Here is a 142,803-nt window from a genome sequence, read left to right on the forward strand (position 1 = left end):
TTTTTTTTCATCAATGTTTTCATCTCTGTAAACATAGCCTCTCTCAAGTGTTTGTGCTTCATTGCTTCCTCGGCAGTCTGAGGAATTTCCTCTTCCTCATAGAGTGCCGCTTCAAATGCACGTGCCATCTTGCTCAAATTTCCTTGCACAAAATTCGCAACCCCATATCTACTCTTTGCACCAATCTTCTCAAGAGAATATCGTTTTGGAGGAATGCCTCGAGTACTCCGATTTGGAAGAACATACTTCCCAGTGTCACTATCGATGGTGTTATCCTCTTCCTCATCTTCTGCGGTGTTAGTATCAACTACATTATTCTCTTCAGAAATTGGTACGAAGCATACCTGGGATATCGGTTGAGGTTGATCGTGAGGTGGTTGAGGAGACTCTAGTGGAGGGACGTGCTCGACGGCAGTGACCGCTACGGTCTCTGTTGGCTCCTCAATTAAAGGGCTTGGACGTGACACAAACCAACTTCGACAGTCCCCATGATTATTTTCAGGATTTTTCTCCCTCTGACTGCTAAGGTGGTGAGGGTAGAAGAACTCGGTTTCCAAGAAGTTGCAATTTATAGTGGTGATGATTTTCTTAGTACTCGGGTCAAAGCATCGATAACCTTTTTAGTTTACCCCGTATCCCACAAAAACACATTTAGTAGCACAAGGAGAGAATTTGGTTCTTTCATGTTTGGAAATATGGACATAGACTGTGCACCCAAACACTTTAAGTGACATGCTAAGGGATTTGGGTATTTTGGCTTGTTGGGAGAGGATATCAAGGGGAGTTTTCTTGTTGAGGATTTTGGTGGGTAATCGGTTTATGAGGTAGATGGAGGTTGCCACGGCTTCTGGCCAAAGGAATGTTGGGACATTGGATTCAATCATAATGGCACGGGTCACTTCTAGAATTGTTCTATTTTTTCTTTCAGCTACCCCATTTTTTTCGGGTGTGTAGGCACAAGAAGTTTGGTGAACAAGACCCTTTTTCTAAAAAATTTAGACATGCCACTAATGACAAATTCGCTCCCATTATCAAATCAAAGGATTTTTATGGTGGTTTGAAACTGGGTTTGGATCATATGGAAGAAAAGAATAAATTTTTCGACCACTTCATATTTGTGTTTCAAGAAATAAATACAAGTCATCCTAGTGCAATCATCAATGAAAGTAACAAAATATCTAAAACCCTTTCCCCCAATAACGGGCGCAGGACCCCAAACATCAACATGCACAAGTTCAAACATAAATTTCATACGAGTATTTGAAGGTTTGAAAGATTGTCTGTGGCTTTTGACCAAAACACATGTCTCACAGGAAAAATCTCTAGGAATTGTAAAATTTGGAAACAAAAGCTGAAAATAACCATGGGAAGGATGTCCTAATCTTTTGTGCCACAGCCAAGCCTCCTCTCTCTTGGATCCATGAGCTAGCATTGCACTGTCATGTTCAGCTACCCCATCCATGTAGTAGAGTCCTTGGTTCTCAGTGCCATGCCCAACGATCTTCCTCGTACGAATATCCTCTAAAATACAACAATTTGGGTGTATCAGAAGAGTGCAATTCAGTTCTCTTGTGACATGGCTCACTGACATCAATCTTTGAGACAAGCTTGGCACAAATAAATAGTTTGACAAACGAAGGCTTGGAGAAATTTCTATGGTTCCGGCTCCTGCCACTTTAACTAATTCTCCATTTGCAGTTCTAATATAAGTCTTAGTGATCTCACTAAAGTCACTAAAGTTCGTTCTCTCTGGGGTCATGGTATATGTGGCCCCACAATAAAAAATTCATCCCCTTTTATCAATTTTATAACTATTTTGCACGTTAAATGCAGCGAAAGTATTCATCAAACGTGCAAAACGGTTTTGGGTGTCAATTTGGCCAACATTTGGCGTTATTTCAGAATTTCTAACAAATCTAGGCTGCTTATCATAATAGGATAAATCAGGGGGTTTATTTTTAAGGGAGAGGGTATATTTTGGTATTTATCATAAATTAGGGCTTGACTATGCAAAATAAAAGGTTTGTTAGGGTTTGATTGAGAATCAAACTCTTTACCTCCCGTCATTATGCTGCCTCCCCAATTCTAACCCTCCGTCGCCGCTTCGGTCCGTTCCATGAAATTTCCGACTCGGATGCCACTCCCACCGCCGCCGATTTCCAGTTGGGGAGGGTTGTTAGGCTGGTTCCCTCTTCCAATCGCTCATTCTCTATTCTGATTTGGGGCATTCTGCCGCTGGTTGATTTCCGTGATTCCGACGGCGGCGAGCTTCCCTTAGGCTCGTGCCTTCTGTTTTTTGTCCCACCATTCCGGGTATCCCACTCGGAGAAAGAAGGTCTCCCTCGTGTGCTTGTTCTTCCCACAGTGAGAGCACCACAGCTTGCTTCCCTCCGGCGATTTGGTATGTGGTTCCGGTATGTGGCGGTCGTTGTTGGCTTCCTCGATTGTTCGGTCGATCCCTCTGTGCCCTGAATCCGTAGCCTATTTTCCCCGATGATGCATCGGCGCTTCCCACGCCAGTGGAGTCTCCGGTGGGTGGAGCAGATGCCAGTGGCATGATTTTCTGTCGAGACGCCTCCTTCTTCACCCATCCGTAGGCTTCTTCGGCTGAGGGGTATGGCTGTTGTTTGAGGATGTCCCGACGGATGTGGTCATACTCCTGATTCAATCACGTGAGAAACTTGATGAGTCGTTTCTCACTTGCGTGCTGCCGATACTGCCCGATCCCCTTATCACAACACGTGACGGGTTGCTTCTGACTTCGATAAATATTCACCCACAATCTGTGGATTCGACGGTAATACGTCTCTAGGTCGAGGTTTCCTTGTCTGATTGATATTATTCTGTCCTCCAGGTCGTATACCAGATATGGATCCGCCTTGCTCTCGAATGTGATTGCGAGATTGTCCCACAAAGCTTTGGATTTTTGGTGATGAGCGAAATCGGCAATAATATCATTTTCGATGTTATCGACGATCCACGAGAAAACGATTAAATCGGTTTCCTCCCAATCTCGATACCCCTTGCTGCTATGCTCTGGTGGTTTGTCTTGGATGTGAGAGTATCCCCTCCTGCTTCCTATCGCGACTTCATTAGGCGAGACCATAACGGGTAGTTCTTCCCGTTCAATTTGAACGCCACAGTATCGTTCTTGTTTGTCCCCAATTTTGAGGATTCAGTTGCTGGTTTCTCTTCGTCTGAATCTGACATCTTGTGTAGAAGTTGGTTTCTATTTTGGTTTTAGGAAAAGGCCGAGAATTGGGTATAAACGGCTATGATGAGAATTCTCTGAGCCAGAATTCTTCCTGCTCTGACACCATGGACAAATAATTGGGGATCGGAAGATGTATTTTATTGCTTGATTTCAATATGTTCTAGGGATACAATCTTTATAGGCATGAGATAATTTACGTATAGTAAACGAGATCATTGGAGATCCTATTCTAATTATGGAATACAATCAATTTGGAATCAATCACCTTAATTCCATGATTTCCTTCCAAACAAAAATATTCAATTATCTTTCTCTCATTTAATACTTACACTCACAGTTTCTCTCTTCATTTAAACACATTAACCAACAATTCATAAAATCACGTGTCGACTAAGAAAGGTGATATCCATGCCTCCATGAGAAAATAAACTTCGAGAAGGCATGGCCTGATGCTTGCATTGCTTACATACGAGAGGAATGCAATTTAAATTGAGGCGGTTATGATCGCACTTCGTTGTATACTTGTATTAGGGTCATTCGTTGTGGTCTAGTTGTAGGTAAAAGATGTTTTAATTTGATAGATAACATAAATATCATTGATGTTTTATTAAAGATAAACAATCTACCTAATTTTGGGGTGATAAATTAGAATTAAATCATGTGTGGAATCATGCAAACCAATTAAGGGCTTTTTGGTATGATGGAATGGAATCAGGAGGAAATGAAATGTACATGAGAATGGAATGAAGGTGGGAATGGAATGGGGGTTCCATTCCATTCTTATGCTTAGTAAGCACAAGGAATGCAAAGGGAATGAAATTGTTATTCCTTGATTTGATTCCATTCTTATGTTTGATAACTACAAATTAATATAGAAATATGTTTAAAACTTCACACACACTACACACATTTCACACACTGCACACACTACACATATTTCATACACTACACACATTTCACACACTACACACACTACAAACACTACACAAGTTCACACACTACAAGCACACCACACATTTAACACACTGCACACATTACACATTTTACACACTACACACACTAAACATTTCACACACTACACAATTCACACACTACAAACACTACTCACATTTCACACGTTTCAAGCATCCTATTTTTGAATTATTTTTCAGCTTTTAGATTTTTTTTTTTCGATCCAACCCAAACTGAATCGAAAAACTGAAATTTTTCAAAAGTTTAAACTGAATCAAACCAAAAAACTAAACTAAATTTGAAATTTTGGATTGTGCGAAGTGTGTGTGTAGAGTGTGTATTTCGTGTAAAATTTGTAAGTGTGTGTAATGTGTGTACAATGTGTATATTTTGTGCAGTGTGTTTATTTTGTGTGCAATGTGTGTATTTTTTGTGTATAGTGTGTGTAGTATGTGAAGTGCATGTAGAGTGTGCATTGGCGGATCCAAGATTTTTGATTTAGGGATGCGATAAATAAATACAGTGACTCAGAACTTCAAAATCTGGCTTTAGTATAAATTATGATTAACATAATATACCTTAATACTTGAATTTAAAATATATAACACCTACGTAATGTTTGTTTTAGAGAAGAAAAATGTACAATTTACATAAATAGCATTATTGGAATATATATATATATATATATATATATATATATATATATATATATATATATATAGGGTTTTGATCTATGCAAAACTGGATTTAAATACAGAAACGCAGAACAATATCATAATTAGGGCACTTTTAGGTCATAATTAGGTAATTTGTAGGTCATGCTAACAAAGCATGACCTAAAACGATCTTAGTATGACATTAAATCCAAATATTATAATATGACCTAAAATTGCTTAATTATGACCTTCCGTGTTTTTGGTTAATTATTGACCATTAGATCATCTAATCCTAGGGCTGAGATTTGGTCTGCATTTCTAGATTTAAACACATACTTATTTTGATCATCTCCCTATATATATATATATATATATATATATATATATATATATATATATATATATATATATATATATATATATATATATGGGTGCATTATAATGATAACCCCAATTTCCGTAATAACCCTATAACCAAATCTGGACCACACATTTTTAAAATCACGTGGTTGATATTCAAACTTAGATTTACTTCATAAAAAAAAGCGCGGGGGTAAATATGTCATTTCGCTCATGATAAAATTTACGTATCCAAATTTCACTCATTTAATTTCTGAATTTCGCTCATTTTATCATTTTATCAGTCAGTCAAAAGTATCATTTTATCAACTCAGAGTATCATTCTATCCAGGAAAACTATCATTCTATGCAATAAACCTAACATATATCATTTTATCAGTCAGTCAAAACTATCATTTTATCAACTCAGAGTCTCATTCTATCCGGCAAAACTATCATTTTATCAGTTTTATGTCATTTTGTCACGTTAAAGTATCATTTTATCAGCTTATATGCAATTTCTTCAGCTAAACTATCATTTTTATAAGGTTATTGTCATTTTATCCGCTTAGATTATCATTTTATCTAGGGCTGGCAAATCATGCGGATTGGGTCGTTATCGGGTCAACCTGATAATGACCCAACCCAATAAGGCCTAACCTGAACCCGACCTGTTAAGGAAACTGTAAATCCGAACACGAACCCGACCTGCTACCTTCAAATCCGAACACGACCCGCACCCGACACGAACCCGTTATCGACACGATATAATATGGGTTGACACGACACGATAACAACCCGAACCTGATATTACACGATTAAAACCTAATATTACACGATTAAACCTTAATTTTTAACCTAATTTACACAATTAAAATTCATTTTATACTATTTAAACCTAATTTATAAGAAATTAAAAAATTAAAGTAATATATATTTTTATAAATAATAATAAAAATAATAATATTATTTCTTAATGGGTTACCCGCATCCGACCCGCATCCGACCCGAACCCAACCCGAAATTATCGAGTTCTTAATGGGTCAACCCGATAAGGACACGGATCCAATAAGACTTGACCCCAACCCAATAATTTCGTGCGGATTCGTGTCAGATTATCGTGTCGTGTCGAAAATTGCCAGCCCTAATTTTATCAGGTAAAAGTATCATTTTATTAAACAAAAATGTCATTTTATACACCAAAAATACCTATCATTCTATCGGCTGAAAGTATCATTCTACCTGGCAAAACTATCATTCTATCGGCTGAAAGTATCATTTTATCAACTCAGAGTATCATTCTATCCGGAAAAACTATCATTTTTATAAGGTTTCTGTAATTTTATCCGCTTAGATTATCATTTTATCAGGTAAAATATCATTTTATTAAACAAAAATGTCATTTTATACACCAAAAATACCTATCATTCTATCGGCTGAAAGTGTCATTCTACCCGGCAAAACTATCATTCTATCGGCTGAAAGTATCATTCTATCCGGCAAAACTATCATTTTATGCAGTAAACCTAACATTTATAAGCTAAAAGTATCATTTTATCAACTCAAAGTATCATTCTATCCTGCAAAACTATCATTCTATGCAATAAACCTATCATTTTATCATTTTATCAGTCGGTCAAAAGTATCATTTTATCAACTCAGAGTATCATTCTATCCGGCAAAACTATCATTCTATGAAATAAACCTATCATTTTATCATTTTATCATTTTATCAGTCGGTCAAAAGTATCATTTTATCAACTCAGAGTATCATTCTATCCGGCAAAACAATCATTCTATGCAATAAACCTATCATTTTATCCGTCAGTCAAAAGTGTCATTTTATCAACTCAGAGTATCATTCTATCCGGCAAAACTATCATTCTATGCAATAAACCTATCATTTTATCATTCAGTTAAAAGTATCATTTTATCAACTCAGAGTATCATTCTATCCGGCAAAACTATCATTCTATGCAATAAACCTACCATTTTATCATTTTACGTGATATTTGGCGAAATTCAGAAATTAAATGAGGGAAATGACAGTTTTACCCCCGCGCTTTTTTTTATGAAGTAAATCTAAGTTTGAATATCAAAACTATCATTCTATGGAATAAACCTATCATTTTATTATTTTATTATTTTATTATTTTACGTGATATTTGGCAAAATTCAGAAATTAAATGAGAGAAATGACAGTTTTACCCCGTGCTTTTTTTTTATGAAGTAAATCTACGTTTGAATCTCAACCGCATGATTAGAAATATGTGTAGTCCAGATTTGGTTATAGGGTTATTACGATATTTAGGGGTTATAATCTGATCACGACTATATATATATATATATATATATATATATATATATAGGGTTTTGATCCATGCAAAACCATTCTTAATACAAAAATGCAGAACCAAGCATACAAAAGTCATTTTTAGGTCATTGTAAGCTTATTTTTACGTCATTATAGTAAGAATGACATGAAATGATCTTAACATGACCTCAAACCCAAAGTTTATAATATGACCTAAAACTGCTTTACAATGACCCTCCGTGTTTTTGTTTAATTATTGACCATTGGATTGTCAAATCTCATGGTCAGGATTTGGTCTTGATTTTGTATTGAGATCAAGTTTTGTATTGATCATTTTCCTATATATATATATATATATATATATGATTGTATTCAATGTCGAACTAATTTTAAAGACCGAACTAGAGAACAAATCTCATTCACCCCTTATTTTAATCTAACGGTTATTTCATTATCAATTAAATCTAATTTTTTTTATTTAATTAAACTTGCAAAAGGGTTGTTTAGGAACTCTAAAATTGTAGCGGTTATTTGGTTACCTTAATTCATGCAACTTAATCATGGAAAATATATCAGCATCTTTTTTTTTGTGATTCACAATTTTTTTGAAATTGAATCTGTTAATATACTCAATCTCAATCTTCAATCAATTCCATTCAATCACAATCTTCAACTATCGTCTCTACTTGTTCTTTTTATTTGTTATACTTTGATTTGGTTGTATGGATTCTTCAGGCACTGTCTCGAGGTCAGTCTCGGGTTGAAATTCACCCGCAACTCGGCCCCAATGTATTGTGCCACCGCCGCCACTGCTATAATGTCGTCGTTCAATCACTTCATCTTATAATTACTGTACTTCATCTTATAATGAAATAACTTCATCCGAGAAATGGAAACATGTCGGTTAAATGAATCAAATTTTAATAGTCCAAAACAAATAACTTCATCTTATGATATAATTTCTTCATCTTTTTAAGAAATGACTTCATCTTATAATGTAATTAATTCACGGTATATAGTTAAAATGAACCATCAAATAAATCGAAACTCAAATCTTGAAAATCAACTCTCCACAAAATACACTAAAAATGAATCGAAATTAGAAATTAAGGTATGCAATCACTTCATGTGGTGAGTTGAATTTCAAGATTTTGAGTATCGATTTGTTTGATGGTTCATTTTAACTATATACCGTGAATTAATTACATTATAAGATGAAGTCATTTCGTAAACAGATGAAGAAATTATATCATAAGATGAAGTTATTTGTTTTGGACTGTTAAAATTTGGTTCATTTAACCGACATGTTTCCATTTCTCGGATGAAGTTATTTCATTATAAGATGAAGTACAGTAATTATAAGATGAAGTGATTGCACGGCTAAAGTCAAAAAGGGCTAATATTAATATTCAAGTTTAATATAGACATTTTATCGAACAGTTTATGTCCCCATGGTAATGTTTGTCGATAGAATCACAAAATTACTCAGTAGATAATTAGAATTCATATAATTTTTAATTGGTGTTTGATTCCAAACAAAATCTTGAAACAGATTTGAAATCAAACTAAATAAACTATCACGTGCGTGAAATCAAACTAAATAAACTATCCATTGATTTACTCTAAATTCATTTTTACCCAATTACACTCATTTACAGAATGACTAAGATGCCCTTTGGCTGAACAATTTAATTCACAGGATGAATTACGAATTTAAGATGTAGGAGCTCTAATCTCAACCACTAAATTAAAATCCATTGGCTAAAATTTAGTCTCTAGTTCTACACTAATAATGTGTTGTGGGAATAAGGGGACCCTATATATATATATATATATATATATATATATATATATATATATATATAGTTGTGATCAATGTCGAACCAATTTTAAAGACCGAACTAGAGACCAAATCTGGGCCATTAGATCTAATTTTTTTATGAGATGTGTTGTTGTGTAAATTTTTCGGTCTTCATTACAAGCACATTTTACTTCATTGTATAGGTTTATTACTTCATTCCGTACGTAATACCTTGAAACTACAACATGTTTTTACTTTCTTCCAGTAGGTTTTGAAATGATTCAACATATGTTTCATTTGAATTCATTGACCTGAGTTTTTACTTTATTTACATTAAAAAATGCAATTTAGTCAAGTGCATTTATTACTTCATTCAGAAACGTTATTACTTCATTGGATAAGGTTTTTACTTCATTCCAGTAGGACTTCAAATGCTTCTACACATACTTCATTCCAATAATTTATTACATCATTCCATGTGTTTATTACACCATATCAGCGTTGTGGCGGTGGTGATAGATATTGTAGAGAGAAAGAACGGCACGCGACGGCGAAACCGCATTTACGTACTGGAATGAAGTAATAATCCTACTGGAATGAATTAAAAACCTACTGGAATGAAGTTAAATCTTCGTAACATGTTAGTATGACTTATTTACATTCGGATGAATTAAAATAGGCCCGTGATGAAGGCGAAAATAATTGATAAATTTGTGTCTCTCATCCATAAAAAACTAGATCCAAAAACCCTAATTTGGTATGGTTCGGTGGTTCGGTCTTTAAGAGTGGATTTGTGAATAATGGGACTCTATATATATATATATATATATATATGTATATATGTGGTTGCGTTAAAGATAGAACCATTCTTAAGTGTAGAACCTAGAACTCTACATATTTTATTCATTGGATGAGGAAAAAATGACGGTCAAGATTAAAAATCATACATATTAGACTATGTTTTCACGACATTCCGGACTCAACATGTGAAAAAACTCACATGTTGATGGAAGAATGAATGAAACGAAGATATGTGTCAATTTACTACAATTTTTAAAGATAAAAGTTAAACAGCTTCATTTAAAATGTGTAATACGAAGACTAGTGTAAGGTTTATTTATTGTGTAGAAGAATACATATGTTGTCAATAAACTGAGTACAATATTGTACGAAAAAAATAAATTTATTGTGTAGAAGAATACATATGTTGTCAATAAACTGAGTACAATATTGTACGAAAAAAATAAATCGAACACAAGCACCAAGAAACAAATATGAGATGGATTACCTACAGCATTACTTTGTAGTGAATACATCTTAATATATAACTAGAACGAAATTTGGGGATACAGCGGTACCCCTTGTTCCAATGTGGCTCCGCCTCTGAGTGTGTGTAGTGTGTGAGATATGTGTAGTGTGTGTAATTTGTGAAGTGTGTATAGTGTGTGAAATGTGTGTAGTGTGTAGTGCTTGTAGTGTGTGAAATGTGTGAAGTGTGTGTAGTGTGTGAAGTGTGTGTGTGGATTTTTCAATTACTAAAAATTTTAAAATTTTAATTTTATTATAAAATTGTGATGATATTAAATTTAAATATAATATAAAATAATATTTATATAATTTTGTTAAAATTTAAAATAAGAAGAAAGGAATATGAAATGGAATGGAATGACATTCCTACTTCCATTCCATTCTTTTGCTTGGTAATTTTTTTTTTTTAGGAATCACCATTCCTTTTTTAATAATCGTTCCATTCTACATGGGAATAGCCATTCCATCTTGAGCAAATGCAAACTCAATATTTGACGATTTGAATTGTCTTATCAATCATACTTTATCACTTAAACAACACACTTTTGTAAGAATAAAATTTGGTGAATTGGTCAGGGACGGATGTACATTTGTTCCACAAGGGGCAAATGCCCCTCCTCAAAAAAAATTCATTTGTGCTATTTTGAGCATTATTTGTACATTTTTTTGAAATACTTTTATATATGCCCCTTCTCAAATCCTTAAAATACCTTTATCTATATTTTTGCCCCAGGTATATAAAATTTCTGGGTCCGTTTGGACCAAATATCTGTTAGTTCAAACTGTATAGGTTCAACTCAATATCTAATCTCGCCCTCCCAAGAAAATGGGCATGTATAATTAGTACATTTAATTGCGTAAATTTCATATCAATCCAATAATTAATCAATGTCGGACCAAGACGAATTAAATATACTCCATATAGCAACCAGTCATAGCTGAGAATGAGTCTAAGTTTTTGCTAATCAACATTTGAGTTAAAATTTGTTTAACCTGTGCAGTGTTTCTTTAAGAGTAGTGATTTAGAGACATAATGTCTCTATGACATAATGCCCCTATGTCACTTTGCCATAACCTTAATTTAAATATATACTAATATACCCTTATTTTAGATAAAAGGAAAATTAGTAGTTATGTATAATTGATTATTAGGGAAGGGAAGTCAAATCTAATCAAATTAACTATCTATAACTAATTAATACATAGTAGTATCAATTAAGATTCACGTTTATTAGCAAAATTTTAACAAAATTTCAACTATTTTCACTACTTAGTTTCTTATTGATATCCAACAAAATAATATTTATATTCAATTATTTTATTATTAAATAATTCTTAAAATTCTAAATAAAAAAACTAAATTTAATTTTATAAAAATTAGAAGTAAATTATAATTATACTAGTCACTGTCATCTAATTATTTTATTATCAAATATTTATAAAATTTGCAAGTTATAAAAAATACTTCATGTCTAATATAAAATAAATTAAAATGATACTCCATTAAATAGTAACATTTAAATTTTAAGTCATATAAACGATTATATAAACTCTATGATTTTATTCACCATTTTCGGATGGTAAGATGTAAACTTTTGAAACTAATGCATTTGTCAAATTAATTCACTAGTATTGTAAAGATATGAACATTTCAAATCAATGCTCTAATTTTGCAATTGTCTATATTTTTTGATTCTAAGCGCTAGCCAATAAATTGGTAAGATACTCCATATCATAAATTGACTTTCTACAAAATTTGCATTATATAAAAACATTTGAATTCAATCATCTAATAGTCATATAGGAATACTTAATTTCTTAATATTATCCTCCAATGAAATAAAAATATTCATTCGCATCCAATTATTTTATTATTAAATAATCATTAAAGTTCTAGAATGTAAAAAGTATATACGTACAAAAATATATTTAATTTTTAATTAGTATTAAATAATTACTAAAATTCTGAATCATAAAAATGATTGCATGCATATACATACTTAATTTCTTAGTGTCATCGTTCAACGAAATAGTAATAGTCACTCACAACAACTTTTTTTTTTCTATAACAATGTTTAAATTTCTAAATTGTAAAATTCTAAAACACATTATTTTGACACCATGTAACTATTTAATTCTAGTATACAAATTTAAATTGTTCTTCCCTAACATTTTGTCCATTAATAAAATAAAGCATAAATAAATTTCGAATCTTTATTTGATGCTATAAGAACTCAAGCAATTAAATTGATTTATTAATTTTATAAATAGCTAAAAATGGATAAACTTTTACTTATACATTCATTAATTTATTTTTCCAGCAAATTAAAAAAAAATCAACTACTTATAAAAATTACTCCCTTAGACAAATAATCTTCGAACTTATAGGAATGTATTTGAATATTAATCCATATCTTCCATATACATTTCCCATAATGAAGCAATCTTATTGATATCATACGTAATTAATACCCCTTATTCAAAATTTCCATTTTCTAGATCTAAGGGGCAAAAAAGTACCTTTATAAAATTCAAATTTTATTAAAAGTAGAATATAATGTAATATTACTATTTAACCCTCATTATGTCTTAGACATTATATCTCCAAAATATTTTTCTTTCTTTAATTAGGAAAATTTGGAAAGATGAGAATAAGTAGCACGTAATATGCCGGTCATAAATGTTGCATTTAATATTGTGCTAAAAATTTGACCAATTAATACCGTGGACTTGTTGCTCTTTTTAATCTTTTATTTATATTTTTATCTCCTACACTTCAATATACTGTAATTTTTAATCTTTTTAATTGGAAAGTTTTAATTCTAACTTAATTGGAACAAGGAAGAAAGAAATATATTCAGTGTGAACAGTTTAAATTAAATTAAATTAAAAAAAGTAAAGTAACAATAGCCTATTAAAATAAAAATAAAATACAAAATGGAACTACTTTAGGAAGCTTCCAGATTGAGGTCCTTCCACAGTGAGACACGAGAGTCTGTTTCACACGTGCCTCATCTAATACATACACGCGCTTCTACACCATGATCTAATCCTCTGCGGTGCAGCCCACCATACAGCTAGCTAGCATGCATCAATTAAGAAGCTTCCTATTTCGCGAGCTGCTCCGCGTCAGCCACGACGAGTTCCGTTCATCGCCACTGCTGTCTTCATCCATCGGCTCAGATTTTATATCACCCATCGGCTGCTGCAGCTGCAAATCCATATCCGAACTCCCCTCCCCCTCCCTCCCGCGCTTCATTCCGATCGGCACGCCGAACAATCTCGCGCTTATTTCCTCCGCCGCGAATCTGATATGGCTCTCCTCCGCGCCGTTCGCCGCCGCCGCAACCACCGCCGTCTGGATCTCCTCGCAGAATTTCGTCATCGGAAGCAGATCTAGCGGCTTCATCGCGTTCTCCGCCACGGAAAGCTGCGTTTGCTGTTCACTGCTGCTGCTGCTGCCGCCGCTCTTATTGTAATTCGACATCAGAGCAAAAATATTGTTGCATAAATCCTTCATTTGGCTCAGCTCTTTGTTGAGCTGCGAGTTCTCCTTCCTCAGCCTCTCGTTCTCGCCGATCAGCTCCGATGTGCCACCGCTGAAATCGCGTGCCCTCGCCGGTGAATTGGAGGAGGAAATCACCTGCTCCTCGCCGGAATCGGACGGAGACACCGTCCTTAGCGCGGATATTGTTGGTAGCACCGCCGCGGCCGCGGCCGCCGCCACTACGGCCGGAGACGACTGAGCAATTTTCCGGCGCTGAATATCACACAAAAGCTTCTTCTCGCCTCTCCGAAAGCAATCGTTTGAGAATTCCCACCGGTCCGGCATAACCTTCCTGAATCCCTAAAATTCAACAAAAAAAAAATTTCGTCAACAACAGAAACACAAATTTGAACCACAAATCTCAAATCCAGATTATCCGAGCTTACGTAGGTATTCAACTGGCGAACAAAACTGGAGAAATTATTGTGCTTGAAATACTTTGGCAGCAAATCTCTGGCGAACTCCGTGGGATTCCAAACGATAAAAGCAGATCCGTCTTCGTTCCAGGAGATGATGTCATCGATCGCCTGGTCGTCGACGAGCTGATAGGTCTTTGTGAGAAACGGCGTCGGAAGAGAGCGCGATGCATCGCCGGCCGTCGATTCACCGCTCCCGCTCCCGCTCCCGCTCCCGCTCCGATCCATAACGCCTCCCACCTGCACCGCACCAAAACTTACCATCAATTCGAAGGCAACAAAAGCAACGCAGCTAAATCAATCACAAAAACCGGATAACATACTTGCAGGCGTTAATTCGGTTGAAATCTAATTTTCCAGAGAGGGTAAGCGCCAAGGTTGTGTGGTAATTCCAGAAGGTTCTGATGACAAATAAATGTAGAGAGAGAGAAGAAGTAAAAAAAGAGCAAATTGGGATGGGATGGGATGGGATGGGGAAACAAAAATGGGAAAATGATGAGAGAAAAGAAAACAGTGCAAGGGAAGGAAACAACGAGAAGTTTCGTGGGGCATGTGTACGTGGCGGTAGGAGAGTGGATAGAAGAAGACAGCTCAATTAAATCTGAGGAGCCCAAAATAGTTTTGCGTTGAAATTTCTTGAACGTTTTCTACTAATTTAAACCTTTATTAGAAGCGTAACAACTAACAACAAATCAACAATATGTAAATGATGTTTCTTCTATTACTACTATAATACTTTTATTTTCTTTTTGTGTACTTGCAAGAAATATCTGCAAAAGTTATCCCTTTCTGTGGTAGATATTTGACTGGAATCAATAGAAAGGAGGTGCATAACAGTACCCGTAACGCATCTCACGGGTGTCTCTTATCTCGTCCCTCCGAGACGAGACGAGACGGACGCGGGACGCGTTGCAGCGTCTCGTCTCGTTACCATCCCGCCGAGACCGATGGCGAGCCGTCTCGCCACGCGCCCGCACGACGTGGCGCGCTGGCGCCACGCGTGACGCCCACTCGCCTGCCCGTGAGTGGGCTTCATCACGCTGACGCAATAAATCATTTTTTTAAAAAAATCGAATTTAATAAAAATAAATAAATAAATAATCAAACGGTAATATTGTCGTTTTTCTTTTTTTATTTTTTTTTATTTTTTTTACTCTATAAATACTCATATTTCATCCTCATTACACACACAAGCACACATCTATTCTTCCCAAATCATCTCCAGTCCTCACAAATTTTCATCTAACCTCTCCAATTTTCATCACAAAATATCTGGCGACGGAAACTCTGGCGGTGGCGGCTCCGACGGATTTGACATCAACGCGTTTGGCGACTGGTGGCATGTACAATGTATTGGGTGGTTCGGGTTCCGATTCATCGACGCCGGTGGGGTACCAACCACCTCATTTTGATGAGGATGCATACGCTCGTCCCTCCGCCCCGAGGTATTCGTAGGGATTATCCCAAATTAGGGAGGATTATTCGGATGAACCCACTCCGGAAGGAGGACGAGGCGGTGGAAGCTCTAGGGCATTTGACGCCGTGGAGAAAGAGGCGTAGGCGGCAGAGGAGGAGGAGGAGGATGTAGGCCGGCATCCGTACAGCCGCAAGGACACAATGGTTGTGTACAACGTCTGGATCAACGTCTCGTACGATCCCATCGTCGGGATTCAACAAACCCGGAAGTGCTTCTGGGAAAAGGTCACCGAGGCCTACAATGAGATTAAGCTGAAGGGGTCCCGCCAGCTCACATTAAAGATGCTCCGCGTTCACTTTGACCGAGTTGACAGAGAGGTCAAAAAATTCTGCGGCATCTACAAGACTGAAGCGGCTCATTACCAAAGCGGAGCCACGGGAGCCGACATTCTGAGATCGGCTTTGCGAGTCTATTTCGACGACACCGGCAAAGTATTTAAACATGTCGATATTTGGGAGGTCGTCAAAGACGAGGCAAGGTGGGCCAGCGGTGTCCAGTCTAGCACGGACTCGACCTCGAAGCGCACGAAGCACACGGCGGGTGGCAAATACTCGTCTAGTGGGGGCGGTTCAGGCAGCGCCGCACAAGAGATTGCCTCGCAGGAGGTTGAGGGCACAGCGGACGATGCAGGGGTCCTCCTGTGGGCGCCGTCGGCCGCAAGGGACCAAGGCGCGAAGGCGGCTAGAGGGAGGAGGGGCCGAGGCGAATCAAGCCAGGCTGGCTCCCAAGGGCCGCCTTCCTCTTTAATGTCCATGTACTTCACCGCCACGATGGCGGACACTTCCCGCATGATGCCTGCCCAATTTCAAGCCCATCATGCTGGCATTGTGTATCTGGCGGGACAACTTGGTATTTCGCCTCCACTGCCTCCGGAGGATGATTCGCCGACGGAGTAATTTTTATAATTTCTATAAAATTGTATTTTAAATTATGTCTTTTTTTATTTATTTTGCCACGAATTTAATTATGTAGTTTTTTTAGGATTTTAAGTTGTAATTTTTATTTTATTTAATGAAGTGTGTTTTTATTAATTGAATTTGTTGGAAATAAAAATAAAAAATGAAATTGAATGAATAGTTAAGGATGAGATGGTTAAGAGACGGATAAGCGATGAAGGGTTGCTGGTTCTATCTCTTAATTAAGAGATGAAGTGAAAAGTACAGTGGGGCTTATGAATAATTAAGAGATGAGACGGTTAAAAGACGGATAAGAGACAGCATTGCGGATGGCCCGACCCTTTTCGGACTTTGGAATTGGACCGAAGAAAGTGATAACATTTTTTAAGCAAATTTATTCTATGAATACAATATGGAGAAATAGAAAATAAATTTAACTTCATACACTTGATACATTCTATATTCACATGGTGATTATGGGGCCCTTTAGTTCAAACAGAAAAAAAAAATCAAGCAGAAAGTCTTGATTACAAGTTCTCTGTTTAAAAAACAAAGGTCATACTAAAATAAAATAAACTAATTTGATTCACATGATCTGATCTATAATATATCTCCCAGGTAAGATTGATTATTTAAAGGAGTATATTAACCTCCAAAATCACGAAATTTAATATAATTATGGTATTTATGAATTTGAAAATTGATTTATAAAGTTATGTATTTAAATGTTATAGTCAAGTAGCTCATCCTTTCGCGTGCTTTTGCATGCATGCTCACGGAGGCAACGCGTGTGCTGTCCATTGCAGTGTCGTGTTGTCTACAAGTGCCATCGTGCTTTGGGCAGGCGTTGAGCACATCGTTGTCATCACCCTAAGATGATGAGTGGCCCATTTCTAACACTAGAACGTTTGAATAAGGGTGGCGATGTACAAAGTAAATCAACATAAAAAACTTGATGAAATCTACATGCTAACTTTGATTTCGGATCACTGAAGCTGCTGTATTTGGAAAGTGACTTTCTAAATGTATGATCATATCTTTGATCTTCTTTATTACCACCATCTATTCTAATGTCGAAACAACTTGATACACTCTTATTGGAACCATCTTTTGAATACTAACCTATGCCTTGATATTTAGCACCTGACGGTTTGATCTGATGTATAAAGAGAGACAAAACAAATGGCGATATCCGAATGTAACCAATCTGGAATATAAAAGAGGGTGTAAACTGGCCAGTAGACGCAATGGAAAGAAGCAAGAGAAGTGAAATGTTGAGGCTTCGTGCAGGAAGCAATATTGTTAACAAGTGACTGAATACGACCCAACTCTTCATATAATTACGTACATAAATCATGGATCAACTTTGATGCTATGCGACTGGCGCCTGATCTATATTGTTGGAGTGGCTTTTTTACAATAAATTTGTTCCCTTTTCAAAAACTTATTTAAACCCTTACCACATTGTTTAAGTAGCCTACCACCAACTGATGAATCTAACCCTTCTACATGAAACCCATTTTGTTGATTCTGGGTGAGAACTTTTTTGTTGTAGAGAGTAGGAATGTGTTGTGCTATTATCATATACCGTTTTCCGGTATTTTTGCCCAACCCCTCATAGGACTCTAGAAAAGGAACGACTGGAGAAAATGTGCGCCTAAGAAGTTCAATTTAGCGAAAAAATATAACTGGGCATTACTATTCAAACTTATACAAAAGGTCTTTACCAGTAACATTGGACATTTAAAATCCATTAGGCTTGCTGCTACCATAGCTCGATTCCGGATTAGTTGAGCACAGAAGAAGCATGGGCACTGTTTTTTCCTTTGGCAGCCGGTTGAGGTCCTGCCAGGAATCAACAGCAATAGGAGAGAATGAATTTCTTGAATACAACATCAAAGAGTTGGGGGGCAGTAAGACAGTTTTATTTCTATATGGAAACAGGCATGGTGATCCTGTAGAATTCATGTACTATATAGATAGCTATTGCGTGATGTTGTCATCAAATTCAGCTGAACCATGAGTTGCAGAAATAGATGACCAATTTGCACTATCATTCTCTTCATTGAAAGCCACACTTGAGTTGAATCCTCCAAACCATCTAAGAAACATTAACCAATAGCTGTCTATGTGACTATGTCGATGCAAAACAACTCTCTAATTCTAAACAAGAGCACATTAATTGATGTTAACTGCAATGATCTAAGCCTCAGATTCAAAAATTTTCAGAATTGGGGATTCTTCCTTATATGAATCAAAATATGTAAATGTTGTTAAATAGAAGCGAGGCTTACTAGATGATATAATGGCTTTAGGCCTGGTTTTGAATAAAATCTTGTGGCGAATAACTCCAATTACGTCTAATTCCACCCTTTTTGAATCTGAATTTTCCCCACCCTCGATCTTCTTCAACACTAAAATAGGCTTTTTCAATCTCTGTTTTGATCCGGTCAGCTCATGGTAACCCACTACAAGTGTGTAAATTTCCTGAAAACCCCCAAAAAGACAACATTTGAAACTCATAAAATTCTAAGCGAGAGCAAGGAAAGTGGATTAGTGGGAAACAAATAGATTGTTTTTACCTCGGTAGAAGGGCGCAAGAGAAGGCCGATTTGGAGGTTTTGGATGCGGTCTTGGAAAGAGGGCTGGGCTTCGACGGTGCCCTGAAGCTCCACAATCGCCCATTCAGGGCACTGCCTCTCTCCGCAACTGCACTTCACCTGTATTAGCATCTCCGATTTCGCAGATTCCTCGTTGTGGTTGGTGTTGTGTGTGATGAAAGAGTTTTGGGGGTGGACGATTTGGCGGGAAAGTTCTTTAACTCTCTGCTTTTTCCCTCGTAAGTGATAGTAGAACGCAGTCATTTAGGGCTTGGGCTTGGGCTTTGACTACCTCCGTCTCGGAATAAGTGTTATATATGGATTGAGCACAGGTTTTAAGAAATAGTTAGAGTATGTAATAAATGGGATGAGGTAGTTGAATATGAGACCCATTTGACTATGTATATGTAGAAAGTGCTTCTTCGACTTTCGTACTTAAATGGAATCTGGAAACTAAATTTTGTGTTGATTAAGTTCAAAATAATCTGATTTAATTGATGAGTAATTAAATTTGATTAATCTAATTTAATGACATTTATTAAACCTGCTGTTACATTAATGGCAGGGACGGAAACTGACTTTCCGACCAATCAAAGGGCTGTGACGGAGATTGAGTTTCAAAGTCGTCAAATGGCTGGGACACGGTGGACTTTCGACCAATGAAAGAGCTTAAACGATGGTAGATTTTCAAATCCGTCAACGACCTCGGCAGCTGGGTGCAACAATATCTTTACTCAGTTTCAGATCCAGAGTAATTAAATTTGATTAATCTATTTTTGCGCAGTTTCAGATCCGGTGATGGGGGCTAAAGCTCTTCCACCGTCGGAGGGATTTCTCGGGTGGAAAATCCACCCAGCTGCCGAGGTCGTTGACGGATTTGAAAATTTGCCACCGTCCAAGCTCTTTCATTGGTCGGAAAGTCCACCGTTGTCCCAGCCATTTGACGGATCTGGAACTCAATCTCCGTCACAGCCCTTTGATTGGTCGGAAAGTCAGCTTCCATCCCTGCCATTAATGTAACAGCAGGTTTAGTAAATGTCATTAAATTAGATTAATCAAATTTAATTACTCATCAATTAAATCAGATTATTTTGAATTTAATCAACACAAACTCTAGTTTCCATATTCCATTTAAGTAAGAAAGTCAAAGAAGCACTTTTTACCTATAGCTAGTCAAATGGGTCCCACATTCAACTACTTCATCTCATTTATTACACACTCAAACTCTTTCTTAAAACCCGTGCTCAATCCATATATGACACTTATTCCAGGACAGAGGTAGTATTTAATTATTGTAGATTTTTTTTATTAATAATAGTATTTGAAATTAAGACAATGTAAATTTATAAATTGATACTGCAAAATTGGGATCGTATCATAATAAATAAAATCGATCGATAAATCAAGGTAAAAAACAAATAAAAATTAGAGGAAATAGAAAACATCGAAAACTACCTCAAAATGAGTTTTATAAGGAAGAAAGGGTCTCATTTTATTATTTTCATATTAATTAATGCAGATAATGATAAATATGTATATTATAAAAAAAATTAGAAAGTGTAAATAAGGATAAAATTTTAATTACGTATGAAGTACTAGAATTTATTAGAAAATTATATAAGAAATTGCTGAAAAAAATGTGGCAGAAATCACATGTCAACAATATAATGGAGTGACAAAAATGCCCTTTTAGGGCTTGAGGGTATTTTGGTCTGAAAAAATATGATTCGTGATTATATCTTTTTACGGACCCCGACGCATAACGGGAGACAAAATGTCCCTGCTAGACCCTGACGGTCCACGGTGTATCCCGTCGTGTAGTGTGTCCAGATGCATCGTGTCTCTTCAGCTCCCAACGACTAGTGCAACAGTCAGTAACCCCCGGCGGTTACGGTCAATGGCCTTGGTGACAGACATTATGTCTGTTAACTCCAGCAACCCCTGCGGGTGGACTTGACCTATAAATAGGCATGCATCCATTGCATTCTCTACACAACAAGCTCAAGCATTCTTGCATACACGCTCTCTCCCTATGTGCATAATCTTCCCGTTGAAGCTCTGCCATCGCCTTAATCCCGTTCGCCGGAGCTCTGCCGCTAGCAGTGCTGCTACTTCAGAGACGAAGCCGTTTTATCTTTGGGGACGACATGCCAAACCGAGAGCACTACCAAGGCGTATCTCGGCTTACCGTTTTCCACAAGTTGTTTCCATGTAATTTTCTCCTTATTTTTTTCCGTGTAATTTTCGCCCGGCAAGTTTGTATCTCAAGCTCAACATATTATTATTATAATAATAGTAGAACGCAGTCGTTTATATCAACCTCGTAGGCTCGGGTATTCACATTATAATATTATAGGATATTTTTATAGTAAAGGATTGTTGGGGAGGATCTATGGTGGATGTTGTTAATTATCTTCTGTTCAAATCAAAGGTATATTGAATCATGTGTTAGAATGCCCATTTCATATAGGAAATTCATGAAGTCTTAACTTTTATGAAATTTAACATAGTATCTAAATGAAGGAAAATCTTCTTCAAAATGTTTGTCATTCACAATGTATGCATGTTACAAACTGTTCATTCGTCCCCAAAAAAGTAAGGACTTTGTAAACAGCTAAATAGGTGAAGTAGGAGAGAAATAGCAAAAAATGTGATTGGAATATGGCCCACCTCGTAAGAAGGTAAAACTAAAAAATGAAAATAAATTATATTTATGGGAATAAACTATTTTTGTGGAACAAGCCAAAATTATTAAAAAAAAATTGACAATCATACAAAACTGTGATAACATGACTACACAACATATATAATGTCCTGAAAATCTACATTGATGTCAGGTAGATCTTCTCCCCAAAAAAAGATCAAGGAATGAAAAAACATAACAAAAACTTAGACAATTTTCATTGATTCAGTTATGGAGTGGATTTGGGCCTCCAGAAACAAGCCTTCTTGACACAGTGTTCAAGTTTTTGCCTCTGCTTCGATTCCAATAATTAGGAACTGTTGCGAAGTGTCGAAGAAAAGTGTAATGAAACTTGGCTCTTATTCTTACATCATTAGCTGCAGCATCAATGTTTCTGCAACTTGATAGATGCATCCGCGCACACAAAATCATTAACATCACCACCAACGATGAACATCTCATGTCTGAATCAACTTTGAAACACCCCCACCTACTTTGATTTTGCAGTTGATATTAAGAGCATCCACGGCGGTTGAGCGCAGCCGTCCGTCCGTCCGTGCCAGCGGCGCGGCACCCGTTGCTCGCCGCTGCGCTCTTGTCGCTGGCACGGCGTTGCTCGATGCATCGAGCATGTCCGTGCCAGCGAGCAGCCCACGTATTTTTTTAAAAAAAAATCAAATTTTAATTAAAAAATCCGATTAAAAATATATATATTTTTTCTCACTTCCCAAAAAATTATATCCGTTTTCTACCCACTTTTAATTTATTTTTCAAATCTTTCCCCAAAAGTACACATTTTCATCTAAAAATACCCTCACTTCCACACCAAAAATTCACACCACACTACACAATTCTCATCTAAATTCTCTCATTTCTATTCTTACAATTCTCAATCTTTCTTTCACTCACAACAAAAAAATGTCCGGCTCCGGCGATCACCCCTCCGGCTCCCACGGTTGGAACCCCGATTGGTTTGGTTCACAACCATTTCCTAGTCCGGAAAAGGAATATTCGGCCTCTCCTCAAACCCAAGGTTCGCAAGATCCGAGTGGCTACCGGCCTTACCCGATCGACGACCAAGATACCCCCGAAGGGCAATACGGGTGGACACCCGAACCACCCGTACCTAGAGCGGGAGGGAGCGGCCCCTCTCAAACTCCTCATCTTCCTACTCGTGGTGTCTGCACCCCATACACTCCGGGGGAAATGGAGCAATTATTCAAAGTGTACGTATCAATCTCCGAAGATCCGGAGGTTGGCACCAACCAATCCGGTGACCATTATTGGTGGCGCATCTGTCGCCGGTACAATCAAAACCGGCCGGCTGGACCAATAGAGCGCAACGAGAGAATGGTGCGCAATGCCATATACAGAGCCAATGAAGAAATCCAAAAGTTCCAGGGATATTACCTTCGGGAAGAGCGGTCGGCAAGGAGCGGCCGGAGCGAGCTTGACATCATCAGTTCTGCCTTGGCGACCTACCAATCCATGAACTACAAGCCGTTCAAGTATCTCAACATTTGACAGGAGACGCGGACGCATCTGAAGTATAGGGGAGGCGTATCATCCTCCTCTAGCTCCTCCTCCAAACGGTCGAGGTCGGTATCCCTATCCGACGCCGGCTCCGAGGATGTGGCTAGCCAACTTGCCGGAGCTAACTTGGGTAGCCCCGACGTCGGCCCGAGCAGTTCCCAATGCCGGCCGCAAGGAAGGAAGAAGGCGGCGGCCAACCGCCGTCGCGCCGCGACTCCATTCGCCCCCGCTCCCGCTCCCTATGTGCCACCTCAACCCCCCACCAACTCGTTGTGGGGATTTTGGCCAACTCAATTTGGCCGATAGGTCAACTATGACCCTCGAGCAACTTCGATCGCATGAGGCGATGATACGGGGTCTCAAAAGAACATTGAGGGTAGAGCCGGATGAATAGTCATCCACGAGGGTAATTTTTATTTTTTAGGTGTTTAATTATGTAAATTTTAATTTTTAGGATTTTAATTATGTAATTTTTAATTTTTAGTATTTTAATTATGTAATTTTTTATTTTTTGTAATTTGTAATATTATTTCGGGTATTTTTAATGCATTTTAATTGTGTGGAAATGTTTTTATTTAAATTGAATAATAGAATTATGAGACTCTTGAGCTTGTCCTTGCGTAAGAGCATGAATGTGAGTGTTGTGTTCTTACCTAACAGCAGAGAGTAAAAGTGGGACCGGACCCACATCCGTATTCATTGGCAAGAGCACGGATGTGGATGCTCTAATTATTATGGTGTTTGTTTGTAGATATATGACTTTGATCAGATTTCATAACATATTTATAGATAAGATATATTGAAGGGCAGAACCCACTTCTCTACGCGTACCACAAAATATGGTTTCGCTTGTGAAGTCTACATTTTTTGGCTTAAACTACTTGTTGACTTCTTATTGAATATTCTTCAGCCTGCACTATCATTTGTGTACGGATTAATTGGTTGTATAGATTGATAAATTGAAGTTTAGTTTGTATTATAAAAGATGTCGTCACATTTCATTTTTTCAAACTTGTCCCTCATACCAATATATAAAAATATACTATTATCTCTTTCCACTTTACCCATACAAAACAATAATACTCTTATCTCCTAAAATTTCATTCCATTACTCAAATGTGACATGACAAAGGAATTATATAAATTTTTTTGAGAATATATTTGAAGAATGTAAGCTAAATGTACACGCTCCAAATGGTGGTTACTAGTTAGCCACAAATCATAAGAATAAAAGAGGTCATATCTATAATATAATAAAATAAAATATTAAATATAGCAATAAAGTCAGAGCCTGGCAATCTTCGGGGGTAGGCTTCCGAAGATATATATCCCTGAATATCTCCCTCACAAAAATACTACAGACATTCGCAGGCAGTCGTCTCGCCGATGTGGAGGTACACATCGAACATGTCGGCCGCACCTCCGTATGCCAGCTGCCTGATTGCGGCAGTGCACTTGTGTATGGGCATGTGGCCGGGTCTACCAACCGCATCCTGCCTCATCCTCAAATACTCGTATCGACGCTCTAAAGCACCCACGATAGGCAGAAATAACGGACGATGCATCCTAAAACGTCGCCGGAACATGTTCTCCCCAAACCGCGGCTCCGGAACGAAGTAGTCCTCATACAACCGACGGTGTGCAACGATGTGGTCCCGGAGTACTATAGCTCGACGATGGATGGGTCGAGGTACCGTCGGCTGCTGCTGCTGCAAGGCCGCTTGTATCAATCGATTTATCTCCCTGGACGTAACGGCCCGTAACTCTTCTTTAATTCGTCGGCGTACACCACTACCACCCGCACCACTACCACTAGCCATTTTGGATATACTAAAAGAAACGTATAGAGAGAAAAACTCGTTAAAACAAGTGGTGCGAATGAAATGAAGTTCAACGAGCCGTATATATAGAGTTTGTTTTTTTTTAATAAAAAATAAAAAATCGGGACGTCCACCGGGAACCCGCAATAGCGGACGTCGTCGGAAATCCGCGGAACTCCGATGTCCGCAAGCGACGTCCGCGTCCGCCGGTCGCTCGCCTAATGGCGGACGTCCGGCACGCCGGTCCGACGTCCGTCGGGACATCCGCCGCTGCGGATCCTCTAAATGTTGGTATTGAAATTAACAAAAATAACCTTAAAGTTCAAGAAGTAGAAAAGGGATGAAATATCCGAAAATTATAGAATCATCAGCAATAGTAAAACATATAGTACTACTCTATTAGGCTACATAGAAGTTCAAAAAAGATACCTGATTGATTCTAAATATTCGGAGATGATCCGCATGCATTTAGGGTAGAGGTCAACCAGATCGGAGTAAGAACACCATGCTACGAAACCGAGGGCACAACCATAGTGCCCAGCCTACACGCGCAGCCTCTTTAATTAGTCATGAAATGGATAAACTAGAATTGCCAACACAGCCGATGCATGCTGGCATTCCAGTGGCAGCGTTACATGTGCATCGATAGTTTCCATCATAGATTTCTTGCAAAAGGCATAAAAGAAGTTTTACCTATTTATCAGCTTGTCTGCTAGGCTTTTAGCATGCTCCAAATTATGGAGGCTCTTGACAGCACCATCTTCATTGTGGATGGCAAGATTTAAATGAAAGAATATATCCTGGTAAGCTTTCTCAACTTCTTCTGTGCAACCAATCCAGAGGTACACAGGCATGATCTGAATCTTCAGATTTATCATGAGACTTTGAACCGTTGTACAAAGACTTGCTTCTCTCTCTTTCACATACCTCTACTTCTAATTTAGCTGCCATCGCAACAGCACGTCTGATGCATGAAGAAGGTAACTGCAATCAATATTAAACATGAGTTGCAATGGAACATAAGGCAAGAATATATATATATATATCGGAATAACCTAAGTCACTATTCCTTGCTTCTCAATTATTGCTTCAACCAAATGTTTTTACAAAGAGTATCAAAAGCATACCAGTGCAAGTTGAGCGACCTTAAACCCAAAACTTCTCTCAGACACACCAGGCACAAGCTTGTAAAGGTAGGTTACATCTTCATGATTCACAGTATCCACCTCCTTGAGCTCCGTATCAATATCCTTCTCTTGTGTCAAATAAGAAACATGGAATGCTCCGACAGATCCTGGGAACTCATTTCTAATGCTGAGTATTTCTGGATAATGTGTAACGAAGAGGACCATACATCTTTTATGCTCGAGTAGGTAATGCAATGTAGCATAAGCTATAGCCACACCATCATGTGTACTTGTGCCTCTTCCGAGTTTGTCAATTATGATCAATGAGCGGGATGTGCAGGTTTGAAGAATGTGAGATGTCTCGCTCAATTCTTCCAAGAAAGTGCTTTTCCCTAGCTTAATACTATCCGAAGCTCCCATCCGAGTGAAAATGCCATCAAGAACATGCAATTTCGCTGATGATGCTGGAACAAAGCAGCCAACCTATGGAAATCAGAAGAACAGATACTGAAGAGGATCTAGCTTCTAAAAATTATCATAGGAAGAATGAAATGAACAACTTGTAATAATCCAATTATCATACTCCCTGACTCCCATTCTTGGTTTCTATTCTACATTTTCATTTTCCTCATTTTACTCTTTTGTTTCCTGTTTCCCATTTTTTCTGTGTGCGTGCGGGTTTGAGGGGGGGAGCAGCAGCTCCATGCAGTAAGTTCACTCACAATTTTACTGTTACCTGAGCCAAGAGAGAAATGAGAGCAACTTGTCTTATATAGCAACTTTTTCCACCCATGTTTGGTCCGGTAACAACTTGACAGTATTGCCCATCTGCATGCAAATTCGTGTCATTTGGAACAAAAGTATCCTGCAGGATATTCTCCATAACCTGCCGAAGTTAATGAGCAGAAGCCTTAATCAAAATTGCAGGCTAATTCCACTCTAAAATGTCTTAGAACCAATGAATAATCACATACAGCTCCTAGCTAATTAATCATCAATGGGTATCATGATATCGAGAACCATCATGCACTTGGTGCTGATTACTTATGCAGCTAAGCCTTTAAGCTTGTAAATCCCACTAACAAGCACAACAGAAAGTACAAGTCACCATTAGGAAAATCTCTTCCATTGCCCACTAGCATTATTAATCAGGAGAGCACAGTTACACACATAAAAATGAAAAACTATAACTGTAAGTGGAAAAAATGGCAACTAAATTAATACTACAAAAATGTCTAAAAAACACTCCATGGTTAAACCTCCATGACATTCACAATTGCTTCAAGTACAACAATAACCACGATATTTATAACTTTTGTCTAGCAAAAGAAAGAATGAAAAGAGGGGGAAGAAATATATAAAAACGAAAGCTAATAAATGGACAAACATAAATACAATGTAGACTACATACTGGATGTCGACCACTATTGATGATAATCTGATTAGGCTCCTCATCACTTACAAAAACAGGTCGAACATAATTCTGCAATGATAAAGCAAATTCAAATATCAGCAAAAGCCATTGGAAATGATGCATATGAAGTCAGAATCATATAACAACAGAACTTTATTCCTAGATAGCATGGCAAGTGAATTTAAACAGTCCAAAGTGGCTAATGCTTGAACGGCAGCCTGAAACTCAGAATAGCATCCACGAAATGTTTTCAAAAACCTTTGCCAAGTGGCTCGACAAACAATTGACAGCTCCTCATTAGCCAGAGTTAATTGGTCTAAGGCGCCCAATACTTCAGGTGGATGGTACCTAATTGTTTTCTTCGTGCTATTTACTTTAACCCAATGTGAAGGTATCTTAACATCAAGAGACAGCTGCAAATGGAGGTTATGTCAATGCAGGGAAGTGGAACAAACGTACATAAACTGGTACATCTTATATAGAAATAAAGAACAACCATTCACATAATACAAAAGCCGAGCTAATAATAAAAATAGGAACAAAATGAAGCAAGCACATGCGACAGTTAATGGACAAAGTTATGTTAAGGAAATGAAGTTGTTAAGGAAATGAAGTTGTGGGCTGTACTGAGAAATCAAAGAAGCTATTGATCATACATTCATACCAGAAATTTAATTTAATAGAAGTACCTCTATCAAATGTGCGACTCCAGATACAGTTGTAAATTCAAGATTGTGCATACGCAGTTGTTTGTGATACTGAAGAAGCAATTCATGCAACATCTCATTTGCCAATTGCACTTTGGTTTTGGCTGAAGCAACCTACAAAAGCAGCAAACATTTATGAAAATTTAGATCAAGGTATGACAGAGCTTACAGAATAATCTGGATTGGCACACATATGCTCTCTCGATCATACCTCTGAGAAATTTCCATCAGAAACAATAAAAAGGTTATGAAAATCCCGTCGATCAGCAGCTTCTTTGCTAAGATGAGACAGGAGTCTTGCTGCAGTATTTATAACACTGGAGGATGAGGCTGTGAATATCACCTTTCTCAACAAACCAGAGTGCACAGTCCTGTCTTTGAGACTGTTGTTTATGTCCTTTATATGACCTTGAAGTTGGTGCAATTGTCTTCCAGCAACCAAGAGAGCTTGAACAACTGCAATGAACTGTATAGTGTTCCCAACAATGTAGTCATAAATACTTGGGAGGAAAGCTGTAAAGAAGAAACTGCATAGAAAATGTTGGATCCAAAGCAGAAAGGTATCTCATGGATAATTAATACCGACCTGGAATGAATTAATACAGTGAAAGATGATTAAATAAATATTACACAGCAGAAAATTCACCAAGCACATGAAAATAATTTCTCAGGACGGAATGAAGTTTAAAAAGGACTAGATCAGAGTGTATATGATAATAAGAAGCAATGGAACTCGCATGAAGAGCAGCATAGATTACGATAGGGGTGAACATCAGAGCATGTTAGGTCAATTTTTATGTGTTACCTCAGATGGGGTAGCAGTTCGATGGAAAATTCTTGTAATCCCACGTTGAACATCAGGTGCTCGTCCTAAAGTGGTCAAAACAGATGATATTGTAATTTGTATGACGGAGTTCAGGCTGCACTACCATGATGTCAGGATTTTCCTCTTTTGAATCAACCTCAGACACTGAACTAGAGCCCATGGATCTCAATATTTCAGAAACAGCATCTGAACGTGCATAGATCATGTTTCTATCACATAAAGGATGAGTTACCTGCAAAATAATACCGAGAAAACCAAGTAAAACACATCAATAAGCATAAGTAGCAGAAGGGGAAGGGGAAGGGAAACCAAATCTTGTAGAGAACATGGCAGGATCTAGTATACTCCATACCCAGTGTCTGAGAAGCCTTGATCCAAAAACAGTAAGGGTATTGTTCATGCATTGCAACAGGGATCCACAATCGGAACCATCATAATTATTCTTCAGCACCTTCACTTGGACATGGAAATCAAGAATATAGATGAGACATGCATTTGGACCGGGTTGCATAGAACCCTAAAATGACTAAACCACTCACCTCTAGCTGTTGCAGAGCGTTGGCTGAAAGGGTCATCTTTGTGATGCTAGCAAAAGGTCGAAACGAAGCTTCCAAACAAAGAATTCTTTCAAACCCAAATTGTTTCAGGTGATGAATAGTTAATGCTAATGCTTGAATGACTAACTCAGGCATAGCCCTTAACACCTTTAAATTGAATAAATCATAAGGCAAAAAAAACACTTATCAGCAATATCAATGTGACACGGATACGTTTGACAAGTGACAACTGAAAAGGCCATAAAATGAAGTCAGTCGGACCTCAAACCTCAAACCGTTATTGCCTTGGGAATTCGCTACTAAAGTGTTCTGTTGGGCACTGCAGGTGATGTTACTTTCGTTTAAACTCTCATACAGTGATATCAGTTCAGACAGGCCACCACCATCACCTAAGCTACCTTGCGAAGCATGCATGACTCGGACATTTGAGGCAGGTCCAGCATATGCCAGTAGCAACTAAACAGGGAAAGACTATATCAATAAGTAAATATAAATAATTGGCATATAGAAAGAACTTTGATGATGCAAGGATATGCATATGAAACACAAAAACTGTATCAGGATAAGGGGTTTCTCAATGTCAAGTCTGTAATGTGCATCACTTTTCAATTCTTCTAGAAGACAAAAGTCATAGTTGTCTCCAGGGGTAGTTAGAAATGATGCCAATTAAAAGTTTGTTTGTGGATAAGGTTTTATGACTTAAGTTAAACATACTTTATGTTCGGACGGTTTCTAAAACACCCAAAACTAGGATGTTCAATTACAAAATCTGAGGCACGTCAGGATACTTGTTTTTGAGGTCGATTACCTTATTCTCTAATGGAGTGTACTTAGGGTTTCCGGATTTAGGGAAATTAGTGATTCGGGAAGGTTCTAGACGATCGAGGGAGGGTTCTAGGAGCTTGTTGAGGAACTTCTGGTGGAGGGTGGGAGCGGGATTGGGGATTTCGGTGAGTTTGTTGTGGAGGTGGTCGGTTTTGAGGCGTTTGGCGGGGGTTAATGAGACGGTGGTGGCGATTTTGGGGGATGGGGTTGAAGGAGGGTTTCGAGGTGGTGGTGCGGAGGGGTCGGGTTTGGGGGCGAAGAAACGGGAAATTATTTGTTGTTTTTGCTTGCCCATTGTAGTGAGCTATGGTGGTCGGTCGGGGAAGAGGCGCCGCGCCGTCTGTTTGCAGCGGTGCTCCTGATTCTTCGATTTTGGCGCCACGCACCATTCCACTTCCAACTGTCGTCGTACTCCCCTCATCCAATACTATTTCGACTCAGCTCAAACTATTTATATTATTTTTAATTTAAATTAGAATTAATATATTTAATTAATATATTAAGTTAAGAACTTCTTTATTAAATTATGCCTCACTATATTTAAAATTCTAATTTAATTATACTAAAAAATCAATCTCAAATTTATGGCCTAAAATGAAAAAATGAGTAATATGGGATAGGGGGAGTATCACTCTCCTTTTTCTTTTTTTAATAAATACGCTATTGTAATCTTGTGGAAAATTTAGGCCAGGCTCCATATGTATATTTGTAAAGAAATTTAAACTAGTTAGATAGTACTGTACTATGATTACCTTTGTTTCACATAATCATATTTATTACTAATTTACTACTTTTATCATGCTATTGAGTTTAATTATACAGTTATATGGTTCATAAATTTGTAAGGAATTTAACATAATCAATAAAGAGTGTTCATATTTGATAGCCTCAAAGTAGCTAGGAACAAATAGAGAATAAATCAATACGTAGATGAGACGTGCAAGAAAAATTGGGCAATTTTCAAATATTGGTCCAGATAGAATCGGCCCAATAATAATGAGTCTAGAAGTATACAAAGTGTTAAAAGAAAAAAAGAGATGGTGCTCTTATTTTTCTTGTCCCATAAAACCTCCTCCTTCTTTACCGTTGTCGGCGCCTCTATTATCCACTGTCACCGGACTCACCCCCCAAACCCCCCTGCACTGCCGCCTCCTAGCCGGCCGAAACCATGATTTTAATGTTGTGAAGGCCCAATCCAACTTTCTACGTGAAGTATTTTCGGTATCATCTTCATCAAAAGTTGTTGCGGCCTAAGCACAAGGGATTGCGAGAAAGATAGTACTACTAGTACTCCCTCCGTCCCAGTTTAAAAGTGACATTTTACCATTTAAGTCCGTCACATTTAGAATCTACCATATTTGGATATAAAACTTAACCTCATTATTCATCAAATTTATACTCAAATACTATTATTTTCATAAAACTAAAACAAAACAAAATTCTAAACATACAAAAAGTCAAAAGAGTCTCACTTTTCACTATCTCACTTCAATTATTACAAACTCCAACAACCACTACGTCACTTCATTTATTACACCCTCCATCAATTTCTTAAAACTAGTGTCATAACTAAATCTTACTCTTAAACTGGGACGGATGAAGTATTATTTTATTTTTCTCTCATCATAACTGCTAAATCTTATGAGTATTTAGGAGAATTTCATAATGAACTTAAATCGCATGCATAGAAGAAATGTCCTAATTATATATCTTGGAACAAAGTAATATTCATAATAGGATATTTATATGGAACAAAAACGATCAATACAAAAAAATAAACAAAAGGAACTTCGTAGAAAAAAAAACGAACGATAAAAAACTAAGCAAAATGAACTTTATGAAACTAAAACGAACAATAAATATAAATAAATTAAACTAATCTTGTAAAACTAAAATGAATACAATCTGAGATATTACAGGAAGTGAAATTCGAACACTTAACTTTGTCTGAGTACCATTTATGAGTATTTATAGTGAAATTAGCCCTACTAAATACTCTTTATGTACACATCCCTTGAAAGGGCTTTTTTAATCGGACGAAAAGTTGAGGATTTAGATCGTTAATAATTCAATTTAAAACCATTCTATATATGTGTGGCGTCCACTGCAATAGAGTTCATAGAAAATGGAGAAATACATAAGAAATGAACAATGATAATGATAATGATAATGATAATGATAATGAAAACAATAATAGTAGTAGTAGTAATAAATAACAACCATGGTAATCAGTGTTGAAATATTATTAAACTTGATTTTGTAATGGAAATATCTAGATATCGTAGAATTGTCTAGAAATAAGCTTGAGAAAATATCTAGATATTTTAGTAGAAATATCTACATATTTTAGGAGAATAATCTAGATTTTTGATATTATGTAAGAAATATCTAGATTTTTATAGATAAAAATCTAGATATTTAGAATATAAAATTATTATGTAGATTCTAGAATAGGAAGAGGACTCCTATCAATAGGAGTGAGTTGTAACATTTTAGATAAGTTGAGAAGTTGAGAGAATTTGAGAAATAAAGAGTGTCTTAGTTTTCCCCACACCAACATCTCCTAAATCACTTCCCAAATATTCCACCCATTGTCCCCTCAAATATTTCCTCCAAACTAAAATACTCTTCCAATATATTTCCTATATTCCAACAATTAGAGCTACTTCCAATCATGTTGGTGATTTCTTTGATTTTCTCGCCGAGTGTAGAGACAACTCAGACGACTTCAACTCAAAAAATAATTAATAGGTGGATGTGGATCTTGGTATGGCAATGAGTCTACCCATCCTTATATGAATTTCAAATTCAAAAATTAATAGATCCAAATCTAATATAGAAAATTCAAGAAATGGTTTTATTTTATATTTTGTATGTATAAATTTATTGAATTTTGTAATGGCAGTGTATGGAACTACTAGCCATGGATAAAATATTGGTGTATATGATAAGTAAATAAAATTGAAATCGCGTATATGTTAGGTCTAGGGTTTAGTCATTAATGGGTATGCATATTGTCACGTACAATTTACAAACATGCAGCATTCTTGAATTGTAATACAGTGACCCATCGTCATACTAAAAAATGAGTTATTCATTCTTTTTGGTGGGGTTCGATTTCCAAAATAAAATAATACCAAGATAGTATAATCTAGGATTGAGTTTGTGAAATTATTTTAGTCGTAGTGGGTTAGCTATGACTAATTATCCCATGATTATTCATCTAGGATTGAGTTGTGGGATTGAATCTCATGAACCAAACACACTACAAATTTAATCTCGAGATACGATCTTTCAAACGGAACACTCCAAATTTTAAATTAATCTTTCCTACGTCCCATCAATGCCATTAATGAGCATGCAAACATCAATATAATTATTTTGTTAAAGGGCATTTTGGTAAGAATGACTTGTTTTTAAATTTGTGGCTATGATTTTTGTGTTCACTATGTAAAATGACTATTTCTAGCCAGTAACAATTCAAGAGCATTATATTTCCTCAGATAAAGTCCCAATTTAGTTAATCCCTCTACGTAAAGATGATTTTCTCCTTCATAAAGAAATATATAAGTATATTTCATATTTCCATTGTATCGTGTGCCTATCCACACAAATAACAAAGCGATTGAGGGTGACAATACAGAAATACATGTATATTTTCATGACCAATAACTATGCTTGTGTGTGCATATATGTAAATGCGTGTATAAAATGATACTCCCTCCGTCCTAGATTAATTGTCACTCTTTGACCTGACACGGATTTTAATAAATATAAAGAAAAGTTTGTGGAACGTAGGACCCATTTTTTTATATTGATTTTATAATAAAATGTGGGTGAAGTGAGTTAGTGGAATGTGAAACCTACTTACTATTTATAGTAAAAATGAAGTGTGACAATTATTGAGGGACAGATCAAATGGAAAAGAGTGACAATTAATCGGGACGGAGGGAGTAACATATTATTAAGGTAAGGTACTGATGGAGTACGTACTAAACAAGCCCAACAGCAGTAAAGCCCATCAGCCTAAAGCCCAAGAAAGAGTATCAGTTCGGCATGACTAAAGAGTATCAGTCCGGCATGACTAAAGAGTTCAGTTCGGCACAACCAAAGAGTTCGGCCCCAGCCTACAAGCTCGGTAAAAGCCAACCAATCAAACTCTGCTCTCAGGTCGGCATCAAGTTCTACTCTCAGATCGGCAAAAGCTGCTCGGCAATAATTCAACAGTTCGGTCTCAGTATTCGACCGAACTAGGAGATAGTGGACTCATGCAGGATTTCCACCTCCACTACACCCACGATCTATTTAGTGGTGTCAAGCAGTCATTAACTCATGCAGGATAGTGGACCCATGCAAGATCGCCACGATCTCCACGACATCCACTACCTAGTAAATGGTGCTGCATGCCACGATCTTGGTTCATTGTATAAATAGAACCTAGATCAGATAGATAGGGTTAGACTCTCTCGCTTTCTAGAGATCAAATATAAAATAGCAAGTCTGTATTGTAAGCTGTAAAAAACAGATCAAGCAATACAACTCTGCTCTCTTTTCTTCCCGTGGACGTAGATTTACCTCAGTAAATCGAACCACGTAAATTCATTGTGTCGTGATCTTTATTCTCTACCAGCATTCTTCACCACCAAAAATTCGCCGATTCATCACTGGCGCCGTCTGTGGGAAACAGAGAACCAAATTTGTGATAAAGCGAATTTTTGACCCTTTTTCCACCCCAAAAAAAATGCATACCAGATCACGTAACACCCATAATACCGTTCGTGATAACCGTGAAGAAGCTAGTCCAGCTCGCAGGTCTGAAAAACGGCCTCGGGAGACATCTACCTCCGGTTCTCACGAAGAAGGAACAAGCCATTCCAGGAGTCATCGCACCGAGTCTTCCCAGCAGCCCAATTTAAATGAAGCTGTCAAGCTGTTCTTGGCCGAGAAGCAGGAGGAGTTCTTAACCTTCCTGCAGAAGAGCCAACAGCCGGAGAAGACAACGGAGGATTCTCCCTCCTCATCCAGACATGAAAGTCACTACCGCAGTAGTGACGTGTCTTCCAGGAGAAAGAATCCTCAACCCCGACATGTTCCTGTTCCTCCTCGGTACCGGAACCACAGGAGAACTCCATCTCCTCCGTACCGAAGAGATGTCGGGTTCGCCATGTACGGAGCATTAAAGACTCCGTTCTCGGACGATATCACCCGAACTCCTTTGCCGCGGAACTACCGGACACCGTCAATGACTTATGACGGGTTGGTGGATCCTCATGACTTCCTGGGACGCTATCAGTATAATATGGCGAACCAGGGGCTCAATGAGGTCCATATGTGCAAGCTGTTCCCCGAGCTGCTCATCGGGAACGCCAGAAGGTGGTTCGACAGCCTTCCTCAAGGCAGCATTAGATCCTACCGAGATCTAATGGATGCTTTCCACAGGAGGTTCTTTCAGAAAGCGGAAGCCCGGATCACTTCGGCTCAGCTGCTTTCTATACGTCAGGGTCGCGACGAAAAGATCAGCGACTTCATGACGAGATTCCACAAGGAATGCCTACAAGTAGATGATCTCAACGATCTACTTGTCATTTCGGCATTCCAAAATGGAATCCTGCCCGGAGCTCTCTACAGAAAGCTCGTGGAGTGCGGTCCGCAAACAGCTCAAGAAATGTGGGACATTGCGGACCAGTTCTCCCGTGCCGATGAGGCAGACCGTCGAAAACGGTCTTTAGACAGCTCATCTAGAGGAGACGAAAAGAAGCCTGATCATAGCGATCAGAGGCTTCCTCGCCGAACTCCTTTTGAAAGAATTCAAAGGGCACCGGTACAAGGCAGATTGGGGCCACGTCTCAATCCAGAGAAGCCGCCCGCTCAGTTCGTACCATTAAACAAGTCAAGAGCGGAAATTTTCGAACTACATTCCGATATGTTCGAAAAACCAAAGCGGATGACGAAATCAGCCGCGCGGCGACCTCAGGATCAATATTGCTCCTTCCATCAAACCCACGGTCACGATACCGAGGAGTGCCGAAATTTGGCTGCAGGTATTGATGTTCTTGTGAAAACAGGAACGTTAAAAAAATACCAAAGCAAGCAGCCGAAAAAGAACAAAAGGCAGAGAGGTGCGAACTGCAATCCTCAGGATCCGAAAAGGCATGAGGATCCCGAAGACGACGACGAGCCGCAATATGATGGAGTAATCCTAACTATTGATGCTCTCCCTGCCGGGAAGACTAAGTCGTCCCTAAAAGCAGAACGCAGAGGTTCCAATCAAGAGGAGCCAACACATAAAAGGCTGAAGAAAGACGAAGTGATTACATTTTCAGATGCCGATCCCGTCCCAGCCATCTCTCCTCACCAAGACGCTATTGTCATTCAAGCTGGAGTGGCAAACAAACTGATCCACAGAGTATTTGTGGATACAGGAGCGTCAGTCAGCATTCTTTTTAAAGAATGTTTCGATAAAATGGAAGTGGATCCAGCTCGGCTCAGTCCGGCTCCACTTCCTCTGAAAAGTTTCGCCCAGGAGGACACCCGCCCTGAAGGTATTATCAGCCTTCCGATCACGGTGGGAAAAGCGCCTACAAGCTCCAATACGATGATCGAGTTCTTTGTGGTGAAAGCTCGGTCCCCGTACAACATTATCCTGGGGAGAGACTGGCTCAACACAGTTCGGGCCGTTTGCTCTACTTATCACCTCACCATCAAGATCCCCACTAAAGGTGGGATAGCGGTCATCCGAGGTGATCAAAAGAGAGCAAAAGAATGTCTGCAGATTGCGCTTAAAAGTGCCGAGCAATCAGTTCGGCACCATCAAGCATAGCAATCACAGCAACCGGAGTCAAAGGCAAGCGAGATGACCGAAGTCACTTCAGAGCCGAACTCAATGACCGTTCAGATATACGAAGATGATCCATCCAGAACGGTCAAGATCGGCTTCGCAGGAACGCCTCTACTCCGGGAAAAGACCATTCAGCTCCTCAAGGAGTACAAAGATGTCTTTGCATGGTCTCCGTTGGACATGACCGGAGTGCCCCCCGAGGTAATCACTCATCGGTTAAATATTGATCCTTCAATCCGGCCAGTAAAACAGAAGCAAAGACTCTTTGCGGCAGAAAGAAGCCAAGTCATCCATGACGAAGTCCGCCAATTACTAAAAGCGGATGTACTATTCGAGGTGAAATATCCTTCTTGGGTGGCCAATCCTGTGATGATCAAGAAAAAAGGAGGAGGGTGGCGGATGTGCATAGACTTTACCGATCTAAACAAGCACTGTCCTAAAGATTGCTATCCCCTTCCGAACATAGATAAAAAAGTAGAAGCTTTGATCGGCTTCGAAATTTTCTGTTTTCTTGATTTATACAAAGGATATCACCAAGTGTTGATGGATGAGAGTGACGCTCCGAAAACAGCTTTCATTACCGATTTCGGCATTTTCGCTTATAAAAAGATGCCATTCGGTTTAAAGAATGCCGGAGCCACTTATCAAAGGATGGTAGACAAGCTTTTTCGGCACCTAATCGGAAAACAGGTTGAAGTGTATGTCGACGACATAGTTGTCAAAAGCAAAAGCACTTCGGAGTACGAAGACAACCTCAAATCCACTCTCGACGTGCTCCGAAAAGCCAACCTCAAACTCAACCCCCAAAAATGTACCTTTTTGGTAGATTCGGGAAAATTTCTGGGTTGTTGGGTTTCAAAGGACGGACTCAAGGCAAATCCCTCAAAAGTTCAAGTTATTCAGAACATGGCGATGCCGAAGTCCATACACGATGTGCAAAGACTAACTGGATGTCTAGCCGCATTGAATAGATTCCTTTCCCAAGCAGCCGAAAAGCAACTGCCGTTCTTCAAGGTGTTGAAAAAGGCACCAAAGTTCGAGTGGGGAGCCGAACAGAAAAAGGCCTTTGACGAGCTCAAAAGTTATCTAGCCGAGCTTCCTATTCTCTCTGCTCCAACCGAAGCCGAAGTAATATTCTTATACTTAGCGGCATCGGATCAAACCATCAGCGCGGTGCTTGTACGAGAAGAAGGCCTAAAGCAGCTTCCCATCTATTTTACAAGCCGAGCATTAAGAGGTCCAGAAACCAGGTATCAACCTCTGGAAAAGATTGCTCTGGCATTAGTAAATGCAGCAAGGAGACTGCGGCCATACTTCTATGCTCACAAGGTATGCGTCTTAACTGATCTGCCACTTCGGCAAGTTTTGACCAAGCCAGAAGCATCAGGCAGAATCGCCAAATGGGCCATAGAGCTGGGAGAACACTCAATCGAGTACCTACCTCGGAAAGCCATCAAGGGACAAGCCTTGGCAGATTTTCTTGCAGAAGCAAAGTTCGATCAAGCAATTCCTGTTATTGCCGAACAGAAGAATTCTGAAAATGCCGAACTAGCACAGCCCTTGGAATCCGAAGTAGAGCCGCCGGACTGCTGGAGCGGATTCGTAGATGGAGCTTCAAACAAGATGGGAAGTGGAGCTGGTATTTTACTTGTCGCTCCCGACGGACACGAGGTAACCTACTCACTTCGGTTCCTATTCCCCACTACTAATAATGAAGCCGAGTACGAAGCCCTCCTGGCCGGACTCCAGTTAGCGCAAAGTCTGCTCGTCAAATCTCTCAAAGTCCATTGTGATTCACAAGTCATAGTAAATCACATGTTGGGTACAAATGAAGCTCGTGACGAGAGAATGAAGAAGTATTTGGACAAAGCGCAAAGCATCAGCCGAAGTTTCTCCTATTTTCGGATAATCCGCATTCCCAGAGCGGAAAATAGCCGAGCAGATACCTTAAGTAAGTTGGCCTCAGATCCGAGCTCAAAGGCGGAAGAATTAATGCATCGAAGCATTGATGAAGCCGAGGTACATTCAGTATCCAGCTCGCCGAACTGGATGACGCCGATCTTGCAGTATCTGGATCAAGGACAATTGCCCGAGGATAAGAGAGAAGCTCGGAAGATCACGTGCCGAGCACTTCGGTACGAACTTCATAAAGGAGTCCTCTTTAGAAAGTCTTACCTCCAGCCGTTATTGCGGTGCGTAGGACCAGAAGAGACGGACTACATCCTCAGAGAAGTTCATGAAGGATCGTGCGGTAGCCACATCGGAGCCAGAGCTTTAGCTAAAAAAGTTCTGAGATGGGGATATTATTGGCCAACCATGGTACAAGATGCAGTGCAGCTCGTCAAGAAGTGTACGAAGTGCCAAATCCATGCAAATGTCCCAAGGATGCCGCAGACCGATCTATACACTATGCAAAGCCCTTGGCCTTTCATGCAATGGGGCATAGACATAGTGGGACCACTTCCTCAAGCTCCTCGGCAAATGAAATTCCTTGTCGTTGCCGTGGACTACTTTACGAAGTGGGTGGAAGCTGAACCATTAGCTGCGATAACGAGCTCAAAGGCATTGGACTTCGTCTGGAAGAACATAGTGTGCCGATTTGGCATACCCCACATCCTCATCTCGGATAACGGGACTCAGTTCACCGACAAGACGTTCAAGAATTGGTGCCAAGAGCTGAATATTCAACAGCGGTTCACTTCGGTCTCTCATCCACAAGCAAACGGACAAACGGAGGTAACAAATCGTATCCTGGTGAAAGGGTTAAAAGCTCGGTTAGAACAAGCCAAAGGACAATGGGTAGAAAATCTCCCTCAAGTCCTATGGTCCTACCGAACTACACCCACAACCTCCAGCGGTGAAACTCCGTACAGTCTTGTTTACGGCACTGAAGCCGTGATTCCGGTGGAGATCGGCATACCCAGTCCCCGAACTCTAAACTTCTCAGCAGAAATGAATGACGACGGACTGAGAGCCGAGCTAGATCTTGCCGAAGAAAGAAGAGAATTGGCATGCATAAAAGCAGCCAAGTACAAGGAGCAAGTAGCCCGGTATTACAACCAAAGGGTGAAGAAGCTGCAATTTCAAGTGGGAGATCTCGTCTTGAGAAACAACGAAGTAAGCCGAGCAGAAAAGCTGGGCAAGCTCGAACCCACATGGGAAGGTCCGTATCGGGTGTCAGAAGTCCTCGGCAAAGGGTCTTACAAATTGGCTCACATGTCAGGAGAACAGGTACCCCGAACATGGCACATTTCCAACCTCAAGAAGTTCCATTTGTAAGAGACAGTCCGGTCAGTCAGTCTTGAGTCCTGTTCGGTCAATGTGCTTTATTTGGTTTGCTTGGTCTTTATTTGTCTCTGTGCGTTTTGTCCGTGTGTTTTGTCTGTCTCTGTGCGTGTCGTCTCTTACAAATGTTACTGAGGTATCTTGTTCTTCGAAGGCTGATCCCCTTCTTAGAACATATACAAGCCAACGATTGTGAGTCGAAGCTTCTAAAGAGGATACAAGACCACAATTCAGCTTAAACAAGCAGTTCGTCTGAAACGAACTGCAACAAGCCAACGATTGTGAGTCAAAGCTTCTAAAGAGGATACAAGACCACAATTCAGCTTAAACAAGCAGTTCGTCTGAAACGAGCTGCAATAAGCCAACGATTGTGAAGTCAAAGCTTCTAAAGAGGATACAAGACCACAATTCAGCTTAAGAATCAAGCACTTCGTCTGAAACGAACTGCAACGAAAGTCCGATTCTCGCGATAAAACTTGCCTGAATTAGGACAAGGGAAAGTCCGATCCACGCGATAAAACTCGCCGAATTAGGACAAGGGAAAGTCCGATCCCCAAATTAGGACAAGGGAAAGTCCGATCCCCAAATTAGGACAACGGAAAGTCCGATCCGAGCGATAAAACTCGCCAAATTAGGACACAAGCTTAGTCCGGTCAAAGATGTTTATTTCATCAGACCAAAGACGAGTCCGGTCAAAGATGTTTATTTCATCAGACCAAAGACGAGTCAGGTCAAAGATGTTTATTTCATCAGCCCAAAGACGAGTCCGGTCAAAGATGTTTATTTCATCAGACCAAAGACAAGTCCGGTCAAAGAAGAGTTCACTTCATAAGACCGAGGACAAACATCAACTTACCCCGTACCTTTATCCAGAATGCCGAAGTGATTCACTTCGCTTTTCGGGGGGGGTAGTGATGGAGTACGTACTAAACAAGCCCAACAGCAGTAAAGCCCATCAGCCTAAAGCCCAAGAAAGAGTATCAGTTCGGCATGACTAAAGAGTATCAGTCCGGCATGACTAAAGAGTTCAGTTCGGCACAACCAAAGAGTTCGGCCCCAGCCTACAAGCTCGGTAAAAGCCAACCAATCAAACTCTGCTCTCAGGTCGGCATCAAGTTCTACTCTCAGATCGGCAAAAGCTGCTCGGCAATAATTCAGCAGTTCGGTCTCAGTATTCGACCGAACTAGGAGATAGTGGACTCATGCAGGATTTCCACCTCCACTACACCCACGATCTATTTAGTGGTGTCAAGCAGTCATTAACTCATGCAGGATAGTGGACCCATGCAAGATCGCCACGATCTCCACGACATCCACTACCTAGTAAATGGTGCTGCATGCCACGATCTTGGTTCATTGTATAAATAGAACCTAGATCAGATAGATAGGGTTAGACTCTCTCGCTTTCTAGAGATCAAATATAAAATAGCAAGTCTGTATTGTAAGCTGTAAAAAACAGATCAAGCAATACAACTCTGCTCTCTTTTCTTCCCGTGGACGTAGATTTACCTCAGTAAATCGAACCACGTAAATTCATTGTGTCGTGATCTTTATTCTCTACCAGCATTCTTCACCACCAAAAATTCGCCGATTCATCAGGTACTAACTAGCTAGCCTATATATATGTGCATTACTATAGATTTTGAGATAGAAACAGATGATAAAAGGCCTGACTTAGACCACGTAACATATTGGCGTCGATGAGCCTATATCCACAAATCTTTAATATAAAGTTTACTGAATTAGAGGCTTATATACGACCAACCATTCTCTATCTCTCTCCTCCACTTGCACAATTATACATTTATACTCTCAATTCATACACTCCTAGCTACATCAATTCCCAACTGTCCAACAATTCAAAATCACAACTTCCCAAATTTATTTTATTTGGTCAAATAATTTTCTATCGTCTATTACTGCACAAGTGAAATACTAGTAGCATTAGTATATGTAACAATTTACAATGCACTAGTAGTATATAAGTACATAATTAATTTGTATTGCATCACCTACGTATGTTATGGAATAATTTCTTGCATAGAATTTAATTAATGAATATGGAATTCTGAAATTGGTGGTGAAACTTGGAAAAGTTTATCCAAAAGAATAAAAGAGTCGGCTTCTTTTTGCAAAAGAATGCACCCTTTTTTTATATGTAGATTCGATCTGAGGTTACCAATATGAGGTGGTCATTGGTTTTTAACGATAAGGAATCACGCTGGATTATAATTACTTTGCTCTACTGATAAGTATAGGAATCACGTTGGATTATAATTACTTTGCTCTACTGATAAGTATAGGGGATTGGGATTAGCTCATTTTCACGCGTCGTTCTATTTGTAAAATTATATTCTTATAATGTCTTATATTTAGTATCATATTAAATCTCGCAACTTAATTCTAAATAGATACTCACATGATAATTAGTCATAATCACACCTCCAATATAAATTAATCCTAAATGAATTACAATATGATAATCAGTTCTGACAACCGCTATCATAAAAAATTGAATTTCTTAAAATTATGTGACTGAGATTAATGTTTAGTTGTATAAGAAGCCAAATGTATAACGTTTATACTACACACATGCTTGAATCTTAATTTTTTTAAGCCTACTTTTGGTTTAATATGCAAACCGAAATTAATGAGGCTAACTAGGAGTTAACCTCAAGTGCAGTTGGATCAATCCCGTTTCTTAATTAATTAGGAGTAAATCTTGAGGAATGCATTAAATTGAGACATCAAAGCTAATTTACTGGTGTATGTATTTTAATTTTAAATAGGTATTTTTGATCCGTAGAAATATACAAATAGAGGTAGTAGTAATTCTTCCACTACCAATCATCTAAAATATGCTCATTCACTCTCCGCCACAAACAGATTTAGGAGTCGAATGGCCAATGAAAAACTTGTCCTCCCATTTCCCCCTCCAAAATTCACAAATAATCCCAAATCCAAAACAAGAATTACACCATCATGTTAATGTTGATGATGATGAAGCAAGATGTGACTGGGAATTCAATCTCTCCGCCGTCATTTCCTCCTCCGCAGGCAATTCCGACGCCATCGGGGTAGCAGAATTCGACGACGGCGGCGCCTTCCTCGCCACCGGCGGCATAGCAAGGAAGATCCGAATCTACGCGACGGAGACGTCGCTGAAATCGGGCTCATCATGCGACTTCTACATATGCGCCTCGGCCAAGCTCAGCAGCCTCAAATGGCGCCCCGGGTCATCGGGTCGGGCGACTACGACGGGGTCGTGATGGAGTACGACCTCGAGCGCCACGTGCCCGTCTTCGAGCGCGTCTGGGCCATTGACTACTCCCGCTGGGGCCCCACCCTCGGCGCCTCCGCCTCGGACGACGGCACCACGCAGCTGTGGGACCCCACGGCGTCGCCGCAGCCCGGTCTGCTCCGTCGAGTTCAGCCCCTTCGAGTGGCCCTCGTGGTGGCCGGGTGCGCGGACCGGCGGGTCTACGGCTATGCCGTGCGGAGGCCGGCCGAGCCGGTCTTCGTGATGGACCGGCACGGGAAGGCCGTGACGTATACCAAGTTCATGGATCCGCGGACGATAGCGTCATCATCCGTGGATGGGAGTTTGACGATGTGGGACGCGGAGGATGGCCGGGTGATTAGGACGTATAGAGGTCATGTCAACACGAAGAGATTTGTAGGGCTCTCTGTTTGGAGAAACGGGGGATTGTTGAGCTGCGGCTTGGAGAATAACCGGGTTTATGTGTATGATAGGAGGTGGGCCGGGCCGGTTTGGGTCGAAGGGCAGGAAACCGGTCCGAGGACTGGGTGTGAATCGGGGTTCGTAAGTAGTGTGTGCTGGCGGCAGACCGAAGAGGAGCGGTGCATGCTGGTGGTGGGTGGTTCAGATGGGATGTTGTAACTCTGATTGTGAAAAAAGAAGTGGGGATGGTTGATAATTTGAAATAGGATAATTGGTGGTATAATTTTTCTTATGTACATTTTGACAAGAATTTACATTTACATTTTCATTCCTATTTGATCAATTCACTATTCATTGTCCTATTACTTATTTTTATTTCATTTTTTTATTATTCGCTCTATTTATAATCCGACTTGCACATATTTTAAGAAATATGAAAGAAAATGAGTTGAAAAATAGATGAATTTAGGTTCCACTTTTGTTACAAATTTTATAATGGAAAGTGTGTATATTGATTTATGTAAATTGTGAGGGCTACTTATCTAAAATAGAAAAAAAAAATTCTAAATTGGGACCATTCCAAAATGGTTATTGTAACATTATTTTGTGTATGAAGAGAGTATTATTATTATTATTACTATAGCATATAAATGAAAAATAGTATGATAAGCGTGCAACACCAAGTAGCAAACGATTGCATGACTTAGTTGTTATATTTGCAATATACACAAGCATTTCGAATTTTTTACTTTAAAGGAGTGTTCACTTTATTAGATATGGACATATATAAGGTTAAATTTATTCATTTATTTGTGTTTTGGTGTTTGAGATATAACTCTAGTCATTCTCAGAAGCAGTGAGGGCACACACTGTTGAGTGTTGTGATGGATTGAATTGAATTCTTATAGCAGATGTGATTTATGAAACTGCCTCGATATTCGATTGAACAAATGAACAAAAGATTACACTTCTACACCTGTCATTCTCATTTTCTTCCAATTTCGTTGCTTCTTCTCCCTTTGTATTCTACCCAAATTCCAATATACGGTTTTCAATGGCGTTTTAGTCCACCTACAACAGACATAGAAATAATTAATTAATTTAAATTTTTCAAAAGGTAGAAACTTGTCTTATTTCTTGCAGATTTGACGTGGCATTTGAGTTATAAATCTGATTATGTTTTGTTCCTTGCATTGGCTTTCTACATCAAAGGTGAACAAGCCTAATGTCATCCATAATAGGAATAGCCCAGCAATAGTACAGCCATAGCCTAGCCATTGCCACATCATCAGCACTAAAAATCCTCCTGCCACATCATCAAAACAAGCAAATAGCCCAGCAATAGCCTAGCCACATAATATCCACATCACTATTAACAAATATATATAAAATAAAATAATTAACAATCACACAATATACGAAATTTAATTTACGAGACATATACGGTAAACATTAATAATACTATTAAAATTTTAAAAAGTACAATAATTTAAAAAAATTACAATAATTAAAAAAAATTACAATAATTTTTAAAAAAGTACAATAATTCACTCCTCGTCGCCGTCGTCGTCTCCTCCGTCGCTGTAACCACCATCGCCTCCGCCTCCGTCGCCGCCGCCTCTACTCCCGTCGGCTTCCCTCCGTGCCGCCTCCAAATCCTCCTGCATGCTCAGGAGCAATGTTTGAAGCAAACTCTTCTCCACGGGGTCCACCGCCGCCCGCCATTCGGCCATCGTCTTGACCATCTGAGCGCGTGTTTGTTGACGCGCGAAGAATTTGAGATCCGCTGTGGATTGGCCAAGGGGGGATGCCGACTGGACCTCCTGTGAACCCCCGGCGACCCCCTCGCCTCCCGTTGAGCCCGCCTGTGCCGTCTCAGGGAGGTCGTGGGAACCACCGCTACTGCCGCTGAAATCACCGGAATAGTTCAACCGTTGCTTCTTCGGCCAGCCAGAGTCGACACCTACTCGGAACTTCTCGGAGTCGTTCAGCACAAGATAGCAGTTCCAGTAGGTGAAGTCCTTGTACACCCCCTTCAGGGGGAAGGCTTTCTCCGCTATCCTCCTACAGTCGTCCTCCGTTTGCCCACTGCTCATCATGCGGAGGGCGTTGGTGTACAAGCCCAAAATCGGGAGACCGCAACCCTGATTCGGTCCCACCCCTTCCGGCAATCCTCCCCATTGCGTGGCCTCCCCTCCGGGCAAAACCTCTGGTAGGCTGCTGCTATCTTGCCCCACAAGTTGACGATCCTCTGGTTGTTCGAAACGAGAGGATCGTCGCAAACACTCACCCACGCCTTGGAAAGCGCGACGTTCTCCGCGTCCGTCCACCTCCTCCGTACCGAGTTGTCGTCCTCACCCTGCTGTGAGGACTCGCCGACCCTTTTCCCCTCGCCCCGACCCCGCCCTGCGCCCCCCGTTTGAACGGGAGTATCCGGAACACCGGAAAGATCTAACCCCAAGTCATCGAAGGAGAAAGTGTCAAACTGGGCCAGAGGCGCAGCCTCCGTTGGCGTCGATGTGTGCGACGAACCAGTCGAAAAATCAAAACTGGGCGATAGACGTCCCCCGACATCCCCTGTGTCGCGGGCGTCCCCTGCGTCGCCGGTACCCCCCCGGGCATCATCTGCATCCCGGGTGCCCACCCCGGCATCTGGACACTGGGTGCCCACCCCGACATCGCCGGAAACGCCCCCGGCGGACTCCCCCTGCTGGTATCCCGAGCATCATCTGCTGCCACGGGTACATGTTGTAGTATGGGGGCATCTGACTCCATCCACCTCCCACGGGGATCGGAGGAGTTTGAGATCCGCTACTCCCTGAAGTAGGCTCGTTGTTGAGATCCATTTACCGTTGTTGATCTTGTACAGAAATTTAGATAGAGAGAGTACTCGTTAATACAAGTGGTGCGAATGAAAATGACAGGCAAGTCGCGTATATATAGTGTTTCAGAAACAAAAAAAAATATTAAAAATTCGCGCTAGGCGGTGCGCTAGGCGATCCGGACGCTGCAATAGCGCCTAACGGATCGCCTAGCGCACCGCCTAGCGCCGCAGAACCGCCGAGCGCTAGGCGGTTTTTTTTCGCGAAATCTGCTAGGCGGCTGCAATAGATCGCCTAGCGCCGGCGCTCGGCTAGGCGGTGCGCTAGGCGCTATTGTGGATGCTCTATAGGCGGCCTTCCCCAATAGCCCCGCCCCCTTTTTTTGTCCACAGCCCCACTTTTTTGTCCACAGCCCCAATTTTTTCCTTCACTACCCCACTGTAGGCGGACACTTCCAATAGCCTTGAAATTTTAATAACCAATTTTAATTTTAATTTTAATTCAATTATAATAAGTAATTAAATTTATCGGATTATACGTAATTATAAAAAAAACGGGTATAAGTGAAGAAATTAAAATTAAACACTACATTTTCGTTGTATTAAAGTGGGGGTAAAATTATACAACGAAATATTAATCTATTAAATATCATAATAGTGTTCACACTGCACTGGCACCTCCCCAACGTGCCCAAACTTCTTCAACCAAATCGGCCTGGAGTGTGGTATGTGTTGTGTTCCTGCGCATATCACTGAAACGTTGGATCAAATACTCATTGCTCCTACGCCGCTTCCTCCTCCTCGGCCTCGTATTCCACCTCTTGGATCAGATAATTCCACGCGTCCTTCCATAAATCGTCCATTTCATACTACAAATTATAGTGAGAGAAAATATGTGTGTGAAGAGGTGGAATGTTTGGTGTAAAAATAATGAGAAGGGGAGGAGTGGTATTTATAGATATAATTTTCGAAATTTTTTTTTTAAAAAAAATAAAAAAACTCAAACGGGGCGAACGTCCATAGCCCGTCGCCCCACTATAGATCGCCCCCCCCCCTCGCCCCAGATCGCCCCGCCGCCACCACCATCGCCCCGTCCTCGCCCCGTAGGAGGCGAAGCCTCTACCGCCCCACCCTCGCCCCATTTTTCTTGTCCGCCCCGCGGCGGACATCCGATCCACTATAGACCGCCCCACCCTCGCCCCAGATTTCGTCCGCCCCCTTTCCTCCTATAGTAGATGCTCTAAGGTTCTTTTACCCCATATAAATCAAATAGATTTTCTCTAAACGGCAAAACACAAAGTTTATAACTAAATTTTTGCACTATATAAATGTACTTATAAATTGTGAATCAACTTCAATATATATAAGATCCTAAGATAACAGAAATGGAATGCACAATACGTAAATATTTACGTGGTTCAGTCGAATGACCTACATCCACGGGGAATATGATCCCAGAATTTTATTCAAACACTCAGAAAGTGATTACAAAAATCAACACTTGATCGACACGATCAAGAACACTCAAACTCACATACAAACGTTTTTTCCTCGACAATCACAGCCGATAACGATGTGAATCTCACAAAGATAGTGTATCTCTTGTAATAATGAACAGTCTCAATCTCTTTAAAATAGATCTTGATTATTTGTTGTTACTCGGTCATCCCTTTATATAGAGTGTCGCGCACAACTGCTGCGCGTCTTGCGACCGTTCCGAACTGATGCAACGCTTGGTCAATCGTCACCCTCAACCTCTAGGTCAGTTGTCGTTGTTTGATCAGGCCATGCTTGTTGCTTGATCAAGCCATTGTTACTTCAATCGTTACGATGGTTAGTTCCAAACAACACCATTCTTCCATTCATTTAGCTTCACTTCCAACATAAATAATACTAATATTATTATTCGATATGAAATTAACAAAATCTCAAATCCAATTTTGATAATGGAGTGCAATATAGCGAGTACCATTTTTCCCATCTAACTAATATAGGCTAAGAGTATGAATTATACAAGAAAAAATAAGATTCTTCTTAGAAATAATAAATGAGACTAATAAATTTGGTACACATCTAAAATTTCTGTGAGGGCCAATCTAATTCATTCAATAATGCAACCGGTAACTTTTATTATACTTTTCATAAATGTAAATGTCTAACTAATTACGTGTAATCTACTTTTGGGCCACATTCTATAATGTTTTGCCTGGCCTAAATTTCTTATTTCGTTTGTGGGCTTTAGTTGCTGGCCTATAGCCCGAGATGGACATGTTTTACTTTTAAGGATAATTCTTCTGTTCACAAATCATATCTATTTTACTTACGCCCTTCATCCAAAATAATAGTAATAATTACGGAGTAAAATTTATTATTTCATCCTATAATCCATAACCCCTAAATAATAAAAACATAAATATAATGAAAGTTTTACAATAAATATTTGAACCTAGCCAGTAAGCGTGGCCAAATCAACTATGGGACCTATTTACCATTTCCGTCCGTCCCATAATAATATGGACATATGGGATGGTGCGAGAATTAATGCGTAATTAGTAAAATAAAAGAAATGGGGAGAAGCGTAGTTATAGTGTTAGTGGATATTGGGACTCACACTATTATTAGTGTTTAATGGTGCGCTGTAATGGTAAAAGTATAAAATAAATTGATATATATGGATAATGAGTTGTGGAGAGCTTTCTATAAATAGTAATAAGCTATTTTTATAGGACAGACAAAAATGGAAAATGTCCATGTATTGTTCGATTGGGTCTCTAAATGTAGAAATCGTTGTCAAAGTGCTCGAACATGTTGTCTCAGATCGTTGTTTTTTTTATCACGTCAATCCTGTTGTCATGCAATGTCTTCATTTAGGGGATCCTCTCCACGCCCCTAGCACGATTATCACGATGGCCACCAGCACATCTACATCCATGTTCGGTTATTGATAATTAACCTAGATCATGATATCAATAGACGCAAACGTGCCACGAGAATGATCAAACCTATGTGGAAAATATAGAAACTCTAGTTCTCTATTTTTATAGGACAGAGAAGTGATAAATTGGCAATTTGGCCCTCAAATGATGTCAGATGATTAAAATCAAATGTATGTCATGGAAAATGCAATGAATTTGTTGTGACAGAATAGAGCAATTGTGTAATCGAGACAAGCAGAAACGTAAATAGACACAGAATTTTCGTGGTTCGCCAAATTGGCTACATCCACGGACAGGAATGGAGAACAAATTGTATTCAGATTGTTTTCAGAGTGTAGCTACAAATTTCAGAATACAGAATTATGTGCTCTACTCCCATATAAATAGGCACACATGAGATCCTATCCCAATTCGAAAACATAATACTATCCCAATTAGGAAACATAATCTATACAGATTCAAGGCATACTAACAAAATTTGACTCGTCAGGCCATTTCGCAAGAACCGTACCAATTCCGAGTCATTTGACACAATTTATGTTTTCCGGCGTTTTTTATATTGTCACGAGGAGGATGAAACTGCTAAATGTATGTGTGATAGGATAAACCTCCTATCGGGCTGATCGGCGATCGATAAATGTGTCGCGGGCGAGTGCGATAAATGTGTCGTGGGCGAGTGCCCGTCGAGCAAGACGGTTTTCTCACTTAACAGAATGAACGATAATATTGATATTCTTGATTGAATGCTCAAATGATTACAATAACTCATATTTATAATACTAATAACTAACTTAATGAACAAGAAAACAAAGATATGAAAAAGATACGCAAATCTCTAATTTAATTAACTAAATAATGCTTGTATCAACTCCCTCGCGGTTGAAATCCACATTGTCCTCAAGGTGAGAACTATGACACAATGAAGAGAGTCGAAAACATCGGCAACCAAATCTGGTGTTGTGCGCGGAACGTCTTCCGCCAGGCAGCGGCGCAACTTTGGTTTGAGAAGGTGGGAAGGCATAACTAGTTGATGTGCATGGGTGGATTCTCATCGGGCAGCGACGTAGCTATGGTTCGATCGGTGTGGCTAGTTGCTGTGCGCGGTGGATTTCCGTCGGGCAGCGACGTAGCTGTGATTCGATTTGTGTTTTGGAGGGTGAGATCGCGATGAAAGCACCAATTTGATAGGATAGACCTCCTATCGGGCTGATCGACGTCCGTAGATCGGCGATCGATAAATGTCTGTCGCGGGCGAGTGCCCGTTGAGCAAGACGGTTTTCTCACTTAAGAGAATGAACGATAATATTAATATTCTTGATTGAATGCTCAAATGATTACAATAACTCATATTTATATTGCTAATAACTAACATAATGAACAAGAAAACAAAGATATTGAAAACATACGCAAATCTCTAATTTAATTAACTAAATAATGCTCGTATCAATGTGCTAGTTTAATTTGTACTACGTTTTTACAAAATTAAATAATGTGGCAATTAGGTCATCAGATTGGTAATTTCACCGATTACTTAAGTCACTTTTAATCTTTCAATCATACATAAAAATAAGTTCTCAATTCTACCTACCTAAGGCGTCTATTTTTCTTCGTTACGTTATCATGGTCATTATTTTTGAGCAATGGTTTGACAGCTTTTTTGCATTGCATTTGATACAAAGAGTAAAACGTACTTGCCGTCAAAGTTTTACTCTTTGGATTCTTTAACTTGGACTAATGATGGAATTTAAATTTCCCACAGTTCGTACTAAATAGACTGTTAATCATATTTAACCTAGGTGGATTAAATAATGGAATTAAAAAACTTCACTCAAAACTTTTATTGGCTAAGTTGAGTGCTTGACCTTACTAAAAGATAAATTAATTGATGGTCTACTACTTTGCGCATGACTTTTCAAGCTTGCACTCGATTAGCATGTGATTGGTTGGATTTTTTAATTAGTTTCATATTAAAGAATATTTCATTAAACACGAAAAAGAAATATATTGACGCAAGGTTTCCTATTGGAATTGGTGTATGATATTATAATATAGATTAGGTTGGGAGTTTTCTATTAGTGAAGAAGTGATTAATTTAATAGTTATATAGTCCTCTCTCTACCGACGATTTTTGAGATTTCATAATATAGATTAGGTTGGGAGTATGATTTTTTGGTGAGAAAAGTACACATACATTCATATATCGATGGTAATGGATAAATTTCAAACCCATCTGAAATTATCTATTCAGACATACATCCAATTATGTCAATATTTTTAATTTACTGCTTAAACCTTTTTTTGAATTTGGTAGAAATGTGTGTATATTTAGAAATGCAATAGTACAAACCCATCTGAAATTATCTATTCAGACATACATCCAATTATGTCAATATTTTTAATTTACTGCTTAAACCTTTTTTTGAATTTGGTAGAGATGTGTGTATATTTAGAAATGCAATAGTACTAGTCAAACGTGTTAGAATAAGGAAATCAATTAATTGGAGAACAAGAAGACAATGGATGAAGTTATGGTAAGAATAAAGAAGGAAAGCAATTAAAGATTATGGAAAATCAAATACAAAGGATATTAGTATAATTAGAATATATTTTTCAAGTATAGCTAGAATTAGAGCCTATAAAAGGTTGTGTAACCATTGAGATAATCAATTCAAGTCATTCACAATGTAGTATTTGAAGTTCTCTCCGTCTTTTACTTTCTGCAATAATATTTTATTTTCCGCATTATATTTTCTAACAAAACGCAACTTAGAACTTTTTTACCACAATAACCTTATTATATATGAAATGAATAATATGTTATTATATTAATGAATAATGAGCGTTGTATTATCTTTGTAACTATATATACATTCACATTGGACATTTTACTCTCGATTTGTTTTGCACAAAATTGACTCAGTTCTGTGATATAACCGAATTAAATTATGCTTCCATGATTTAAAAACATTTTCTTTTAATTCCATTAATATTTTTGTCTTAGGTCAATAGGTGTTGTTCATTAATTTAATTAACTTTAATAGCGTGGCAAAGATACGTCAGTTTTTTTTTCCTAATATATCTATGCATAATAGTACTAATTACGATAAATGTGAATGCTAATCTTTATCTTTGTATTTAAATCTCCGTAATTGCTTGAAAATCATTTCTTAATTAACGGTTGTTTTATCTAAATTTATATAATTTTTTTCTTCTGATTACTTAGGTACGAATAATTTGACAATTAATATTATCGAAGAATATTGCCACTTGGCTTGTTCAAAAGACACTAAAAATATCTACCATATTCTCAACACATCTTTAACAAAGTTCTAAAACATTGCGATTAAAAAAAATACTACTACTATAGTATAATACATAGCACCGCCTATAAAGTGCGATTGCTTGAAGATAATTACTTTATCAATCCATCGTTCTCATTCCCAATTAATATACTATTCACTCCCTCTTAAAAAAAAGAATAATTTTACTAATTTAATCTATCCCTTAAATTTAAACTAGTTCAACATAAAAAAAAAACTTTTAACTAAAGACTACTAATATTATAAATTTCACAATTGACTAACCATATGTCCTCTATATCTTTCTTCTTTCTCTTTTACTATTATACATTAAAATTTATGCCGTTGAAATTTTGTTATTTTTATTAAAAAGATATAGTCAGGGACGAAGCTAATATATGTTTAGATGGAAGAAATGACCCACCTCAATTTTTCATACATACATGCACATATATATCATATTATTGTAATACACATATACTCATACTACTATGCCCATCTTTATTTAATATAAAAATATTTATTTGCCCCTCCTTAAGGCTCACATGTTGGACACATTGCCCTAATTAAAATATACTCTTTAGAAAATAGAAAAACTTGAAAAAATTGCCTACTATTTTCCCCAAAATCCAAAATTTTTTCTTGTCATTATAATAGTAATATTTTTTATATTTTTATATGTATGTTAATATTTTTGCTCTTTCGACTCTAATTTTTTGGCTTCGTCCCTGGATAGAGTATTATACTATATTCTTAAAGAAGATAGCATACCTAGACCCATACCATTAAACCAACATGCAAAAAACAATATGGATATATGAAGGTCTATCGATGCACACGACACAGCTGGACCTAATGTCATCTCCAACCATTTCCACTAAACTCAAACCCATTTTTGAGTATATGTCACACCAAAAAGTAATTTTACTACAACCATTTACATCAAATTCAAAATTTATACCATTTTTTAATTTTTGTCTCACAAAATTTTTGCAGTAACACCATATTTAGTGTTATTTCACAAAAAAACATTAAAAATGAGTTTGAGTTTGTTGCGTTAGAGAAGATTTCTACATAAAAACTCATTTTTTGGGTGTGGTTAGAGATGGTGTAATGGCACAGGCCACATGCAAGAGTTTGGTGGATTAAGAGCATCCACATCCGTGCTCTTGCCAACGAGCACGGATGTGGGCCCGGACCCACTTTTACTCTCTGCTCTTAGGCAAGAGCACAACACCCACATTCGTGCTCTTCCGCAAGAACAAGTTCAAGGGTCCCACCATTCTATTATTCAATTTAAATAAAAACATTTCCGCAATATTAAAATGCATTAAAATTACCCGGAATAATATTAAAAATTATAAAAAAATTAAAAAATTACATAATTAAAATCCTAAAAATTAAAAATTACATAATTAAAATCCTAAAAATTGAGATTGAGAGAGTTGTTTGGTATAGTGTCATTTTTTTGTGTTTGAAATGAGAGTATTTATAGATGAAAGTATGAATTTTGGGGTAAAAATAATGAAAAAATAAATTAAAAGTGTGGAAAAATGGATATATTTTATTGGAAGTGGGAATTTTTTTTATTAAATCTGAATTTTTCAGATTTTTTTTTAAAAAAAATAATAAAAATGATAAACCAACGGGTCAATCAGAGCATGCCACGTCGACGTCTCGTGCTCTTGCCGTTGGCACGGACGTGCTCTATGCATAGAGCAGCGCCCTGCCGTCGGCAAGAGCACAGCGGCGGACAGGGCTTGTCCTTGCCGACGGCAAGATCACGTCCGTCGGCAAGGACACCGCTGTGGATGCTCTAAATTGTTGAGTATTCGACGGCTGTGATTGAATCGATTTTTATTTTCATTTTCATTTTGATTTAATTTATATTGTAGGAATAATATTTATGTTTAATTTTGTTTTGAAAAATGTTTTTTTGACTTGTAACATTAAAATTCTTGTTTCACTGCTTGTGATCATTCTATTTTAACAAACCAAAACATTATTGTTCTCCTATAAATTTTAGTTCGGACTTCCTCTTGTAGTGTTAATCATTAATTAATTAATTAATTAGGATTTAATTAAGATTCAGTAATTCTTTATTAGGGTTAGTTAAACCTTAATTTGTAGAGTATTAATATGTCATAAACTATAGTGTAGTGTGTGTGAGTTGGTCAAGTGCTAGAGAGTAAGGTTTAAGGCCAAAGTCTTGGGTTCGGTTCTCCCCAGAACGGGCTTTAAATTTATATTCATTTATCAAAAATAAAATATAATATGTTATACACATTTTTTTTTCTGTTTCTTTTATTTTAATTAAATGTATTTAATGATTAATTTATGGATAATGTTAATTAACTTTTCTAAAAAGGACTTGCGGGGGAGGCCTGCTCGTATAAATTAAAAATATATTAATTTTATATTACTATATTTTGTGTTAGATATTTAAATGTTAATCATTAATTTTTTGTTCCATTGTACTCACGAGATTATAAGAATGTTGATAGAACAATTTGAGAAATCCAAATATGACATCTATATGTTTAATTTGAGTATTATTTTGGATACAATAAATTATGTTTTTTTTAATGAAATAAAAATACTCCAACCATCATACAGGTGTACTGCCAATAAGTCGACAAAGAAAGATACAAATTTATTGTATGATGAATTGACTAGAAGAAAATATCGAAATTAAACTTAAAAGAAAATAGGAGTATACAATTAAATAAAGACGGATCAAATCATATTACATTTTTTGCACTGGCCATTCTCTTTAATTTTATTTTTGTTAAAATTACAATAACAGTTGTCGGTAGACAATTCACAAAGAAGCAACATTCAACACAGACGCTTTCCTCATATATTGGACTAAGATATCAAATTTGATATATGTATATATTTTATACATATTCTCCTTCTGTGTGTGTCTGAGAAAATGTGCCACCGTTTTGCGTATATATTTTTTAAATATATTAGAAAATGAAATATGGATGAATGAAACTCTAGCTATCATAGAAATACACACTGACTTCTACGCCTAGTGAATTTATGCAATATTAGTAATTAAATATTAGAGATACAATTAATATGAGAGGCCAATGCATTAATTATATTAAAGAAGATAAACTATTTAAATGAGTGAGAACCATTGGTCAATTTAGAGATGAGAAACAGTGGCCTAAATTGTTTACGTGATGGAAGAAGCAACCACAAATATAAATTAATACTATGTGAATAGTGAAGGCTATTATAATAGTAGTAATATTTCAAAAGAACATTCAGAAACAACATTTCAATTTGTTAAAGTACAATGAACTAATCTTCGAAATTCTACTATGAACAGAATTTGTGCAAGTTTAAAGTAAGTCAATCATTGTTCATATAATAAGCAAAAATAATTGATTACTCTATTATTTAGTATGAGGCAAAATACTTCAGTAGCTACTATTTTTAATTTTTATTCTATGCAACTTTGAGTCACTAACCGACAGTCCTTGAGGAAAAATAATGATGGAGTTGCGAAACAAATTAATTATATAAATCTGTTGGTTCATCATATATAATCCTAAAAAAATATGCGTGATAAAATGTCGCACAAATATTAATGAAAATGATTAATGTATTACAAGTGGAGAAAAAATTTCACCCTGAGAGTAGTAATATGAATGACTACTATTGTGCTTGTGGGTGGAAAGATTGTTTAGTCCACCCGTCGACCATTAGAATTCTTATTTGAGTTCGGCACAAGTTTCAAAAAATATTCCATTTGTCTGGGGAAGTAAGATTTATCAATTGGTCAATAGATTTTTTTATTTTTTTTTGGCAATTTACACTCGAATTATTTTTTCTTGGAGATCCATATGCTGTGAGTTGTATATATGTACTCTTGAATATTTATAGTACTTACAAAATAAGATTCCTCATTGTGATTGATAATTAAAGAAAAGAGGCTTATTCAATATTTAGGCAAGAAAATTGTAATTACCGAAAAAAAATCCTCTATCCATCTATTTCACCCAAGCTGCATAAATCGTCGACGACATTCTTCAAACTACAACCATTTATAAATATCCTAGATCACATGAAATCAAATGCTGGTTGTTTTTGGAGAAGCAAAACTGTTGGCATATTTTGGTTTGATTGAAAAATATTGAGTTCATTTGAGAAAAAATTGGGAATGTTATTTTATATTCAGACAAATAATCCTAAATATAATAGCACCAGCGACAACATATTTTTAATAATAAGTACTCCCTCCGTTCTATAGCAGTTGAGTTATATTTCTCATTTTTGTATGTTCCATATTAGTAGAGTCATTTCTCATTTTAGTAAAAGTCAACACATTTCTTCTCACTTATTTTCTCTCTCTCTCTTTCTCTATTTATTCTCTCTATTTTTTCCTCTCTCCTACTTTATTATATTTTTATTTAATACATTACACATCTTTTTTCTTAATCTTCATGTCAAAAAGAAATGTCTCCACTACTATGGAACAAAGAGAGTAGTTGTTTAATTGCTTGACTATAATAAATTCATTATTGTTCTAGTACATAAAACTAGTTTTGGTAAAAGTTTGTGCTCTTATTATTAAAAGTTTTGCTAAAAGTGAACCTTGTTATGTGTAAAAGATATTCTTATAAATAGGAATGATTGTGATTATGAACAAATAAAAATGACTCATTTCTTATATTTAAAAGTTATTATTGATTTAAGTAAAAAAATATTATTTTTAATGTATAAGAAATATTGTTATAAAAAAAACTTATTCAAGGGAAGACAAATCGGACCGGAATGGATCCAGTATAACCACGTTCACTAACTATGTGCGAGCCCACACAAGTGCTTTTGGATTATTTGGGGTATATATTTTGCAATTACAAAATATAGTATGTGAAAATAATTGAAAATTGTAAAAATATATGTTTGATTGTTTTCTGCCATTTCCCATCGAATAAAACACATCCACGTACCTATTTCTTTATATTTGTTTTCTGGTAAAATAAAAGTTTCGACTGAGCACATTAAGATTTACATCCAAAAATGACTATCTTAATATTCGGCAGGATCTAGAATATTCGATTGGATTTGTTAATTGTAGTTTGTATTGCATTTCACATCGCTTCGAGGTCTTATTAATTTCATTAAATTTCATCAAATACAATATTACTTGATGTTGAATATATATACGTAGCATACGATGATACGATGAGAAATGTTGAATCAGTGTATTATTATACTAATGTAACACAAAATCGCGTAACATATTATTTTGTCTGAAACATAGTATCTTCATATTTTCCTTCTAGCCATTGATGTGCGTGTGATCTTTGGTGATCATATAAAAACAACACACGTAATGTGATTTTTTTGTATCGGCAATCTTCCTAAATCAATTATATTAATGCAAGTCACCTTCTATTTAAAGCTTATTATATTAAGGTAACAAATATAAACTATCTCAGCACCAAACTCATGCCCTACTTAATTGGTTAACAAAAAGGAAAGTCGCCATAACAAATAAAATAAAAGATATATGAATAAATATATAGTAAAATGCAATATAATACGTTTAGGACAAGAATTTTAATTTAAGGTATCTGCGTGATACGTTGAGATTTATGGTAAGAAATGGAAAGGTGTGTAGGGTCTAGGAATTTGAAAATTTGTATTTGATGAAATTCTTTAAGGACAAGGGAGATATACAAGTTGTTAATTTAAGGGTTAGGAGAAGCATGGAGGATTATTTATGAAACACACCAACTCATGAATAATGTTAAAATTGATTCTACAGTCTGTCTGTCAAATCAAAATGTAAAGATATTTTGAACGTCCTTTTTATTAGTCTTTATAAGAATTAAATTATATTGCAAAAACTGAATGCTAACTTCCAAGAATGCATGATTGATTAAAAAAAGATCAACACAATTTTCCCTCGTGGTTAGTTTGTATATAACCGTCCGAATTACTAACCTCTTTTAAATTAAAAATCAAAATGCCGTGTTATTAAAAACTTAGAAACTTTACTTTACTATTGATTTTGTTCAAGTATAAACCTAAATTGAAAATAAAATTATTTTCTCATCACAAATTGATAGCATTGTATTTTAAAATCTAAAATGTAGTAATATTGTTGAAAAAGATATAAATTGAATAAGATTTAGAAATTTGGATGGAAGTAGATAGGAAGATAGCAGGTGGAAAATTTGAGAAAAAATTTGCAGATTTTTTTACTTGTGTTTTACGTTATTAATCACTCACATAGAAAAAAGTCAAACTTAATTTTTGCCAAAAGTAAAACTCGCGTGTTTAAGGAAACCTTAAACAATCCAAAATTCATGTATTTTTCAAGAGATAATGAAAAATGAAGGTAATATGTCTCTACCTAAACTAGAAGCAAATACTCCCACCAAATATGCGCACCTAATAAGTAATAGAGTTGTTACACGAGTAATGTAAAATTTTATTTCGTTTGTGAATTCTTTAACATTTTTTAGTTCATTAAATTAGTTCCACAAGTGTCGCTTAAATTACTAGCGTAGTCAACCACAATCTAATTACTAGAAAACTACATGGGATCTGCCAAATTTCTTAATTAACAGTGAAAATTGTAGTACAGCAAATTAAAGGCTCATGCAAGTATAATTTAATTATACATACATACATACCATATACTAGTATAATGTTTCTTGATGTATAATATACTATTACGTCAATGTTTTTTTTTATGAAAACTGGATATAATACAATGATCAGTTATATAATTATTGGGGAAAACAAGTGGAAATAAATAACATAATAATGCAAAATTACTAGCTCGTGTAAAGTAGGTATCCGAATATGTCCAAAACAACTCTTTTCTACACTCTCATGACAATGTCGTTAAGGACTTAGTTTTAATATAATTTCTTCTAATCCTCCTAATTCTTTAATCAAACCAAAAAAAATATTACAAAATCCTTACCAACTAGTTCTTGTTTAAATGCTGGCTAGACCTCACATCAAAATTCCAAATTATTTCTTGTGCAACTTCACACATCAAACATCTGTTCATCATCACATTGAACAACACACATACATACCTGTAATGGGGTGCAAGAAGTCGGAGAAGGCGACGACGCAGAAGCACAAGAAGGGGCTGTGGTCTCCTGATGAAGATCTCAAGCTCAAAAACCACATCATGAAATATGGCCATGGCTGCTGGAGCTCCATTCCTCTCAATGCCGGTAACTTTTTTAGTTTATGCATATATACTAAACAAGAATGTCACCATGCATATTTTGAATTATTTTGAGCTATTTTTTCCAGATTATTTAAGCTTTTAATGTTGCTCCAAAAATGGGTGATTATATGATTATGCTAATTAGTGAGAGACAACAACCTTAGTGAGTGAAGGTAAATTGCAGAGTCAAATAAGAAATTCGAACAAAACCATACCACGCCTATGACTTTTGAATATAACTAATAATTTATACAAGTCTTCAGCTAATTATGTCTGTACATCTCACATTAGTAATTCACCAACACCACTTTAAATACATTTTGTGCCAGTGGGATTGCTGTTCAATTCAACCATTTAAGCATATTTAAGTTAATAGTTGCATATATGTACAAAATTGATGACATCCATACACTAACAGAATACTTACAAAAGTTTAATCAATCATATATCCTACATTGTTTGTTGGCAGGCCTGAAAAGGAATGGAAAGAGCTGCAGATTAAGGTGGATTAATTATCTACGGCCCGGATTGAAGCGTGGCGCGTTTAGCTTCGCAGAGGAGGACAAGATCCTCACCCTTCATCGAGTCTTAGGAAACAAGTAACTAACTAACTAACTTCTTACAACATTCACTTGATTCTACTTAAAAACTGATCAATTCTAAGTTCTAATGATTGATTTATTGTTTGTATGATCAGGTGGTCTCAGATAGCGCATCATCTACCCGGAAGAACTGATAACGAGATCAAAAACCACTGGCATTCTTACCTAAAGAAAAGGCTCTCAAAACTTGCTGATGCACCCTCTTCTTCTCCTTCCAAGCCGGCTCCCCAAAATTGTACCTTCGACTCTCTAGAAAACACGGAAGCATCATCAACGGGCACGGATCAGTCTACAGACCACCAACAAGAAGCTGACAAATGCAGCTTACCAAAAGTCCTTTTTGCTGAATGGCTGTCTCTAGACCAGTTCAATGGCCACAGCCACGGCTCTTCTTCTAGCATCGCGCAAGATCTCAAATACTCTTTTGACTATGGAAGCTCGATCTCTGAAGACTCTTCGACTCAGCTCAATGGAGAGGCCATCAGCACTGAAGAAATCCACACTAAGCCAAACTTCAATAGTATATCTATTGATGATATTCTTCGATCACCATTTGGTTTCGATGATCACATCTCAGAGACTGGCCTGGTCGATTATTTTCCCGGAGTTTTTAACTTTTCTTGTGATGAATTGTACATGTGATTGATGCTAATAAGTTGTAAAATCCTGTAATAAAAACTAGCCTTGGAAAACAAAGATGTATATCTTAATTTATGAGGTAATGTTGTAGTTTTTCTGTAATAGGTTAGAGAAATAAGAAGATTTCAACTATTCACAAATCAACAAATTAAGAACACATCACAATGAAACCATCTGGTCCATATAACTAGAGTTGCAACAGCTACAACTAGTCCTATTGGGATCCATTTCAACGCGATTATCTGCAATAATTCATAGAAAACATAAGCTTCCTCTCCAATTAATTATGCAAAATAGCTCTGTTTTTCATGTAAAAGCTTCTATAAAACCTACCTCAAGCCTATTGGAGCACCAAATTGGAGAAGGATGTAAATGTGCTTCACTTATCCTCTCAAACAGTTCTGACATTCCAAACAAACATGTAAGTTATTTCACACCAATAAATCAAGAATCAGAGCTCAATGAAAATCCAAAAGCCCATACCCGATCTTCGCCTACGCTGTACAATACGCGAAAAGCTCTCGGAAATCACATCTGCATCTTGGGAAGCATCAGAGTTTATCTTTGATAAGTTGGCCTGTGACCTTGTGTCAACATATTTCCTTCTAACATTTGCAATTACACCACCTTCAATGTAAAGCAGACATACTCAATTCATCATGTTGAGAAATTTCCCACCTAAAATAAGCTTCCAAAGCACTAATCTATTGCAAGTTACCAAATTTAACAAGGCTATAGGGTCTGATAGAAGTGGCATTCAAGCCCACATCCTCAAACTTGACAAACTCCTTATACAAATCTTGCAAATAACAAAAGGCCAGCTTTCTTGGATACATTGAATCACAGAGTGCCATGAAGCACATTCCATTCTCAACAATGTAACTGGAAAAAACAAAATATGCAAAAACAACAAGGTGAAATGTGAATTAATTAACCACAGGATCCCATAATTTGAAAAAAATAAAGGATAAAAATGCAAACTTGAAGCAATGATCATCCAAGAAAATGGTCATCTTGGAATGTGGCAGTGCTATTCTAGAAACTTCCTGGAGCAAGAACTCGGCTTGTTGCTTATGAGAAGAGATGTCACCGTCGTTATTCTCTTCATTCACGTATCTTGAACCATGGGCTAGAGATAGAGGCAGCCTATCACTTACCCTTCCAACTATTGTCATCTTCAACATAATTTTCTCAAAAAAAAAAGTTGCACTACTTTTATTCTTGAAAAAGAAAGAATTTTTTGCTGATTTTGGTCTGTGGCTTTGCTGTTGGATACATGAAAAAGGAAATAATTGGAAATGTGAAATTTATAGTAATAAAAAGGAAATGGTGTTTAGGACAAAGGAGGGAACTTTTTTTTTTAATTAAAAAACAAAGGAGGGAACTTGGTAACCAAGTTATTCTGTGTTTGTTCAAAAAGCAAAAGGTTTTGTGGTGCCCAAGTAACATCTATATATATGTATGCATGGGTCCATGCAGTGGCGGATGCAGAAATATTTCATAGTAGGGGTTGTACAAGAAATTTTTTGTAGTTAACATACACTTTCTTCGTCTTTTAAAATATAGAATTTTGCAGCGGAACGAGTTTTAAAGTGAAATTGATATAGGGTGACAACATGTAAAATTGAAGTATAAATAACATAAAAAATATTATAGAACTCCCTCCGTGCACGACTAAATGGCATGTTTTACTCTACTCAAATTTTAAGAAATATAGTGAAAATAGGTGGATAAAGTTAGTGAAATGTGAGTCCTATTATAATAAAATTCTAATGGACTGGGCTAGTGGAATATGAAAATCATTATCAACAGTAATAAAAAGTACTCCTTTCGTCCCACAGAAATATGCATTTTTAGTTGGCCACGAGTTTTAATGTACAATTGGTTAAGAGATAGATATAAAGAAAAATTAATTAAAGTATTGTTATAAGAGAATGAGTCACACCTCATTAGAGAGAAATTTTTTTCCAAAATTAGAAAGTGCATATTCTTGTGGGACGGACTAAAAAGAAAAAAAATGTATATTTTTATGGGACGGGGGGAGTAAATAAGACATTTAATCGTGGAAGTGTGAAAAAGAAAATTTACGCCAATTAATTGCGGATGAGTGAAAAAGAAAATTTACGCCAATTAATTGTGGACTAAAGGAGTATACTTTTATAGATTAAAATATACCAAGAAGGAAATATTACTAATAAAGCTTAATAAATAAGGGCGAAGTTGAATAACCTTTCCAATATAAACATTTGAACATAAATTGAAGTAAAATAATTATATTGTGTTTAATACACTAAAATTACTAACAGAAGTAGAACATGTGATATAGGCGTAGCCTATAGGTAGGGGACTTGACATTTTCCAATTTAATTATTACTATTATATTAATTTAATTATTCTTTGTTATCTCATCTTCTTCATGAAGTAGCAACGACGACCATTTTTTTCTTAACTTTCTTCTTCAATTTCAAATTTCAGCCCCTCCTTATTCAGTTTTTCACATTTTATACAGACTTTAGTAGTTTGGTGAGGGTTGAAGATATTTTTCAAAAATTTCTAAACTTTTTAAAATACAAAATATTAAAAAAAAATTGGGGGAGGGCTTAAGGCCTTCCTCCTCCTCCCTTGGCTGTGTGTTCGCCAATGGGTCCATGTTTGGGAACTTTCATGTCCGTAGTCAAATGAGATTACTCACTATCCACTTCTATTTGTTACTCACCGTTTGTTACTATCCGTTTGTTACTATCCAAGTAATAATTTGTTAATCACCGTTTTGAACTTCTATTTTATAATTCAAGTCATTAGAATATAATCTAAAAGGTTGAAGTAATTATATTAATAATAATGATGATATTAATAATGGAGTATTAATTATTAGGAGTATTATTCTTAATAGATTATGTCGCATTTTTAAAATCTTACTCCCTCCATCCCATTAAATATGCAACATTTGGGAATCGCATGGGATTTTATATAATATTGTTTTGTGAATTAATGAAGAAGGAGTAAAGTAAGAGAGATAAAAAAGTAAAGATAAAGTTGTTTCTATTTTAGGAAACGTTTCATTTTTAATGGGACAATCCAAAACGGAAAACGTTTCATTTTTAATGGGACAAAGGGAGTATTAATTTATGAAATATCATAGGATTATTATAATTTCATAGTTTATTATTTTTAACTATATATATGTGATACAATTTTATAAATTAATAAATGTCGTACAACTTATTATTTACGTAATGAGATACTACAAAAGTATATTAATTATACTAATTATTAGAATGTACGTTGTAGTATTATTTCATATTAAAACACGTTTAAATTGTTATTATATATACGATATAATGTTTGAATATTAATCGGTTGAATGATTCCATTTTTTTCCAATTGATATATTGGATCTCAATTAATATTTGGAGATTTCAATTGCTATTCGATTGAATTGAACAATTTTTTAAATTTTCAATTAATTTTAAATTTAATTCTACAACTAAAGATCCAAATATTATCTGATTCACTTTGAGATTAAATTGATGTGATATTTGAAGAGCTATATGGATAAGGAGAAAAATATGAGAGAGAATAAGTAGATAAGTAAAGAGATAATTAAATGTGATAGAGAAAATGTGTTTTTTTTTTTTTTTGCTAAAAGAAAAATGACTTATTCTAGGTTTGACATACCAAAAAGAATGTGGATAGTTTATGGTGAGATGAAGGGAGTGTCGTTGTATTGTCTAGTTCAAATTAAATATAATGATGTTTAAATCGAATTAAAGAAAATAACATAAGGGTGCGTTTTTATACAAAATAAGAGAAGGAAAAATGTATGGAAAAGATAAAGAAAAAAATGGACCTTATTAACAAAATTAAAAATTAATTACTAATTTTTATACAAGAACCGAATAGAAGAAAGGGAATATGGGAGTGTTATCATATGACATGGATGCAATGATACTTATCTACATTTCCATGTTATCCACATTAGAACATGATATAAAAAATATTGCAATCACTAAATTACGATAACAAAAAAAGGAATTTCATTTTTTTCGTATTTTTTAGTTTATGATTAATTTGCAACCAAATAATATCTACCAAAAAATAATAATAATGTTCTCTCTTTTCGATGTTACTTTTTGGTATAAATACTAAGAAATGAGTTTTTGATATTAAGTGAAAAGAAAAAAAAGTAAATGAAAGAAAAATATGTAGAATTAAAAGAGAATGTTGTTGTTAAAAAATGAAATGGTTCAACTGTTAACTATAAGTACATTTAAGAAACAAAGGATAATTAGCATTTTAAGTGTTTTAATTCGGCACTTATCGGTAGCAAACTTTGAATTGAGAGATGAGGTGCAAATCATGCTACAAGCCTATAAACCTCAAGCTTATAGAATACATGATTCATGCTATATGATGATGCATTGATTGTAAAATTGAATAACATAGAACTTATTCTTTATTGAACAAACGAAGTTTACTATTTATATAAATCTAATCCTACAATATACTAAGTTACATCAAAAATGGAATTTTAAAGACATACTTACAGTATTTTTGTAAGTACTCCAGCATACTTAGAGGGCTATATTGGATACTCCTACTATATTTCTATGATTATAGGTTCGATCATTGAATGTTTTAAGATAAGCTTTTACTTTTACGTGGAGGGATCAACTGCTTAGAGACGCAACACAAATAATTAACCAAGGGTAAATTAGTATTTTAAAGATATAGTACGAATAATTGTTAACGAACTAGGAAATTTTGTACCCAATTTCATTTCATTCTATGTTCCCATCTTTTGTTTACCTTTTTTTCTATTTGTTTACTTAATATTTTTACAAAATAAATTGATTATATAAAGAATAAAGGTTCTTGACATTGAGTAAATAAAAAAATTTATACTATTTAGAAGTCAGAAGAAATTCTCACAATCTTTGGTCTTAAAATATAGGGAAATGAGATGAGAAGAAAATAAGCCATGAAATCAGCCAAAACAGACCATAAAAAAGAACACTCCAAGAGAAAAGCTCATCAATTACACACTGCTTCCTCTCTCTCTCTCTTGGTTTCTGGTAGGCATCTTCTCTCTCTCTCTCTCTCTCTCTTTATTTCCTTGATTTTGCTGTGAAATGATGTGAGAGAGAAGTGAGCAGTAGGCGGGGTACAACATTTAATGCATTGGATGCAGATAGATGAGTTCAATTAAAAAAAACTGGGGAAAGTGATGCCTGATACATATATGTCTCTGATAATGCTGCTTTTCAATATCATCCCCATGCATTTATTGTCTTTCAGATTCTCTTTTCTTCTTTTCTCTCTGTATAATACTAGTATATATATTTATGTATACACACACCTCTAGCTTTTCCATTATTCTTGAATTTTAAAGGTGAATGCTTTTTTTTTTTAGAGTAGTGAGAATTGGTTGAAAATGGGGATGAAGAGAGGGAAAGAGGAGAAGAAGAAGAAGGGAAGAAGGGCATGTTGTGTGAGAGAGGGAGTGACCAAAGGAGCGTGGACTCCCGAAGAGGACATGATTCTTGTTGACTTCATTACACAGAATGGCCATGGCACTTGGCGAAATCTCCCTCTTCTTGCAGGTTTTTTAAAGCATCTTGCTTCTGATTTCTGCTACATACTTGGTTTTTACCTTGTTAAGCATCTAAATCATCCAAGGAATTATCTGTTGTGAATGTTCCTAATATGTGTTTGAGGGCTTTGTGGAATTGCTAGTTCTCATATCCAAAGATGTTGGAGATGTAGCTGAGCCACATTTGCTGCAAAATGATGCAATGTTTGCTGTATATTTAATCTTCTTGCAGGTTTAGGCATAAAAGTGTGCGCATTTTCTTGTACGAATTTTGACAGATTACCATTTGATTGTCTACTTCTATCCTTGTCCATGATTGAATGTTGCTTAGATGTTGACAATATGTTATATAACCTCTGCTTTGAGTGATAAAGGATGGTTTCTTTTTATCAAGAAATAGTACTCAACTTTCATCTCATGTTTATTGGAGGTAGTGTGTCACTTCAGAGAGAGTTTGCCATTATTGTTGCAGTGTATTTCTATGTTTGCTGCATTTGATTTGCTGAGCCACTCTGCCCCAATTTTTCTTTTAGTCAGCTAAGACGGTGTGTGGTAACAGGTCTCCTCCGCTGTGGAAAGAGTTGTCGTCTTCGCTGGACCAACTACCTTCGACCTGACATCAAACGCGGTCCCTTCAGCGCTGAGGAAGAGAATACGATTATTCAACTGCACGGGGAGCTTGGTAACAAGTAATTTATCACCTCCCCTTCTCCCATCTTTCTTCCAAATCCAGTTATGGTTATTACTTGACAGTACATGGTGAATAAAACATTGGTAGGACCCTACTGTTATATGTCTGTTTTATTGAAATTGTGATGTTTCTGCTCTGCCCAGATGGGCTATCATAGCCTCTCATCTCCCGGGAAGAACAGACAATGATGTGAAGAACTTTTGGAACTCACATTTGAGGAAGCGCTTCGACAGCAAGGCCCTCGACCAGCCATCCTCATCTTCAAAGTCAGTTGACACAAAATCAGGTTCCCCTAATTGTCACAAGGCTCAGTGGGAGGGTGGGAGGGTTGAGGCCGAGTCTCGTCTCTCTATCCCGTTAAACAACAGCAAAGGCGACTACTTCCTATGCCTGTGGAACAGTAAAGTCGGAGAATCATTCAGAAACATGCACGAGGGTGGAGATGGATGTGGTGGAGCTGCCTCTCTCCGTTCAACATCACAGTCATCGTCATCCTTGACCATAGTTGACTCGACCAATGTTATAGAGCCGTGCAAGACCTCCAGCCCGGTGGAGATGAAAGTCGAGCTTTGGGACTGCAAGAAGGAAACAGAGGACATTGCTGCGTTTTCAGACACATCGAAGCCATATGAGGTTGATGATTCATCTGATGCAATGCTGAAGCTGCTGCTGGATTTCCCTGTCGGAGGAAATGACATGGAATTTCTTGAAGCACCCTCCTTCTGATTGTCTTTTTGATCATGAAATGTAGCTTCTCCATCTGGATTTCATACATCTTCTTAGTTATTGTGTTTTGGATTTCTACTGCAGTTTCTGGGAAAGAATCATGTAAAATGTAACATTTTTTGTGTGAAAAGTGATGTGCTAATTATGTAGGAGAAAAACTGTAATGACTCTTGCAGCTACAACTTGCTCAACCTTATAATCAATCAAAGTTCAAAACATGGAATCTCAAATTTTCTTACAATCTTCATTTTCTAGTTTATATAAACAAATAAATCACTATTCACACAGAACAAACTTAGCAAGAAACAATTATATTCTAAGTACATCATCACACAATAAATCTGGCAACAAATAAAAACAGATCCCAAAACAAAACAATGTACAAATCAACTTGAGTTCCAAACCCCATTCCAACTTCAGAAACATCCAAGTAGTTTCTTTGGACCAGTGCCCGTGGCGCGATATTTTGCCGATGTCTCCTCTGCTTTGAGAAGATCCTCTCCACGTTTCGCCTCAATCAATGCTCTTTTCTCCTCCGCTTGCTTGTGCAGGGCCGCAATCTTGTTCTTCGTTTTCTCAATATATCCGGCCTTCTTTTTCTCCAGTTGCTCCTGTTAGCCACAATTGCACACGGTGACGATCAAATTTTACAACACATCATGCCAAATAAGTCCCGAGAATGTATCTATGCGACAGTTAAAGCAGCTCACATGCTGCAGCAAGGCCTAATTCAGAAACAACACCAATTTGGGCCTAAAAGCTTCATCTGTTTTATGCAACTATTGAGTTCAGATAGGGACCATAACTAAACCAAGACACCAACTAACATGGGGCTGTAAATAACGAGTGAATTATCCGGCAACGAAATAAATGTGACGTAGAAGTCAGCTTACTTCCAATGTGTATGTGTCAACATATATCAGAAATAATAGAGATATAGCATGGAGAAATGGAATGAATATATGTGGTGAAGACAAAGAGTCTTTACCTCTATCTTCTTCAGCTCAGCGTCTAGAGTCGCTTTCTTGCTATTCTCCCAAGCTACGACAGAAGACATGTTCTTCTGAGCCCTGTTAATTGATTGCGCAAGCATGAGTTTGACAAAAAAAAAATAGAGTTCTAACAGTTCTCGGTAGGATGAACATGGCATGTTCAAGAAGTGTTTACTTGTTCTCAGCTTTTGATTTCTCACTTTCCTCCCATGCTTTGATCAACGACAATCTCTTCTCCGTAGCTACTCGGGCAAGCACAGCATCTACATCGATACCAAACGAGTTAAGTATTTTACTTCTTCCTATATTCTTCATCTATAAGCTACCACAGATAATCAATTTTCTAGCAAAACATATATAGCACAAAATCATAGTCATAATACCTCTGTTCACCGAGCCCTCCTCGGGCTTTTTTTCTTCAGCAGCAGCCTCTGATTCTTTTGCAATAACCATAGAAAGTTTCCACAAGTTAGATGGGGGAGAAATCACTCAAAGCACAAGGAAGCTTAGGAAGTTCAGAAAGCCTTGAAAAACAACTCACTAGCAGTTTGAGTTTAGGTGATTCTGCAAATATATATTCCATTCCCCCTTTTCCTTTATTAAATACTCCTACTAACAAACAGAAATAACTCCCCAATCCATTCCACTAATCAAACCAAATGACTCCAAATACTAACTTTTGCAGGATCAATCCAATAAAATATTCATCACCTGACAGCTTGAAGAAATCTAATTTAATTATTTGGGGAAAAGATGGACAACAAAAGAAGAAATTTTTGCAATTGACACAGAAATTTCAGAAAAGTAGAAATTAGTATAATAAAGATGATTACTTGAAACGACAACAAGTGCTTTGGAGTCGTCGGGTTTGTCTAGGGCCGGAGGTGGTGGTAGCGGCACGACGGCTTTCTCCTCAGCGACGTCTTTGGGCGGCTCGGCGTCGGCGCAGCTAGGCTTGGGCTCAACGGCTTTGGCTTCCTCCTCCGCCATCAGTTGTTGAGAGGATTTGGATGTGATTTTGGTTTTCAATTAGGAAAGTTAAGTGAGTATGAATAATTGAAGATTATAGAGAGCTAAATACTATCCACCCAGAGTGAGAGAGAGAGAGGGGTTGGTTGGTTGGTTGGAAGGTATGCGTCGGTAGAAGAAAAACAAAAAAGGAGGGGAGTGGGCTACTGTGATTTGGAATAAAACGACATTCAGTCCCACAGATTAATAAAATCCTCATACAGTTTCTAATTTAAGATATTATATTATATTTAATGGAACCACTAATGATTTCATACGTTTGGAAATAACAGAGGGTTTGGATTTAGATATTTTCCATGTCTAGGTTGGCAGCTTCTCATGTTGCTATCTTATACTGCCGCCGTCAAAATCTAAATCTTTTGTCACAAAAATTTTGGACATTTAATTACAAAATTTCTCACATTATTCTCTCTTTTACTCTATTATTTCTTCATATTAACTATTTTTATAAAATAAAATCAACGAAATTCTTAATGACAAACGGAAAGAGTAAATAATACTCCTATAGAAGTAGGTTTTTTAATTTTAGGACATCCCAAAATCCAAAGTAAGTGAATCATATTTTTTGCCTTTTTCTTTGCTGCTTTGATATGTCTACTTTATTCTCATTTTTAATATATTCTCTCACAAAATTTCACTTAATTAGGAATGAAGGGAGTAAATAATGAAGTATGAAAAAAATATATAATAAAATGAAAATGAAAATAAATAGAAGAGAAAAAAGTACTATAAAGTAGTAAAAGAGAGAATGAAATGCATTTTTGCTAAACTATAAAATATCTCACTTGATATGTCACTTTCCAATTTAAATTTAGAAGCTTAATTAACTTCCTTAGTAAGTACTTTTGCTATCACTGGTCACCACTCATATTTTCAGTAGATAAATATTTACAATGGGGCACAGGACAGAGGGAGGAGACAAAGATATATTGTTGTGTGTGATAATCTTATTACAAATCACAATCCAACAAAATGCTATCAAATGTGTGATGTCTACCGATATGGAAAGTTCTTCTACAATCACATACTTATAACAATGGAAATTTTTTATATATAACGTCTATATCTTGTGTTAACTAATGTACTTATAATTTTTTTTGAATAGAATGAATCAACGAACATTACCAGTATAATAAAATAATTTAATATTGTTAAAGACCTTGAATGTCGGACGAAATCTGGGGTTAGACAATAGAAGGGCTCACCTCATGTCCCATGACAATATGCATTTTTTTTCTTTTTAATCCGTTTCACAAGAATATGTTTTCCAATTTCGAAGACTCTTTTTTCTCTCTAATGACGTGAGACTCATTCCCTACTAGCAATACTTTAATTACTCTTTATATCTACATCTCTCTTACTTTACTAATTTTGTATTAAAGCTTGTGTCAAACCCAAAATGTATATTCTTTAAGAACGGAGGAATTAATACATTAATTTGCTAATACACTTATAAGAGCATCCTCAATGGGGCGGACGATAGGCCGCCCGATGCCTCGGGCGTGCCATCGTCCGCCCACTGTGGGTGCGCGGACGATGTCCGATGCATCGTCCGCGGACGATAGGCCATCGTCCGCCCATTGTGGGCGACGCGGACGATGGCGCGGAAGATGCAACGCATTTTCATTTTTTTTCTAATTTTTGTCTATTTAAACCTCGTTTGTCATTTTATTTTTCATACGAACATTTCTCACATCTCTCACATTCCATACATATTGTAATGTATTAATTTTAAATGAAATGAAGGTTTTTTTCCAATTTTTGTAGTTATTTAAATATTCAAATAAACAAAAATGCTTGGGGCATCCTTTAGGGCAGCTTATAGGGCGTCTCACTGCAGGTGGAAGGGTAAGATGATAAAATGCTGACATGGCGGTGCATAGGGCGGGCTTTAAAGCGTCCCTTATGGTGTCTCTAAAGTGGACAAGTGGATCTATATTTAGGGAAAGGAGTCTATTTCCAACATAATATATGAGTCTTTTCGTGACTTTCTCTCTTTCTGTTTTCTATTTCTAGTATTTTAATTAAGGTTGTGTTAACTCATTTTTGGAAAAAAATACTAATAATATCAAATTGCTAACTCTAAAGGAGCGTTCAGTTTACAAGATAATATCTCATGATTAAATTTGTATTATGTTTCATGAGATTACTTTTAATCCAAGATTGATAGTCATGTGATAATTGGTTATAACCAATTACTAAATAATCTCACAACTTTATTTTTGATTATATCTTGCTATTAGTATTTTTTTTAAGGAACCGAACGTCACCTTACTCACCTAAGTTGAGATCTTTATTTTTGGTGTCATTTATGTAATTATGTGTTGTGCACGTCCATTAACAAGGGGGAGTATAATTTATAATATTAAGAGATTTGAGATTCTAAAAGATTCTTGGTGTGGTGGGAGACGTGTTGCGTGTGTCGGCTGGTAGCTATAGGTCATGTATCACTTGAAAATATTGATACTTTGCCTGGAAGAGTATCCATATCCGTGCTCTTTCCAATGAGCAAGGATGTGGGCTTGACCCCATTTTTACTCCCTGCTCTTAGACAAGAGCACAGTACTCATATCCGTGCTCTTCCGCAAGGATGAGCACAAGGGCCCTACCATTCCATTATTCAATTTAAATAAAAACATTTCCACAAAATTAAGATTCATTAAAAATAACCGAAATAATATTACAAATTACAAAAAAAATTAAAAATTACATAATTAAAATCCTAGAAATTAAAAATTACATAATTAAAGTCTTAAAAATTAAAAATTACATAATTTAAATCTAAAAATTAAAAATTACATAATTAAACTCATAAAATTAAAAAAAACCACTACTCGTGGCTGAATTTCGCCAAAATGGATGATGAATGTGTGTATTTATATATGATTTTGGGATTATTTTTTTTTTTAATTTTAAAAAAAATTCAAAAAATGGTAATAAAATCTGTATATTTTTTGGGAATCCGAATTTTTTTTTTTTTTTAATTTTTGGTATTATTTTCAATTCTAAAAAAAGAAAAAGAAAATGCCAACGGCCAATAGAAACATGTCACGTCGCCCTGCTCGCTGACACGGACGTGCTCTTAGCCAGCAGCAAGAGCGCAGCAGCGGACAAGCGTGTCCTTGCCATCGGCAGGGACGGACGAATGAAGCCTGCTCTCCGATGTGGATGCTCTAATGTTTATGACATTTATGTGAGACGTAGAAACTCCAGACCTTATTAGCAGTAAAACAGAATTTACATGCTATTTAAAATATTTATCATGATTCTTAATTTTTAAATATTGAGAAATTGAGCGTTACATTATTTATATATATTGTAGAAATTGACCAAATATTACTATTTGCTACCAACTTTCTTTTAATTTCCTCCACGCATCAACTTCCTTGTTCCAGACGTAAGGAAACAAGTTTTTTATTTGCTTTCAATATTTATTTTGAAAAGAAAAACATAATTGCTCTCGTGGAATAGATAATCAAATAATGTTGATTGGTCCCCTATAAATATATGATGGTGACACAAATCTTTTGACAATTTGAGGTCTTATAACGCTGTGTTTAGCTGGCAATGGCGTAAGTAGGTTTCCTCCTTTAAGTTTTAAAATTATAAGTGAGAGTAATAATTTAAAATTCAATTATTAACATTGGAAAAGTGAAGTGCCTAAAGCAATCTAAATTCTTGCTTTCCTTTATAGTCATAATAAGTGAGTATTAATAGAGTTATTGGGTTGGCATGCATAAAAAAAAAGTTGTGTCTGTTTAGTACAAGTGCCTCTAAAGCCAAAAGGGTGCTTAAATGAAATAAAACGACAATTGTGTCCATTCACTTCAGGGACCGGACCATTCATGTCCAACTGCATCATATGTTTATACTTTATACTTACCCCACTCCTTATATATTGACTCACTTGTACGAATATCTATGGGTGCATTAAGGTCCTAATACATTCTTAGTGTTAAGCATCAAACAGATCACAATCCTTGTATTCTTAGATTGAATGATTATAATAAGCTATATTATTAGACTAAGATATATATTATTATTCAAGCTACATTATTAGACTAAAAATCTAGTACATTATTTTACTAAAATAATACATTATTACACTAATAATCTACAAGTGTTTTATTTTTTTAACAATATTTACTAGTATATGAAAATGAATTCATCCCTATTTAGTCTACATCATCTAATTTTTTTATAGTTCTGTATAAATTTAGAATATACTTATTTGGTCATATCTTTCAAATATCTTTGAAGAATTCCTTTCTAATTTTCATTTGGTGAACATTGGGACTTTGACAACTCCTACTACAGACAGTGATCTGTTGAAGTTGGTTGTATTTTATAGCCTTATAGGCTGATTTTTCTAACCTATAATTTTATTTGTTATATACTTTCTCCATCCCACATTAAGTGTTATATCGGCGTGGATTTTAAGAAGTGTAAAGAAAAATGAGTTGAATAAGTTAGTGGACTATAAGTCCTACTTATATATATTAGTTTTATAATAAAATGTGAGTAGAATTAGTTTGTGGAATGTGAGGTCTACTTATTATTTATGGTCAAAGTAAAATGTGACTCTTATTATGGACAGACCGAAATGGCAAAATGTGATACTTAATGTGGGACGAAGGTAGTACGTATTAATAGGGAGGTTCAATTACATTAGTTTGACAGATTTGGGCTATAGAAGTGTGGGGTTTAAGGAAGATGGCCCAAAATGGGTAGTCTAAACTCTAAAACTCTAAAACTATGCCACAATAAATTTTATTTATTTCTACCCAACTTACTTTTTGTGATAACAAAACTCAAACCAAAAATATGACAAACTAGGAATGCAAAAGTAATTCAAAATATAAACAACAACATCTAAACAAAAATAACAAAACTGAAGCAAATGAGGTATTACTTTTTGGCTGGAATATTAATCTTATGCATTGACATGGCCACATGGGTGGTCGGAATGAAATTTTGAATCAAATATCAAGTACAAAAAAATTGGTGCCATGCCTTTGCAATACTCCAACACATTTAATTAGCAATGAGGTATTTAAAACAGGGCAAAAAATGATCTATTTACTACTAGTAGGTTTAGAGCGAGAATTCTTTTTGAAGGCCTTATATCATAAGCCCAAATAATGATTGGCTTTATTTGTTGAAGAACCTAATTTATTTACTCCTATTTTTTAGATATAAAGACCATAAATATTGTTACCCAAAGTAATTGCTTTTTATGTGTTACATAATTAAATATCAAAAGATTACTGGTGACAGTATAATTTGTGAGACGGCGGTCTTCCAAAGGTTAAGAACCACCTAAATACTTTCTAAAAACTGATATAACCAAGGCAAATCGATTATAGCTTTAATATTCTCTATTACTTTCTTATCAATTTATTTATTTTAGTTTATTGTATATTCGCATTCAGATACATTTTTATTATTACTCTTTACAATGAAAGTAATAAAAGTTCATAGAGTTCATCTGATGATTCCATAACGCTGCCAAGAAAATTGCTTTATCCTTCAAATATCTGCAATGATTTAAATGAAGCTCCCAGAACAATCATATTCATATTCTTCCTAATATATTTATGTCCAAAATCATGCCAATGTTGGCAATAAGACAGCACAAAAAAATTACTCTTTAAGCAAAATTGAAATGATTATAAAAAGCTGAATGAGCAACATTCTTTAATGGTGATGAAGGCAGAATAATGAAGTTAATGTTACTATAATTTTACAAAAGTATCCTAAAAGAATGTGAAAATATATGTTATTTGCCTTTTGCATCACATAGCTACCACCAAAAATGACCAAAAAGTAGTGGAAAAAATAAGAAAAGGCATTAACAAATCTTTAATAATCTTCAAATTTTCAGTTGCAATTACCAGGATGCAGGAACTGAAAGCAAAACTCAAGGATGTCAATATACTCGCTGCAACACTTTCAATGCACGAGTGCAAGCTTGAAAAGGCCTCGTCTGGCTCTGAAGCTTTCTTTCCAATACTTTTACAGTCGTACCAAGTGAGACATACTTCAGAGCTTACAATTACATCAACTGGAAGACCAATATCGCGTTCTACAACTTGTGCTCCTTAGTGCTCCATTTCAGGAATCCTCTGGTGTGTGGATCTCCGGGAAATTACCATTTCTTCGTTGACATTTCAGGTGTTCAATATGATAACTGTGTTGGGGCCAAAAGACATCCAAGAAAGATCGTAATTTGACTATGAACCAACTGGAATGGATTGAACAGGCATCATATTGCAGACTTCAGCATCATTTACAGCTTTTTTGGGTTCATTTCCACAGGCTTTCTTGACAGGTACAGTATTTAATTGTTTCGGTTTGCACCCCTTCAGAGCTGTGCCAAACCCAAATCTCTTTGCTGGTATAACGTTCCAATAAGAATAACAGTAAGGCAACAAAGAGGAAGTCTTTAAAGTAAGTGAATTGTAAACAATCAAAGATGAGCACTGAAATCACAATAACAATGCCAAACACCCACTAAAATAAATGTTACTATTTGAAACAAAACATCAGTAGAAATTCTCATCCATTCAAACCCTCATAACTTGGCATGTGTTTCAGCAATTTGAACAGTTCAACTTACAAATGCAAAGAATGAAAACCTTATAAATTTGTGTGAAGTTAGGACAGAACCAACTATATGACTTCATACAATCACATTCCATTAAAAATTTGAAAACTCAATGAGATGATGTATACTTTCTCTAGATTTAAAGAATTTGCCCAGCAGGACCACTAAATAAACCCAAATAATCAATCAGTATATTAGCAGACAAGCTTACCTTATGCTCTTCTACATTCAAGTTCTGTACTACAGTGGTAGAACTAGCAGCAGCAGATTCACCAAACGTTGGAACATTCTGAACACCAATTTTCAAAGGATCCTCCGTAATATAGGAACTTCACCTACTTAGCATCTCCTATATCTTTTAATTTTTGACAGCAGATGTGTATACTTCCCTTTCTCCATCATATGCTTTATGACTTGGTGAGCTTCAGACAACCTACCAGCATTGCGAAGATAACCTACTAAGGTTGTGTACACAAGGAAATTAGGATTACAACCCTTTGACTCCATTTCTTTTAACATCAACCAAGCTTCCTCAAATTTCTTGTTCATACAAAGTCCACGGATCATGGAGTTGTAGGTAAACACATTAGGCAATTGACCCTTGTTAATCATATCAGAGAATATCTCCTGAGCTTTATCTAACTGACCTGCCACAACATAGCCAGTTATCATGACAGTGTAACAGACAACATCGGGCACACACCCATGCGTTGTCATTTCATCGAAGAAATACCGGCAAGCTTCCAAGTTACCAGCCCGACTGAGGCCGTCAATTAATGTGGTGAAGTGGAGCACAGTTGGATCGACACCAACATCCTTCATGTGGTTTAAGAGCTTCAGTGCTGCTAATGGTTTGTCACCCTTGCCAATGACGTGGAGGAGTATATTAAATGTGTGAAAATCGGGTGAAAACCCACTCCTACCCATTTCATCAAGTAATCCATGAAAGTGATCCAACTTCCCGAGCCTAAACTTTGCCCACATCATGATGTTGTAGGTTAATACATCAGGAGAGTGACCATTAATCAACATCTGCTGATACACCCACTCAATCAACTTGTACTGATTCAGGGTCAAAAGAGAATGCAAAATAGCATTGAATGAATGTCTAAATGGCCTATAGTTGAAATTCTTCGATTTCATAAACCTCTCTACAACTTTTCTAGCTAATCCAGCACCACCACAAGTGCATATCAGTAGATTGAACGTCCTGGCAGTAGTAGGGTACCCTTTCTCAATCATCTCTTCAAGCAACCTCCACATTGCCTTAAATTCCTCACACTCTGCAAAGATCTCCATCATTAAATTGTAGATATTTGTTGTGTGTCTGTAATTCTCCTGCTCACCAGACCACACGAAAAACTTGTAGCCCAGCTTTGCACACCTATTTTTATTTGCATGATTTATTGTCTTTATGATACAAGAAAGAACTTCCCTCACAAGAAGGCCTGAAACCCTCACACCTAAATCGTTCAAGACAGGCTTCACATCATACCCCGGGCCATCCTGAGATAAAATTTCAAAAATCCTTTCAGCATCGCATCTCACCTCATCAACAAAAACCTTTCTTGCAGAGAAATTTTCCCAAGAATTAGGTGAAACTGAAGCAGTCTTTTCCCAATTGGACCCATTCTTCGAACTTTTCCACGATTCATTGAGAAAATCCTCAATCCGCCCAAACCCATTTTCGACATCATCACCATTAAATATACGACTACATAAATTACGAGAAACCAAGCTAAAACCACAAAATCTGTTGATATTTCTGCAACTGAAAAGAGCTACAGTGTACATGGCAAATGTATATCAGAAATGGGGGAAACCCCATTATAACAGCAAGTAATTATTAGCTTCCGGAAAGGCTAAGAATGCCAACAAATTGCAGCTAGACCTAACCGCAACAAATTCAGTTGCACGAAATTCAAGATATGAAATACTTCCCATCAAACAAAGACCTCGGCAATCAGCATCGCATCGCATGCTGTGACCTGAAAATTGCAGTTGTCAGTGTATACTGAAATTACTCAATCTGGGATAGAAATAAAATCAATACAAACAGAAACAAAATAAAACATAAGATCAGAATAGTTGAATCATACCAAATCAACCAATAAAATTGGCGAGGGAGGGCGAGGGAGGGCGGGGCGGGCGAGGCAGGAGGGTCGGGTTTCGCCGGGCGGCGTGGTGGGTCGGGTTTATGACTGGAGGCGCCACATTCATTAGGGTTTAGAGGAAATATTTGTTGTTAGGGTGTCCACTACAAGGCGGACACGCCCAATAGCCCCGCCCCAGTTTTTGTCCATAGCCCTAAAATTCTATTTCCGCCACTATAGTGGACAACTCCAATAGCCCCCAAATTTTATAATCAATTTTCATTTTTAAATATTTTTTAGTTTCAATCAAGTGTAATTTAAATAATCGCAGTGTAAATAACTAGAATACGAGGTAATTAGGGCTGAATATTCGTTGTATTGCAAACCGGTAAAATTATATAACGAATAATTAAAATAAAATACAACTACAAAACTCCGGCACCGTCTACTCGGTGTCGGAGTCGGCTTCCTCGTCTTCCTCTTCTTCTTCTTCTTCTCCTCCTCCTCCTCTCTCGCTGTTGCCGGCCGCGGTATCCCCAGGCGCATTATCAACCAACCCCAGTCGACTCTCAATCCGATTGATGAGCCTCTTGTAGACGTTCCTGACGTACGGGTCAGTTTCCCCTGCGTATGACCTGCATACGTCTTGCAGTTGTTGCATCAACGTTACGTCTATGGTATTGGCCAATACCTCATGGGGTTGCACCGTGGGCTGTGGGATTGGGGCAGACTGGGGGATGCGCGATCCGGACGCGGCCGCCGTTTGGCGGGAGGCACTTCTACCCCCTCTGGCGCTGCGGATAGAGGCTTGTTGTCCCATGGGCCGTCGTCGCCTAATGTGAGTCGCGGCTGGCTCTTCGACTTGCTCGTCGGACTGCTCGAACTCGTGCGAGCCGCTCCCACTGCTGTATTCCCCAGCAGGGTTGTGCCTTGTGCGCTTCGGGCCAGGAGCTGTTTCCACCTCGTTCGCCACGATTGACCTGAATTTCGGACAATCCGCGAGGACAAGATACTCCTCCCACAAGGTAAACTTCGGCTGGCCCGTCTTGCGGTATTGGCCCTCCGACAGGGTCTTCACATCTGCTGCGCTTCGGCCACTCTCGGCGTGGCGAATGTTGTTCTCGTATATGGACGCGAACAGCTTGGTAGCCCGCAGTATCCTACCGAACTTTTTTCGGATCTGTTCTTGGTCGCACTTCTCGGCGCCGTCGGGCTTGAATTCCTCGTATGCCATCATGACGCGCCTCCAAAAGCTCCCCGACTCCTGATCGGTACCCACCACGGGGTCCGAAGTGATAGAATCTCACGCCTTCGCCACGGCAATGCTCTCGTCTTTGCTGTATGGCTTGCCGCGGCTGGACCTCTCGGACTGATCACTGCTACCGCCGGCGCCACTGCCCTCGCTACTCGCAATGCCGGGGCAGCTGCCCGAGCGTCCACCGACGTTGCCGGTGCCACGACTGCCGCCTCCGCACCTAGGGCCTCTGCCCCTACCGCCACCAGAGCCCCGACTGCCGCTACCTCCTCGGGTCGGAACGGGTGTTTCCACCCGCGCTGCCGGCGTATCTGGGATGCCGGAACTGAGCAGACCCAACATAGTATCAAATGCGTCTTGATCTGCTTCGGTGATCGGAGATTGGCTGGCTTGGAAAGGGGAACCCGGCCGCGGCTGGTGAAGCGCGTCTAGGTTGGGTCGGTAATCTCCAAAAGCGGAACGACTCAGATTCCGATGTAAAGGGGGCGGCGTTGGTGAGGATCTCCACGACTGAGATGGAGGAAGGGGTGGACTCGATGCCCACGGTGGTGGAGATTGATTCCAACTCCAAGGCTGTGACGGAGCCGCATTTCCGCCAAATCCCGACGGCTGAGAAGCATATCCGCCAAATCCCGATGGCGGCGAATGATGGGCTGACGGCTGAGATGGATTGCTGTCATATCCCGATTCCTCAGTGTCGGGTGATTCGTCGTCTCCTCGGTGCATTTTGTAGAGAGTGTGTTTTGTAGAAAGTGGGTGTATGGATTTTGTGAAAATGGGAGTGGGGGAGGAGGGAGAGTGGTATTTATATAGAGGAAAAAACGAAAAAAAAAATTCAAAAAATCCGGCTATAGCCGCGGCGGATATCCGCCACTATAATAGCCGCGGCTATAGCCGCGCCTATACACCCACCGCCGCGTCCTCGCCCCACTCCGGCGAAGCCTCGTCCGCCGCCCTCCCCCCCACCAGCCGCGTCCACCCTCGCGGCGGACACCCCCCCCACTATAATAGCCGCGCCTACCGCCCCCCTTCGCGGCGTCCGCCGCGTCCACTCCATAGTGGACGCTCTTATATACCATGGAACTTTTACGGGTAATTACATATTTCATACAAAATGTTTTAGCTTTGTTTCAATTTCGTACAAAAAGTATTTACATATTTTATATAAAAAGTTCACTTAGTGTTCCAAAATAATACATTCCGTCAAGTCCCTACTAACACTGTTACTTCCAATTACATCATATATACAAAAAGTTTCATCAATGTTTCAAATTTGTACAAAAAGTTTTAAATTAAAACTTTTCATTAATTATTTCAAACACAATTATTTTTATTACTCACAAAAATGAAAAACACATAAAAAAAATTCACCACTCTTCACCATCAAATTAGCAAATTGCATTTTATTGTCGAAGCTTTCTCGTGTAACAATGAAGAATACAGCTAAAAAGATATTGAGTCTTTTTTGTAGAAATTAAATATTGACATATTGACTATTGGAAGCTCAAATGAGCCATTTTGCAAAGATGAAATATGGACTTATTTTATATTGTGTTCTATAAAGAATACAATAAAAAATGGAGTATATTGAAAGACAATTTTTTTAAACCACGATCAATTGCTGGAAGAATTGATATTGACATTTTTTAGAGTGATTAATTATATTAAATCTTTAATTATTCTTCTATTATGATTATAAGTTGGACAAATTATAAACTAACTAACGGTATTTAAAATATTTAACGGAATGTATTAACTTAAAACACTAATGAAACTTTTTGTATGAAATATGTAAATTTAATATTTTTTGTGCTAAATTGAAAAAAGGTAAAACATTTTGTATGAAACAACTTTTACGGATTGGGATCTCTAATTTGGGTTTCAAACAATACAAAGTTTTATAAATCAAATACTTTTTAATAATGTGTTAGTTTAGTTTAGTTATGATTTGGACTTCTAAATATGTTGGATTTTGTATTGTAGTATATATATTTTTAAATTAAATCCCTTTTAATTTAAGTACTACAGTATATATTAATATTTTGAATATGTTTTGTTATTTTTTGTAAATTAAAATTATTTAAGGTTTATATTATAAATAAATATAATTATTTATATTAAATAGTCAAGCTATATTATTTATAAATTTATTTATGTTTAAATTGCTAAGGTAGTATATATAGAATTGAGTTGAATTTGATCTTCTAGTTAAGATATTGTTGTTCATGTTCTTTTATTTTTTATGTTTTTCAAAATATTATGTATAAATTCTTGTAATAGATTTAAATTTGGTATAAGTAATATATTGATGTTAGCCCATTTATTAAATTAAATACTTTTAATTATAGGTAATTTGCATTTAAAAAATCATCAATCATATAGGATTGAATGATTTAGTCTGTAATAATAAGATTGATAGTACTTGTGATTCTATTATTAATAGTATTATTTACAATTACATTTTTTTAACTTAAGATTTATTGATTCATGATGTTATTATTCCATCTTAATGAATGTAATGTTTTTTAATATTACTTACTAATTGTCATTGTTTATTAATAATTTTTTTTGCTTTTTAAATAATTAATTTAAATTATGTTTCTGATAATTATATAATTGAAACGTAGTTGGTTTTTTATTGATTTAAAAGTATTTAGCTATTTATAACATCACACTCTTTTTTATAGGCAAATAAACATATATTTCAAAGGCATTGCCACGTACCACAGTGTACTCGAACCCGTGCCTTTGATCCGGGTATCTACCACTCTAGCTACACATTGGCTAAAACACGCAAATCAAAACTGCACTCTTTCCAACTTAGTTAAAGTGACACATTTTCCAAAATATAAACACTATTCTCTTTACTTTATTATCTCTCCTCCTAACTCGCAAACTATTACATTGCATATAATCTTGGGTTGGAAAGGAAAACTTTAAGTGAGTTGAATGAAGTATATCTTTGGTGTCTTGGATTGGTTCCTTCCATCTAACTCTTTGTTTTGTACACAGTGTTACCCCGAAGTAGAAAATCATGATTCTCTCTGAACGTCATTTTTGCCTCTCTAGCTAACTATTGTTACTGTGCTAGCCCAACTTTCCGGTATACACAATAGCAAATTTATGGGTCAAATCTCGTTAGCGAATTTAATATCAACCGATATTAGTTGCAAGTTGACATTATTGAACTTGTTCGTTCTGGTGTTGATGCACTAGTTTCCTCTCTAATATTCTTATATGGAGTAAACAATCATTTTATCATGTGCCTTATTCTCATGAGGTCACCTTTCGTGTATGGGCCAATTTATCGGGCTGTTTTGGGCCCAGCTTATAACACTCGCTTTACTCTAAGCTATGGAGCATTTCAAAAAATTGGTGAATAATATACAAGGTCATTAAGATTTGTAATATTCCACAAATGGAGATGCGTATAATGACAAGTATTTTATTTGTTACTTTCACATACGATTCATTTTGAGTTTGGTGTGTTGATTCTATATTAGAATTGTATTTAGTAGTATGAAGGAAAAAATAATTAATATGTACTATAATAGTTTGGTTGGAATATTAGTCTTGTCGTGCTTTTGACATGGGTTGAAATTATGGATGTTAATAAGCTAGCTCAGTGGGTTTCGGGCTAATCTTACTAGGGTTACGAACTAATAAGATAATGTGAATGAAGTAGTATGAGATAAAAATACTACATTAAAAAATGAGCAACAAATTGAGATTAGCTTTCTATTTCGAGACTAATTTTGGTGGATGCATGAAAATAAAACGATGAAACTATTTTTTTAGATGAATTGAGTATTATTAATGAAAATAATTATTTTTTCTTGTGAAGCAGCTATAAGAATCAAAATAACATAGTAAAGCACCATAAAATGATGCGGTCCTTCTTTAAATTTGCTCAGCCATCAATGGCGTAAACACAATGTAAAGGCAGAGAAAAAGTCGCAGTACAAAAAAATCAAAGATGACAGTCGTAATTTTATTTGTATTTAATTGGACTTCGTCAATCTTGAAGGGTGTCTTCGTCTTCGTCTATTTGTATAATTGTACTTAGCCATTCACACACCACATACACAAACATTGGATGTATATATACTAATGTTCTATCACTTTTTTTATGGGCTTCTATTTTATTTTTAATTGTTTTTTCAAATACAAATCTTAACTTGTTATTCCCTTAATTTCAACTATACTTGTTTGAAGAATTGAATAGTCGTAGTAATAATAATTTAACCGTAACCTTAACCGTAACCGTAACCGTAATTATCCTTAAAATGATTAATATATAAAAAAAGAGCCAAAGAGAAATAATGGTAGAGAAAGGAGAGTAGCAGCACATGTATTCACGTGTCGGTCCAAATTTCCAGATCAATTGTGCATGTATTTAAGAGCATCTCCAATGCACGGATGTCCCACTCGGACATCCATTAGAACTTCCCAAAAACACCTCCTGCCACGTCATTAGGACTTCCCATCCCACTGCCACGTCACTAGGACTTCCCCTGCACAATCCGCCCTTCCCATCGCCCTTCCCACTAGGACTTCCCGCAATAAAAAAAATCACAAATTCACAAATAAAGCAATTTACGTTTACGGAAATAAAATTTCAACACGAATACGAACGGGAAAAATTAACAACTTCATTAAAAAAACATACATGATTCGGAAAAAAAATTACATAGTAATAAAACAAAAAAATTAATCACATCAACGTCAACCGTATATATAGAGTTTTAAAACAAAAAAAATTAACACAAGTGGTGCGAATGAAATGAAGTTCAACGAGCCGTATATATAGAGTTTAAAAAAAAAATTAATACCGGACGTCCGACCCACGCCACAATGGCGGACGTCCGCCCGCCCGTCGCCCGGACGTCCGTATCCGAGTTGCTTCGTTACAATGGCGGACGTCCCGGTCGCCCTTCGCTGATGTCCGACCGGACGTCCGCCATTGGAGATGCTCTAAGGAACAATATGGGACTCATATTAAGATGACCCCACTTTTTATTTATCAAATTTAATTGCGTGACCCCTCCCAAGCACAGCTTTCATCCACCAATTGATGCCCACTTATTACCAATATAATAAAGCTTATTAGAGATGCTCAATTATTTTGTAAGGGTGTATCTCTCACAAGTTCCAAACGGCACCAAACCGAATCATAAATCATACTCACATTCTTCATTTAAAGCACCATAATAAATGACGAAAATTGTCACGGCTTCTTTCTCGTGTACAAAGAACCTTAGCAAATGCAACATGACACATACCCAACTAAGACCCATCTCAATTAAAATCCAATAACTAACGAATTATAGCTATTGCATGATTGATTTAGTTAGCTGGTAAAAGATTACTATATTCTAGAAGATAGCTTCCATTTGGCCAGATAGGGCAGATTTGTCAAGTAGAAAAATATGTACCTAATTTTACTACTAGACTATTTGTAAATAGGAGTATTCATTATCATCCATTGTGAACGAGAACCTCAATTAAAATGTTGTACTCATATGACAAATTGAACACATATGACTCACCTACTGATATGACCGAAGTTCAAACACTCTTCACAACTTCACTACAATCATACATAACCGGATAAGAAGTACATCCGTATAGATCTATTACGACAAAAGACAAACCAAAATTACCACGTTGAACCGTCACAAATTATTTCCAAGCAAACACATCACTCAATGATAATTGTATCATTTATTCGAAGGTACATATACAGAAAGAAAATTGATGAATGTATGGTGGTTGTAGGGCTTTATTCCTCCAAACAAAAGAAAAAGAAATGATAAAAGCGACAGGCAAAAGAGAGCGACATACTTTCCCAAGTGACAAGCCTGGCACAATTTGCATCATGTAAAGCTGCAAGTTACTTGGATCCTCCATTCTTATTATTATTCTCTGACCGATCCACTGTAATTCCATTTTTTTTACAATATAGAAGATTCACAATATCAAGTCTTCCTATGTTACCCACATTCTCCCTCTCCCTCTCCCTCTCTTGCATAAACACATTAGTTAGTCCACTAACCAAGAAAGTAGAAAATACATTAACTAATTCATGACAGCCACTACTTGATTAAGTATAATATTCTAGAATAAGGAGTAATAGAAATATAGTGAAATGGCAGCCTGTTTCCTGGTACCACATGTAGTGAAGGAAACAAATCTCCTACGATCTTACTCCAAAAGTCAAAACCCAGAAACTATCCGTTTGTAACCTTATTGTTACTACTTCTTTGCACCATATAAAAAACAAGGAATCTTGATAATCTAGTTTATCTAACCACCCAATCATTTAGACTATTACCTGATACTACCTACATACAACACTGCAGCTCCTCCCGAATTTTGGTGCAGGAAAGATGTTCAAGCGAAGCGAGAAAAAGATCAAAGCAGTCTTCAAGATGCAGTTTCAGGCAACACAGGTATGTCAACTCAACATTGTTGATGCACAAAACAAGTGCTGTCTATTAAACTTTGATACTACAAGTGTCTTTGGTAACTTACAAGATTTATATTCGGAGAAGATCTTGAACAATGATGATTATGCCCTCATTCCTCTCTGCAAAAAATACAACTACGTATATGAGTTTGAAATCCCTTGTGCTTGTGGTAAAATGCCACCAATACGAAAATGGGCACCTAACATAGACATCATGATACTAAAGATATTACTCATGAATTCAAGATTTTGGAAAGGATACCCATCTCACCCATGATTTGGCTTATGTATTGAAATAATGGCAGGTACCGCAGCTCAAATCAAAAAGCCTCATGATTTCTCTGGTTCCAGTAGATGTAGGAAAGCCTACAGTCAGATTATCAAAATCACCAATTGTTGAAGGAACCTGCACCTGGGAAAATCCTGTATACGAAACTGTAAAGCTAATCAAGGAGATCAAATCAGGAAGAATCAGAGAAAAATTCTACTATGTGATTGTGTCAACAGTAAGTGACACTCTTCTCCATCTTCACTCAAGATTACAATTCACAAATTGTGAATAAAAAAAAGGCAGTTTTTAGTCATGAATGGCCCCTAAACTAAAAATGACATTATGTTTGGGGGGTACTTACAGGGGTCCTCAAAATCGGGGTTTCTCGGAGAAGTCTCAATTGATTTTGCAGATCTAGCAGATGCTACCAAACCAGTGAATTTAACTCTCCCTCTACAGACTTCAAAATCTGGTGCAGTGTTGCACGTTAGTCTGCTCCATCTCTTGTATAGCATCAATCATTTCTGACTTACATAAACTATGCTGATAGCCCTAACATAAATTTTACAATTCAGGTCACAGTTCAGAACATGAAAGGATGTCCTGATTCAAGGTGAAGTCATAACAAGGATAATCATTATATTTGATGTTATAATTTTGCTGAATATGGCCCTCAGAAGTTTAACAGAAAAGCATTTATCGAATGATTTTTCTCAGATATGACGAAGATAGCGAAACCCCAGTAGAGGAATCATGTGATCCAAATATGGATGCTGATGCCCCAAAATCTCCGGAAGTAAGATCTCCATGTAACCTCCCTGGTTTTAGTTTCATCTAATGAACTCTGTTGGTACAGAACGATTCAGAAACTAAAAATGACTGAAGTATGTTATGATTCATAGCATTAACAAGAACTCTTTCCTTTTTCATTTTTCCCTCTCCTATAGAGTGATGATTTGAGTGAAGCAACATCACTGCACGACGAACATTATGGAAGCTTTGGAGATGCGGAATCAGATTATAATGATGCCCGATCAAGAGATGGAGTGAAAGGAACCTCAAGGGCAAATCACATGAAAGTGTTGGAGAGGAAGGCAGAACTTTCAGATTTAGAAGTGCAATCTCTACGCAAGCAAATAATGAAGGAAACCAAGAGAGGACAGCAATTATCTGAGCAAATTGACTACCTAAAGGAGATGAGAGACACTCTTAAAGCAGAATGTGAGCGACTCAAGGTCTCAGTGTGTGAGGATGGATTTTCAAGTCATACCCCAAAAGAGACTGAAAATATGAATGCTTCGCTTGAAAAGATCAAGCAAGAACTTCAGCGTGAGAAACAACTAAACAAAAAGTTGAAATTGCATCTACAGAAGACAGAAGATTCAAATTCTGAATTTGTTCTCGCCATGAGAGATCTTACCAAAAAATTGGAACAAAAAAATGCAGAAATATCTAGACTTTCAAGCAAAATTAAAGCCCTCCACTCTGGTGCAGAGGGTATTGCAGCATCACCTAAAATGAAGATAGGTCATAATGAAGAAACTGATGAACTAGAAGACCTGGAGAGGAAGCATGGACATGTTGAAGATGTAGAAATGTTAAAGAAGGAAATTAGGACTCTCCATTCCGAAATTGAAGCTCTCAAGAAAGAGAATACAGAGATAAAAGTGCAACTTGAGAGGCTTACTGAGGATTACGACAGTTTAGAGGCAGAAAACAAGGATATAAGCTCCAAATTCGAGCAAAGCAAAACAGAAAAGATGGAACTTGAGCAAAGTTATGCTGAACGCTTGGCTGCAGAGAAGAAACTCAAACTCCAGATAGCAAGCTTGGAGATGGAAAGCAAAAGGCAAGCACGTCAATACTCAGAGTCCCTGAATATTATTGATGAGGTCGAGTTCCAGGTTGAGAACCTGCAGAAGGAACTGGAAATGCAGGCACAAATTTTTCAGGAAGATTTGGAAGCAGTAACTGAGTTGAAAGTTGAGCAGGAGCACAGGGCCATACAAGCTGAAGATGCCTTGAGGAAAATGAGGTTGACCAATGCAGATGCGACTGAGCGACTTCAGGAGGACTTCAAACAGATTTCTTCTGAGATGTCACTAAAAATAGAGGAGAATGAGAAACTAGCCCATAAAGCAGTTGTTGAAGCTAATGATCTGCGCCAGAAAAATGAAGCTTTAGAAGGATTGCTCCAGAAAGCCAAAGAAGAACTTCACATGATTAGAGACAAACATGAAAGAACAATAAGAGAGCACTCAGAAGAAAATGAAACAATTTCTGGTGGCAAATCATATCAGAAAACAGCTACAAAAGAATCAGAAACACTCCAAAGATGGAAATCAGAAAACGAAAATCTGGAGAGACAACTAGATGCAGTGAGGAAGGAAGCAGAAAAATTCAAGTATGAAAATGTCTCCATGAAGTCTCAAATACAGCAGAAGAAAACCAAAGAAGATAACTTGCTATTACAAGTGAAGAAGCTGAGAATAACGAATAACGAAGCCAAAAGTCATCTGCTTGAACTAGAACAGGAGAAAGAAGGCCTAAAGAAAGAGATGTCAAAATTACAAGGAAACTTACGGAAAAAGGAAAAGGTTAGTACCAGGCTATATTTCCAAAAAAATCATTGAATAGAATTATATATAATGAGTGCAATAACATCAAAAGCATTTCTTGATATGCTCTGACACTACTCTGAAACATTAGCTTACTCAACTCGAATGAGTTTGAAGCTCTTTCACATCTTTTAAAGAAATTTCAGTAGTGACATCATATATATTAAACCAAACAAAGTCAGCATATAAAGGTTGTTTAGAATGAGAACTGTTTGTCAAATTGTATTCGTATTTTTCTTTTGACAATGGCAAATCCTGATGACTTATAAATTGTAATACCCTATGGATATTTGTTAGAGCAATTAATAAAGATATCAGTCATCAAGATTTCATATCTGTGTTAGAAGATAACATGAATATACCATGTGTCATTACATTCTAAACAGTATATATTCTGATTCAATACTTCATAAAATACCATGAGCGTGAATCAGAATTGCTAGAAAGGAATGAAAAAGCCTCTGTAATTTACTACAGCATTCTCCTTCCCTGAAATCCTTCAACAAAGATAAATAGCAATTATTTTGTATTTCTTGCAGCCAGAGTACTAACAGTGGTTAATTTGACAGGAACTGGAAAAGGTTACACTTGAAAATTGCATAAAGTCTCCAGCGAAGGAACAGAATCTTAAATGCAATACCACAGAAATCAGGAAAGATCAGGTAAATTCAACTGACTCCTTTTCAGAACAATTAGAACAGGTTGGTATGAACACCAAAACAGTACTCCCTCCGTTCCATAGTAATAGTCATTTTGTCATTTTAGTACGTTCCATAATAATAGAGTCATTTCCCTTTTTAGTAAAAGTCAACACATTTCTCCACGCCTACTTTACTCTCTCTTACTTTATTCTATCTTCATCTCCTACCTTTTTCATTTTCCACTTTATTCTCCCTTTACTTAACTCACCTAATACAATTTTTCTTAATCTCCGTGCAAAAAAAAAACGCCTCCATTACTATGGAACGGAGGGAGTATAATAAATCATGTTTTGAGGAAACAAGAGAACTTCAGTTCAATATCCTAGACATAGCATGGCATCTATAGGCTGAAATTTTGCAGTGTAGACAATATTCGTAATAAAATGAAAAAGATGGATGACAGGAAGTTCCACTGTATCACAAGTGAAAGGAAACACAAACCCTAGTCATAGTTCCAGCAAAAAAGTAAAAAACAGACAAGAAAATACCATGCGCAATCATATATTGTCGATGTCACAAGTTTGGAAAGCGTCGTCTTCTTCATATAGTTCTTTTGCATCCATTTATCTGATTGTAATGAGAGTGTTTACTTTGGCTACAGGAAACTATTCCATCGCGAACTAGTGGCCAATCCAATGGTGGATGTGATGTCTCCAGCTTGTTAGGTGAAGTAGCATCATTGAAAGATAGAAACAAAAGCATGGAGGAAGAGTTGAAGGAAATGCATGACAGATATTCAGAAATAAGTCTCAGATTTGCAGAGGTAGAAGGTGAACGACAACAACTTGTTATGGCCCTCCGTAATATGAAAAATGGAAAGAAAAACTAGTTTACTGGAATAATGGTGAAACCCAACTACAGGTCATTTAGGCATATGATATGTACATCAACAATTTCCCACATCATAAAGCCCAATTTGCTGCTTGTTTCGTCTCCTTCAGAGTCAATAGCAATAAAAACCAGTTCTTCAGTCTTTTTCTTTTTATAATATACAATTGCAGTGTTATTTTTAGTTTTCTGACGGGATCCTTGTAATGATTAAAACAATAACAAACCAAAAGGCAAATAAACCTTGTATTGGGACTCTATTATAAGCTCCATACACTATAACTATGGAAAAACCCAGCCACAAATAAAAATAGAACTAGTGGAGATAATGTTGATATAAAAAAGGTCAAGGAGCAGCAACTTGATGGTGATAAGCAGAATAGCACTTACGGTTCTGGGATAGTAAAATCCACAAACCATTTATGCCTTCCAGCCTCTGGTTATAATTGGATAATGATGTTAGACAGTTGACAAGATATCGATGAATCCTTAGTTGAAAACTTTTGATACTACATTTACAGAACATATATCATAGTTATATACTGCTCTCATAATCAAACAAAATAGATGGATGATCCCAATTCCCAACACCAACTATTCGAAAAAATGCAAAAAATGTATAACCTATATATACTTAATCAAATCCTTTTGAGATGATGTGGTGCAATGTGGAGGCTAGTAAGTATACTCAAGTCGTCGAATAGATTCAACATCACCATAATCAACATTAAAGCCAACAAAACCTTTAGTTTTTGTAAAATCTACAGAGTCCATGCTTGATGCTATGGTTTTCTTTGTGAGGCTTGGTTATCATTATCCCTCCAAATGAGCTTACTTGGCCCAGCAGTTCCATATTTCGAGAAAGATAGTATCTCCAGTTAATTAAGTACTAGTTACGATGCACAAAATAAATCCAAATTAGCACAAAGGATTTCATTGTTATACCTGTCTTGCTTTCTTATCAACTGGAGTTGACAAAGGACATGAAGTAGCAGCCCTCTTAGTCTTCAATGAGTTTGTTGTTGCTTTTGAAAATCTATTCAGTCTCTTCTCTTGAACTATTTTCTGTGGGGTGCCACCCCCCTCATACTTGTAGAATTCAAGAATTGAAGGACTTCTTCTTTTAGTAACTTTGGATGTGTTCCCAGAGGAACTCAGATATGGAGAGGGTAAGTCATATGAAACAGGTTGCTTGTGCATTCTACTCTTTTCCCTTACTCTGTTAAGGAATTCAATTGTCCAGGGTGATCTTTGAGGTTGAGTGGAGTGAAGAGCTTTTGAGAATGGTGTGCTATCAAAACTTCCCTTTCGTTGAATATACTTGTAGGGATTTTGTGAATTTCTTTCCATTATATCCTCTTCCATGACCTCTTTGTGTTTCATCATAGAAATGTTTTTCCTATTAATGATATCATTAGGTCTGATTTCATCCCTTGAGATATGTCTCTTATCATTTGTAAAAACCCAAGCACCAGAGCCATCCCGAAACTCAGTAGGATTAGCAAATTTGGGAAGATTGGTTGCACTGGAAGGCCATTTGTTCATTCCAGAGTTTCTTGCAGCATATTCTTTCTCAATGTCAAACAGAGTAGGTGAAAAGCTAATGCAGGTTGCAATAAACAAATCTTCTCCAAATGCTGGACTATCCTCTAAATTGATAACTTCCCCAGTAGAATCACCCTGCCGAATTCCATTTAGCTTCACAGTTTGTCTGCTCAAGTCATTGTTTATCGTTGTGGCTGATCTCCATCCTGGACTGCGATCTCGGTCAACTGGAGGCACCCAGGCCTTTTCACTCTTATCAAATATTTGATGATCTTTTGCCAACGGGAAGTCATGAAGGCTTGATTTATCAACAGACTTCATTGTGCCAGCAGCAGAAGACCTCATCATGTCAAGATCAATATCCCGATCATGAAACAGTGATTTTTCATTGAAAGATAAACTGAATTCCTCCGCTGTAGATATCCCAGCCCTTCTTGACAGCCAGGAATCACCTGAGACAGATAATTTAGGGAAATCGTGTTCAAAATCAGGAAGTGACTTTGCTAGATCCACCGGAAATAAGTCATTTGAAGGCGGATCGATATTAAGGTTGTGTGTGTATTTAGGTTTCTTCCTCTCAGATTCACTTTTAAATTGAGCATTTCCCAAGTCTGGAAGTGATAATGAGGAGGAACAGTCTGTTATTCCTGATTTAGAATCTTCCCGCTCTCCATATCTGCTTGCTGCACTCAGCAAAGCTAGGCTTTCATCAGGAATATGATAATTCTGAAGGGTGCACATTCTGGACACATCCAATGATCCCAGAAAGCTGCCAAGTCGAATATCTGAGGACAATATTGCATGAGCTGAGAGAGGATTAATTGAAGGAAAAGCAGTAAGAAACGATTCTGCTAGGCTTTCTGAGTTGGACACTTTCGGATAGAGACCCGTTTTCAACTTTGCTGCAGTATTGATGCAGGACAATACAATTTCTTCAGTCATCTCATCTGAATACGAGCAAAAGAGCTGTATGTCGATTCCTAAGCTTGCTGCTGCAGCATAGAGTTCATCTGATGATTCCATAATGCTGCCGAGAAAATTGCTTTCTCCTTCAAATATCTGCAATGATTAAATGAAGCACCCTGTCATGGACATGCTAAAAAAATAGTACTGAGTTTCAGTGAAGATTTGGCCAGACCTAGTGTGAACAAAGAACAGTATTGCAAAACCTGCTTCCAGAACATTGCAACTCTTCTTAAACCCTTCCATTCCAACAATCAGATTATATTCTTCCTAATATATTTAAGTCCAAAAGCACTCCAATGATGGCTATAAGACAGTAGAAAAATATATTTTTTGGAGTTTGTAAAACACAGTATAAGCAAAATTGAAATGATTATAAAAAGCTGAATGAGCAACTTTCTTTACTAGTGATGATGGTAATGAAGTTAGTGTCATAATTTTTCTCATGTGTGCTCTTCTAAACAAGCATCCCAAAAGAAAGTGACTTTTGTCCGTACTCACCACCAAAGGAGGTATATAAATGACCAAAGAATTAGAATAAATAAGAAAGGCAGAAACAAATCTTTTATGATCTTATAACTTTCAGTTGTAATTACCAGGATTCAGCAACTGAAAGCAAAACTCAAGGATGTCAAAATACTTGCTGCAACACTTTCAACGCAACGCATAAGGGCAAGCTTGAAAAGGCCTCGTCTGGCGCTGAAACTTTCTTTCCAATATTTTTGCAGTCATACCAAGTGAGACAAACTTCTGAACTTACAATTACATCAACTGGAAGACCTATATCGCGTTCTACAACTTGTGCTCCTTCTTGCTCCATTTCAAGAATCCTCCGGTATGTGGTTCTCCTGGAAATTACCATTTCTTCATTGAAATTGAAATTTCTGGTGTTCACTATTACAACTGTGTGGGGGCTAAAAGGCATGCAAGACAGCAAGAATGATTTTGCTTTGATTCTGAACCCACTGGCATGGATTGAACAGGCATCATATTGCAGACTTCAGCATCATTTACAGCTTCCATGGGTTCACTTCCAAGGGTTTTCTTGACAGGTACAATATTTAATAGCTCTTCCAACTTCGGTTTACACCCCTCCAGAGCTGATGCAAAACCCAAATTTCTTTGCTGATACAGAGTTCCAATAAAAATAACATTTAGACAACATAGAGAACAAATTCTTTAAAGTAAGTGAATTGTTAACGATCACAAAAGACTGAAATCACGATAATAATGCCAAACACCCACTACAATAATTGTTATTAGAAACATTTAATTAAAACATTGAAATCTCAATGAGATGATGTTTATCACTAGAATTAAAGAATTTTCCCAGCAGGACCAGTAAATAAATTACTAGGGATTTTCCAGTCCCAAATAATCAATCAGTAGTACTACTAATATATTAGCAGACAAGCTTACCTTACGCTCCTCTACACTCATGTTCTGTACAACAGTGGTAGAACTAGCACCAGCAGAATCACCACTGACAATACATCCTTGACCCACAGTTTTGGTATGAACTGGCTTATCTGCATGTACTTTTTCTTTTCCGAGAACATAGTTACGGGGATTGAGAAAAAACTCAAGATCACTTGACATCGATTCACCAAAACTCGGAACATTCTGAACACCAATTTTCAGTAGGATGTCATCCTTTTTTCTTTTTCCATATCCCTGATTCTTCGAGCTACTTAACTCTACTATACCAGGGGAATGGGGAATAGAGACTTCAGAACAAGATGAGTCTAAAACTTCTGTATCATTTTCTACATTTGGTTTACTAGAATTACTAAAATGGCCTTCTGATAAAATAAAATTCAAGATCACTATTATTCCACTATCATTCGAGAACATATCAATGTCAATGTTGTAAGTGTCTATCTCCCCCTACAATTTCCAACATGGAGAATATTTAGCTGATTCACAATCACTTTCTCCAAGAAAATTCCAATCTAGATATAGACCATCAGATGCTGATGAAGACTGCCAATCAGACTGGGACAATAAATCCTCAATCAGCATATGAAGTGAACTACAAATTTCATGATCTGAAATAATAGGTACAGGCAGTGATTTAAAAGTGCCATCCAGAAGTGTAAGCTCATGGCAAACAACCAATAGGTTGAAACTTGTAAAGTTCATGGCTTCTCCGAACATATTTTCACATGTTTCATATTCAGTCTCCTTTGCTGAATCTGAAAGCACCTTGCAGAAATTATACAGTTCCAAATCAATAAACATGAACTCATCAAAATCGATTTGGATCTACTGAAATAATTGAAAAGCCATCTGGGTTCCCACAGAGAGTTGAGTACTGCTGGCAATGTGACAGTTCAATAATGCTTATGCAGTCCACTAGTGATGACAAATTTATTCCTTCAAGGCAATCCATTTTTACAGAATGATGGAATGTATAGGTTATCAAGTTATACTCCATAGAACCCAAAAGCTCTTTGTTTTTACTAATTACTTCATCTGCTTGTGTTACCTCCTTCTTTTCAATATTTTCAAAACTCAACACTTCATCCATCATAAGTACTCTTCCAGTAACACCCAGACTTTCCATATCCACTTCAAATTCAGGAAATTTAATGTTATTGGAATGATGTTTTCCTTGAACAGAATCAGCAACTTCCACAAAATCAGCCTTTTGCTCTGAGTATTCTATACTTATGTGATCAACTGAATCAAGTAATTGGTGAGTCTCAGCCAGGTCATGCAGTAGACATTCATCATTTAACAGGTCCTGCAAATTTCAGTTTTGAACTTAAAACAAATACGTATATTATTCATAGAAAACATAAATTGGAGAATACTAGGAACCAGCTATTTTAAACATAACAAGGAAATAATTTATTTTCTACAAATGCATGTTAAACAGTCACGAATCAAATAAAATGTATAGAACTATCTAATCTAAGAATAAAAAGTGTACGAATAAAAAAAATAAATTAGCAGAAGGATAGCTATAAAACTTCAAAGAAAATACTGCTTATTGAAGATTAGATGAATCTATGCATGTCACTATCTTTATTATGTATGGTATTGTTGTCAGTTTGTCCTTCCTAAACGAACATAATGGTATGAGAAGATAATCTTTAATTACCACCAACAGCTTATCAAGCAGCATAACTTTTTAAATCAAGTTGAGAAAAGTCTGGCGGCTGACAAAGAAACAAATATTCATTCTTAAAGAATTTCAGTGGCTAACATTATAAAGATGAAAAAATAAAGCTAAGACACTTACCTTTGTATATTCAGAATCTGGAACCACAGAAAAAATATCCATGTGCTCAATTTGGGAATGGACAGCACTTTTCTGCCAATACAGGAAGAAGAATAGAGAGATTTCACCGAGTGTCACTATCAGTGATGCACAGAATGGATACAGTAGACACGAATCTATCAGGTTTAAACCCTGACAAGCAACACTCACACACACATCCATGCATGCATCCAATTAATAGGTTCAAGTGCAATCAGAAAGGCATTTTTTAGGTTATTAATATGTCTGTTAATTTGATTTTCAAACTTTCATTTTGTTGATAAAACTAATATATATTCATAAAGACAAACGAGAATAAAATATACTACATAAATATCACTTCTCAATTAACTGTAGATTTTGTTTTATGGTCAACCTTTACTACCATCAAACATTTGATACAGTTTAAATAAGAAAATCATCTATCTCCAAAACGTCCTGAACCATGATGTGTTGGTGCATCAAACCGTCAATGCACAAAAATTTCATCTCTTGTTCATATTTCGAAAAAATAAGGAACATCAAACATGCGTCGCAGCCATGACACTGCTATATCCTGTGTCCATATATAAACGTGATCAACAGTACACAGTGATTCAGAATCAAATACATTGATCATAAATGAACATCAAAATTAATGAATATCTGCAGAATAGGAAAGACGACTTACTGACAGAAGCAAGGATATATCCACCTCTGGAATTTCAAATTGCCCTACAGGTTCCTCCCCACCTTTAGTACAAGGAACTGTTCCATCATTGTCCTGAATTACAACGAGAAAAAACAAGATTAATGTCACAATACAAACAACCTGTCTAGTTATTTCTCGCCATAATTAACATTTATTCTCTTCCGTAGTTAGTTCCCAAAAGTTTTGAAGTAGACGATTTTTCGCACATTATACTTTCTACAAAGATGATCACTCTAAGGAGAAAGGAAATATATATTTACATATATATATATGAACTGAATGGTAGTCAAATTATTAAGGGACAGTATATAGCAATGTCCACATCTGAATATCGAGCCATACTATTGAAGCTAACCGACTCCTAAGGGGAGTATCTGATAACCATGCGAAGTAATATGAAAGTAGAGACCATCAGGCTGAACAGAAGAAGGAAATAACATAAATGAATGAAACTAACGGGTGAAGGCAAGCAAATTCAAGAGAGTCCATATGTTGCAGCCAAAGATAGTAAGGATACACTTGGAACAAAATTTAATGAATGATAAAAGACAATTGGCTAGATGGAGATTATATGTTAAACGAGAAAAATAATTTCGTGATCTTCATTTCCCTTGTTAGATGGAGATTATATGTTAAAACAGTTCACTTCATAAGTTTTACATATAATCTGAGTATGAAGGTGATCACGGAAGTGTATAATTTCATGAGAATAACTAAGTTAAGTTCGACTTGGAACAAAAAATTTAAAACAAATTGCGCGTATATCTACAGAGAAAGGTAAACTTCGTCAATAACTTCTATATCTTCAGATAATGCATTGTACCCCAAAATCAACGTATCGCATCACAAAATCAAAGAGAGGAAGCAGAAAACTGAGAATGCCAGCTACCAAAATATATTAATTAACCTCATATCTTTCGTTGTTGCTGTCAATTTGAGGTTGATGGAAACCAGCATCGCCGACGAAGTGAGGGAGAACATCGCACAGGAATATTGAGAGAGCGTCGTCGATCGGTAGCTAATCGATTTGGCGAGATACTCCGAAAACAGGAATTTCATCGAAAGAGTGTATAAAATTTGCTGAAAAAGAGGAACAATTTGCAGGAGTGAGATGAGGAAGAGGCAGGCGGCGAGGAAGCGAGTGCGCATCTTGTGAGGAAAGAAGAACAGAGTTGAAATATTCGGAAGTTGTAACGGTAGATTTGACTATATTAATATTTTGGCGGTAACAGCCACTGAAGTTTGGCGAGTTCTATCGACTTACATACCCTAGTGCCATTCAACAAATACAACTATGTCTTCTAACATCTTGGACTCTCCACGAATCCCCTAAACAATCTTCGTTGAAACAGTGAAAAAATAGTGCTGACTTGTATTACATCGAAGTTAAAGGACTTCAGATGTTATTTTTAAACGAAATTGATACATTCATATAGATTATAGACTAAAAAATGGTTTCCTCTTATGAGAAAGAGACATACTCGTCATTGATGTCAAATTTCCACGCTTGCATATTAGCACCTCTGTCTGTTTCTATCTACGATTTACCACCGTTAATAAGTATAAAAAAAATTAGAGGACAAGTGCATATCTGATGCATGTTTTTCTTCATACCTCCTCAAGTATCCGAAACTCCAATAGGACTAATGGACCTATATCAATTAGAAATGTCGTTGTGTGGAACTGGTCGAAAAATATTTGGCAACTCACTTTTCAGCCTAATTACTCACTCGCTCATTGAATGCTATGCAATTTCATAAAGTGTTGAGTTCCTCTCACAATCTTCTTCATGCTAATTTCATTCCTAGCTCATAACGTCTTAAACTTTATAAGTTCATATTCTCTTCGTTTACCAAACCTAACTCCTAAGACACATCATCTTCAATCGCGTATTAGTATCTGTAATGGTTTTCCACTTCCTAAAAGCATCAAATACATCATATTTAATCTTCAAAAATAAACTCATATACCTTTCTAATGGAGTCATCGATGAATGTCGTGTAGTACTCTAAGAGCATCCACAATGGCGGATGTCCCGGCAGACGTTGGACCGCCGTGCCGGATGTCCGCACGGGACATCCGCCATTAGGCAACATGCATACGGATACGGACGTCCGCTGCGGACACCGAAGTTCCGTGGCTTTCCGGGACGTCCGGCGGACGTCCCGATTTTTTTATTGTTTTTTGTGGATGTCCGTCGGGATGTCCGTCATTGTGTAGTGGGATGTCCTTATGACGTGACAGTGCAATGGGATGTCCTTATGACGTGGCAGAAGGTGTTTTTGGGAAGTCTGTCGGGATGTCCGCCGGAACATCCGTCCCATTGTGGATGCCCTAAGCCTACTAGAGACTTCACAGGCACTGGTCCTCATAGATCACTATGGACCAACTCCAACGTACATGTCATCAAATTTCAGTCTTTCCTCGATAAACTCACCATTCTTTGTTTCTAGAAAACTCAATGCTCTCACAAGCCAACTTTAACAATTTCCACACCGGTCAGTAACCCTTTTGAGCACATTATTTTCACATTTTTTTCATTCAGGTGGTCAAGACAATAATGTTACAAATCTACATTATTCGCTTTACTAGCAAGATCGATGCAATCCTTGGAGTTAATTATTGTATACCCTTTTTACCTTGAACTATTTTCATAGGTCCATTGATGTTTTGCACGCATTTGACACATTTTCTTAGGAGTTAGACTTGACTTGATTTGATTGATTTTCGTTTAATTTTATTTTAGTATTGTCTATATTTTTATTAGTTGGTTGTTTGATCATTCTGTTGAATTCTCAAATATGAATCTTAATCAAGCATGTTTGAGACTAGTGTTGAGAGCGTGAAGGATCCTAGAACTTAGGGGTTAAAATACTCATGAGTCGCATTAGTGTCAAATTTGTAATCACCGATTTCAATGGGGTTAAGTGATATTAGTGATCTCATAATTGAATGTTGGATTTATGAGTTGAATTACATTAAAGTCAATGAATCAAAATCCTAAAATTCACTTGTTTGAAGTTCCTACAGTCAAATGTTTTGGCCTTATTCACTTTTATTACCAAAAAAATGTTGAAAATGTAATTAATTTAATACACTTCTAAATATAAAAAAATTACATATACGTAACAAATTTGTGCGCGCCGATTTAACAAATTTATTATAACTCTTTTGGTGTCACAAATTATATCACTAGATCTTCTACTATACAATTTAATACTATACGTGTTCCGTTTGAGGAGAAAAAGGGTTCAAATAGCTTAGAGATAGTGATGATCAGCCTCATTTTCTGCTGCAAAGACAGGGCCGAATTCGGATGGAAAGAAAATAACATGGAGGGGCGAAAATGAAATGATTATTAATCAAGAAAATCAAATACAAGAATAAAGTAAAATAGCATATAGCATAAGTGGATAACTGGATACTATAATGCAAGTTCAAAACAAAAGCATACATATTACAGTACAGACTATGGTCATAAGTTCCTCATGAACTTGGGAGAACAGAATCATAAACGGTAGCAAACAGTGCATATCAGAATAATCCTGAAGAGGATATCCGAACAATCGAGCAGAAGAGAGATGTTGTCAAACCGACAGCTCTGATTTAGAGACCAAAATGCCATCAGTGTCCGCATACATCCACTCTCCATCACAGATTCTGGTCCCAGCAATGTTCACAGGAACGTGTTTTTCTCCAACCCCTTTCTTATTAGCTTTTATCGGATGTGATGCCAGAGCTCTCACCCCGATGTCACAACCATTGATTTCATCCACATCCCTTATGCAGCCATTGACTATAATACCAGCCCATCCATTGTTCTGAGCTTGCACGACTGGGTTACCACCCAATATCGCGCATCTCAAACTACCACCTCCATCGACAACAAGAACCCTCCCATTCCCCTTCTCCTCAAGAAACTCTCGTACCAAAACATTATCTTCAAACACTTTCAGTGTAACAACGGGGCCGGAGAACACTTGCCGCCTACCATAAATCTGGAAAACTGGATGGAGTGCCCGTAGCTCACCACTCACTATAAGCTGTGGGTTTGTATCACACACTTCAGCTGTCGTGACCAAGGCCATCCTAGATCAGTAACCTTCAGAAAAGGACACACCATTGTAAATGATCATTTAATAATTTACCAACATTTATTCATAGTGAAGATTACTTGTAATCAATTCAGTAAGTCCAAAACTACTAGTTAGATACTCATTGAGACAGCAAATCTAGCCCTTCCACGTCGTGAACAGATCTTCATGAAATGTAGAGGACAAACCGACAAAGTATGGTTTTGTCGTGTGTTAGTTCATATATACGAGTAGACTACTTTGTGCACTAATATAGAACGAAATCCAAGTAACCTGCAAGTATGAAAACTAGCAGCCAATTTGCTAAGCTTGAAGTATCATACTGATAATCAAGAGACAATGATCAAGAAATGGCGATAAGCTTACACTAATCAATATGTAGTGATAATATCATGTGGATAACCAAGATTCCAAATGATTCAGAAGCAATCAATCAAACTGAACATATGATTTTTGTTAGAATGGCAAATAATGAGGGAAAGCAAACAGGACAAAATTTCCAGAATACATCAAGATCACATTGCTTGAAGCATGAATTATCTTCCATTAACTTGATAGATTTGAAATCCATACACATCCTCATCGTTTCCCTCACTTAACTCTGTAACCCAAAATTGTCTTCTATACAAATCTGAATTATTATATTAACACACATGGATCTACCATCACTCTTTAGTTACACCTTTGCCTCGAGATTTAGACTCGTTTTTCTATCAACGGATAAAAGACAGGAAAGAGCATCAAAAGAAATGAAACTAATCGGGCTCTCACACCATTCGAATCCTCAACCACCAACCATTTCTAAGTAGTTCGCACATCAAATTAGAGCAGATAACTAAATAAACAGATAACAACAATAAAGCTGAATCATATAAATTGCAACTAAAAAGGAGGAATCGAACAGCCGATTCAAGCAAAGCATCAGAGTGAGAGAGATCAGAGACTATTACGATGACAAAAGAGCAGAGCGATTCCGTGTATTGAGCAACTGTTTTAAACTCAAACAACGAAGAAAGTGAACTCTTTGGTGAAATCCAAACTTCAATCTATCGAATTTGAGCAGTTTTGTGCCCAAGCCAGTTAAGTAAAGTGACAGATAGAGGTGAGTGATTGGGATCCGTTCCTTCCTCAAGCGAAGGTCAGATACTATAAATTCATAAATAAGTGTACGGACTATGTTGGGTGGAATGTGATTCGTCTAGTCTAGTTTAATGAAATGGCATCAAGCTCAAATCCTACTTCATTTTCTCTACAACTTCAAACAAATAAAATAATACTCCATTTTAAATATACTCTTTCCTTTTTACTCGACACATAAAAATATACACCTTTTAGTTTTAAAAAATATTTTAATTATTTTTTCTTTCTAACTTTCTATGCCAATTATACATTAAAATTCGTGTTTAATCAATAGTACATACTCTTATGGATTGGAGAGAGTATATCATATAATATCAAAATCTATGTAATATATAAACTAGCAATATTAATAACAAGTTCAAAGATATAAGTTAAATAAATAATACCACATCATTCGTCCTAAAAATAGTCATCTTTTATCATTTTGATTTGTCTTTCAAAATTAGTCTATTTCTAATTTTGGTAAGTTTTTCTCTCGAATCAAGTGATTCTCATTCTCAAATAACAATAATCTAATCATTTTTTATAACTTTCTCCTACTTTACTGATTTTGCATAAAAACCTGTTCCGTTTTTAATTCTATATATTTTATGAGACGCAAAGAATACTTAACAAGAATCAATTGAGAGCAGTACTTATAACTGGTGCTCATACATAAAGAGCAGTAGATACACCCTATAAGGGTACCTGCAACGCAATTCTTATCCCTCTCAAGCTCGTCTCAACGGGATGAGACAATAGCGAGCTAGCTGACAAACACGAATTTTGCATGTTTTTAAGGACTAGATTTGACTTGTTTTAAATGTCAATCATGCAAATTATTTTCTAAAATTGCATATATTATACATTTGGTAGTTTTGACGTATTTGTTGATAAATGATAGAAAAAGACAGAAAAAAGGTGCAAAAAGGCCAAGGTGCAGCAGCTTCAGTTCAAGCCTAGTTTCCCAGCAGTGTTGGAGTCCAATCAGTGATTATTGTGTAATATTCTCTTCGTCTTCGAAAGATCTTCGCATGGATATCTTGCACGTCTTAATCGGAGTTCTGTGGAGAAAGTTATGACCATTCTACGAACATTGCGCAGTACAATCAAAGCTGACGGTAATTTAGGCGAAATTTCAGGGAAGAAAATAATTGCCCAAATCTCTCCCATTCCTTGAAGGCCACAAAAATTATCAAAAATAAACATTTTTCCAACCTATAAATACCTCTAACCTAATTCATAATCTTCATCTTAGAGCCTCCGATCCTTCTCCCACTCTACACCTTCTTCCATCCCGTATTCCACACATAATTCATCCATCTTCCATTCGAGCGGAGTTCTACAGATCCAGGCAAGAGAAGACTGGAGATTGAAGATTCAACCTTGGGTTTTATCTATTTCTTTCATGTCTCAGTACTCTAAATGGTGTATTTACTTGTCTATGAGTAGAACATCTTTTGTTGAATTTTTGGTGAAGATATTCGATTGATTTTGCTTGTTAGCTCTTGCAGTTATTTGATTTATCCTTGTGCTTTCTATGTTAAATTAATTAGCTACCTCTTGAATACATGTTAGAGTTGATTAGAGTACTCGGGAGACGAAATAATTGACTTGGAAAATGGATAATTCACACTTTAATTTAATAAAACTTGGGAGAGTTGAGGCTTCATGTGAGGTCTTTGGTCTTAACGATCTTTTGGGAGTTAGATGTTAGTAATTTAAAGGGGGCTTTGGTTTCAACATCTAATCTACAGGTTTCTCACCTTGGGAGGGGGTTTAATCTAGTATTGTGACCGACTTAATAACTCTAGAGACCGTCATTCAAAGAAGTCGATTGGAGAATAGCTCGTGACTGTGTTTTTAGATCCTAAAATTCTACATTCATTCGCCTGTTTTGTATCATATGTTTTTATGCTCTTTGATTTTTGTTTAATTTTTTTTAAGTTTCTAGTTTAGTCTTTTTTCCCTCCTCCGTAAAGCTGTAGTTTTACTCCGTAGAACTTAAGCTTTATTCCAATTTTTTTTCTTGTTTGTTTTTTTCAATTCATTTTTATTAATTTTTTAATTTTTTTAAAATTTCCCCTTTTTCTTTTCTTTTAGTTTTTTTAATTGTAAAAAAAAACCTCATTCCCTTCTTTATATATTATTTTCTCCACATAAGTCACATACATTCTTCAATTCACATTACTTGATCAAATTCTTTGGATTCTACCAATTATTCTTGTGCTCAACTGTCAACCAACACAAGGTATGTTCTTCTTGTAATTTCTGAGCGTTGAACTTGAATTCTTTCATTGAATGACCTTGTTGTTGATATGTATTAGTAGTTTGGATTAGAGTTTGATGGGGAATGACGAATTTGTATGTTTTGGATTGTTGGAATTAATTAATGTTGGGTGTGATTGAGTGTATTTGACCTTTGTGGGTGAAAATTAAATATCACTTTGGCTTGATACACATAGTTCATGTTCATAGCATTGTGAGACTATTTTATCTTGCATGAATTTTGTACATTTTTAGACTTTAAATTGTTTTGCTTGATCTTGGTCTATTGTTGAAAATTCTTGCATAATTGGAGGATAGAGATATGATGGGGGATGATAAATGATCATGTTAAGGTAGATAATTTGATTTGCATATTTTATGCCTTGATATGATTGAAGTTGGGGGGATTGCCACATATTATGTATTGTACTCTACTACAATTCTCTTCAATCTATGCTCACATTGCGAAATTGTAGGTACAAAAGGCATCCCAAAGGAAGTCCCGAGAACGTGGGCTAACTTATGAGCTTCAAAGAACGTCAAGCTAAAGACGTTAACCAAGCGTTTGTTGGGAGATGGTATCATTTTTTCCATATTTAATTTTGTTTTAGTTTAATTTTTTTCTTAGTTTAATCACGTCCCTACCGACTTTCTAAACTTATTCTTAACGTAGTTTTGAATATGTTTGGGGGATGAAGTGGTGGACCGTGAGTTTAGTTGTTTTTGCTTATTTTTGTTAGTTTTATATTAGTTTGTTGGACCGTGAGTTTAGTTGTTTTTGCTTATTTTTGTTAGTTTTAGATTAGTTTGTTTTTGTTATTTTTTTCCTTTTTAATAAACCCGAGTTAAATCTTGTCATGAGCATAACATAGAAAACTTAGAAATACTCATGTTTAGGGACATCAGACTGAGTTGCTGATAACGCTCGTTTCATGCATCTATTTTGGATCTAAATTCTGTGTTTTCCATGGTGCTAACGTATAATTGTAAGTCTAGATGCGTGAATTATCTGCCAGACCCAGGAACGGGTATCAATTACCAGGGCAGAGGAAAAACGAGGGAAAAAAAGTGAAGAAAATGAGTGAAATCCTCAGGGGCACAAACGTCAAATCGCAAAGACCGTTGCCCTAGGGATTGGAGCCACACCTATAAATACGAGGAAAAATATTGAAGAAGGAGCTCTCTTTTTAGTTAGAAAATTCCTTAGCCGTTTTCGGCTCACTCTTCATCTTCACTCACTTAGCTCACACATTGGTTTCATGGGCGATTCAGGGTAGTGTAGCGTGGTGTGTTTGTTCTGTTGGAAGTGTAACACCGTCCTGATAAGGGCGAAGAAACTATCATTTACTTTTTCCGCACGTACTTTCTCTCGACGACTTCCTTACCGGAAGTACGACGACTGTTTTGTGACTAACTTCGACGTTTTTATGGTTAATCTAGTTACATTTCTCGCTTTCACTCTGATTTGTGATGTTTTGTGTTTACTTTATTGATTTGGATGCTTTTCGCAATTGAATATTCGTTTGAAGTTGAGATCGGAGAGATCTGAGTTGATTTGTGGTTGTTGGCTTGATTCAGAGTTGAATCGGGAGTTGGAAGTTGTAGATCTGGTTTTGTTGGTGTTGAATCTGATGGATCTAGTGTAGATTTCCCCTTTAATGTTTAAATCTGAGTACGTACTTTTGGATCTGCATGGAATTTTCTGTTATTGTTGATTTGCTTGACCTGGTAGATTAGATCTGGTGATGTTTAGCTTAATTGTCTAGTTTAATGTTCGATTTGAAGTATGCTCTGTTTCTATGCTCTGTTTCGTTCTAGTTCATGTTTGTTTGATAAAGAAGATGAAGATAATCGGTAGTTAGAATCAGATCTGCTTTAGTTTGTTAGTTGCAGCTTTTTCTGTCAGTAGTTAGTTAGGGAAATCTGTTCTGTTAATTTTTTCTTATGCTCTGTTGTCTAGCTGTTTTAAGAAACTTATGTTGCTTGACCTAGGAAATTTGGTGAATGATTTAAAGCTAATTTTCAGTTTCAAATCATGATTGTAATTACATTTGAAGGACCTTCAGTTCTCTGGATCCAGTAGATAGAATAAATTAGTTTTAATTTCCCAGGTCTAGTAGTAAAACTCAACCCTCTTGTTGCGTGGCAGTAGCCAAACCCTCTCAAGTTCTCTTAATGCATTCGAAACCCTTCCGTCCTCGTGGATTCGATCCCGACTTCCCTATACTAGCCAATAGTATAGAGGGTTGAGGTTTTGAAGCGGGATTGCTGTGACAACAACTGAATTCTGAGAGCTCATGATCTCCTAGACCCTGTGCTCTAGTGAATCCTCTCGACCTAAGAGTTTACTTTTACTTAGCAGCAGCAACAATCAATTTCCTGTGGCTTCAAATGGCGCCGTTGCTGGGGATGGATGGCGTTATTAGTATTTGCATTTAGGGATTTTGGTGTATATAGTTTTAATTTGTTGTTTTTTTCCTTTATTTTCAGTTTATGAGCAGAGACACAAGGTCTGGACACTGGAATAGCTCATTTGGTTGGAGAGACGCTCAAGCTAGTTGGCAGATCAAGAAAACAGTCTCCCCTGTTACTACCCGATCTGGGTTGACAACATGAGATCCAGTCCAGTTGAGTTTGGAAAGTGACGACGACCTAGGCCCACAAATCAAGGACGAAGTTGAGTCGACTGTAGGCTCAGAAGAAGAAGGAGTCGTTAAAATGGTGGCTGAACCAGACAATGATCCCGAGATCGGCTCCCTGAACGCCCATCTGAACGGCGAGCCAGTCCAAGCCATAGTGATTACCCCAGCCCAAAGATTGATCGATATCAAGACTAATGTGTTGGCCGTAATGCCACACTTCTACGACCGAAAGATAGAATGCCCTTATGAGTTTCTACACGAGTTCTGCAAGCTCTGCATTATCCAGAAGAGGCACCCAAACTCGACAGAAGAGGATTATAGGTTGCGAGCTCTCCCATTTGCGCTGAAGGGGGGGCCAACACATGGCTACTGAGGTTACCTGCCAATTCTATAAGCTCATGGGCAGACTTCAGGCTACTATTCTTGGATTATTTCTTTCCATCGAACAAGACCAATGCCATCAAGAAGGAGATTCTGGCAAGCAGACAGGACTATGATGAGTCCTTGAGCCAGTACTGGTCGAGGTTCAAAGGATTGCTCGATTCATGTCCCAATAATCAGATGTGCGAAGCAGAGGTCTACAAGCGAATCCAGAATCCAAGGATTTACTAAACTCTTCGAGCGGGGGGAATTTCACAAAGAAACGAGTGAGTGAAGCCAAAGAGATCTTAGGAAGGTTGATCGATGCTAAGAAGGCGCATGACTCCCCTCGCACCATTCTTAAGAGGGCGAGTGTGGAAGCAGTGAGCGTGCAAAGTGAAGATCGGATGGACGCTAGGATGGATAAGTTGGAGAAGATAATTTTGATCGCCTTAGGGAAGAACAATTCACCAGACCCAGCCGAGAAGATCAAGCAAATACCAGGTCCATAGGAGGGATACCCATGCTATGGTCAACAATGCGATGGAGAAATCCAAGCTTAGCCGAAAAGTATTGACGACATGGTGAACGATTTGGTGAACTCGCAGCAGCACATTCAGAACAACATGCAGTCCAACAATGATGTGGTGCATAAGCTTCAACATGCGCAAACTGAGCAGAAGGCAGCTATGGACATGTTAGCGAAGCAGCTCGAGTGAGATGCGCGGGAACGAAGGAATGATCCCTGCCTCGGTGAAACCACCAGATAGGGCGAACATCGGCCAGATCACCCTAAGATCTGGACGGGAATATGATGGTCCAAGTACGAAGAAAGATAAAGGGTCTACTCCAACTCCACTGGAAAAGGAAACCGGAACAAGGGAAGTTAAAACAGGGGAGGTCAGAACAGAGGATGATGACCAGAGCAAAAACGGTGAAAAACCAGTACCCCAAGAAGCTGACCAACACTTCTCAGGAGTTGAGGTGGAGATAGAAGAAATCAGAAGAGAGGCTGGAGAATCTTCTAAGGGAGACGGTAGCAACAACGAAAAGCAAGTGAAACCCTTTCCCTACAGAGGGGAACTCAAGAAGAAAAAGGAGGATCCAGCGGACTTCATGGAAATTTTCGGGAAGCTGGAAATTAACCTGCCGTTTCTCCAAGCTCTAAAGCTGCCCATCTTCAGCAAGTTTATCAAGGAGTTTATCGCCGGGAAGACCAAACCAAGCGGCAAAATAGTGATTGGAGAAACCGTGTCGGCAGTGATTCAAAAGAGAATAATGCCCTCCAAGCGCACTGACCCAGGTATGTTCACTCTTCCCATTTCAATTGGGAATATTAAAGTCGAGCATGCTATGTGCGACCTAGGTGCATCAATAAATGTTTTACCGCTTTCCCTCTATAAGAAACTGGAAGGAGCAAGAATGGTTGATATAAAAGTGGTAATTCAATTAGCTGATAGGTCGTGCATCAGTCCTGAGGGCGTGTTAGAGAATGTAATAGTCAAGGTGCATGATTTTCTATACCCCGCTGATTTTCATGTTATTAAGATGAGTGAGTACCAGTCTGCTGAGTCTAGCGGAGTGCTTTTAGGAAGACCATTTTTACGCACCGCTAAGACTATCATTGATGTTTTTGGTGGAACTATTTGCTTAGATTATCATGGGCGGAGTGCTTTTAGGAAGACCATTTTTACGCACCGCTAAGACTATCATTGATGTTTTTGGTGGAACTATTTGCTTAGATTATCATGGAGAGAAATTTACTTTTAACATTGATGAGGCCATGAAAAAGCCACTGGATATAGAAAATATGCATGTTGTAGATGTAATTAACCCCATGGTCCAAGAATTTCTTGAGACAGAATTGATGTAGGAACAGGTGGAAAATTCAGAGTTGAGTCACTCCATTGACAAGGAGGTGGCCAATTGGTGCGAGGCAATAAACACGCAGGGAATGACAGATGAAGAGTTAACAGAAGCAATTCTGAAATTCTGCAAAGGTCCTGAATCTGCCAGGTCTAAGGGATTAGCCTACGCAGCTAACGTGGAAAATTTGTCTGGGCCTGAAGTATTAATCACCAAGGAGGCGAAGAAGAATCCATTACCTCAGCAGACAAGTTCAACAAAGAAAGAACTGAAGACATTTCCCCCGGCCTGAGGTATGCTTATTTGGAGGAGAACGAGATGTTCCCGGTGATCTTTAACAACAACCTAACCAGGTAGGAATAATTCCTGACCTCTGCATGCACCATATTCGTTTGGAGGAAGGAGCGAAACCCCACCAAGACCCATAGAGAAAGTTGAACCCGAACATGAGAGAAGAAGTCTTGAAGGAAGTTCTCAAGCTGCTGTCATTGGGTATCATATACTCCATTCCCGACAGTAAGTGGGTAAGCCCAGTTCATATGGTACCGAAGAAGTCGGGAATCCAAGTGGTGACAAATGAGAAAAATGAGTTGGTACCCACAAGATTAGTAACCGGTTGGCGGATGTGCATCGATTACCGGAAACTGAATGAGGCCACACGGAAGGACCATTTTCCGTTGCCATTTATTGACCAAATGTTGGAAAGGTTAGCAGGCAAGAAGTTTTTCTGTTTTCTGGACGGATACAGTGGATACTTCCAGATTTACGTTAATCCGAAAGATCAGGAAAAGACGACGTTCACGTGCCCATTTGGGACGTATGCATATAGAAGGATGCCCTTTGGTTTATGTAATGCGCTAGGCACTTTTTAGAGGTGCATGATGAGTATTTTCTCTGACCTGTTGGAGGAGTGTATCGAAATTTTTATGGATGACTTCATGGTCTATGGGAATTCCTTCGAGACCTGCCTCGCCAACTTGGATCTGGTATTACAAAGGTGCAGAGAGGTTCCTACGGAAGAGGCTTTGGACGAACACTATGCTTCAGAAAGGAAACGGAAGGGGAAACAGGAAGCTGAACCCACTCCTAAGAAACCCCGCCAAACACCCGCAAGTCTGAGAATCCAGGAAGCCATTCCAGAAACAATTGTAGTCCCTTTCGACCAGCTATCTGATCCAGAGGTATCATGGTCCGATGATGAGGACGACGTAGAAATTGAGAACCCCCAGGAAGAAGAGGGGGCGTTCGAAAAGATAGAAGTTCTGGTAACCAAGAAGTTGTTGTACGAAATGACCAAATTTGAGGACCCCAAACAGAGAGCAGCGTGCGCATGGCGGGAGTCTAACAGGAAGGTGGACAAAGCGGGAAGGAAGCTGTGTCTCGAGGATTTAAAGGATTTAGGTGTGGATAAGAAGTTTACCACTTACTTCGAGCAGATTGGGTTTCAATGGCTCCTGAACCATTGTACCACAGAGGTTCCGGTCCCTCTAGCCAGAGAATTTTTCACAACCTTCACATTCAAATCCACCGTAGATCCGGATGCAGATTCGATTTCTTTCCAGCTGTTCAATCAGGAATTTCTATTAAGTATCAGGGAATGGTCCCTGCGGTTGGGCCTTTTGACACTTGATGGGGACGAGAATGGTGCATGGAACGAGAGAGCCATTGGCCCACCTAAAAAGACTAAGGGGTTCAACGTAGTTGAAGCCTGGAGGATGGTGGCCCACAAAAGAGGGGGCAAATTTAAGACTAGCTATTCTAAAGGAGCACACATCACTGATCCCGTCCTCCGATTGGCCCAAGTTTACATCGGATACAATCTCTTGGGGCAAGTTGGGGCCACTCTCACCACGCCAGAGCTTTACTTCATGTGGTGTATGGTTAATGGAGTTAAGGTCCATCTGGGCTATTGGATAGCCTATGCTTGCCACATGGTTCAGACTCACCCTGATCGCCACCTCTTTACATGCAACTTGCTTGGAGCGTTCCTAAAAAGAAACATAGTGATGAAGATCGCTGATTCAGTCACCAACCTGCCCATGTGCGACACCTCAGGGAGTTTTGATCTCCCTTTCTTCTTTAACAAAGGACTCACTGTACTTAAGGATGGTGAGGTCCAATTTTACGAGGGCGGAGGGCAGGAAGTGGTGGCTGTACAGTCGAAACAAGAAGAAGAGGCATCGACAGCCAAGGAAACCGATGATGACTGGAAGAATCAGATGGAAGCAATGATGGTTAAGCTAGGCGAGGCTGTTGATTCACAAAGGCAGATGATAGAGGCTCAAACAAGTAAAATAACCCAAGCCATCAATGTAATGTTGAGGATGATAGACGTGGTCGAAAAACGAATCCCCTCAGCACAGTCGCCCATTGCTACACATGTTCAACAAGTACCAGTTCACCCAGCCGGCCCACCTATACAGAGACGTAGGAAGGATGCACCAACACCACTGCCCAGAGGAATAGCCCGGAAGCCTGGTCCCCGTGGGGACCATGGTCAGAATTGATCCACCACCCCCTAGTAACCAAGTAAATTTTATTTTCTGTTTTGTTTTTGTTTTAGTTTTTAGTTTTCTTTAGTATGCATGTTAGGTTGTTATTTGTTCTATGCCTTCTCCCACTTAGGTCATGGCTTGGCCTAAGTGTGAGAAGTTTATATGCTTGACATGTTTTGCTTTCTGTGTTCTTGAGTCTCTCCTCCCACTTAGCCCATGGCTTGGCCTAAGTATGAGGAGACTGTTTTGTATATATCTTGTTGTGTTTTACCTTCTTACACTTAGCCCAATGCTCAGTCTAAGTGTGAGAAGTTTGAGTTTGTTGTTTTGGTTTGTGTTGCCACTAACGGCCCTGCTTTCCACTTCATAAGGATTGCTTGGAACAAGGATAAATGAAGCGGGAGGGGGGGCGAGCAGTTAGTGTCATGCACATACTCTGTTAGGTCTAAGAGTCGGTAGAAGTTTTTTTTAGGTTCTATGTTTATGCATAACTGGTATAATAAATAGCAAAAGCCCCTTAGGGAGAGTAATTGAAGAGAAAATACATGCCAATTTGTGAAACCTTTTTTCCTTAATAAATCTAAGTCAGCTGGAAGAAGTGAGAACGATAAAAAATGCCTAAATTTAAGCTTACTGTGAAACCCTCTTTAAAATGTGAGTTATAAGCCTAGAGTAGAACACTTTCTACTAAACACACAAAAAATAGAGTGGCTGCCATTGATGCTAAGGAAAAAGTGACGCAGATAGTAAGGACTAAAGGCAACAGGAATAGCCATTTTGAGCTTAATTCTTTCGAACTTGCTGAACCTGCCTCATTGGAAAGGCGCCCCTTGGTGAACTCTTTTGGGTATGTACTAAACTGTATCCATTTATTGGAACCTTTAGCCTTCATGCCATGTGAACAAGGGGGCAAGGATGGAGTAGCTCGATGGTAGGGGTAGAAGATAGATTGAGAAACAAGAGAAGTTATGAAAAAAAATGGGCAAGGAAAGTTGTAACTTGACCCAAGAGAAAAAGTTGTTAGAATATGAGCAGAAAAGAAATAGATATATATACTATCAGCCAAGGGAAAAAAAGAAGAGAGAATTAGAAAAGAAGATGGGCAGAAATATTTATTACCTAACCCAAGGGAAAAAAGGGGTTATTAATGAAATGGGTAGATAGAGTAAGAAAATAAGGCTAAATAGCCAAGGAACATCTCCAATATGTTGGGTAAGAAGATATCATACACAAGAGGTTATTACCAAGTTTTGTCTCTTAGTTCACATGTCCGTGTCATGTTTTTGCTTATATTTCTCAACTTAGGTCCCTTAGGATTCTCACCAGTATGCACTGTAATCCCTTAGCCCCATTACAACCAGTGAAAGACCTCAAGGAACTATTCTGTGGCATCGATCTTAAGGCATCAGTGGTATGGCAAAATGAAGTGTGAATGATCCTAATATCCCTGGTGAGGAATGGGTGATCGAGGGAATCCAACATGAAGTAAAATTTAAGGCTATCTTGACAAACTGACAGCTTGACTAGATAGAAAAAGGGAGAGGGAAGAATCTGAGGCTGTAAATGCTTGGATTGACCTTAATCTTGTGGGGATGGCTGCTAGAGAAAATACCAGTTTATGCTCTTATGTGTTTCTTTTCTTTGTCTTGTGTTTTCTGTTTCTTGGTCTAAGTCTAGGAGTTTATGTGTTTTTCTTTTTTTAGGTCGGTTAAACGGGGAGCATGCATTGAAACTCGCCTTATTTCTTTTTTTTCTTGTCTTTCATACTTGAGGACAAGTATGGTTTAAGTGTGAGCAGTTTGATAAGGCTCGTTTCATGCATCTATTTTGGATCTAAATTCTGTGTTTTCCATGGTGCTAACGTATAATTGTAAGTCCAGATGCGTGAATTATCTGCCAGACCCAGGAACGAGTATCAATTACCAGGGCAAAGGAAAAAAGAGGAAAAAAAGTGAAGAAAATTAGAGAAATCCTCAGGGGCCCAAACGTCAAATCGCAAAGACCGTTGCCCTAGGGATTGGAGCCACGCCTATAAATAGGAGGAAAAATATTGAAGAAGGAGCTCTCTTTTAAGTTAGAAAATTCCTTAGCCGTCTTCGGCTCACTCTTCATCTTCACTCACTTAGCTCACGCATTTGGTTTCATGGGCGATTCGGGGTAGTGTAGCGTGGTGTGTTTGTTCTGTTGGAAGTGTAACACCATCCTGATAAGGGCGAAGAAACTATCATTTACTTTTTCCGCACGTACTTTTTCTCGCCGACTTCCTTACCGGAAGTTCGGCGACTGTTTTGTACTAACTTCGACGTTTTTATGGTTAATCTAGTTCCATTTCTCACTTTCACTCTGATTTGTGATGTTCTGTGTTTACTTTACTGATTTGGATGCTTTTCGCAATTGAATGTTCGTTTGAAGTTGAGATCGGAGAGATCTGAGTTGATTTGTGGTTGTTGGCTTGATTCGGAGTTGAATCGGGAGTTGGAAGTTGTAGATCTGGTTTTGTTGGTGTTGAATCTGATGGATCTAGTGTAGATTTCCCCTTTAATGTTTAAATCTGAGTACGTACTTTTGGATCTACATGGAATTTTCTGTTACTGTTGATTTGCTTGACCTGGTAGATTAGATCTGGTGATGTTTAGCTTAATCGTCTTGTTCAATGTTCGATTTGAAGTATGCTCTGTTTCTATGCTCTGTTTCGTTCTAGTTCATGTTAAATAGTTAAAGTGAAGAGAAAGAAAAGTAAGAGAGAGAATAATATAGACAAGAGACTTCTCTATATTATTCTCTCTCTTACTTTTCTTTCTCTCCACTTTAACTATTTATTATCATTTTTTCAAAACGAGGGATAAAAATGGAATAGCCCTATTTTTCATGGACGGGGGGAGTATTAATGAGTGAACTACACAAATGGTACCTGGTCTTTCACTTTCGCACATAAATGGTACCTGATTTTTGTTTTATAGTGCTTTCGGTACCTATAAATCACATTTTTGTACTTGATGCAATTTTCACCCCAAAATTCCCTCTAAACAAATATATTTTCCCATTTATGTCATTGAGGTTATTTTAGGCATACACAAAATTAGTACCAAAAGTGATATTATAATATCTTCTCTCATTCTTTTTACTCTTTATATTATTATTATTATTAATCAATACTAATATTATTATTGTGATGTTATAAATTAATAATTTATTTATTTTTTAATATCATTCAAATATACTTTATTAAATTTATAGTCATAATTATATTTAATTATTATTATTATAATATTATTGTTACAATACTAAAATCTAGTATTAATTAATAAATAATTATAGTATAATTATTTAAATTATGCATCATATAATATTATATAATAATAACTATTATTGGTATTATTATTATTGTTATTATTATTATTATTATTATTTTATATTAAATTAATAACTAATTAATATAATCTTAATAAAAATTTTAAATTTTGAATTGTATTCATAATGATATAAACAATTAAATATTTTAAGTTAGGTGTTTCAACCTTAAAATGAGAATAAAATAATTTAATTAAAAATATTCATTGATTTAATTAGTTTAAATAGTTAATTTAATTAGGTGTTTTGTTCTGGATTTATATTGTGAATGCAATTAGATGTATGTATAAAATACTAAAAAGAAAGAAGAAAAAGAAGAGAAAATAAAAAAGAGGAAACATAAACTTTGGAGAAAAAAGAAAGAAGAAATGAAGATAAAATACTAAAACGAAAGAAGAAAATGAAGAAAAAAGAAAGAATAAGAACTAAAGAAGAAAAAAAGAAATCATATGTTTGGTATAATTGAAATTTCTAAAAATATCATCTATAACAAAAAAGCACATATTTGATACCTAGGATTATTTTTATCACATGATACCAAAAATGATATAAAATACAGATCATATACCATATATTTGCAAAAATAAAAGTTTAGGATTTACTCTATATTAAATTCTGTATTGAATCATTAGAGCATCCGCAACGGTGGCGACGGTCGCCACCGCCGTCCGCGCCGCTGCGGCCGCGCCAGCGAGCAGCTGACGTGGCGGCACGGGATTGGGCAACGGCATAGCCGTTGCCTTCAAAAAAAATTTTATTTAAAATCGGTTTTTAATTAAAAAAACCAATAAAAAATAAAATAAAAATTCACTTCCCAAAAAAATTATAACCGTTTATTACCGTTTTTTACACTTTTTTTATTATTTATTATTTTTTCCCCCAAAAATACACACTTTCATCTATAAATACCCCCACTTTCACACCCAAAATTTCACATCAAACTACACAATTCTCATCTTCATTCTCCAATATCCATTCTCATCTTCATTCTCCCATATCCATTTTCATCTTCATTCTCTCATACCCTAACAATGTCCGGCCAAGGCGATGACAACCCGCCCTCTCACGGTTGGAACCCCCAATGGTTCGGGGGACAACCGTTTCCTAGTCCGGAAACGAAATATTCGCCCCCTCCTCTCACCCAAGATTCGGCCGTTCCGGGTGGCTACCGGCCATACCCAATCGACGACCAAGGTGCCTCCGAAGGGCGATACGGGTGGACACCGGAGCCTAGGTCGACCGCCCCTTCCCAAACTCCGACTCCTCCTACTCGCGCCGGTGTCCGCACACCGTACACTCCGGCGGAGATGGATAAATTGTTCAAGGCGTACTTCGAAATCTCCGAAGATGCGGCGGTTGGCACGAACCAATCCGGCGATCACTTTTGGTGGCGCGTCTCTCGCCGGTACAATGCAAACCGGCCGCCGGGAACGATCGAGCGCAACGAGAGTATGGTGCGCAACTGCATCGGCCGAGCCTTGACAAGTTCAATGGCTATTTCCTCCAGGAGTCGCGGAATGCCGGGAGCGGCCGGAGCAAGATCGACATCATCACTGCCGCGCTGAGCACCTACCAATCATTGAACGGATAGTCGTTCAAGTACCTCAACGTTTGGCCGGAAACGCGGTTCCACTCGAGGTATAAGGGAGGCGTAACATCCTCCTCTAGCGGCTCCTCCAAACGGTCAAGGTCGGTATCCCTATCCGACTCCGGCTCCGAAGAAGTGGCTAGCCAACTCGCCGGAGCTAACTTGGGTAGCCCCGACGCCGTACCAAGCGGTTCCCAACGCCGACCGCAAGGAAGGAAGAAGGCGGCGGCCGACCGCCGGCGCTCCGCGACTCCATCTGCCCCCGCCCCCGAACCCGCACCCTATGTTCCACCTCCACCCCCGAACAACTCGTTGTGGGCCCTTTTGGCCCAACTCAATATGGTCGATAGGTCAACTATGACCCTCACGCAACTTCAAACGCACGAGGACATGATATTGGGTCTCAAAAAACAATTGGGGTTGGTGCCGCCGGATGCGTAGTCTTCCTCGGGTAATATTAGCCAATAATCATGTAATTTTTTTTAGGAGTTTAATTATGTAATTTTTAATTTTTAGGATTTTAATTATGTAATTTTTAATTTTTAGGATTTTAATTATGTCTTTTTTATTTTATGTGTAATTTGTAATATTTATTGTGGTTTTTTAATGAATTTTAGTATTATGAAAATGTTTTTGTGTAATTGAATTTTAAATTAATTGTGCTCGTCCTTGCGGAAGAGCACAGCTGTGGGTGTTGTGCTCTTGGCAGAGAGCAGACAGAAAAAGTGGGGTCAGACCTATAATCGTGCCGCTGGCAAGAACACGGTGGTGGATGCTCCTAATATAGCATACACGAAGCAGACGAATGACGTTTGTGGACCAAGGATTCCATCTTCTGCAAAAAGCAAAAAGGCATATGCACAAAAGTCATCAACCTTGTTTGTCTCATTATTATTTTCTTTTTAGTTTTCTATCTACTAATTTCACTTTAATTACCACTTTATCCCCACAAATCTCACATTATTATTATTTAGAAATTAGTCACTAACTCCTCACGATGTCATTTGTTGTCCACAGCCCCAAAATTTTATTTCCGCCAATATAGTAGACACCTCCAATAGCCCCCAAATTCCAAATACAAAATCCTAATTCTCCCTAGCTGCGGTCTCGCCCCGAACGCGGCTATCCCGCGTCCGCCACCCCCACCGCCCCCAAATGTTGTCCGCCCACCTTCCCCACTATAGTCGTCCGCCCACCGCCCCCAGACGCGGCTATAGTCGCATCCTACCCATAGTGGACACTCTAAGGGTGAGTGACATATCCTAATAATAGAAGTCCGATAGATTATATCTGTGTCATTCCGGCCCATATATGAGGATGCGTGTTAAATTCTCTAAATTTTGTCAAATGTTAACTTAATAAATATCTCAACTAATCTAAGTGACTCATTTCTAATATTATTACTATTATTATTATTATTATTATTATTATTATTATTATTATTATTATTATTATTATTATTATTATTATCATCATCATCATCATCATCATCATCATCATCATCATCATCATCATCATCATCATCATCATCATCATCATCATCATCATCATCATCATCATCATCATCATCATCATCATCATCATCATCATCATCATCATCATCATCATCATCATCATCATCATCATCATCATCATCATCATCATCATCATCTCTCAATAATGAAATACTACAAAACTCGGCACCGACCTAATATTCTCAATAATGAAATACTACAAAACTCGGCACCGACCTAATATTCTCTGTACCTCAGCGGCTCAGCTCATGACACCTTCACAAATTTTTTATATTTTATTCTTTGATTTCTTTTAAGCAAATAAATCGAGAAATAAATTTTGTTAATGCAAAATCATTGAACCTTTTTAACACAAATTTCATTGGAGCATTAGCAATGGCGCCCGTCCTAGCGAAATTCCGATCGGCGTGCCAGAATTTCACGCGGACGTCCGCCATTGTGCATGGTATGCACGGATATGAAATTTCGCTGAGGACACCGCAGTTCCACGGCGTTACGCGGAATTCCGTCTCGACGGGCGTGCGGACGTTCGCCATTGCGTTGACTCCCACAGACGTCCGCGCAGAATTCTCGTTTATTGCATTAAATTTTTTTAATTGTGGAAAGTCCTTGGGAATGTCCGCCACTGGGTAATGGGAAATCTTTATGACGTGGCAATACAGTGCGAAATCCGTATGACGTGGCATGACGTATTTTTGGGAATTTCGTGCCACTGCTAAAGCTGTTGCATTGGATCGATTAAGGCCTTTATCTCTTGTAGCCATCCCAACAAAAAATCAAAATCATTAGACCATCCACAACGCGTCTCGCGCCGGGCTCGCGTCTCGTCTCGGAGAGACGAGACCCCCGCGAGACGCATTGCAGCGGCCATCTCGTCTCCAGCTCGCGACCGTCTCGTCGCGTAGCTCGTCTCGGAGAGACACGAGACGAGCTGTCTCGCCACGCGCCCGAGACACGTGGCACGTCTCCATGCGTGCGTGACGCCCACTCGCTGGCCCGCGAGTGGGCGTCGTCACTGATGACGCAATAATTCATTTTTTTTTAAAAAAAAATCGATTTTTAATAAAAAAAAATTTTTTTTTTCAAACGGTAATATTACCGTTAAATATTTATTTTCATTTTTTAAATTTTTAATTTTTTTACTCTATAAATAATTCTATTCCATACTCATTTCAAACACAAACACACATCTATTCCTCTCAAATCCTCTCTATCACTCCAATTTCCATCTTCAATCAACTCAAACAAATGGATCCTTTTGAGCAAATGCGCCAATTAATGGAACAATCACTCGAAGAAGATCGACGACGAGAGGCGGAGGAAGCCGCAAAGGCACCCACCCAACCGTTGTACTCGAGGCCGTTGCCGACTACCGACTTTGGATCTGGCACGCGTACTTCGGGGTCCCTGGCTCGAACAACGACGTAAACGTGCTCCAACAGTCCGACCTCTTTACCGAAGTTTTGGATGGTAAAGCGCCGGCCATCAACTTCGTCGCCAACAACCGACGGTATAAAATGGGGTACTATCTCGCCGACGGCATCTACCCGAAGTGGCCGACCTTCGTGAAGACGTGCGGCAGGCCAGCGAACCCAAAGCAGGCTCTTTTTGCGCAGAAGCAGGAGGCTGCGCGCAATGATGTGGAGAGGGCGTTCGGGGTTCTCCAAGCGCGCTTCAACATCATCAAAGCCCCGGCTCGTTCGTGGTTCATGGAGAGCATGGTCGACATCATGTATACGTGCATAATCTTGCACAACATGATTGTCCGAGACGAAGGACCCGATGCCGGAAATTGGTTCGACCCCGAATCCCCCGGAAGCTCAACTGCAAGTAGTCCACCGCGAAGTGGAGCGCATCCATCTATACAAGAACGGTTGGCTATTCGGGCAAGGACACGCGACTCTAGCGCCCACACCCAACTCCAAGAGGATCTAATTGAGCACATTTGGGAAAACTTTGGCGGAGAATATTAAATTATGTCATTTTTATTTTTTAGAATTTTAATTATGTCTTCGCTTTTTTAATGTTAAGTTGTAATATTGTTTTAATTTTAATAAAATGTGTTTGTTTAAATTGAATTGGGTTTTAAAAAAAATTATAAATTAAATTGAATGAATAGTAATTAAGAGACGGTATAGAGACGGTTAAGAGACGGAGCGTTGCAGCCTCCGTCTCTTAGTTAAGAGATGGAGGAAAAAAGGACAGTGGGGCCCTCAAATAGTGCTCAAATAGTAGTTAAGAGACGGTATAGAGACAGCGTGGTGGATGGCCTTAGTTTGACAAATTGTAATCTCAATGATAAAGCTAAGGAAATTTCTAGAGAGAGAGAGAGAAACCACTGAATTCTTGAATAGAATGCCAACGCCAGCCGATGAATCCAATACAAAGATGGGTTTTTTTTTTCAATTGAGTTTCGTTTCTTGGTAAGAACACAGAAGAATTCATTTATTATTGAAAATACAAAAAAAGTAGAATCAATTACTACTTCTTCTCCTCCGGCTTCTTCTCCTCTGGTTTCTTCTCCTCCGGTTTCTTCTCCTCTGGTTTTTTCTCCTCCGGTTTCTTCTCCTCCGGTTTCTTCTCCTCTGGTTTTTTCTCCTCTTTCTTCTCTTCCTTTGCGGGCCCCACCGACAATATATCGACCTTCCCCACTTTCTTCAATTTCTTCACCACCGCTACAGCATCCATTTCCCCTATCACTGTCAGCTTCTGACTGCTCAGATCAGCAGCAATAGAATCCACCCCTGTTTCAAAGAAAAGGAGTGCGTGTGAGAAAGACAAACAGAGAGTTTTTTTTTTTTAAGAAATAGAAGAATTAATTACCAAGGATATCAGCAGCTGCTTCTATGGCTTTCTGTTTGGTTTTCTCATCGGTCATGGTCAAGACTTTCAGCACTACCTTCTGTTATCATCAAAATAAAACCTCAGAATCAAATGATTAAAGAGAAAAAAAATAAAAATAAAATCCTCTTCAGTGTGTGTGTGTGTGTGTGTGTAGTACCTGAGCTGCCATGAGAGAAGAGGTGGGGAAGGATAAAACTCCTTTTTGTGCAAAGCGGAAAACAGCGAAATATTTTCCTTTATATATATTGGATTAAATGGAAAAGTAACGTAATTAGATAGCATTGTAAGGTTGAATTCTTCTTTTTTTTTGGGTTTGGCATTATTTAGAGCGGTCTTTTTCTGAAAATTGGTAGGATAGATTGCGTATTCATATTTTCCTAGTTTAGTATGAGAATATATCAGTTTACATTTTTTGCACAAAGTTAAAAATACTCTTCCGTCCTACTAAAATATACAACAGTCCTTTTTTTTTCTTATTCGTCATATAAAAATATACACTATTTTTTTCTTATCTATTTATAAGAATATACACTTTTTTAATTTTTAATTTTTTGTTTCTATAATAAGATGGGATATTAAAACTCATGTTCAATAAAAAGCACATATTCTTGTAGGAGTGGAGAATAATTTCAATGGTCCATGTTTGAAAATTTGTAGTGAATGGCATGGTGCATGTGACACTCAGACTTGCATAAGTTATAGTATTTTATACTATTAAATTATCAGGTTTTGAAGTACATTTTTATATTTTTGTACTATTTTGTAGTATTATTTTGTGTTATCCCTCCACACAATTTGATTGGAGATTTATGTAAACAACATTCAATTCACGTATATAAATCCTTGTGGTTAAAATATCTACCAGAAGAATAATAAAAAGGAAAAAAACATGTCCTACAAGTTTCGAATTTTCTTAACTTCTTTTAGCTCAATTTCTATTTTGGAAAAAATCTCAAATATATTTCCTACTATTTGAAAAAAATGTGTTTCAGTCAGATTTATTCTTTTAACCATAAAAAGAACTACAAATATGGTATCGAAAAAATGACACTTTCACCTTGTGAGCACCCAAGATTATGACAATCACATTTTTTGTATAAAAAAATGCCCCAAAAATCATAAATTCAGATACGCTTTTTACCATCCCGCTCTTGAGGTCTGGAAGGTATAAGAGCATCCACAACGGTGGCGGAAGAGCCGGCGTCCGTCCGCGCCGCTGGCACGGCGCTGCTCGATGCATCGAGCAGCGCAGCGTCAGCGAGCAGGACACGTGGCGTTGGGCGATTGGGCAACGGCATAGCCGTTGCCTTTAAATGTTTTTTTAATTTAAAATCGGTTTTTAATTAAAAAACCGATTAAAAAAATCACTTCCCCAAAAAAATATATCCGTTTATTACCGTTTTTACACCTTTTATTTTTTTTTATTTTCCCCCCAAAAATACACACTTTCGTCTATAAATACCCCCACTTTCACACCCAAAAATTCACATCAAACTACACAATTCTCATCTTCATTCTCCAATATTCATTTTCATATTCATTCTCCCATATCCATTTTCATCTTCATTCTCTCATACCCTACAACATAACAATGTCCGGCCAAGGCGATGACTACCCTCCCTCTCACGGTTGGAACCCCGAATGGTTTGGTGGACAACCGTTTCTTAGTCCGAAAACAGAATATTCGGCCCCTCCTCAAACCCAAGATTCGGCCGTTCCGGGTGGCTACCGGCCATACCCTATCGACGACCAAGGTGCCTCCCAAGGGCGATACGGGTGGACACTGATTCGGCTGTTCCAGGTGGCTACCGGCCATACCCTACTGGCCATACCCTATTTGAGTAGTCTTCCTCGGGTAATATTAGCCAATAATTATGTAATTTTTAATTTTTAGTATTTTAATTATGTAATTTTTAATTTTTAGGATTTTAATTATGTCTTTTTTATTTTATTTGTAATTTGTAATATTTATTGTGGTTTTTAATGAATTTTAGTATTATAGAAATGTTTTTGTTTAATTGAATTTTAAATTAATTGTGCTCGTACTTGCGGAAGAGCACAGCTGTGGGTGTTGTCGTGCTCTTGCCAGAGAGCATGCAGAAAAAGTGGGGCCTGACCCACAACCGTGCCGTTGGCAAGAGCACAGTTGTGGATGCTCTAAATGACTTTTTTAGTCCGATTTGATATCAATCAAAGTAAGAAGTATGATCCCAAGATGAATTGATTGATGTTTTATCCAATCGATAATAAATTTGATCTATAACAAATTGAGTGATCAATTGAATTGAGTTCAATCCCAAATCGAATTGATGTTGAATTGATCCAGTTGAGATTAGTTTATTCAGATATAGTTGATAGTTTACTTAAACTAAGTATGATCTCCATCAATCAAATTGAGACTGAACTACCTGAAGATTGATTCAATTGTTTAGATTGGGGATTCAATGATCTAGATTTGATTAAGTTAAATCTCAATTGATCAAATTAGATACAGATGATCGAAGTTCGATTCAATTGATCAAGTTGAGGATTGATTGATCTACATCAAGTTGAGAGTGAAACTGAATTATGTTTTCCCATCTATCAAATATGGATTGCTGGTATTGCAATCATTATATTCCTAGACTATTGAATATTTTCTCCATATGTATATGTCTAATTTTTTATGAATAATTTTATTACTCTCATATTGGGCCGAAAAATAACTTCAGTACATCAGAATATTTCGGCTGGCCTTTACATGATTATTCGCCTAATAATTTTTTATCATTAAAATAACACAAAACAATATTCATATAACGAATGATAGAAAGCGTGTTCATATATAAAGAAAAGCGTCAGATAATTCCTCCTTCCTAAAACCCTTGTTTTCTAACATTTGCAGGGAGGGCTTCCCTAAAATCTATCTTTGCCTCTTCTCTGCGAAATCTTGAGAGAGATATGGTGAGTAAAAGGCAACAAATAGCGAGAAAACGGTACAAAGAAGCTCACCCGGAGCTTTTCCCGCCGCCGCCGCCGCCGGACCCAAGCAAAAAGAAAAAGAAGAAGAGCAATTTCAAGCGCAAAAGTTCTGACTCCACTAATCCAAACAAAGTCAGGAAATCATCCGGAAAGAAGCACCCGCTCAGAGTCGCCGGTATGAAGCCCGGTGAGAGCTGCTACATATGCAAAGCGCCCGACCACATTGCCAAGAATTGTCCCAAGAAATCTGAGTGGGAAAGGAACAAGGTCTCATTTTTATACCAATTCAGAGTTATATTCATGTTTTCTATTTTCTGCTGTCTGGTACTCTTATTGCTGCCTTTTTATTGCGGGATTATATTTAATGGATGAGCCTTTTGTTTGTGCATTGTTCTTTATTCTATTTTTATTTTCCTTTTTTATTGTTATTAATATTATTGTTGAAAATGAGTTCTGGCCTTCGTTGTGAAAAGAATAAAATGTGGGAGTTCAATTCGGTTTTGGTTTGTGTGTGTGAGAGAAGGTTTACTGATTTTTCTGTATGCTTGCATATAAGTTTGGAAAAACAGTTGTGGTTGTGCCTCATTTTTTTGTTGATTGAATTTTTTGACTCCATTTTAAATAAGGTATTGAAATTTTGAGTTTTCTGTTTGCTTGAGAAAGCATGAGCTAGTATTGATTTCACTTATCTTCTTGGATCATGTATGCAGATTTGTTTGTCTTGTCGGCAACGTGGCCACAGTCTTAAGAACTGCCCTAACCAGAATGAAGAGTCTACAGATAGGAAATTGTGTTACAATTGTGGAGAAATGGGACATTCTCTGGCTCACTGCACCCAACCTCTTCAAGATGGTATGCTTTTTAAGTATAGAATTTTGTAAGATGCATGTTCCATTATGCACCATCATTCCGTCGATAGCATTTTTGGCTATAGTTAAAATTTTAAAATATTCTGTTGATGAGGTAAGGCATTGCGTCAATGGGTCTCCATTAATATTTGATAATTGAAAAACACATGTTTAATTGTCTTCTTTGATTGAATAAGCTAATAATTTCAGGCTCTACCGCCATTGGTAACCCTTTTTTCTCATTATTTGATGACGTATTTGATTGAGCAGAAGCAGTAACTTGTTTCATTACCATGTAAAACGGCGCAATGTGTGCATAAGTTAGGTTGGGAGATCTCTCTTTCTCTGATCATAAATCACAATCCCCTTGATCCCTTTGTTTAATTTTTCTTTCACCTAAATAAAATCTGCTCCTGAAAAGGTAAGTTATGCTTCTTGTGAGTAATTAACGATGAGATACAAAAGTGCTAGCTTTCTGGTAAGGGAGAGAGTCTACAAGGGTTTGACTTTACTCCTCAAAATGAAAGACCGGCGATTGATATTCACATTCTATGTTTTTGTAGAGAAAACCTCGGTTGTCTCACAATATTACTCTCATCTGATTTACTTAAGTCTTTGACCATCAAATTAATTCAAGGAGCATGATTTGTTCTATTCATCCATTCTATTTCTGTGTAAATAATACCAATGGGGATGCTATCAAATTCAAGGCGGCAATGCTTTTGCATTTCTGTATTGTACTCATTTTGTTTACATACATTGGTTTATGCCATTGTTTTACTTTCTATCTTCCTAAGAGTGACGGTCAAATTGGATGCTCTGGAGAATGTAGAGGTTTCCCATGAATTTTATTAATAGCCTAGCCATGTTGTAGGACTGTGTTAGAATCATGTGAAGCAGGATGTGTTTTTATCAATTTTTAGTTTTTCCATGCATCTAAGTATTCAAACTTCGAATGACTTTCTTTGTTTCTAATTTGATTTATATGCTTGCATAAATCATGTATTGCATATAGCCATAACCTTTGAGTATTTCCCCTGTGAACCTTCTTGTCTCAATGCGTTTCACTGCTTCCTAATTGTGTAATTATGGATTCCGTAGCATAATATATTAATAAAAATTTTACATATTCTGAAACTCGTTGACTCTTGTGATCAAGGCGTTTGGGACATATTATGAGCTGTCTGTTTTGGTGTTGCAGGAGGAACAAAATATGCCAATTGTTTTATATGTAACGAAACCGGGCACTTGAGTAAAGATTGTCCAAAGAATACCCGTGGAATTTACCCAAAGGTAAACTATTAGTACAAAACTGAATGTGTTCATTTGGAGTCTCATACAACGAGTGATGCATTATGTTAGACCTGCATTCATTGATTGGGCTTTGTTAATAGAAACTAGTTTATTTCTTGTGTACTAAGTCAACGTGGATGGATATATATATGTGTACTAAACTCCTCGTAGATAAACACAGAAATTGAGTTTAGTAGTTGCGATTCTCTTGGCTGCTTGATTCATTTGTTCTCAGTTTAGTTGCATTTTTATGTTGTTTACGCTATACATCTCTAAACTGTAAATCATGGGGAAAAAGTGCATCAAAGCTCTAATTAACATGATAACCCCCCCCCCCCCCCCCATGCTTGGGGAAGTTCATATTCCTATCTATGCTGAGGGTTATTGTAAATATAAAACACACACACACACACACACAGGATACACACGCTTGGCTTCTCTGTAGCTGCCTGAAAAAACCATCATATGATATGTTGTCTGAATTTGCAGGGTGGGAGCTGTAAAATTTGTGGAGGTGTGACACATTTGGCAAGAGATTGTCCCACTAAACGCATCAGTATCCACAATGAAGCTGGTACGGCTGGTCAGTCATGTAAGTGGTGTCCACGTCTTTGTTCCTTTTGCTCCAAGTCTAATTATACACATTCCAAACTGAAAAGAATTAACTGTACTTCTGAAGATCATGCTATCAAATCTCTGCAAGAATATTATCCCTTCAATTCATTAATTCCTGAACACATATACTTCATGATAATGTCGATAACGAGTTTTGTATATAATGTTTTACTGGTGTGGCTAATCATGTGAAATGTGTTTGGCCTCTGTTAACTAATCAAGAAATACCCTTTGTATGTATACAAATGAAGCTTATGTAAGGCCTAACCGGATAACCAAGTTGTCGGGCGATGACCTTGAAGATGACTTTGTTCCTGTGGTTCCACTCGCTGGGAAAGACGAAGATGTGAAGACAAAGAAAAAGCAGGGAGCCAAAGTTGTTAATTTTGTTGGCTGATAAATTTTGATAAAAGTGTGGATGAATATTGAATTGTTTGCAACATTTCTGAACTATATAACCCCACTTCATACGTTAGTCTACTTCACACCAGGTGATTAATAGAGAATACAGTACAATTTTTGTTTTGTCAAGTGTCTCTATATCTACACCTTTTCATAGTATTTATTTCATTACTTTGCTGACAAATCTAGGAGTACATTTTATGATCTAAGACCATGTTTATTCATTAAAAAAAAGAGAACTAATACTACATGGTCTCTTTCTCTTTCCATCATTCAAATGAGACCCCATGGAACTAATACTACATGGTCTCTTTCTCTTTCCATCATTCGAATGAGACCCTATGGTTTCTCGGATGGGGATCCTCTGCTGTGGTGCCATTTGTCACTATCTTATTGGTTCATTTTTTTAATATTAACAAATTTAAAATATTTAAAAATGATCAAAATTTAGAAATATCCATCCTTTATAAATAGGGACTAAATTTGCTATTAGTCTTACACATTTACATGCAAAATATAGGGTGACATCAAACTTTAAGCTCAACAATTTATGAGAATAAGAAATAACATGTGGAGTACATCTGATTCTTATGATTATATTGTAAATATAAAAAGAGTGATAATAGGAGTGTTTTGAGATAGGAAAAGAAAGGGCATGTCTATGTTTAGGAGACAATCCTTGGCCATTCAATTCGTCTTTAAATTTATCTCTCTTATAAAATCACACCAATTTCCCATTTTTCTGATCTCCTTCTTTTCTTTTTTCACTTTTTGTTTGTTTTTTGCAGATCGGAAGACAAAATGGTACATCTCTTTCATTACATTCTGCATGCCTTATTTTCTTTTCATCCTGTAATTTTTGTTGTTTCTCTTTTTGGATGTATCAAATAATTGAAATGTATCAAAGTTGCCATTTGTTTTGAAATGGTAATATTACCTAGCTAGAGAAGCTGAGATTTGATAGATGTTGATGATTAGCGTTGCGATATTATTGAAATATGTGGGTGTGTTTTGTTTTAATAAAAATAGTTTGTGTTGTACGTATGTGTTATAGTTTGATAAAAATAATGAATGAATAGGCGAATTCGGCATCTGGAATGGCGATCGATGATGAGTGCAAGCTGAAATTCTTGGAGCTGAAGGCGAAGAGGAACTATCGGTTCATCACATTCAAGATCCTAGATTACCAAGTTGTGGTCGACCAGCTAGGCGGCCCTGATGAATCCTACGACGTCTTCATGTCCTCCCTCCCCTCCGATGAGTGTCGCTACGCAGTCTTCGATTTCGACTTCACAACCAATGAGAATTGCCAGAAGAGCAAGATCTTCTTCATTGCATGGTACCTACACCTAGCTCTACATAGTATAGTAGTACCACTACAAATCAAAACCATTTTACTAATTTTATTGTGATTCGCTTAGGTCGCCCGAAACCGCGGTTGTAAGGATGAAGATGGTCTACGCTAGCTCAAAAGATCGGTTCAAGAGAGAATTGGACGGGATTCAATACGAACTCCAAGCAACAGACGCTAGCGAGATGAGTTTCGACATAATAAAGTCGCGTGCCAACTAACACGCCTTTGCACTCATGTCTTTTTATTTCATCTACTACTTTTAGTTGTAATAATGTGCATGCTAGCTAGCTAGCTTTTCTACTGAATCATATATAGACGTAACATAAATAAGGGTGACTTGTCATAGCCACCCACTACTACTATTCTTACAATAAAAGAAATTGTTGATGGAATTGTTTGTATATTCTGTGTGTATGCCAGCCACATTACATAGTTGAGCAAACTAAAGAATACATAACTCCATATGATATAGTACTACTCAACAGTGACATAAAAATTTGCATATCACTGAAGTTGAATAAAACATTCATATTCTTCTTGTGATTTTGAATGAACACACAGCTTAGGCTCCAAATTTGGGGACCTTAGCAGTGGATATCTGTGCAAGGAAGTGCTCAGAAACAATCCTCCTCTGGATTTTCCCAGATGCAGTTTTCGGGAGAGAATCAGTGATGAAAACCTTCTTGGGAACCTTGAATGCTGCCAAATTTTTCTTGCAGAACTTGATCACCTCTTCCTCATCTACCTTCGACCCCTCCCTTGGAATGACCGCACAGTTAATCTGTGAACACCACCAACAAGTCAACACTACATCAATTGCCCTTAAAGATAATCAAAGGTTAAACTTTGGAGCTTTACCCAACACCTAAAAGATGACAATTGGTTACACACTTGCAAAAGGGTGATAAAACTGCATAAGGTGAAAAGGATGCTTTTCGGCTTGAAAACATAAAATATAGTAGAAGTTGGTTAATTATAACAAGTGGGTTGGTTACATCATACATGTCACAGATGGAGTCACATATGACATTAAAAAAAAGTAGCCATTGATTTACAAGTGTACGTTCACAAATTTAAGTTCCAATAGTCTCAAGACAGATTATACTACTTATTTGATGACCACAGAAACAACCAAAGATGTGAGTAAAATAAAAATGACTCCTTACCTCTTCACCATATTTGTCATCTGGGACACCAAACGCAACACCTTGAGCAATCTCAGGATGGGACAATAGGACTGCATCTACTTCAATTGGTGAAATCTTTTCCCCTGTGTAAACCAATCATCACAAAAAATTCATACTCCCAAGAAATCATACACTACTATATGAAAACGACAATATTTAATTTAACCAAGACTGCTGCTCATTTTTGGGACCGCTCATTATACAAAACAAAATCACAGTATGGATCCTAATCCAAAAAGGCCAAAACAATCAATGATTAGTATGAGAATCATAAAAGATTAGTTGGTACCTCCACGGTTGATCATTTCTTTGATTCTTCCAACAAGATGGAGATATCCATCTGAATCCAAGTATCCCAAATCCCCGGTGTGAAACCATCCAAACAAAAAAGCCGATTTATTGGCCTCAACATTGTTCTTGTAACCCTTGGTGACATTAGCCCCCCTTATGCAAACCTCTCCATGCGCATCAGGCGCTTGCACAACACCATTCTGGTCCAAAATAGCCATCTCCTGCCCCACGGGCTTCCCCACCGACCCGGCCTTGTGGGGCCCGTCCTCGGGCAGCGGATTCGACGTCATCAGATGCGTCGCTTCCGTCATCGCGTATGCCTCCAGCACCGGCGCGCCGAACGCCTCCTCCAGCCGAGCCAGTATCACAGGCGCCAGCGACGCGCTGCAGCTCCGGATGAACCGGAGCTTCGGATAAACCGGCTCGGGCTTGCTGAGGTGGCGGTCGAGCACGATCTGGTGGATCGTCGGCACGGCGGTGTACCACGTCGCGTTGTATCGTTTCATGTCGGTCCAGAAGGTCGACGCCGAGAACCTACCGGCGGCGGGGAGGGCCACCGCGGCGCCGGCGCCGAGCGAGCTGAGTAAGCCGGCTAACAAGCCGTGGACGTGGAACAGGGGAAGGACGATGACGGTGGAGTCGGATTCGGTTAATTTGTAGACCGATTTGATGTTTTGGACGGAGGAGAAGAGGTTGTGCTGAGTCAGCGGCACGCCTTTGGGCCGGCTGGTGGTGCCGGACGTGTGGAGGAACAGAGCCACGTCGGAGGGGTCGTTGATGAGTTCAGCGACCGAATCGGCGTCCACGTCGGATTGATTTGGTTTTGGAGACAGGATGATTTCCGATTCGCCGTGCGGCAGCGCGGCGGAGAGATGAGGAATGTTGAGCTTGGCGGCGGCGGCCTGCGCCTGCTCGTTGCCTTCCTCTGACGTGATCAGGAGCTTCGATTCCGAGTCCGACAAGTAGAAATCGAACTCGTCGAACGTGTAGGCAGAGTTGAGCGGCGCCGCCGTGGCTCGGGCGCGGATTACTGCCAGAAACATTATCACATACTGCAATCGAAACATAACAATTTTTAATTTTCAATAAAAGTAAAATCAGTCGAATTGACGAATCAGCGAATCGAGAATTGAATTGAATTGTACCTCGACAGTGTTGGGGAAGGTGAAGGCGACGACGTCGCCGGGATTGACGCCGGCGGCGAGGAGGTGAGCGGCGGCGCGATCGACGAGGTGATTGAGGCGTGCATGGGTGAGATCGAACTTGGCGGAGACGCTGAGGGCGCGGCGGGAGGGAAATTGAGCGGCGAGGTGGGTGAGCAAGGCGGTGAGGGTGGAGATGGACATTGTTGATTGTAGAAAAGGAAATGAGGAATAGGAGATAAGGACGATGGATGAATAATGAATTTGTGTATGGACATGGTGATTGATATATAGAGAGAACAGTGAAGAAGGGATGGCGGTTCCGATTTTGGTCGTATTTGGCGTGGAGGTGAAGGCGGAACTAGGGAAGGTATTACGAAATTATGTTCCCAGATTTCATCATTTCGTGCTCATAAATCTTGATTTTATTTTCAAATCTCTCAATATTTTTCAGTCAAAATTATTTTTGGGTGAATATCTCACGCGAAAGATCCACTTACCAAGATTAAATTTCATGATTAAATATGTATCATGTTTGGTTCGTAAGATTGAAGAACCCTTCAACTTAATCTTACATGGATAGTCTCATGACAATTAGTCATAGTCTCCCTCCTCGAACTAAAATAATTCCACAACTTAATCATAGATGGATAGTCTGATATTAGTAATGGCAACAGAACGCCGCCTTTATGTATTGTGATGGGTTTTATTTTGTTTAGTTATTCAATCTTCAATAGAGGGAATATTATTTCGTTTCGGGACGTTTACAAAATTAATTTGTACTACTATTTTAACATCAATGGATAAAATGCATGGAATTAAACGGTAACAATTGAAAAATCAAAATGTTACTCTCAGCAAGCTGATTCATAAATATGTCTCTCTTATATACTAGGAAAATTCATTACGTTTAATGTAATGACTTATTAGGATCCAACATTGACCAGAAAATACGTTGTAAAAGTAAAACCCATGTTTAGTTATGTCGTCAATTTGGATATTGTTTCTTTCTCGATATTATGTACTTTTTGTTTATCTGTTTTCATTTTCTTTCATTTTAGCAGGAGAGGTTAAGGGAGACCATTAACAATAAATGAAGTATTTGAAAATTTATCTTTCGACTTAGATTGAGGCTATCCGCACCGCAATATTGTCTCTTATCCGTCTGTTAACCGTCTCATCTCTTAACTATTCATAAGCCCCACTGTACTTTTCACTCCATCTCTTAACTAAGAGACAAAACCTACAACCCTCCATCTCTTATATCTCTCTTAACCATCTCATCCCTTAACTATTCATTCAATTTCATTTTTATTTTATTTCCAACAAATTCAATTAATAAAAACACACTTCATTAAATAAAATATAAATTACAACTTAAAATCCTAAAAAAATACATAATTAAATTCGTGGCAAAATAAATAAAATAAGACATAATTTAAAATACAATTTTATAGAAATTATAAAAACTACTCCGCCGGCGAATCATCCCCCGGAGGCGGAATACCAAGTTGTCCCGCCAGATACACAATGCGGGCATGATGGGCTTGAAATTGGGCAGGCGTCATGCGGGAAGTGTCCGCCATCGTGGCGGTGAAGTACATGGACATTGAGGAGGAGGGCGGCCCTTGGGAGCCTGCCTGGCTTAATTCGCCTCGGCCCCTCCTCCCTCTAGCCGCCTTCGCCGCCTTGGTCCCTTGCGGACGACGGCGCCCACAGGAGGACCCCCCCCGCATCGTCTGTCGTGCCCTCAACCTCCTGCAAGGCAACCTCTTGTGCGGCGCTGGCTGAACCGCCCCCACTAGACGAGTATTGGCCACCCGTCGTGTGCTTCATGCGCTTCGAGGTCAAGCCCGTGCAGGACTGGACACCGCCGGCCCACCTTGCCTCGTCTTTGATGACCTCCCAAACATCGACATGTTTGAAATCTTTGCCGGTGTTATCGAAATAGACTCGCAAAGCCGATCTCAGAATGTTGGCTCCTATGGCTCCGCTTTGGTAAAGAGCCGCTTCAGTGTTGTAGATGCCGCAGAATTTTTTGACCTCTCTGTCGACTCGGTCAAAGTGAGCGCGGAGCATCTTCAATGTGCGGCGGCGGGACCCTTCGGCTTAATCTAGTTGTAGGCCTCGGTGACCTATTCCCAGAAGCACTTCCGGGTTTGTTGATTCCCGACGATGGGATCGTACGAGACGCGGATCCAGGCGTTGTACACAGCCATCGTGTCCTTGCGGCTGTACGGAAGCCGGCCTACATCCTCCTCCTCGACCACCTCCGCCTCTTCCTCCATGGCATCGAATGCCCTGGAGCTTCCACCGCCTCGTCCTCCTTCCGGAGTGGGTTCATCCGGATAATCCTCCTTAATTTGGGATAATCCCTGCGAATACCTCGGGGCGGAGGGACGAGCTTATGCATCCATATCAAAATGGAGTGGTTGGTACCCCACCGGCGTCGACGAGCCTTGGGTGCTCGGCGTCGACGAACCGGAACCCGAACCACCCAATACATTGTACATGCCCCCCAGTTGCCAAACGAGTTGATGTCAAACCCGCCGGAGCCGCCACTGCCAGAGTTTCCGTCGCCGGACATTTTGTGATGAAAATTGGAGAGGTTAGATGAAAATTGGAGAGAAAATGGAGATGATTTGAAAAGAATATATGTGTGTTTGTGTGCGTAATGAGGATGAAATAGGAGTATTTATAGAGTAAAAAAAAAGAAAAAACAGTCGAAAACGGTAATATTACCGTTGATTTTTTATTTTTATTATATTTTTTTAATTCGATTTTTTTTTTTAAAAAAAATGATTCATTGCATCAGCGTGACGAAGCCCACTTGCGGGCCGGCGAGTGGGCGTCACGCGTGGCGAGACGGCTCGCCATCCGTCTCGGTGGGACGGGCATCTCGTCGGGATGGTGACGAGACGGGACGCTGCAACGCGTCCCGCGTCCGTTTCGTCTCGGAGGGACGAGATAAGAGACACCCGCGAGATGTATTGCGGGTGCTCTGAGAGTTCAAGTTACTAAGAGCACCCGCAATGCATCTCGCGGGTGTCTCTTATCTCGTCCCTCCGAGACGAGACGGACGCGGGACGCGTTGCAGCGTCCCGTCTCGTCACTATCCCGCCGAGACGCCCGTCCCACCGAGACGGATGACGAGCCGTCTCGCCACACGCCCGCGCGACGTGGCGCGCGCTGGAGCCTCGCGTGACGCCAACTCGTCGGCCCGCGAGTGGGCTTCATCACGCTGACGCAATAAATCATTTTTTTTAAATTTTTTTTGAATTTAATAAAAAAATATATAATAAAAAATCAAACAGTAATATTACCGTTTTTTCGACCGTTTTTTCTTTTTTTTAATTTTATTTTTTTACTCTATAAATACTCATATTTCATCCTCATTACACACACAAGCACACATCTATTTTTCCCAAATCATCTCCATTTCCTCTCCAATTTTTATTACAAAATGTCCGGTGACGGAAACTCTGGCGATGGCGGTTCCGGCGAGTTTGACATCAACGCGTTTGGCGACTGGGGGGCATGTACAATGTATTGGGTGGTTCGGGTTCCGGTTCGTCGACGCCGGGCACCCAAGGCTCGTCGACGCCGGCGGGGTACCAACCACCCCATTTTGATGTGGATGCATACGCTCGTCCCTCCGCCCCGAGGTATTCGCAGGGATTATTCCAAATTAGGGATGATTATCCGGATGAACCCACTCCGGAAGGAGGACGAGGTGGTGGAAGCTCCAGGGCATTCGACGCCGTGGAGGAAGAGGCGAAGGCGGCCGAGGAGGAGGAGGATGTAAGTCGGCATCCGTACAGCCGCAAGGACACGATGGTTGTGTACAACGCCTGGATCAACCTCTCGTACGATCCCATCGTCGGGAATCAACAAACCCGGAAGTGCTTCTGGGAAAAGGTCACCGAGGCCTACAACGAGATTAAGCCGAAGGGGTCCCACCGCCGCACATTGAAGATGTTCCGCGCTCACTTTGACCGAATCGACAGAGAGGTCAAAAAATTCTGCGGCATCTACAAGACTGAGGCGACTCATTACCAAAGCGGAGCTACGGGAGCTTGAGGGCACGACAGACGATGCAGGGGGTCCTCCTGTGGGCGCCGTCGTCCGCAAGGGACCAAGGCGGCGAAGGCGGCTAGAGGGAGGAGGGGCCGAGGCGAATTAAGCCAGGCAGACTCCCAAGGGCCGCCCTCCTCCTCAATGTCCATGTACTTCATTGCCACGATGGCGGACACTTCCCGCATGACGTCTGCCCAATTTCAAGCCCATCATGCCCGCATTGTGTATCTGGCGGGACAACTTGGTATTCCGCCTCCGGGGGATGATTCGCCGGATGAGTAGTTTTTATAATTTCTATAAAATTGTATTTTAAATTATGTCTTTTTTTATTTATTTTGCCACGAATTTAATTATGTATTTTTTTATGATTTTAAGTTGTAATTTAGATTTTATTTAATGAAGTGTGTTTTTATTAATTGAATTTGTTGGAAATAAAAATAAAAATGAAATTGAATGAATAGTTAAGGGATGAGATGGTTAAGAGAGATATAAGAGATGGAGGGTTGTAGGTTCTGTCTCTTACTTAAGAGATGGAGTGAAAAGTACAGTGGAGCCCATGAATAGTTAAGAGATGAGACGGTTAAGAGACGGATAAGAGACAGCGTTGCGGATGACCTAAAGAGATAGTAGTTGATAAATTATTACTAATCCTCTTAAGAAAGGGTATAAATATGAATTAGTTACTTATGTTTTTTTTTCTTTTTTCTACTAATTATATCTAGTAAACTATGAAAAAGTTTTTTTTTACAATGAAACTTTTATATTTCAGGTACCTCATAAAAATAAATATAATAGAGGTCTCTGTAATGTTTCAGCTAGAGCTGGGATAAAATATCGAAATACCGGTCTTATCGTACCGAAAAAATACCGATAATACAGAATTTTTGGTATACTGTATTTTCAGTACAATATGATACCTAATGGTATGAATTTTCATATACCGCGGTATACCACTGCATACCGAAATTCGGTATATACAGTAAAATATAAATATAATTATATACAAAATATAATTTTATGTAATTTTAAATTATAAAATCGGCTGTGAAATACAAATATAATTATGAATAAAATATATTTAATTCATGTTTTAAATTATATAATATAAATAATATTCTAAAAACTCAAATTATCTATTTTCATTGATGTTGAAAGTAAGTATACCGCAAAAGTACGGTATACCGAACTTTGGTACGATATACGAAAATGAGGTATGGTATGGTAAGAGAATTCGTCATACCGAAAATATTGGTAAGATAAAGATATGATTTTTTCACGTACCGATTTTACTATAAGGTATACGGTATGGTGGTTTCGGTAAGGTATACCGTAACTATCCACCCCTAGTTTGAGCTACTGTTTTACTACTATTTTCAGATTTTTTTTACCAATTTCCCTCTTTTATTTCTGCCGTATTTTGATTCTCTATGATCTTACTGATCATACTTTATACTACTACTATATGATTTCTTTCTCCTCTGTTTTCTCTATTTTATAATCTAATTTATCTCTCCTCATTTATTCAATGCATCCATCATTTATTTGGATCCCTTTTGTCTTTGTCATTAATATATCAACAAAATCAGTCTTATTTAAATATCTTATCATACATTGATAATCTTATAATGCGACATTAAATATATATTGCGATCAAATATAAAATACTTCATCCGTCCCACAAGAATATACACTCTTTCCTTTTTAGTCCGTCCACAAAAATATGCACTTTCTAATTTTGAAAAGTTTTTTCTATTTAATGAGGTGAGATCCATTTTCAACTAACAATACTTTAATTACTTTTTCTCTTTATCTCTTTCTTACTTTACCAATTTTCCATTAAAATCTATGTCGAACCAAAGTGTATATTCTTTGGGGACAGATGGAGTATGAAATGTATAAAGTCCATTATATTTGTATATCAATATACTTCATCCGTCTCATTCAAATTGTCCACGTTTCGTTTGTCTCATTCAAAATGTTCACTTTTTATATTTACAATTAAATATCTCTCTCATCCCTCCTTATTAAAATATCCAATTACTTTTTCCACTCTACTTTATCACAAACAACTATTCCAACTAAAGCTTCATACTAATCAAAATGTGGTCATCTTAAGTGGGACGAAGCAGATAATAATTTATTGATATTTTATACAACCACGCCAGTAATAAACACATGCACATAATATTTTAAATCATCAGCAGAGAATAGTCATTTTATCATTAGTACTCCAGAACCATGCAACATAAAACAATGTCAATATACTATACCCTCTTGTCTCTATTTTTTATTTTAGTTTATCCTTTAAAATTATACTCTTTTTATTTAGGAATTTCTTTTTTCTTTAATGGAATGAGATTTATTCCTACTAACCATATTTTAATCACTATTTCTTTATATTTTTCTCTTATTTTATAATTATGCATTAAAACTTGAGTTTCTTCAAAAATTCATTTCTAAGGAATTAATAGAATATTAAAAATATCAATAAAATGACATAGATATGTCAATACATTAACACATGATTTTGATCAAAACAAGAATGACTTTAAATAAAGAAATACATGCCTAATGTGACCCTTAGGATTTAGCGAGATCATCTTGAGATTAAAAGATCTAATGGCTCAATTAATTCCCTAAATCTTATTATTTTATTCACTAAAATTCCAATAAGGTTACTAATGTCATTAGCTACATCTAGTTCCAATTAATATGCGTGAATTATGAGTTAATATTCCTCAACTTCATTTCCTTCGTATCTTCATCTTCTTCAACCGATGTACCATCAATCTTCCATTATATTTTTTCCACGAAGATTTATTATTTGTGATAAGTAGTTTCCAGAATATTCGATTTGTTAATATCCAGAATGAATCTCTCGCCGCATCTGTCTGTATCCTTCATCGGTAATTTTTTCTCCGGATCCAATATAACTGTAAGTTAATACTCCGTACCATTGCTCTCTCATCTCCTTATTCACTTCATCAGTTTGTTATCATTTTTGTAATCTATAAATTCAGTTTCGTAATTTTCATCGATTTTATTTCATGATTTGATAACTTTCATTTGTCGGTTTTTTTCTAACATAGATTTTTGTACCTTCTTTTTGCTAGATCCAATATATACTATAAGTTCATCTCATTTTTTCAATTCAACCGGCGGTTAATATATAACTCAGAGTTTTAGTTTCTGAATTTTCATTGATTTTGTTTAATGTTTTGATTACAAAATCTGTTGTTTATGATTTTAATTAATTTTATAGGTTATTGAGAATACAGGTTATTGAGAATACAGGTTATGATTTTAATTAATTTTATATTACGTTAGTATGATTAATTTTCGTAGTCAGTCCGCATAATTTCTTCAGAACAGTTTCTGTGACTGTAATTTTGTTGTTATGCTCCGATTCTTAATTAGTCAGTGTTCATGAATGTTTTCAAAGATACTATGTATGACTTAACTATGGGTTTAGTATGACATATAATTGTTATGACCTCAGTCCGCATTTAGCATGACCTAATGTTATGAACACTTATTTGTGTACTTGTTTTTTTAAAACTTTTAGTACTGTTACAACCCTGCCTTATTAATAGTATTATTATGACATGATTTCGTATGACCTTAATTCGCACTGAGCATGACATACCTTTATTAGCACTTTTTTTTCAACTTTTAGTACTGTTACAACCATGACTTATTAATAGTATTATTATGACATGATTTCGTATGACCTTAACTCGCACTAAGCATGACCTACCGTTATTATCACTTATTAGAAACTAATTGAGGAATTTTATGGGGCAGAGGCACCCCAGGAAGTGGTTGTTCAACCACCTGAAGTCGTCGGCACGAAGGGATCTGGTAGTAGACTCCCCTCAAGAGTGGAGAAGGCTTTGAAGCTTAAGAGCAAGCCTTTGCGGCAATGCAAGAAATGTCAGGAGTGGGGTCACCACGATTCAAGGAATTGCGACAAATTCAAAGAGAAAGAAAAGCGACGGTCTAGAAGAAATTCTGAAGTTTGATACCATGTATTCTTTTTTTGAAGTAACGTCAGTTTATTTTTATTTTTTTTGGGACTCCATTTTATTTGCAATGTCAGGTTGTTTGAAATTACTCAGTTCGTTCAGTTTTGTATGAGGCATTCTGATACTCAGTAGTTTTATGCCATGATTAGAATATTGGGTTATTATGACCCAATTTACCAATACGTTTCCATGGCTCAAATATTCGTTTATTATGACCCAAAAGAACTGATGATGTTTAGGTTGTTGTTTGTGCATTCTGCGTTCGTAATACTTTTGTGTTTATTTTGATATGATAAAAACATGAGAATAATTGTGTATTTTACTTCAGTTTGTTTGATATGAACATTTCGATCAGAATCGTATAAGACATTCTGGTACTCAGTAATTTTATGTCATGACTCGAATGTTGGTTTATTATTATGGCACAAATGAACCATACAATGCTATGACTCATATATTCATTTATTATGACCCAATGTATTGAGTAATTATCATCACACGGTATTTCGTCTGCAGGAAACAAGAGTAAAGCATTACAAGGTGTTTCAGAGTGCAGTTTTACTCAAACTACTAATTTTTTTATTCAAAAGTCCAATTTTACGTCATTTTAAGTGCAATTTTCAGTTAAATGACTGAAAAATAGATGGAGAAATGAATAGGTGTACTTTGGGTCATTGTTGTTATATTGTTGGGTCATATCATCGTACATTTAGTCTTTAAATTTGAAAATATCAGCATAATAATTGTACATACGACGTTTTGACTGCTCTGTTTTTTTACTAATTGGTACAATGCAACATCAGTTGGATTACTAGTACATAGAGACTCCAAAAATTAATACATATGAAATAATATACAATAACAATAACATCAAGCTGACATATATAAAACATGGTCCACAAAACGAGAATTACAAGGTCTAAACATCGTTTAATTAAAATAGGGTAATCTATAAAGAAATGGGCAACAATTTTCAGTACTTTTAGGTATGACATAACTATAGATTAAGATCTGTAGTTTGCTATCATCTTTTCTACGTTGATCTTTGTTTTCTTGTTCTCCTTTGCATAGTGTTTTGATGCCGCCTCTTTATTCAATAATGCGCTATGATTATTTCTTACCACCATCAACACACAATTGTATTTAGCTCTTAGATACTGAAGCACACCTTTGTTTTTAGTCGATAGTCCACAATTCCATTGACCCTCTCTTTCACCCATGTAGACTTCAAGGTGTCTGAGCAAATAAACACCGCTGTCATCAATATTACCTGTCGTTCTCCAACTCATCTTCAACCTCTGAATAGGTACGTTGATCACTGTTTTACATTGATTGTGGCAACCTATCATGGTTAAAAATATGAGTTTTTTCCATAGCCTGTTTCCCATATGTCTCATATTATGAAAGCATATCTCATACTAATTCATGAGTTCTTCAAAAGCAGAGGTACATAAGGTAAATACATATAACTTTAACCTTGTTAAAATGACAACAAGCTCAACATACTACAACATGTTCCCACTTAATTATGAATTAAAAATTATATTCCAAAGTGTCAAACGAATCAATTCAAATGTACAACCTTTTTCAGCATTGTTTACGCTCGCTGCCGGTTCCGTCCCTTTCCTAGTTGCCTCCAAATTCCCTGCATAAAAACGAGGTTAATATTGCGGCATACTCGTCATTAAACAACAATTGTGTAGTTGAGATACAATCACAATCATATCAAGTTATGATTAACCTGGTTTTGGGTCATGGATACCAAATCCAGAAAACAGAGGTACAAAAGGTAAATACA

General features: G+C 37.5%; 14 protein-coding genes and 2 pseudogenes across 20 annotated transcripts; 5 read left to right on the forward strand and 11 right to left on the reverse strand.

Moving 5' to 3' along the window:
* Positions 1-13,439: 13,439 nt before the first annotated feature.
* On the reverse strand, positions 13,440-15,245 carry LOC121752225 (heat stress transcription factor B-2b-like). Of its 2 annotated transcripts, XM_042147179.1 has the most exons (3): positions 14,870-15,241; positions 14,517-14,786; positions 13,440-14,430 (listed from the first exon to the last, which is right to left on the reverse strand). In XM_042147179.1, the coding sequence occupies exons 2-3, from the start codon at positions 14,772-14,774 to the stop codon at positions 13,675-13,677; spliced, it is 1,014 nt and encodes a 337-aa protein (XP_042003113.1). In that variant the 5' UTR covers positions 14,775-14,786; positions 14,870-15,241; the 3' UTR covers positions 13,440-13,674. The 2 variants fall into 2 exon arrangements, with proteins under 2 accessions (XP_042003113.1, XP_042003112.1); XM_042147178.1 differs by having other exon boundaries at positions 14,517-15,245.
* A 3,344-nt stretch (positions 15,246-18,589) lies between these two features.
* Positions 18,590-19,859, reverse strand: LOC121751230 (chromosome transmission fidelity protein 8 homolog). The gene is made up of 3 exons (XM_042145940.1): positions 19,502-19,859; positions 19,214-19,406; positions 18,590-18,764 (listed from the first exon to the last, which is right to left on the reverse strand). The coding sequence occupies exons 1-3, from the start codon at positions 19,781-19,783 to the stop codon at positions 18,706-18,708; spliced, it is 534 nt and encodes a 177-aa protein (XP_042001874.1). The 5' UTR covers positions 19,784-19,859; the 3' UTR covers positions 18,590-18,705.
* A 5,011-nt stretch (positions 19,860-24,870) lies between these two features.
* On the reverse strand, positions 24,871-26,241 carry LOC121750613. Its single transcript, XM_042145179.1, has 2 exons — positions 25,985-26,241; positions 24,871-25,565 (listed from the first exon to the last, which is right to left on the reverse strand). Exons 1-2 carry the CDS (start codon positions 26,017-26,019, stop codon positions 25,091-25,093), a joined length of 510 nt encoding a protein of 169 aa, XP_042001113.1. The 5' UTR covers positions 26,020-26,241; the 3' UTR covers positions 24,871-25,090.
* A 3-nt stretch (positions 26,242-26,244) lies between these two features.
* On the reverse strand, positions 26,245-31,414 carry LOC121750612 (annotated as a pseudogene).
* Positions 31,415-43,889: 12,475 nt separating this feature from the next.
* On the forward strand, positions 43,890-45,159 carry LOC121751019 (annotated as a pseudogene).
* A 15,797-nt stretch (positions 45,160-60,956) lies between these two features.
* Positions 60,957-62,403, forward strand: LOC121752524 (transcription factor LAF1-like). The gene is made up of 3 exons (XM_042147647.1): positions 60,957-61,095; positions 61,561-61,690; positions 61,789-62,403. The coding sequence occupies exons 1-3, from the start codon at positions 60,957-60,959 to the stop codon at positions 62,333-62,335; spliced, it is 816 nt and encodes a 271-aa protein (XP_042003581.1). The 3' UTR covers positions 62,336-62,403.
* LOC121752525 (25.3 kDa vesicle transport protein-like) lies at positions 62,367-63,579 on the reverse strand. The gene is made up of 5 exons (XM_042147648.1): positions 63,314-63,579; positions 63,051-63,214; positions 62,816-62,959; positions 62,666-62,733; positions 62,367-62,574 (listed from the first exon to the last, which is right to left on the reverse strand). Exons 1-5 carry the CDS (start codon positions 63,514-63,516, stop codon positions 62,473-62,475), a joined length of 681 nt encoding a protein of 226 aa, XP_042003582.1. The 5' UTR covers positions 63,517-63,579; the 3' UTR covers positions 62,367-62,472.
* A 3,750-nt stretch (positions 63,580-67,329) lies between these two features.
* Positions 67,330-69,472, forward strand: LOC121752523 (transcription factor MYB17-like). Of its 4 annotated transcripts, none has more exons than XM_042147643.1 (4): positions 67,330-67,407; positions 67,746-67,935; positions 68,485-68,614; positions 68,760-69,472. In XM_042147643.1, the coding sequence occupies exons 2-4, from the start codon at positions 67,767-67,769 to the stop codon at positions 69,340-69,342; spliced, it is 882 nt and encodes a 293-aa protein (XP_042003577.1). In that variant the 5' UTR covers positions 67,330-67,407; positions 67,746-67,766; the 3' UTR covers positions 69,343-69,472. The 4 variants fall into 4 exon arrangements, with proteins under 4 accessions (XP_042003577.1, XP_042003579.1, XP_042003578.1 ...); XM_042147645.1 differs by having other exon boundaries at positions 67,389-67,407; positions 67,751-67,935; XM_042147644.1 differs by lacking the exon at positions 67,330-67,407 and adding an exon at positions 67,508-67,576.
* A 34-nt stretch (positions 69,473-69,506) lies between these two features.
* On the reverse strand, positions 69,507-71,498 carry LOC121752526 (remorin-like). The gene is made up of 5 exons (XM_042147649.1): positions 71,168-71,498; positions 70,718-70,771; positions 70,510-70,597; positions 70,331-70,412; positions 69,507-69,953 (listed from the first exon to the last, which is right to left on the reverse strand). Exons 1-5 carry the CDS (start codon positions 71,322-71,324, stop codon positions 69,759-69,761), a joined length of 576 nt encoding a protein of 191 aa, XP_042003583.1. The 5' UTR covers positions 71,325-71,498; the 3' UTR covers positions 69,507-69,758.
* A 5,514-nt stretch (positions 71,499-77,012) lies between these two features.
* LOC121753394 (pentatricopeptide repeat-containing protein At3g60050-like) lies at positions 77,013-80,162 on the reverse strand. 2 transcript variants are annotated; one of them, XM_042148686.1, is made up of 3 exons: positions 80,070-80,162; positions 78,182-79,958; positions 77,013-77,757 (listed from the first exon to the last, which is right to left on the reverse strand). In XM_042148686.1, exon 2 carries the CDS (start codon positions 79,762-79,764, stop codon positions 78,310-78,312), a length of 1,455 nt encoding a protein of 484 aa, XP_042004620.1. In that variant the 5' UTR covers positions 79,765-79,958; positions 80,070-80,162; the 3' UTR covers positions 77,013-77,757; positions 78,182-78,309. The 2 variants fall into 2 exon arrangements, with proteins under 2 accessions (XP_042004620.1, XP_042004621.1); XM_042148687.1 differs by lacking the exon at positions 80,070-80,162 and having other exon boundaries at positions 78,182-80,037.
* Positions 80,163-87,113: 6,951 nt separating this feature from the next.
* LOC121751897 (rho-associated protein kinase 2-like) lies at positions 87,114-92,362 on the forward strand. The gene is made up of 8 exons (XM_042146709.1): positions 87,114-87,770; positions 88,093-88,293; positions 88,422-88,544; positions 88,634-88,671; positions 88,776-88,854; positions 89,006-90,655; positions 91,246-91,338; positions 91,979-92,362. Exons 1-8 carry the CDS (start codon positions 87,708-87,710, stop codon positions 92,204-92,206), a joined length of 2,475 nt encoding a protein of 824 aa, XP_042002643.1. The 5' UTR covers positions 87,114-87,707; the 3' UTR covers positions 92,207-92,362.
* LOC121751898 (protein SHORTAGE IN CHIASMATA 1-like) lies at positions 88,509-95,436 on the reverse strand. Of its 2 annotated transcripts, XM_042146711.1 has the most exons (4): positions 95,310-95,358; positions 94,889-94,941; positions 93,151-94,809; positions 88,509-88,610 (listed from the first exon to the last, which is right to left on the reverse strand). In XM_042146711.1, the coding sequence occupies exons 3-4, from the start codon at positions 94,771-94,773 to the stop codon at positions 88,521-88,523; spliced, it is 1,713 nt and encodes a 570-aa protein (XP_042002645.1). In that variant the 5' UTR covers positions 94,774-94,809; positions 94,889-94,941; positions 95,310-95,358; the 3' UTR covers positions 88,509-88,520. The 2 variants fall into 2 exon arrangements, with proteins under 2 accessions (XP_042002645.1, XP_042002644.1); XM_042146710.1 differs by lacking the exon at positions 94,889-94,941 and having other exon boundaries at positions 95,310-95,436.
* Positions 95,437-102,045: 6,609 nt separating this feature from the next.
* On the reverse strand, positions 102,046-103,964 carry LOC121752479 (putative 4-hydroxy-4-methyl-2-oxoglutarate aldolase 2). The gene is made up of 2 exons (XM_042147578.1): positions 103,714-103,964; positions 102,046-102,771 (listed from the first exon to the last, which is right to left on the reverse strand). The coding sequence occupies exon 2, from the start codon at positions 102,755-102,757 to the stop codon at positions 102,257-102,259; it is 501 nt and encodes a 166-aa protein (XP_042003512.1). The 5' UTR covers positions 102,758-102,771; positions 103,714-103,964; the 3' UTR covers positions 102,046-102,256.
* Positions 103,965-122,293: 18,329 nt separating this feature from the next.
* Positions 122,294-123,123, reverse strand: LOC121751324 (heavy metal-associated isoprenylated plant protein 39). The gene is made up of 3 exons (XM_042146046.1): positions 122,968-123,123; positions 122,790-122,868; positions 122,294-122,710 (listed from the first exon to the last, which is right to left on the reverse strand). The coding sequence occupies exons 1-3, from the start codon at positions 122,977-122,979 to the stop codon at positions 122,448-122,450; spliced, it is 354 nt and encodes a 117-aa protein (XP_042001980.1). The 5' UTR covers positions 122,980-123,123; the 3' UTR covers positions 122,294-122,447.
* A 2,536-nt stretch (positions 123,124-125,659) lies between these two features.
* On the forward strand, positions 125,660-130,684 carry LOC121751325 (uncharacterized protein C683.02c-like). The gene is made up of 7 exons (XM_042146047.1): positions 125,660-126,038; positions 126,482-126,623; positions 127,821-127,912; positions 128,402-128,504; positions 128,779-128,903; positions 130,009-130,268; positions 130,351-130,684. Exons 1-7 carry the CDS (start codon positions 125,751-125,753, stop codon positions 130,499-130,501), a joined length of 1,161 nt encoding a protein of 386 aa, XP_042001981.1. The 5' UTR covers positions 125,660-125,750; the 3' UTR covers positions 130,502-130,684.
* Positions 130,667-133,286, reverse strand: LOC121751323 (probable CoA ligase CCL9). The gene is made up of 4 exons (XM_042146044.1): positions 132,907-133,286; positions 131,760-132,813; positions 131,450-131,553; positions 130,667-131,064 (listed from the first exon to the last, which is right to left on the reverse strand). The coding sequence occupies exons 1-4, from the start codon at positions 133,105-133,107 to the stop codon at positions 130,846-130,848; spliced, it is 1,578 nt and encodes a 525-aa protein (XP_042001978.1). The 5' UTR covers positions 133,108-133,286; the 3' UTR covers positions 130,667-130,845.
* Between the last annotated feature and the right edge of the window lie 9,517 nt (positions 133,287-142,803).

The sequence above is a fragment of the Salvia splendens genome, chromosome 10 (assembly GCF_004379255.2).
Source record: "Salvia splendens isolate huo1 chromosome 10, SspV2, whole genome shotgun sequence".
Taxonomy (NCBI): domain Eukaryota; kingdom Viridiplantae; phylum Streptophyta; class Magnoliopsida; order Lamiales; family Lamiaceae; genus Salvia; species Salvia splendens.

Bases quoted from the DNA above. Each gene is read 5' to 3' on its own strand.
- LOC121752225 (XM_042147178.1), bottom strand. From the start codon at position 14,810: ATGGTAAGTTTTGGTGCGGTGCAGGTGGGAGGCGTTATGGATCGGAGC. The intron at 14,431-14,516 runs GTAAGCTCGGAT...GTTGAATTTTAG, and splicing joins TTCGCCAGTTGAATACCTAC to GGATTCAGGAAGGTTATGCC.
- LOC121751230 (XM_042145940.1), bottom strand. From the start codon at position 19,783: ATGACTGCGTTCTACTATCACTTACGAGGGAAAAAGCAGAGAGTTAAA. The intron at 19,407-19,501 runs GTAAAAACAATC...GGGGGTTTTCAG, and splicing joins TCTTGCGCCCTTCTACCGAG to GAAATTTACACACTTGTAGT. The intron at 18,765-19,213 runs GTAAGCCTCGCT...GATTCCTGGCAG, and splicing joins TAAAGCCATTATATCATCTA to GACCTCAACCGGCTGCCAAA.
- LOC121750613 (XM_042145179.1), bottom strand. From the start codon at position 26,019: ATGCGGATCATCTCCGAATATTTAGAATCAATCAG. The intron at 25,566-25,984 runs GTATCTTTTTTG...CGTTTCTTTTAG, and splicing joins GAATATTTAGAATCAATCAG to TATATCCAAAATGGCTAGTG.
- LOC121752524 (XM_042147647.1), top strand. From the start codon at position 60,957: ATGGGGTGCAAGAAGTCGGAGAAGGCGACGACGCAGAAGCACAAGAAG. The intron at 61,096-61,560 runs GTAACTTTTTTA...GTTTGTTGGCAG, and splicing joins CTCCATTCCTCTCAATGCCG to GCCTGAAAAGGAATGGAAAG. The intron at 61,691-61,788 runs GTAACTAACTAA...TTGTATGATCAG, and splicing joins CATCGAGTCTTAGGAAACAA to GTGGTCTCAGATAGCGCATC.
- LOC121752525 (XM_042147648.1), bottom strand. From the start codon at position 63,516: ATGTTGAAGATGACAATAGTTGGAAGGGTAAGTGATAGGCTGCCTCTA. The intron at 63,215-63,313 runs GTTTGCATTTTT...TGTTTTTTCCAG, and splicing joins TTGGATGATCATTGCTTCAA to TTACATTGTTGAGAATGGAA. The intron at 62,734-62,815 runs GTATGGGCTTTT...TTGGAATGTCAG, and splicing joins ACAGCGTAGGCGAAGATCGG to AACTGTTTGAGAGGATAAGT.
- LOC121752523 (XM_042147643.1), top strand. From the start codon at position 67,767: ATGGGGATGAAGAGAGGGAAAGAGGAGAAGAAGAAGAAGGGAAGAAGG. The intron at 67,936-68,484 runs GTTTTTTAAAGC...GTGTGGTAACAG, and splicing joins AAATCTCCCTCTTCTTGCAG to GTCTCCTCCGCTGTGGAAAG. The intron at 68,615-68,759 runs GTAATTTATCAC...TGCTCTGCCCAG, and splicing joins CACGGGGAGCTTGGTAACAA to ATGGGCTATCATAGCCTCTC.
- LOC121752526 (XM_042147649.1), bottom strand. From the start codon at position 71,324: ATGGCGGAGGAGGAAGCCAAAGCCGTTGAGCCCAAGCCTAGCTGCGCC. The intron at 70,413-70,509 runs GTAAACACTTCT...ATCAATTAACAG, and splicing joins AAATCAAAAGCTGAGAACAA to GGCTCAGAAGAACATGTCTT. The intron at 69,954-70,330 runs GTAAAGACTCTT...TGTGGCTAACAG, and splicing joins CTGAGCTGAAGAAGATAGAG to GAGCAACTGGAGAAAAAGAA.
- LOC121753394 (XM_042148686.1), bottom strand. From the start codon at position 79,764: ATGTACACTGTAGCTCTTTTCAGTTGCAGAAATATCAACAGATTTTGT.
- LOC121751897 (XM_042146709.1), top strand. From the start codon at position 87,708: ATGTTCAAGCGAAGCGAGAAAAAGATCAAAGCAGTCTTCAAGATGCAG. The intron at 88,672-88,775 runs GTGAAGTCATAA...GATTTTTCTCAG, and splicing joins AAAGGATGTCCTGATTCAAG to ATATGACGAAGATAGCGAAA. The intron at 88,855-89,005 runs GTAAGATCTCCA...CCTCTCCTATAG, and splicing joins ATGCCCCAAAATCTCCGGAA to AGTGATGATTTGAGTGAAGC.
- LOC121751898 (XM_042146710.1), bottom strand. From the start codon at position 94,773: ATGGAATCATCAGATGAACTCTATGCTGCAGCAGCAAGCTTAGGAATC. The intron at 88,611-93,150 runs GTATAACAATGA...AATTTATGTTAG, and splicing joins TTGATAAGAAAGCAAGACAG to GGCTATCAGCATAGTTTATG.
- LOC121752479 (XM_042147578.1), bottom strand. From the start codon at position 102,757: ATGGCCTTGGTCACGACAGCTGAAGTGTGTGATACAAACCCACAGCTT.
- LOC121751324 (XM_042146046.1), bottom strand. The intron at 122,711-122,789 runs GTAATTAATTCT...TCTTTGAAACAG, and splicing joins AGCAGCTGCTGATATCCTTG to GGGTGGATTCTATTGCTGCT.
- LOC121751325 (XM_042146047.1), top strand. From the start codon at position 125,751: ATGGTGAGTAAAAGGCAACAAATAGCGAGAAAACGGTACAAAGAAGCT. The intron at 126,039-126,481 runs GTCTCATTTTTA...TCATGTATGCAG, and splicing joins CTGAGTGGGAAAGGAACAAG to ATTTGTTTGTCTTGTCGGCA. The intron at 127,913-128,401 runs GTAAACTATTAG...CTGAATTTGCAG, and splicing joins CCCGTGGAATTTACCCAAAG to GGTGGGAGCTGTAAAATTTG.
- LOC121751323 (XM_042146044.1), bottom strand. From the start codon at position 133,107: ATGTCCATCTCCACCCTCACCGCCTTGCTCACCCACCTCGCCGCTCAA. The intron at 132,814-132,906 runs GTACAATTCAAT...TTTCGATTGCAG, and splicing joins CCTTCCCCAACACTGTCGAG to TATGTGATAATGTTTCTGGC. The intron at 131,065-131,449 runs GTAAGGAGTCAT...TGGTGTTCACAG, and splicing joins ATGACAAATATGGTGAAGAG to ATTAACTGTGCGGTCATTCC.